The sequence below is a fragment of the Mustelus asterias genome, chromosome 11, assembly GCF_964213995.1.
Source record: "Mustelus asterias chromosome 11, sMusAst1.hap1.1, whole genome shotgun sequence".
Taxonomy (NCBI): domain Eukaryota; kingdom Metazoa; phylum Chordata; class Chondrichthyes; order Carcharhiniformes; family Triakidae; genus Mustelus; species Mustelus asterias.
Genome location: NC_135811.1, coordinates 106115283 through 106259461, shown reverse-complemented (window position 1 = coordinate 106259461; position 144179 = coordinate 106115283). Strand labels below are relative to the sequence as shown.

Below are 144179 nucleotides of genomic sequence, written 5' to 3'. Positions count from 1 at the left end.
GGATCAGCTGGCGGGGATGTTCGCACACATCTTTATCTCTCTTTACAACAATCTGAGGTCCCTATCTGCTTTAAGAAGATGACCATCAACCCAGTACGAAAGAAAAGCCAGGCAGCGTGTCTTAATGACTATCGTCCGTTGGTTCTGACATTTATCGTTATGAAGTGCTTCGAAAGCTTTCTCATGACACGAATCAATTCCAGCCTCCTGGACTACCTGGATCCACTACAGCTCACCTATCGCCGCAACAAGTCCACAGCAGACGCCATCTCCCTGGCCCTGCACTCAACCCTGGAACACCTAGATAACAAAGACACCTGTGTCAGACTCCTGTTTATAGACTACAGCTCAGCCTTCAACACCATTATTCCTATGAAACTTGTCTCAAAATCTGGGGCTTGGCTCCTCCCTCTGCGACTGGATCCTAGACTTCTTAACTCACAGAACACAATCTGTAAGGAAAGGCAACAACACCTCCTCCACGATCATCCTCAACACCGGTGCCCCACAAGGCTGTGTTCTCAGCCCCCTACTATACTCCTTCTACACCTATGACTGTGTGGCCAAATTCCCCTCCAACTCGATTTTCAAGTTTGCTGATGACACCACCGTAGTGGGTTGGATCTCAAACAATGACGAGACAGAGTACAGGAATGAGATAGAGAATCTGGTGAACTGGTGCGGCAACAATAATCTCTCCCTCAATATCAACAAAACGAAGGAAATTGTCATCGGCTTCAGCAAGCGTAGTAGAGAACATGCCCCTGTCTACTTCACTGTTTTTAGGTGTCCAGATCACCAACAACCTGTCCTGGTCCCCCCATGCCGACACTATAGTTAAGAAAGCCCACCAACGCCTCTACTTTCTCAGAAGACTATGGAAATTTGGCATGTCAGCTACGACTCTCACCAACCTTTACAGATGCACTATAGAAAGCATTCTTTCTGGTTGTATCACAGCTTGGTATGGCTCCTGCTCTGCCCAAGCCCGCAAGAAACTACAAAAGGTCATGAATGTAGCCCAATCCATCACACAAACCAGCCTCCCATCCAATGACATTCTCTACACTTCCCGCTGATCTGAAAAGCAGCCAGCATAATTAAGGACCCTACGCACCCCGGATATTCTCTTTTCCACCTTCTTCCGTCATGAAAAAGATACAAAAGTCTGAGGTCACGTACCAACCGACTCAAGAACAGTTTCTTCCCTGCTGCTGTCAGACTTTTGAATGGACCTACCTCACATTAATTTGATCTTTCTCTACACCCGAGCTATGACTGTAACACTACATTCTGCACTCTCTCCTATCCTTCTCTATGAATGGTATGCTTTGTCTGTATAGCGCGCAAGAAATAATCCTTTTCACTGTATATTAATACATGTGACAATAATAAATCAAATCAAATTTAAAAAGATCTCTGCGCTCCTTCAATTCTGCCCCCTTGAACATTCCCAGTTATAGTCACTCTACCAGTGGCAGCTGGACCTTTGGAATTCCTTCTCTAAATCTCCCAATCCCTCTCCCGCTCTATCCTAAGACGCACCTTAAAATTCATCCCGTTCATCAAGCTCTTCGCTCTAGTTCTGCCCTTCCCTTTCTCTGTAACCTCCTCCAGCCCCACAAGCCTCTGAGATCACTACCCCGTTTAATCACTCCACCTCTGACTGCTGTCCACACTCTGAGCTCTGAAATTCTCTCCGTAAATCTCTGCATCCTTCCTTTGTCCTTAAAAATGTATCTCTTTGACCAAGCCTTTGGTCACCTGTTCTAATATCCCCTTGGACGGAATATTTGACCCTTGATTACTGATTTACAGAGAAACATAGAAACTAGAAGCAGGAGGAGGCCATTCAGCCCTTCGAACCTGCTCCGCCATTCATCTTGATCATGGCTGATCATCAAATTCAATATCCTGATTCCCCCCCCTTCCTCCATATCCCTTGATCCCTTTAGTCCCAAGAGCTATATCTAATTTCTTCTTGAAATCACACAATGTTTTGGCCTCAATTACATTCTGTGGGAGTGAATTCCACACATTTACCACCCTCTGGGTGAAGAAATTTCTCCACACCTCAGTTCTAAAAGGTTTACCCCCTTATCCTCAAACTATGACCCCTAATTCTGGACTCCCCCACCATTGGGAACATTCTTTCTGAATCTACCCTCTCTAACCCTGTTCAAGTTTTATAAGTTTCTGTGAGATCCCTTCTCTGGTAAACTCCAGTGAATATAATCCTAACCGACTTAGTCTCTCCTCATATGACAGACCTGCCAGCCCAGGAATCAGCCTGGTAAACCTTCGCTGCACTCCCTCTATAGCAAGGACATCCTTCCTCAGATAAGGACACCAAACTGCACACAATACTCCAGATATGGCTTCACCAACGCCCTATACAATTGCAGTAAAACATCCCTATACTCAAATCCTCTCACTATGAAGGCCAACATACCATTTGCCTTCTTTACTTTAAGTTTGGTGGACAGACTGGTAGTTTCAGCATTATGGGACAGAGCTCAGGGGTGGACAGATTGGTGGTGTGATGGACATTGACCCTAATTTCATAGAATCATAGAATCTACAGTGCAGAAGGAGGCCATTCGGCCCATCAAGCCTGCACTGACAACAATCCCACCCAGGTCCTATCCCCGTAACCCCATATATTTACCCTCCTAATCCCCCTGACACTAAGGTGCAATTTAGCATGGCCAATCCACCTAACCTGGTTTCCTGTGGGGAGAGAGGGGGGGCATGTAAATTAGGGTCAATAAAGTTCAACTCTTTATGTAGCTCGGTGTTGAATGGAGTCTGATAATGCTCCTGTGAAGCACCTTGATACATACGATGATAACGGCGCTATATTAATGCAAAATTGCTGTTGCTGTTAAATCATTTGCCACAATTAACCTCATTCTCTCAAATTTCTAAAGAACCAGTTGAATTATTATCGCCGTGTCTACTTGCTGACTTTCCACACAACCCTCATAGTGAGGAATACCTCGAGACAAACATCTCTCTGCACAATACTCACCCAGCATTGCTACATTTTGCCTCCTTATCTCTTTAAACTTTGGCAGGACCTTTTCAGTGGAGCTTGTCTTTTGGAGTGCGATGGACACAGGTCTGTCTTTGAGGAGGGTTTTAATCATCAGTCCACAGGTAAACGTGACCAGGAGGAGGACCAGAACGTAGAGGGTGAAGGAGATATAAATTACCAGGTCAAAGATCACCTTGCTCCCAGAGACATTGGTGCAGATGTAGAGAGCTGGTAAGGTCTCCTCAGCTCCTGACCTGAAGGGCTCCCAGGCATCTTCAACACCCACTGTGAAGGCAACAGGAAGCCCTGTGATAGTTGCCAATCCCCAAACCAACCCAATTAGCCTCTTGGTTCTGGATGTGGCGGCGAGCTTAGCCTTCATTGGGTGGCAGATAGCCAGATAACGTTGGAAACTAAATGTCAGGACATTGAATATGGTGGCGTAGCTACAGACCTCCCAGAGCAAGTAGAAAGCTTTGCAGCCAGCAGTCCCCAGTGACCAGGGGAATGGGCACCAGATGATGCCGTACAACTCAATGGGCAGAGCCAGGGTCAGGATCAAGAGGTCAGAACAAGCTATGCTAACCATGTGCTGGCTCAGGTTCTGTTTGAAGGTTTTCCTTCTTAAAATCCAGATGACCAGCAGATTCCCAATCACCCCGGAGATACAGATTGTGCCATAGATAGCCGAGGTGGCCACCTTCACCTCGAGGGGCATCAGAATGAAGCCAGGAGAAGCATTCCCTGGAATCCATTCTCTCTCTCCTGTTGTGTTCATCCTTCATCCAGCCTCCCCCTGAGCTCACAGGTGGCAGGTTCAACCTCACTGGCAGCTTGGGATTTGGAATCCCAGGAAGGATTCAATTCTTCCTGATCTTCAGCCAGTTGTGTGAGTCTCTCCCAGTCACTGACTCTTCCCCTGATATTCCCAGAGGGGTTTGAGTGGGGCTGAACCCCGGGTTCTATATTTTTCCCTCCCTCTCTCGGGATCTCAGTCCCGGGAAGGTGTCCTGGGCTCTCTTGGTCAATCTCTCTCTCTCTCACTCCGCAGATCCCAGGCGATCTCTCTGGATCGCTCTCCCTCCAGATCTCTGAATCGATGGGGATCTCTGACTCTCTCTGTGCCCCGCGGATCTCTGCTCCTGATCTCTCTCTCCCGAGCACAGCTCTCCCTCTCTCTCAGACTCAGGCTGTTCACTCTCTCTCTCTGACCCACCCCCCCGCCCAGTCTAAACGGAGCCGGGAAGCGGAGGGAGGCAGAGGGTGGGGATTTGGGAAAGGCTGGGAGAGGCTGGGAGAGGGCGGGAGAGGGTGGGGATTTGGGAAAGGCTGGGAGAGGGTGGGGATTTGGAGAAGGTCCCGGTTCTTCCACCGGATACCCCAGAATTTCCACATTTCCAGCATTTTTCCTGCGCGGTTTCCTTTCTAATCCCAAATGTGTACATATTATATAGTATTGTATATATTAGTGTATATCTTGCTGTATATCTTACTGTATATGTTAGTATATACATTACGGTATGTATTTATATATTACTGTATAAATATATGTTACTGTATATATTGTGGTATATATGACAGTATATATTATGGTATATATTAGTGTATATATTATGGTATATATGACAGTATATATATTAGTTTATATATTAGTGTATATTAGTATGTTGTTGGCTGGCGGGTGGTTCATGCAAAGCGACACCAACAGCCTGGCTTCAATGACTTTCTCAACCTTGCCTGTTGCCTGAGGTGTGGTGATCCTCAGGTTAAATCACCACCTGTCACAGCCGATGGTTACCTGGGACTATGGCGACTTTACCTTTATATTTCTGGATATATTAGTCTAAATGTTAGTGTGTATATTAGCCATTTCTGTTCTTTTTTTTAATTGTTGGATTTATTGCCACTTTCAATCATTCATTGATAAAAAAGAGATGATCAGCATTAAGCCATGTTGGATGTTGTCTTTCTCTGTGCAATGGCTGAGACTCCCGTCCTCTCCATGCCTGGTAAATTGAACAAGGAAAATGGGGTTGAGTTTCCGCTAATGAGGGTGATGGAAACAAATTCGGGGATAACATTCAAAAAGGAATTGGATAAATACTTGAAAGGAGAAACTATTGCAGGTTCCTGGGGAAAGAGCAGGGAAGTGGGTCAAATCGGACAGCTGTTTGCCACAGCTAGTACAGAGAGGATGGGCTGAATGGCCTCCTTCTATTCTGCTTCTAAGGTGCTCAGTCTGTGTAGTTATTATCACAAATTTAACCTCCTAAAGGAGTGCAGCACTGTCTGCATTGTGACTGCTTTGTGGAACATCTTCGCTCCATTCACAAGCGTGACCCAACCCTCCAGCTGCTTGGCATTTTAACTCAGCACCTTGCCCTCGTGCTCACGTGCCCACCCTCCAGCTGCAATGCTCCAGTGATGTTCAACGCAAACTGGGAGGGCAACATCTCATCTTCCCATTCGGCAGCCTTCTAGACCGCAACATTGAGATCAACAACTCCCCTCTCCATCTTGACTCCCCCCATCCTCCACCACCACCCCCACCCCGACCCCCCGGCACCGCGCTTTTTATTTTTCTGTTTCTTTGGCTTGCCCCAATAAAACCCACCCCTCCCCCACAGAACCATCTGTCACTTGTTTTTCCATTTTGTTTCTGCTGAGCACTGACCTTTGCTCTCCTGTTAACACATTCTCGGGCTTACCTTTATGCCACTATTCGCACCTCTTCTGTCCTTAAGGTACCATTAACACCCCCTTTGCCTTGTGTCCATGACAACTTTGTCAATCTCTCCTTAGCTCTGACCTATCCCCGACCTTCCATTCTGCCTCACCATCACCACCACCAACCTCCCCCCAAGTATATATGATTCATTACATTTCTGTTCCTCTTCAATTCTGCAGAAAGCTCACATGGACTCGAAACATTAACTGTTTCTCTCTCTGCAGATGCTGCCAGACCTGCTGAGTTTATCCAGCATTTTCTGTTTTTATTTCAGATTTGCAGCATCTGCAGTATATAGTTTTTATTAACGGGAGCAGTATATATCGTTCTGATCTTATCTGTGGGGAGAGAAACAAGCCAACAGTTCGAGTCTAGATGACCCTTAATCAGAGCACAGGAAGGGCTTTGACGAAGGGTCATCCAGACTCGAAACATTGGCTCGATTCTCTCCCCACAGATGCTGTCAGACCTGCTGAGATTTTCCAGCATTTTCTGTTTCAGATTCCAGCATCTGCAGTATTTTGCTTTGATATTATGCCGTTCTGATCTGTCGTTGTTGAGGTTGCCCAAGCAAGTCCTGATTTCCAGGTCCCAGACTTCATTTCCAAAGGTGGAAGGTGCCCGTGCGTGAATTATTTTAGCTTGGGCTGGCTCACGGGGGTGGCACTGGCCTGTTTTATATCCATATTCGCAAAATAAATACAAATCCAACATGCTCACATGTTTCGCAATGTAGTCAGTTGACAGTTAAAAGTTAATACCTAATACCTCTCCACTTGTGTCAGTTACCAGCTAGTGGTTGGTGATGGTTGTACTCAATCTGGGGCTGAGAGTTGAGGCTGCCATCAGTTTGTAGGGTGTGGAGTGTGTTCCAGTGGAATTACGGGATTTTAGGTGAGTGCGTGCGTTTTCCTGACGCCCTGTGCCCATGGCAGATCCTCAAGGGGGAGGCTTTGACCTAGTGGTATTATCACTAGACTAATGATCCGGAAACTCAGCTAATGTTCTGGGGACCCGGGTTCAAATCCCGCCACGGCAGATGGTGAAATTTGAATTCAACAAAAAATATCTGGAATTAACAATCCACTGATGACCTTGAAACTATTGTCAGCTGTATAAGGCTCTGGTCAGACCTCATTTGGAGTATTGTGAGCAGTTTTGGGCCCCATATCTAAGGAAGGATGTGTTGGCCTTGGAAATGGTCCAGGGGAGGTTCACAAGAATGATCCCTGGAATGAAGAGGTTGTCGTATGAGGAACAGTTGAGGACTCTGGGTCTGTATTCATTGGAGTTTAGAAGGATGAGGGGGGGGATCTTATTGAAACTTACAGGATACTGCGAGGCCTGGATAGAGTGGATGTGGAGAGAATGTTTCCACTTGTAGGAAAAACTAGAACCAGAGGGCACAACCTCAGGCTAAAGGGACGATCCTTTAAAACAGAGATGAGGAGGAATTTCTCTTTGCCGCAGATCACTGTGGAGGCCAGATCATTGAGTGTCTTTAAGACAGGGATAGATAGGTTCTTGATTAATAAGGGGATCAGGGGTTATGGGGAGAAGGCAGGAGAATGGGGATTAGAAAAATATCAGCCATGATTGAATGGCGGAGCAGACTCAAGGGCTGAGTGGCCTAATTCTGCTCCTATGTCTTATGGTCTTATGATTGTTGGAAAAACTCACCTGGTTCACTATCATCCTTTAGAGAAGGAAATCTGCCATTCTTACCTGGTCTGGCCTACATGTGACTCCAGAGTCACAGCAATGTGGTTGACTCTCAACTGCCCTCAGGCAACTAGGGATGGGCAATAAATGCTGGCCAGCCAGTGACGCCCATGTCCCATGAATGCATTATCTGTCAGCTGATGGTGTTCTTTGATTCTATGATTCTAGGGTGTTTTCTCTGTGGACAAGAGGAAGCTCAATATGTGTGAACACAGGAAACTGTTTGCGTTGAGTTCATCTCAATGCTCCAGAAATAATCTTCATAACTTCACAGAGGTTGATATCTAGCAGGTTTGTGTGATGGTTTCCGAGCAGCAGTAATGTGTGAGTGCAGCACTGTGCTAAACACAGCAAACAATCTGCTCAAAGCAAGCTCGCATACACAACAATGGGGTAAATGACCAGATACTATTTTTCTCGTGATGTTGGTTGAGAGATAAATATTGACCAGGACACTAGGAATCGCCTGCTATTCCAGCAGAACCTCATCAAAATAAATTCCCTCCTTTAATAAACTCACATTCCCGTCGGATAATTCCTGATCCTGTGAGGCCTCTCGTGTGAATGCCAGCAATCTCAGCAACTCCTTCCATTCAGGTTCACTGAAAATGAGCTCTGCTGCTTCACAGCGTCAGGGACCCGGGTTCAATTCCAGTCTATGTGGAGTCTGCACGTTCTCCCCGTGTCTGCGTGGGTTTTCTCCGGGTGCTCCGGTTTTCTCCCACAGTCCAAAGATGTGCAGGTTAGGTGGATTGGCCATGCTAAATTGCCCTTTAGTGTCCAAAGATGTGTATGTTGGGTGGATTAGCCATGGTAAATATGTGGGGTTATGGGGATAGGGTCTGGGTGGGATGATCTGTTAGTCAGACTTGATGGGCCAAATGGTCTCCTTTTTGATTTGATTTGATTTATTATTGTCACATGTATTAACATACGGTGAGAAGTATTGTTTCTTGCGCGCTATACAGACAAAGCATACCGTTCATAGAGAAGGAAAGGAGAGAGTGCAGAATGCAGTGTTACAGTCTGAGCAAGGGTGTAGAGAAAGATCAACTTAATGCAAGGTAAGTCTACTCAAAAGTCTGACAGCAACAGGGAAGAAGCTGTTCTTGAGTCGGTTGGTACGTGACCTCAGACTTTTGTATCTTTTTCCCGACAGAAGAAGGTGGAAGAGAGAATGTCCGGGGTGCGTGGGGTCCTTAATTATGCTGGCTGCTTTGCCGAGGCAGCGGGAAGTGTAGACAGAGTCAATGGATGGGAGACTGGTTTGTGTGATGGATTGGGCTACATTCACAACCTTTTGTAGTTTCTTGCGGTCTTGGGCAGAGCAGGAGCCATACCAAGCTGTGATACAACCAGAAAGAATGCTTTCTATGGTGTATCTGTAAAAGTTGGTGAGAGTTGTAGCGGACATGCCAAATTTCTTTAGTCTTCTGAGAAAGTAGAGGCGTTGGTGGGCTTTCTTAGCTATAGAGCCGGCATGGGGGGACCAGGACAGGTTGTTGGTGATCTGGACACCTAAAAACTTGAAGCTCTGACCATTTCTATTTCATCTCCGTTGATGTAGACAGGGACATGTTCACCTTTACACGTGTGGGGATTCTACGATTCTATTGTTCTATGATAAATCTTTAAAATGGAATCTGAAATATGAATTTCCTTTTGCATTTTTGGTCTGGCTTATCTCGGTTGTGAAATAATGACGTCAGTTGCACAAGATCTGTCTCGTAAATGTGTTGGTGAAGGTTAACAGGCTGCTCACCCTGACACTAAACATGAATCACCAGAAGTTGGGCCCAGTGATTTTGTCAGGAAGTTGTAGATCTTTGAGGAATGGTGTTATTTTAGCCCAGTCTGTGAGGAGAATACTCTGAAGAGCTCTTCGCGCTGGGAAAACGATGGGCAGCTTCTTGTATTTTATGATCTACATTAATTTTAACTCGATCTAGGATCATTAAATTGCAGCACAAATAATAGTGAGAGACATTAAAGACTGTGTGTCAAAAATGGATTGAATGTGCTATGAACTCTATAACCCGACATACAGAACCCTCATGTGTCTGTTCCTTCTATATCACAGTATTTCAGCAATCCTAATACATTAGTTCATATTATTTGTTCTTAAGACAAACTTTAATCAAACTACAAAGCTGTGGTCACAGTAAAGCTGCGATGAGGAGGGGGCTCCACGGACAGAACCATAGAACATTACAGCACAGAAACAGGCCTTTTGGCCCTTCTTGGCTGTGCCGAACCATTTTTCTACCTAGTCCCAGTGACCTGCACCTGGACCATATCCCTCCACACCCCTCTCATCCATGTACCTGTCCAAGTTTTTCTTAAATGTTAAAAGTGAGCCCGCATTCACCACCTCATCTGGCAGCTCATTCCAAACTCCCACCACTCTCTGTGTGAAGAAGCCCCCCCTAATATTCCCTTTAAACTTTTCCCCCCTCACCCTTAACCCATGTCCTCTAGTTATTTTCTCCCCTAGCCTCAGTGGAAAAAGCCTGCTTGCATTCACTCTATCTATACCCATCATAATTTTATACACCTCTATCAAATCTCCCCTCATTCTTCTACGCTCCAGGGAATAAAGTCCCAACCTATTCAACCTTTCTCTGTAACTCAGTTTCTCAAGTCCCGGCAACATCCTTGTAAACCTTCTCTGCACTCTTTCAACCTTATTAATATCTTTCCTGTAATTAGGTGACCAAAGCTGCTCACAATACTCTCGATTCGGCCTCACCAATGTCTTATACAACCTCACCATAACATTCCAACTCTTATACTCAATACTTTGATTTATAAAGGCCAATGTACCAAAAGCACTCTTTACGACCCTATCTACATGTGAATGCCACTTTTATGGAATTATGTATCTGTATTCCCAGATCCCTCTGTTCTACTGCACTCTTCAGTGTCCTACCATTTACCATGTATGTTCTACCTTGGTTTGTCCTTCCAAAGTGCAATACCTCACACTTGTCTGCATTAAACTCCATCTGCCATTTTTCAGCCCATTTTTCTAGCTGGTCCAAATCCCTCTGCAAGCTTTGAAAACCTTCCTCACTGTCCACTACACCTCCAATCTTTGTATCATCAGCAAACTTGCTGATCCAATTTACCACATTATCATCCAGATCATTGATATAGATGACAAACAACAATGGACCCAGCACTGATCCCTGTGGCACACCACTAGTCACAGGCCTCCACTCAGAGAAGCAATCCTCCACTCCCACTCTCTGGCTTCTTCCAATGAGCCAATGTCTAATCCAATTTACTACCTCTCCATGTATACCTAGCGACTGAACCTTCCTGACTAACCTCCCATGCGGGACCTTGTCAAAGGCCTTACTGAAGTCCATGTAGACAACATCCACTGCCTTCACTTCATCCAATTTCCTGGTAACCTCCTCGAAAAACTCTAATAGATTGGTTCAACATGATCTACCATGCACAAAGCCATGTTGACTCTCCCTAATAAGTCCCTGTCTATCCAAATATTTGTAGGTCCTATCTCTTAATACTCCTTCCAATAATTTACCTACTACTGACGTTGAACTTATTGGCCTATAATTTCCCGCATTACTTTTTGAGCCTTTTTTAAACAACGGAACAACATGAGCTATCCTCCAATCATCTGGCACCTCACCCGTGGATATTGACATTTTAAATATATCTGCCAGGGCCCCTGCAATTTCAACACTAGGTCTGAGGGAATACCCTGTCCGGTCCTGGGGATTTATCTACTCTGATTTGCCCCAAGACAGCAAGCACCTCCTCCCCTTTAATCTGAGTAGGTTCCATGACCTCCCTACTTGTTTGCCTTATTTCCATAGACTCCAGGCCAGTTTCCTTAGTAAATACGGGTGCAAAAAACCCATTTAGTATCTCCCCCATTTCTTTTGGTTCCATACATAGCCGACCACTCTGATCTTCAAGAAGACCAATTTTATCCCTTACTATCCTTTTGCTCTTAATATACCTGTAGAAGCTCTTAGGATTATCCTTCACCTTGTCTGCCAAAGCAACCTCATGTCTTCTTTCAGCCCTCCTGATTTCTTTCTTAAGTAGTTTCTTGCACTTTTTATACTCCTCAAGCATCTTATTTGCTCCCTGTTGCCTATGCATGTCATACATCTCTCTATTCTTCTTTATCAGAGTTCCAATATCCCTCGAGAACCAAGGTTCCTTATTCTTATTCACTTTGCCTTTAATCCTGACAGGAACATACAAACTCTGCACTCTCAAAATTTCTCCTTTGAAGGCCTCCCACTTATCAATCACATCCTTGCCAGAGAACAGCCTGAGCCAATCCACGCTTTTTAGATCTTTCTCATTTCTTCAAATTTGGCCTCTTTCCAGTTTAGAACCTCAACCCTAGGACCGGATCTATCTTTATCCATGATCAAGTTGAAACTAATGGCGTTATGATCACTTGAACCAAAGTGTTCCCCTACACACACTTCTGTCACTTGTCCTAACTCGTTTCCTAATAGGAGATCTAATATTGCATCCTGTCTAGTTGGTACCTCTATATATTGATTTAGAAAATCTTCCTGAACACATTTTACAAACTCTAACCCATCTAAACCTTTAACAGTATGGGAGTCCCAATCTATATGTGGAAAATTAAAATCCCCTACTACCACAACTTTGTGTTTCTTGCAGTTGTCTGCTATCTCTCTGCAGATTTGCTCCTCCAATTCTCGCTGACTATTGGGTGGTCTATAATACAACCCCATTAATGTGGTCATACCTTTCCTGTTTCTCAGCTCCACCCACATGGCCTCGGTAGACAAGCTCCCTAATCTGTCCTGCCTGAGCACTGCTGTAACATTTTCCCTGACTAGCAATGCCACCACCCCCCCACCCTTCATCCCTCTGCCTCTGTCACGTCTGAAACATCGGAACCCTGGAACATTGAGCTGCCAGTCCTGCCCCTCCTGTAGTCAAGTTTCACTAATGGCTATAATGTCATCTTTCCATGTGTCGATCCACGCCCTCAGCTCGTCTTCCTTCCCCACAATACTCCTGGCATTGAAATAGACACACCTCAGAAGATTATTACCACCACACACAACCCTTCTATTTGTGATTTTGCATTAACTATTAACATCATTTATTTTCACCCCCGCTCCACTATCTGCTCTGGCACTCTGGTTCCCATTCCCCAGCAAATCTAGTTTAAACTCTCCCCAATAACACTAGCAAACCTTCCTGCAAGTATATTGGTCCCCTTGTAGTTCAGGTGTAACCCGTCTCTCTTGTACAGGTCCCACCTGCCCCAGAAGAGGTCCCAATGATCTAGAAATCTGAAACCCTGCCCCCTACACCAGTTCCTCAGCCATGTGTTCATCCGCCCGAGCATCCTACTCTTACCCTCACTGGCACGTGGCACAGGCAGCAATCCTGAGATTACTACCCTCGGGGTCCTGCTTTTTAACTTCCTACCAGCTCTCTATACTCAGACTTCAGGACCTCCTCACTCTTCCTTCCTACGTCATTGGTACCAATGTGTACCATGACATCTGGCTGATCACCCAATTCTTCCCTATTCTTCCCTAACTCCTTGTCTCTGCTGGTCCACCTCTCCTTAAAGGTGTCACATGTATTAACATACGGTGAGAAGTATTGTTTCTTGCGCGCTATACAGACAAAGCATACCGTTCGTAGAGAAGGAAAGGAGAGAGTGCAGAATGCAGTGTTACAGTCATAGCTAGGGTGTAGAGAAAGATCAACTTAATGCAAGGTAGGTCCACTCAAAGGTCTGACAGCAACAGGGAAGAAGCTGTTCTTGAGTCGGTTGGTACGTGACCTCAGACTTCTGTATCTTCTTCCTGACAGAAGAAAGTGGAAGAGAGAATGTCCGGGGTGCATGGGGTCCTTAATTATGCTGGCTGCTTTGCCGAGGCAGCGGGAAGTGTAGACAGAGTCAATGGATGGGAGGCTAGTTTGTGTGATGGATTGGGCTACATTCATTTAAAATGGAATCTGAAATATGAATTTCCTTTTGCATTTTTGATTTGGCTTATCTCGGTTGTGAAATAATGACATCAGTTGCACAAGATCTGTCTCGTAAATGTTTTGGTGAAGGTTAATAGGCTGCTCACCCTGACACTAAACATGAATCACCAGAAGTTGAGCCCAGTGATTTTGTCAGGAAGTTGTAGATCTTTGAGGAATGGTGTTATTTTATGTCAGTCTGTGGGTTCTCCTTAAACATGACTTCATCTCAAACTCAGCTGCCCTGTATGGAAAGCTATACCAAATCCTGTTCACCGATTACCCCTGTGCATGCTGACCTACATGAGCTCCCAGTCCAGGAACAAACACCTTTTGCCCTTCCCTAGCTCTGTAATTGCCTCCAGTCTCCAGGATCTCGGCACTGTTTAATCGTTCCATTAATGCCTTCACCTGCCTGTCTCTAAGCTCCAGAATTCCCTCCATAAACTTCTCCTTTCCTCCCTCCTCTGAGGCCACTTTTGACCACCTCTCCATATATCTCCTCCTTTGGCTCAGGGTCAAATTTAACATGGTCATATTCCTGTGGAGCACCTTGGGATGGTTTCCCACTTTAAAGGTGCTTTACAAATGCAAGTTGTTATTGTTGAGGTGCTAACTCAAACTGGGCTAATGGTTCCATGGGTGATACTGAGTGGCAGCAATCCAGCATCTTTCCAGAATATGAGTCACTCTTGTGACTCGGCCAACATTGTCTACCTGATACGCTGCAGGAAAGGATGTCCTGAGGCATGGTACATTGGGGAGACCATGCAAACGCTACGACAACGGATGAATGAACACTGCTTGACAATCACCAGGCAGGAGTGTTCTCTTCCTGTCAGGGAACACTTCAGCGGTCACGGGCATTCAGCCTCTGATCTTCGAGTAAGCGTTCTCCAAGGCGGCCTTCACGACACACGACAACGCAGAATTGCTGAGCAAAAACCGATAGCCAAGCTCTGCACACATGAGGACGGCCTCAACCGGGATCTTGGGTTCATGTCACACTATCTGTAACCCGCACGACTTGCCTGGGCTTGCAAAATCTCAATAACACACCTGGCTGGAGACAATACACATCTCTTTAATCTGTGCTTAACGCTCTTTCCACTCACATTGTCTGCACCTTTAAGACTTGATTACCTGTAAAGACTCGCATTCCAACCATTATCTTGTAAATTGAGTCTGTGTCTATATATGCCCTGTTTGTGAACCCAACTCTTCACTCATCTGATGAAGGAGCAGCGCTCTGAAAGCTCGTGCTACCAAATAAACCGGTGTTGTGAGACTTCTTACTGTGCCTTTCCAGAGTATAAACCAAAACAGTCAGTGTCAGAGGGTATTCGGCGTTGGCAACGGAATCTCGGTCAAATCAGGTATTCTCACCTTGTGTTCATGTACACGGAAGATGAAAAGAAACAAATGCAGAAAAGGGGAACTGAAATGGAAACAGAAGGATCCGGAATCACACCTGTCCGTCAACAACTCCAAAGCAGAAGATGGGTTGGCAGGATCTGAGAGTTTACAGCACAGATGGAGCCATTGGCAGTTTGCTGGTTCATTTTTCAGGAAGGGACTCTTTGTCACAACTCACTGAAACTCAGATCTGTTCCAGCAGATTCCTTTGGCTAGCGATTGGGAGTGTAAATATTGCTGATTTCTCTTCATTTCTAAGCCAAGAACACTGAAGCCAATTGTTATACAAAGAAGTTGCAACATTTGTCCCAGCCAGTCTGTGGTAGCGTTTGCTCTTCATGTGAGCAAATGGTCCCAATCACATTTACTGGCTTTGTTGCTGTATTTCTACATCTTCTTTTCCTTCATCCAACTATCCAATCTAATTGTGAACGTTGATATTGTTTGGACCCAGTCAGTGATCACCCTGTTGGAGTCCCAAGGTTGTTGGGTTCAGCTGCCACACTGAGGTGACACTCCAGTGCTGTACTGAGTGAGTGCCGCACTGCCGGACGTTACATGTTAAACTAAGGCCCCACAGGTGGATGTAAAAGATCCCATTGCACTTTTTAAAGGAGATTTCTTCTTAGTTTCCAAGACAAAATTTCTCCCTGAACCAGCATGATTAAATTTCAGACTATCTGCTCATTATATCGTTAGCTTGTTCCTGTTCTGTAGACTCTTTGTAAATCAAGGGAAAAATCCAATCCGACAAACTCAACATGGATCCAGTGATCCTTGTTTTCAAATCTCTCCATGGTCTCTGACCTCCTTCTGTTTCCTCCAACCCCACAATCCCCCGAGATACCAACACCCTTCTAATTCTCACCTTGTCAGCATCCCTGATTCTAATCACTCAACAAATTGTTTTAAAGTTTATTTATTATCGTCACAAGTAGGCTTACATTAACACTGCAATGAAGTTACTGTGAAAATCCCCTAGTCGCCACAATCCGGCATCTGTTCGGATACACTGAGGGAGAATTTAGCATGGCCAATGCACCTAACCAGCACGTCCTTGGACTGTGGGAGGAAACCGGAGCACCCGGAGGAAACCCACACAGACACGGGGAGAATGTGCAGACTCCACACAAGCCGGGAATCGAACCCGGGTCCCTGGCGCTGTGAGGCAGCAGTGCTAACCACTGTGCCACCGTGCTGCCCCCTGCTTACCTGTGGATTCAGCTTTGTGGCTCTAATTTCTGGAACCTGCCTTAAACCTCTCTCCAGCTATTTTCTCCTTTAAGATGTTCTTTAAAGTCTCTCATCATCTGCTCTAAGATCCCCTCACGTGGCCAGTATCAAATTTTTCTTCATAATGCTTTATAACATATCTTTGGTTGTTTTACATTAAAGACAATACAGAAATACAAGCTACACAAAAAACAGAAAATGCTGGAAAATCTCAGCAGGGTTGACAGCATCTGTGGAGAGAGAATAGAGCCAACGTTTCGAGTCTGGATGACACTTAAGGGTCTGTTTTTGTTTCAGATTTCAGCATCCGCAGTAAAGAACAAAGTACAAAGAAAATTACAGCACAGGAACAGGCCCTTCGGCCCTCCAAGCCTGCACCGACCATGCTGCCCGACTGAACTAAAACCCCCTACCCTTCCGGGGACCATATCCCTCTATTCCCATCCTGTTCATGTATTTGTCCAGATGCCCCTTAAAAGTCACTATCTTATCCGCTTCCACTACTTTTCCCGGCAGCGAGTTCCAGGCACCCACCACTCTCTGTGTAAAAAACTTGCCTCGTACATCTCCTTTAAACCTTGCCCCTTGCACCTTAAACCTGTGCCCCCTAGTAATTGACTCTTCCACCCTGTGAAAAAGCTTCTGACTATCCACTCTGTCCATGCCCTTCATAATCTTGTAGACTTCTATCAGGTCGCCCCTCAACCTCCACCGTTCCAGTGAGAGCAAACCAAGTTTCTCCAACCTCTCCTTGTAGCTAATGCCCTCCATACCAGGCAACATCCTGGTAAATCTTTTCTGTACCCTCTCCAAAGACTCCACATCTTTCTGGTAGTGTGGCGACCAGAATTGAACACTATATTCCAAGTACGGCATAACTAAGGTTCTATAAAGCTGCAACATGATTTGCCAATTTCTAAACTCAGTGCCCCGGCCGATGAAGGCAAGCATGCCGTATGCCTTCTTGACTACCTTCTCCCCCTACGTTGCCCCTTTCAGTGACTTGTGTACCTGTACAGCCAGATCCCTCTGCCTCTTAAAGGTTCTGCCATTTACTGTATATTTCCTATCTGTATTAGAACTTCCAAAATGCATTACCTCACATTTGTCTGGATGAAACTCCATTTGCCATCCCTCCGCCCAAGTCTCCAACTGATCTATATCCTGCTGTATCCTCTGATGGTCCTCATCGCTATCCGCAAATCCACCAACCTTTGTGTCGTCCACAAACTTACTAATCAAACCAGTTACATTTTCCTCCAAAGCTTTTATGTATATTACAAACAGCAAAGGTCCCAGCACTGATCCCTGAGGAACGCCACTTGTCACAGCCCTCCATTCAGAAACGCACCCTTTCACTGCTACCCTCTGTCTTCTATGAACGAGGCATGGTACATTGGGGAAACTATGCAGACGCTGCGACAACGGATGAATGAACACCACTCGACAATCACCAGGCAAGACTGTTCTCTTCCTGTTGGGGAGCACTTCAGCGGTCACGGGCATTCGGCCTCTGATATTCGGGTAAGCGTTCTCCAAGGCGGCCTTCACGACACACGACGGCGCAGAGTCGCTGAGCAGAAACTGATAGCCAAGTTCGGCACACACGAGGACGGCCTCAACCGGGATATTGGGTTCATGTCACACTATTTGTAACCCCCACAGCTTGCCTGGACCTGCAGAGTTTCACTGGCTGTCTTGTCTGGAGACAATACACATCTTTTTAGCCTGTCTTGATGCTCTCTCCACTCATGTTGTTTGTATCTTAAGGACTTGATTAGCTGTAAGTATTCGCATTCCAACCATTATTCATGTAAATTGAGTCTGTGTCTTTATATGCCCTGTTTGTGAACAGAATTCCCACTCACCTGAAGAAGGGGCTTAGAGCTCCGAAAGCTTGTGTGGCTTTTGCTACCAAATAAATCTGTTGGACTTTAACCTGGTGTTGTTAAACTTCTTACTGTGTTTACCCCAGTCCAACGCCGGCATCTCCACATCACTTCTATGAATGAGCCAGTTCTGTATCCACTTTGCCAGCTCACCTCTGATCCCATGCGATTTCACCTTCTGCACCAGATTGCCAAAGGCCTTACTGAAGTCCATGTAGACAACATCCACTGCCCTACCCTCATCAATCATCTTCGTCACTTCCTCGAAAAACTTGACCAAGTTAGTGCGACATGACCTCCCCTTCACAAAACCAAGGTGCCTCTCGCTAATACGTCCACTTATTTCCAAGTGGGAGTAAATCCTGTCTCGAAGAATCCTCTCCAATAATTTCCCTACCACTGAAGTAAGGCTCACCAGCCTGTAATTACTTGGATTATTCTTGCTACCCTTCTTAAACAAAGGAACAACATTGGCTATTCTGGGACCTCCCCTGTAAGAAGTTAAACTTCTTACTGTGTTTACCCCAGTCCAACGCCGGCATCTCCACATCATGACCTCCCCTGTAGCCAGTGAGGATACAAAGATTTCTCTCAAGGCCCCAGCAATTTCCTCCTTTGCCTCTCTCAGTATTCTGGGGTATATCCCATCAGGCCCTGGGGACTTGTCTACCTTAATGTTTCTCAACAACCCCAATACCTCCTCCTTTTTGATCTCAACATGACTCAAACTATCTACCCACCCTCTCCCAGACTCATCATCCACCAAGTCCTTCTCTTTGGTGAATACCAAGCAAAGTACACATTTAATACCTCGCCCATTTCCTCTGGCTTTTATTATAGAAATACAAACTGTTGTTGTTGTGCCCAATCGTTAGCCCAGGTACGATGAGCAAAGGTAAAGGTATTGGTAATTTTGGGAGGGTTCACGCCTCAGGTATGCAGATATATCTCCAGCATGTTCATAAATAATTACTTTGTGTGTTTTCCCTATGTAATTTGGGTGTAAACTTTGCATTACTGCCACCTGCTGGATTTAATAAACATATCCAGTGACAACATTTTGATTTGATTTATTATTGTCACATGTATTGGGATACAGCGACAAGTATTGTTTCTTGCACGTTATACAGACAAAGCATACCGTTCATACAGTACGTAGGGGAGAAGAAAAGGAGAGGGTGCAAAATGTAGTGTTACAGTCATAGCTAGGGTATAGAGAAAGATCAGCTTAATGTAATGTAGGTCCATTCAAAACGGTAGCAGGGAAGAAGCTGTTCTTGAGTGGGTTGGTACGTGACCTCAAACTTTTGCATCTTTTTCCTGATGGAAGAAGATGGAAGAGAGAATGTCCGGGGTGCGTGAGTTCCTTGATTAAGCAGGCTGCTTTTCCGAGGCAGCGGGAAGTGTAAACAGAATCCAGTGGTTAGCACTGCTGCCTCATGGCACCAGGGACCCGGGTTCGATTCCCGGCTTGGGTCACTGACTGTGTGAAGTTTGCATGTTCTCCCCGTGTCTGTGTGGGTTTCCTTTGGGTGCTCTGGTTTCCTCCCACAATTTGAAAGACGTGTTGGTTAGATGCATTGACCCGAACAGGCGCTGGATTTGATTTGATTTATTATTGTCACATGTATTAATACAGTGAAAAGTATTGTTTCTTGCGCACTATACAGACAAAACATACCGTTCATAGAGAAGGAAACGAGAGAGTGCAGAATGTAGTGTTACAGTCATAGCTAGAGTGTAGAGAAAGATCAACTTAATGCAAGGTAGGTCCATTCAAAAGTCTGACAGCAGCAGGGAAGAAGCTGTTCTTGAGTCAGTTGGTACGTGACCTCAGGCTTTTGTATCTTTTCCCCGACGGAAGAGAGAATGTCCAGGGTGTGTGGGGTCCTTAATTATGCTGGCTGCTTTGCCAAGGCAGCGGGAAGTGTAGACAGAGTCAATGGATGGGAGGCTGGTTTGTGTGATGGATTGGGCTACATTCACGACCTTTTGTAGTTCTTTGCGGTCTTGGGCAGAGCAGGAGCCATACCAAACTGTGATACAACCAGAAAAAATGCTTTCTATGGTGCATCTGTAAAAATTGGTGAGAGTCGTAGCTGATATGCTAAATTTCCTTAGTCTTCTGAAAAAGTAGAGGCGTTGGTGGGCTTTCTTAACTATAGTGTCAGCATGGGGGGACCAGGACAGGTTGTTGGAGATCTGGACACCTAAAAACATGAAGCTTTCTATTTCAGCCCCATTGATGTAGACAGGGGCATGTTCACCTTTACGCTTCCTGAAGTCGATGACAATCTCCTTCGTTTTGCTGACATTGAGGGAGAGATTATTGTTGCCGCACCAGTTCACCAGATTCTCTCTCTCATTCCTGTACTCAGTCTCGTCATTGTTTGAGATCCGACCCACTACGGTGGTGTCATCAGCAAACATGGAGTGTGGTGACTTGAGGATTTTCACTGTAACTTCATTGCAATGTTAATGTAAGCCTACTTGTGACACTAATAAATAAACTTTAAACACATTCCTGCCTTATCTCCGTAAACCTTAATTCCACCCCCGCCCAACCCCCCCCCCCCCCCCCCGCACCCCCATTAAAAACCTGTCGATTTCAGCTTGAAAAGGTTCAAGGATTCGGCCACCACAGCTTCCTGGGTAAAGAATTCTAAAGAGTTACCACCCTTTGAGAGAATAAATTCTTCCTCAAATCCTTAAACAAGCATCCTCCTATTCTGCAACTATGCCCTCTGGTCCCACACTCTCCCATAAACGGAAACATCCTCCCTGTCTAACCCCTTTGTTCTCCGTTCTACCTTTGTCCATTAACTACTGAGTTTGGGTGCACTGGGAATCTAATGGAAGAGTGGGGATGGGATAGGGGAGGGAAGGAACTTAGGAACAGGAGGAGACCATTCAGCCCATAAAGAACTGCTCCATCACTTCCTAACTTGATAACGGTAGACTTTACCATCTCAGTTCCTCTACTGTCTTCGTAGCAAACAAGCCAAGGTAACAAGATATTGCTACATTTGGTGTTCACCTTTGAAAACTAGTAGAAAGTTTGACAAGTTTATTGACGGCACTTTGTGAACATCCCTTCCATGGTTTAACTAATCTCCGTACCAGCTGCAAGGGAGCATGCGGGCTTCTACATAGCGAGAGGGTTTAATGGGCTCCCACAACCCATTCGATGAATGAGGTTAACTTATACCCACTGAGCATGAGTAATCCCACTGGATGGAACTCAGAGCTGGATGTTAAGACAGATAGTGAAGCATGAACCAGGACATAGCTCTTTTCCTGGTTTATTCACAGAATGCAGCATTAAAGATCTCCACCTTCAAATTACCAGCAGTGTTCTCGCTGACTCCCTTTCTACTATTTTTGAGTTACTCTTTTTCTTCTGTTCTCTTCCCAGAGGCAGGTCCTTGGCAATTAATCGCTACACCTTGGCAAAGTCCTCTAACCTTTCTATAAACCACAGGTACCAGAGCTCCAGGGGTTGAACCCCATGCTGCGTGTGTTAATTTTATCTACACATTAACTAGCTAACCAGCTGAGCTAACAAGCCCCGTTCCTACTTCTCTTTATGTTCTTTCAGAAAACAAATATAACACATTTAACTAATTGAAAACCCCTTTAAGAGTCACTGTAACAAAACACAAAATGTTCAAAGGCAACATCAAACGATTTTTATTTATTTATGTGTGGGACATGGGCATCGCTGGCTGGCCAGCATTTATTGCCCATCCCTATTGGAGGGCAGTTGAGAGTCAACCACATTGCTGTGTGTCTGGAGTCACATGTAGGCCAGACCGGGTAAGGACGGCAGATTTCCTTCCCTAAAGGACATTTGTGAACCAGATGGGTTTTTCCAACAATTGACAATGGTTTCATGGTCATCATTAGATTCTTAATTCCAGATATTTTTTATTGAATTCAAATTCCACCAACTGCCGTGGCGGGATTTGAACCCGGGTCCCCAGAACATTCTCTGAGTTTCTAGATTAATAGTCCAGCGATAATACCACTAGGCCATTGCCTCCCTTTGATATTAAAATGTGGTTCCCAAGGTTAATGATGCACTCCAACCAACTCTTTTTATATTCTCTTTGTAAACCAATAAACTAATTGAAGGTCCCCTAAAGGAAAACTGAATGCCTGATGCTCTGAGCCATACCCAGTCTCCATGTGCACTCTTTCACACAGCACTCTTCACTGTCCCACAGAGGAATATATATGCAACTTATACCTGGTTTAATTTTATCAAAAGTCACCTGATTTGAACCAGTGAACCACTGGCTTCATGGATCTGCATTCAAATGCTGCACCACCAAGCTATACCCCACCCCCTCCCTCCTCCACAGCCAATTCTCTTCACATTTACTCTGAGTCCTTTGCATCTTTAACAATGTAATCAACCAACCATTAACACCAGAGCTCCACTCAACTAGATCTGTCTGGAGTAGGTGTCGATCGCTCCAACATTGAGCCAAAGATTTATTCTAGATAGTTAGATGATATTGACATTTTGTTTTACTGCAGCCTGGCCTTTGTTCAAAGAGGTTTAACCTTATTTTATATATCGAAGTAACAGGTTAGGAGAAGAAAGGGGCACCCACATCCTTCTTCACATTTAGCACTGAGAAGGATTATTAGCACCGTTACATTCTTGGAGGTGATTTGGCCAATCTACCAAAACTCTCTGAAAGAAACTTGCACCCAGAATCACTCCCCAGCCATTTTCCAGCTAAAATTATTAAATAAATGAACATTTATTTACCTTCATTTTTAAATTATTTTGGGTTTATAATCCACCACTGTTTGTGGTCGGGCATTCCATTAATCGGAATGAGGTACTTTTTAAAATGCTTCACATCCATCACGCAAACCAGCCTCCCATCCATTGACTCTGTCTATCCTTCCCGCTGCCTCGGCAAAGCAGCCAGCATAATTAAGGACCCCACGCACCCCGAACATTCTCTCTTCCATCTTCTTCCGTCGGGAAAAAGATACAAAAGTCTGAGGTCACGTACCAACCGACTCAAGAACAGCTTCTTCCCTGCTGCTGTCAGACTTTTGAATGAACTTACCTTGCATTAAGTTGATCTTTCTCTACACCCTAGCTATGACTGTAACACTACATTTTGCACTCTCTCGTTTCCTTCTCTATGAATGGTATGCTTTGTCTGTATAGTGCGCAACAAACAATACTTTTCACTGTATGTTAATACATGTGACAATAATAAATCAAATCAAACATGGATGCTGCATTCACCTGAAGGATTATTTTAATATATGAAGATCTAAGAGTTTGCCAATCAAATGTGCAAATCAAATGGAAACTGCCCCTCAAGCTGCAGTTTTCTCATTCAAGATAACATCTGGGCTGCATGGACCCAAGAAGAAGTCCAGCGCATTTTGAACTTCATGTCATCGCTTTCAGCCAGCAATGCTCCATCCAGCGCTGGAATTTGGTGGGATCAGAATCCTAGAGCTCCTGTCACTGCGGGAGGACCTTCACCAGTCAGACTGCGACAGGTCAGGAAGGTCATCATCCTCTCATCACCATCACCCTCTCAAGGGCAGCGAACTATGGACAATAAATCCTGGCATAGCCGTTGCCACCCACATCCCGAAGATTAAAATGAAAATAAAGTGACATGGATCAGGGAGAATTCACTTTGAGATGCGATTCCTTGATTCAGTGATAACCTGCAGCAAAATGAGTGACCAAGGCGCACACGGAAAATCTCCAGCAATTCCCGTCCCCAGTACTGTCCATATTTTGGTAAAACAATTAATTCTGTGACTGCCGAAAGTCCCAGTCAGTCTCTGTGTCCTGTAACGAGGGCTGATGTCAGACAAAGTTACTTTGCAAATGTGCTATCTAACCAGTGCAGCATTATAAAAAATTACATCGCAACTTCAGGCCATTTAGCATATACTGGTGTTTATGCTTGACTCACCTTACCAACTCACCCCATGGACATATCCTTCTATCCCTTTCTTCTTCATGTACTTATCTAGCCTGCCCTTGAATATTAGGGAAGACGGTGGTGTAGTAGTAGTAATATCACGGGATGAGTAATCCCGAAACCCAGGTTAATGCTCTGGGGACCTATCATGGCAGCTGGTGGAATTTTAATTCAATGAATAACATCCAGATTTGAAAGTTAGTCTCGTGAAACTACCACTGTTGTGATATGTGCCTGTCTGCATTATAATGTAAGCTACTCAGCAGAGCAAGGGTTAACATGAGGCTGGAGAGTGGCACTATCCATAGTGTGATATATGTGGTGACATGGTCAGAGAATAAGAACAAAGAACAGTAGAGCACAGGAACAGGCCCTTCGGCCCACCAAGCCTGTACTAATCACGTTGTCCTATCTAGACCAACCGCCTGTATCCCTCTATTCCCTGCCTGTTCATGTGTCTATCCAGATAATGTTAAATGTCGCAAATATATTGCAGCCAGCACCTCACTTGGCAGTGCATTCCAAGCCCCCACCACCCTCTGTGTAAAAAACTTCCCCCTGCACGTCTTCACTGAACCTTTCCCCCCTTATCTTGAACTTGTGCCCTCTTGTAATTGTCATTTCTGCCCTGGGAAAAAGACTGTTTACCTTATCTATGCCCCTCATAATTTTCTATCAGGTCGTCCCTCAGCCTAGGTCTAGGAGAACACTCTGTAAGCAGCTAGCTTGCATGGTGAACAAAACCATACTTCAAACTGTAAATAGTTAAAACCTAGCAGTAAAGGTGTTTAACACAGGAACCTCGAGACCTTATCAATGAGCCACCATCACTCCAACATAAAGAACCAATATTCATTACAAAATATGACAATTGCGATTGTCATAAAAACACATCTGGTTCATGACCGTCCTTCAAAGTAGGAATTCTGCCATCCTTACCTGGTCTGTCCTTTAAATTATCCCAGAGCCACAAGAACGTGCTTGATTCTGAAATCCCCTCAGAAATGGTCTAGCAAGTCACTCAGTTTAAGGGCAATTAGGGATGGCCAACCAATGCTGGCCTTAGCAGCAGCGCCCACATCCCTTGAGTGAATAAAGAAAAAAAATTCCTCATCCACTCCTGAGTTCCACATTCTACCCTCTGGGTAAAGAGATTTCTCCAATTCCCTCTTGGATTTAGTGACCATCTTATATTTCTGACCCCTAGTTTTACATTCTGGGTGGCACGGTGGCGCAGTGGTTAGCACTGCTGCCTCACAGAGCCAGGGACCCAGGTTCAATTCTGACCTTGGGCCACTGTCCGTCTGTCACATTCTCCCCGTGTCTGCGTGGGTTTCCTCCGGGTGCTCCTCCCACAGTCCAAAGATATGTGGGTTAGGTTGATTGGCCGTGCTAAATTGCCCCTTAGTGTCAGGAGGACTAGTGGAGTAAATATGTGGGATTACGGGGATAGGTCCTGGGTGGGATTGGGGTCAGTGCAGACTCGATGGGCCAAATGGTCTCTTTCTTCACTGTAGGGATTCTAGGATTCTCTGCACCTCTCCTTCTCTTTCTTTGCAATGTATATAGAAAGTAGGTTGGAAATCTGAAATTAAATAAAGGAAAAAATCTTGCCAGTCCACAGCATCTGAAAGAGAAAGATAAAATGGTATTATAGATATGACATTTCATCCACAGCTTGCACAGTGTTAGGAACTCTGCTTTTGATTGGATTTTAAAGCCGGTCCCTACTCCCACCACAGAGGGCGCTCCCGGCAGGCGCAGGCGCTCCAATATACCGGCAGGCTGCGGGCGGGAAAATCGCGACGTCCGTTGACAGGCTCTGGTCCTCCAATGTCCCGGCAGGCTGCGGGCGGGAAAATCACGACGTCCGTTGACAGGCTCTGGTCCTCCAATATCCCGGCAGGCTACGGGCGAGAAGATGGCGGCGTCCATGGGCAGGCTGCTGCGGGCAGTGGAGAAACCGCTGGGACGGGGCGTGAGCGCAAACCGGCAGGTAGAGCGGCCTCAGAAACACCCGGGGGTCGGGGCTGACAGGCCGGGACCGGCTCGGCTCCTCATTTCGAAAAGCCCCGAGGCTTCTTAGGCCCGGCAACCCGGAGCGGCAGCTGTCAATGAACAGACTCTCCCTTCACCTCACTCACCTCCCTCTCTCCTGTTGCCTCTTCCTGGCTGGGAAAACTTCCAGATCTTCCCTCGCCCATTAATTAGACGAAATGTCATCCAGACTCGAAACATTGGTTCTATTTTCTCTCCACAGATGCTGTCAGACCAATAGAATCATAGAATCCTACAGTGCAGAACGAGGTCATTCGGCCCATCAAGTCTGCTCCGAACACAATCCCTCCCAGACCCTATCCCCATAACCCCACACATTTACTCTGATAGTCCCCCCGATACGAGGGGCAATTTAGAATGGCCAATCAACCTAACCTGCACATCTTTGGACTGTGGGAGGAAACCTGAGCACCTGGAGGAAACCCATGCAGACATGGGGAGAATGTGCGAACTCCACACAGACAGTGACCCGGGGCCAGAACTGAACCCAGATCCCTGGCGCTGTGAGGCAGCAGTGCTAACCACTGTGCCAGCCTGAGATTTTCCAGCATTTTTTGTTTTGGTTCACGAATTAGTCTTTACGTATTATTCAACTGCATAGGAACAGTAATAGGCCATTCAGTCCATTGCGCTGTATGGTGGGATCAGGCTCAATCATGGTTGATCATCCACTTCAATGTCTTTTCTCCCCCACACTATACCCATATCTCTTTATTTTACTGGTGAATAGAAATCTCTCAGTCTCTGCTTTTAAACATGCTCAATGAATGAGCTCCCACATCCCCCTGGAGTAGAGAGTTCCAAATATTTACAATCCTCTGAGTGAATGGGAGTTCACAGGCGAACCTGATCCATGTGCAAATTCTCCTCCCTAGACCAGAAATGTGAAGGATTTTTACTTTTCAGATCCCTCTGCCCCATGTTGTTTTGTGTCTCATGGAAACAATAAAAACTTCAGTTACCGTAGCTTCTGAATGTGAAATATTGGAAACTTGTGTAAGAAATATAAAAATCAAGCCTGCAAGTGAGAGATTACAACAGAAATGGATCTTTTGGTATTTGAAAGAGGTGGGAGGTGCAGGCGGGAGAGAGATGCAGAGTTTTAGGTAAGGAGTTTCAGAAGGTCAGAATTATAGTGGTTGAGAACTCTGATATTAGTGATGGGGGAGAAGAGGCAATGCACAGAAAGGAACATGGGAAGTGAACATTTAGGAGGAGAATTCATTCTGAATCTGGTTTCAAAAGAGAGCCAAGGTCATGAAAGCATTTATAGATGAAAAGGATTTGGCATTCAATGCATTATGGGAGAGCAAGATTTAGTGTTGAACAGGATATATGTGACAAAGTATTGGTTAAGTTTGAAGTTGTAGTGCAGGGAGATAGGAGTGAATTTCTGTGCATTCATGACTGATGGTGATAGAGAAATGTATAAGGGCTTGCACCATTGGAAGATGGGGCAGTGTTGAGAAGGGGGAAGTAAGCGGTCTCAGTAATGGAATAAACAGGAGCTTTAAAGCTCCGGTCCAAACAGAGAGCAAGATTGCAACAGGCTAACAGTGATCAAGGTGAGAGGTGGAGTCAGTGGCCGGGAAGCAGTGATTGTAGCTGGGATCAAATGTGATGATTTTTGTGTTCTGGATGTTAAGGTGGAGCAAACTGTGACTCAAGATGATTCCAAATAAGCAATAAGTACAGAGTGGCTCAAACTGGAGAACATCTGTGCACATTTGAAAGCTCATTTTATGGCTGCGGATGTTGTTAGCAAGAGCCACAATGTAGATGGGGGTATTGGTTACCATGTGGTTAAGCTTAGTAAGGCTGTTTGCTGCAATGTATTCTAAGGAAATCATATAGTTAGATATCCACTCCTTTTGACTCATCAGATCAAATTGTTTTCATCACTGAGACAGCAACTCGCTTTCATTCAGTGTTTCACAAGGGGTATTCAGATCCTAAACAAGATCTTGATGAGTTGGTGGCAAAGATGCAGAATTTGAAGAGAGCTTTGGGAAGAGAATTCCGTAGTGTAGGATGTGATGGTTGAAGCCTCCACTACCAGCAATGGAGCAGAGGAAAATGGAATACACAGTGGAGCAGAATGAAAATGTAAAATGGACTCTAGGACTGGAGGAGGTTGCAAAGGGAGATTGTGGGAGGATTTTAAACAGCCACCATTTATTTTGTCTTTTATCAAAGTAAATTAATTGCAAATTTAATGGTAAAGCAAAGGAATATTTGTCTGCTTGGCAGGTTTGTCAGGGCCTGGAAGCACTGCTTAGCCCTGTGAAGTTGTGTGCCTCTGCTACCATCATTACTGTGAGAACAAGGAGACATTATGTTCCACCACGTAAACAGAACAGCTCTGTTGATCAGGAGAAAGCAGCTCGAGCAGCAGGACTGGTCATTCAGCAACAGTACATGGAGCGGTCCATCAACATATCATGTACAGGTATGGAAAATCCTCACTAGCAGTACAGAGTTTGACCACTGCACGAGCTTCTAAAAGGAAACCAAATAGTGTTGGAAGAGTTTTGTGAATGGTTCACCTTCGGTATCCAAGGAAAGCTGAGATGGTTTCACAGTTGTTACTTTTTTGTATCTTGGGTCTGGTAATTGGGGGAAGTGATGAAAATTTCTCCCTGCTTCTCTCCTACCTCTCCCTCCTGCTGCACTCCCTTCCAACAGACATTGGCCCACACTGTGACACATTCTCACTAGTAATGGATACCCTCCATTATCTCTGTCATGTGTCTATTCTTCACATAAGATCTTGAACAAACAATTTAATTATTGAGAGCAGCTCACTGACCATGGGGTCAATTCATTGATCAGTGATCATAAGATTCATAGAATTTTGCAACACAGGAGGAGGCCATTTGGCCCATCACGCCTGTGTCCGCTCTTTAAAAGAGCAATCCAAATTGCCCCACATTCCTGCGCTTTCCCCCAAACCCTGTAATTTCTTCCTCCTTCAAATACAAGCCCAATTCTCTATTAACAGCTGCTGTGGCATTCCAGATCAGAACTTGCTCCATTTAAAAAAAGATCTCCTCCCTCAAGACCAATTGAAAAGGGACTGGACTCTATATATTATACAGTTGAATTAATCTTGACTTTGTTATAATTCAGGTCAGAAACTCCAAAGTATTTCATGAAGCCTGCCTGGATCATAAAATTTGCATCTTGAATTTGGCTAGGATAAGCATTATAGGTTTCACCTCAGCTATGATTCATATGACCCACTAGGGAGCTTTTATCAAAGTTTATTTAAGAATACAGTTAACATGTATGGAAAGAAAATTATCAATATCTTTTATCAATTACAAACAAAAACAAAACAACCATGATAATGTATAACCCTTAACAAATATATCTAAGATGTTCCAATCAAACAAAACTTCCTTTAGTCCAAAGAAAAACCTTTCCACAGGTTTAACACAGCAAAGACTAATGCTCACGTGATACTGAAATTGAGTCCTTTGGTTGGAGAAGTGAAAACCCTGACTTCTCAGCCTTGTAACTGCGAGCAGCCCTCTGGATACACTCAGAACAGTTTGAAGTCAGAAGAGCAGGGAGAGACTCTGGTCAAGCCACCAACAGGTTAAAGTCCAACAGGTTTATTTGGCAGCACAAGCTTTCGGAGCGCTGCTCCTTCATCAGGTGAGTGAGGACTTGTGTTCACAAACAGGGCATATAGAGACACAAACTCAATTTACAAGATAATGGTTGAAATGCGAGTCTTTACAGGTCATCAAGTCTTAAAGGTACAGACAATGTGAGTGGAGAGAGGGTTAAGCACAGGTTAAAGAGGTGTGTATTGTCTCCAGCCAGGACAGTTGGTGAGATTTTGCAAGCCCAGGCAAGTCGTGGGGGTTACAGATAGTGTGACATGAACCCAAGATCCCGGTTGAGGCCGTCCTCATGTGTGCAGAACTTGGCTATCAGTTTCTGCTCAGCGATTCTGTGTTGTGTGTACACACCGGGATCAACCGGGATCTTGGGTTCATGTCACACTATCTGTAACCCCCACGACTTGCCTGGGCTTGCAAAATCTCACTAACTGTCCTGGCTGGAGACAATACACACCTCTTTAACCTGTGCTTAACCCTCTCTCCACTCACATTGTCTGTACCTTTAAGACTTGATTACCTGTAAAGACTCGCATTCCAACCATTATCTTGTAAATTGAGTTTGTGTCTCTCTATGCCCTGTTTGTGAACACAAGTCCTCACTCACCTGATGAAGGAGCAGCGCTCCGAAAGCTTGTGCTGCCAAATAAACCCGTTGGACTTTAACCTGGTGTTGTGAGGCTTCTTACCCAGTCCAACACCAGCATCTCCACATCAAGCCACCAACAGCAGATGTTCTACTCCAGGAAGGCAAGAAGTCTTGCTTTCAGCTAACCATAACCAGGAAGAGAGAGAAACGCTTCTTTTCAGCTTGATGTCCCTTCTAAAACTAAAACTGCAGCTAGCCAAAACAGAAAATGAAACATTAAATTCAGTGGGAAGAAAAAAGAATTGTCCAAAACACATGACCTCCCTCCTAACAATGCAGGGTCATAAAACATCCCAGAGTAAAACTAAACAAGTTAAAGTTTATTTATTAGTCACAAGTACATTACATTAAGACTGCAATGAAGTTACTGTGAAAAACCCCATTTAAGCCACTGAAGGAGCAATAAAAAGACTTCTACAGACAACTTGGCAACAATCACAGAAGCTGAGAAGAGCTGCAGAGAACATTAAAAAAAAAATATATCTTACAGGTTCACTAACGCCACAGCAAAAAGTAATTTTTTCAACATCAACATCTCTTGGACTAAACATGGAAATTCAAAGAAAATGCACTATTTTATTTTAAGTCCTTTTGATTATTCTCCGGTATTTGCTCGAAGTCTGCGGATTAGTGTTACATTTCTGAAACTCTCAGAACAATTCTGAAGGATTGCTAACCATTGTTTTCTGTAAGCTGTCTGTGCAGTCATGCAGCGACCCAGGAGAATCATAAAATCGCTTCACTGCCGAAGGGGATACTGTGCAGTGTCCTCAAGTTGTCCCAGTTAAGATATCTTGCATCAAACAATGTAAACAGCACGGTGGCACAGTGGTTAGCATTGCTGCCTCATAGCACCAGGGACCCGGGTTCGATTCCCGGCTTGGGTCACTGTCTGTGTGGAGTTTGCACGTTCTCCCCGTGTCGGCGTGGGTTTCCTCCGGGTGCTCCGGTTTCCTCCCACAGTCCAAAGATGTGCGGGTTCGGTGGATTGGCCATGCTAAATTGCCCCTTTGTGTCAGGGGGACTAGCTAGGGTAAATGCATGGGGTTATGGGAATAGGGCCTGGGTAGGATGGTGGTTGGTGTAGACTCGATGGGCTGAATGGCCTCCTTCTGCACTGTAGGATTGTATGATTCTGTAGGATTCTAAACATGCCGCACATTCCAATGAACAGGCCATGCACAATCAACAAAGTTTCGAGGAGACATTTTTGGTAATTCTAAGAGCTTGGTCTTAGTTGGGGATTGTAACCATGATGTGGAGTTGCTGGCATTGGACTGGGGTGGGCACAGCAAGTAGTCTCACAACACCAGGTTAAAGTCCAACAAGTTTATTTGGTAGCACGAGCTTTTGGAGCACTGCCTCTTCAGCAGGTGAGTGCAGGATTTGTTTCACAAACAGGGCATATATAGACATGCATGGTAACACAGAGCCTATTGTAGGCCATGGCTATTGGGTTCGGGAGGAGAATTAATCAGCCAGGGATTTGCCACCTTTACTCCATCTAGTAGCCAGTGCCAGAAGTGCAAGTGTGCTGACTGAGGTTAAGATCAAATGGCACTCAATATCCCGGCTCTTACGGGGAGGATGACCACTCAGGCAAGAAGTACTGGAGGGTGGCCAGGGCATAGCTCAATGCTTGAAGCAAGGAGGGGAGAAAATTGATCAGTTTTCTACTCTTTTCAATTGGCAAAATGTATTTTTGGTGTGAAAGTATTTTATGAGATTCATTTTAAGAGGAAGACATCGTATATCATTTTAACACACACACTTTGTGCTGACTCTCTGCATTGTCTTCAAGGAAAGTTTATAAATTTATTCATTAGTGTCGCAAGTAGCCTCACAACACTGCAATGAAGTTACTATGAAGATCCCCTAGATGCTACATTCCGGCGCCTGTTCGGATACACTGGGGGAGAATTTAGCACGGTCAATGCGCCTAACCAGCATGTCTTTCGGACTGTGGGAGGAAACTGGAGCACCCGGAGGAAACTCACGCAGACACAGGGAGAACGTGCAAACTCCACACAGACAGTGACCCAAGCTGGGAATCGAATCTGGGTCCCTGGCGCTGTGAGGCAGCAGTGCTAACCACTGTGCCACCGTGGATGGTTCCTGACTGGGGCAGAAATCACATTAGGCAGAGTTCTTTACAGACAGCACATGATCAGAGTGAACTCGGTTCCATTGCCTGAGGGGCCGAAAAGGAATTTTGAAGAGTTCTTTTTCCTTCATATTGGGCTGTTGCCTCTCCCAGGAGATTAATGACGGGTGTGGGGAAGGGGTGAGGGTAGAGGGAAGTGATGCCCTGGCCATCACTCACCTGAAGAAGGAGTGACACTCCGAAAGCTTGTGCTACCAAATAAACCTGTTGGACTTTAACCTGGTGTTGTGAGACTTCTTACTGTGCCCACCCCAGTCCAACGCCGGCATCTCCACATCATGGTGTGGGCAGGCTTGATGGGCCAACTGATCTTTTCCTGTCATTAATTTCGTCAGTGACCTGTGCTGTTATGTCTTTCCTGTAGCGGGAATATTTGATCCGTACATTCCACCCGAAGGTGACGCTCGCATGTCCTCCCTAACAAAGGCAGGATTTAAACAACGTGCAGAACAGATCAAGCAAAGTGCAGCGTCGCAACTTGCGTGAGTTACAACTGTGCATTCTCATATAGCATCGGTTCACAAACATTTTTGGTTGCAGGAACCCTTTAAAAATAAATGAGAAATCACCGACCTATCATTTAAATTATAATGCATAAAACTCATGATACACAAGTGCTGCATGCGCAGAGTGTTTGAAGAAAAAAATATATTTTCTGACATATATCAATGAAACGGGTGTTTGTGCTTTCGCTGTAGGGTCTGTGTACCCTTACTGTGATGTTTCCTGCACTCTGCTCACACTGAGCATGCCTCTGGTTACTGCTGACCTTTGACTGTGGCATCCTCCCAACCACAGCACCCTGGGCCGTCAGCCACCGAGAGGTCTGGGACATGGTCGTTAAACATTTCACGCCGTTTTGTAGATCCCCTGCAAAGTTTCTTAGCCCCCTGGGGCTTGATGGAGCTCAATTTGAGAACCACCATAATAAAGTATTGAACCGCTCTTAATTTTTACTGTGTTTGAGGCAATGGTGTTGTGCTAATGTCGCTGGATTAATAATGATCTAGCGATATGGGTTCAAATCCCACCTTAACAACTGGTGAAATTTAAATTGAATCATAGAATCCCTACTGCGCAGAAAGAGGACATTTAGCCCATCGAGTCTGCGCTGATTACAATCCCATTCAGGTCCTATCCCCATAACCCCACTTATTTGCACTATTAACCCCCTGACACTAAGCGGCAATTTAGCATGGCCAGTCAACCTAACCCACACGCATATCTTTGGAGTGTGGGAGGAAACCGGAGCACACGGAGGAAACCCACGCAGGCACGGGGAGAACGTGCAGACTCCACACAGCCAGTGACCCGAGGCTGGGAATTGAACCCAGGCCCCTGGCGCTGTATTCAATAACTCTTGGCTTTGAGTCAGAACCTCATGGAACAAGCCTTGAACGTGAAATCTGGTAGCGAGGGAGTGCTGCTCTGTCGGAGGGCAATGCTAAGGCAGCTCCCTAACAGTACTGTGGCTGTTCCCACATCAGATGGACTGCAGCAGTTCAAAAAGGTGGCTCACCACCACCTTGAGGGCATTTAGGGATGGACAAAAAATGCTGCCCTAGCCAGTGATGTGCGCATCCCATGAACAAGTGAAAAGAAGGGAATGCTGCGCTGTCAGAGGTGCCATCTTTTAGACGAGAGGATAAAAAAAAGCCCCGTCAGCTAAACAAAGGAGATACCGTGGCACCTTTTCAAACAGCAGCAGTGGACTTCTCCCTGGTGACCTGGTTATGCCTCAACCTGTATCACTGACCATTCATCTTTTTGCTGTTTGTGAGACCTTGCCATGTGTAATTGGAGTGCTCTGAGGGCATGAACAACACCATATTTCTGCAGACTTTTCTATCTGACCAGGGGAGAGGCAAAATGAAAACAGAAAAGACTGGAAAAATTCAGCAGGTCTGACAGCACCTGTGGAGAGAGCAACAGAGTTGATGTTTTGTGTCCATGTGACTCTTCTTCAGGGTTAAAGAGAGGGAGAAATGTGATGGATTCTATACTGTGTGAGAGGGGGGTGGGGCAGTTGGAGCAGAATAAAAGGTCAGTAATTGGTGGGAGTTAGGAGAGATTGCGACAAAGATGTGTCGTGGCCTTCATCTTAATAGATGTAGGCCACGAGATGGAGGAAACATTAATGGCAGTGAGAGGGGCTATAGAGAGGGGCTATAGAAGGTGCTAGAAGTGGCATAAAATGTAAGAAATCAGAATGTGTTAATGGGACAATAAAGTGAAAACAAAACTAAAGAACAAGTGACAGATGGCCCAGTGAGGGGGGGGGTCTTTTGCATTGGGCTATTGGGTTATAAAAACAGGGTCAAGATGGAGGAGAAAGGTCACAGTCAGTGTCGAGTGCTGAGAGCTGTAATATGGCCAAGCAGAAGATGAGGTGCTGTTCAGCGTTGGGTTTCACTGGAGCATTGCACCAGGCCAAGGACAGACATGAGCAAGGTGCTGAGTTAAAATGGCAGCAACAGGAAGGTTGTGGTTATGTTGCAGACTGATAATATTTTTTCCCCCAGTGCAAACCGCCCACCCATCTGTCACTTGTTCCAAGTTTTGCTTTCACTGAGCACTGACCTTTAATTGTCCCATCAACACATTCTGATTTCTTACATTTTATGCCACTTCTAGCACCTTCTATAATCCCCTTCACTCCATTAATGTTTCCTCTATCTCGCGACCTACACATCTTTGTCATAATCTCTCCTAGCCCCCACCAATCACTGACCTTTTACTCTGCTCCAACTGCTCCACCCCCCCCCCCTCTACACAGTATATAATCCATCACATCTCTCGCTTTCTTTAACTCTGAAGAAGAGTCATACAGACTCGAAACATTAACTCTGTTTCTCTCTTCACAGATGTTTCCAGACCTGTTGAGTTTTTCCAGCAGTTTCTGTTTTGGTTTCAGATTCCCAGCCTCTGCGGTATTTTGCTGCTATTGTATTGGGGAAGCGAAGCAGTTGGATTCCACAGTGTGATTTTCATTGCTCGAATTGGGACATGAAAATGGGCCAGGTAGACCCAGATGAAATCCCCTCACTTGTCTATTAATGTTCACCAGAAGTAAGTTCAGGAAGACCTAATCCATAGGGACCAGTCCCAGTTTCAGAATTAATCAGCGTTAATTTCAGAAACTAAAATCAAAGGGATCTGAAGGTGAAAGTGTGCAGTGAATGAAGATATTTTGGGTGAAGCAATGAGGCTGTTGTAGAGCTGCATCAAACTCACTGCATTTCACCTGTACCATTGTGTATCTGGCTTTCACTGAACACATCAGTAAAGGAAACTGCGTCCTCTGAGATTGTTACTGGTGGAGTGTTTGTCTACAAACATGCTGAGATGGAATGGTCCATTGTCTTCACTGAAGACTTGGCTTCAGTGTACCTCATGGTGTCTTATTGAACTAGATAGACCCTGCCCTCCCTCCCCCCTCCTCAGGTTTGTGCCAAGGGAACTGATCTCAGCCATTGTGGTCGGATGAGAGTGGCGGCATTTTTCCCCAGTATCCTGAGGCCAAGGTTGGCCAAGCTTCCTGTTTGCTGTGATGCTGCCCATTGTTGAATAACCTTGCTGACACCCATTGCTCGTACATGAAAAGGGGGGACTTGGAAGAGGTGCTGGAAGGCTGTTGGTGTCTGTGTGATTCATGAAATGAAAGCATTGTGGATAAAAGCAGACAAAAGAGGTGAATAGTGTGCCATGATCGAGCTGTGGCTGATGAGATTATTAAATTTATCCTTTCATTCCATCTTCATGTCTCTATTCTTGATGGGCAGGGAAGTTCCTCCTCAGTAATGGATACTAACAGTCTTTCTTCTGACAGAATCCGAAAGGTGAAAGGACGAGATCAAGAATTTAACACTAAGGACTTTACCTCGAAGGCCCAAGATATTTACATAGAAGCGCACAACTGCCTTGTGAAGTGAGTAACATTTCTAAGGATCTTTGCACATGTAAATGAAAATATAAAATCATTGTCCTATCAATCCTGGCTTTACCAGTAACTATTACAGTAACCACCCAGAACACTCTGGGATCCCGACTGCTCCAAGTCTGGTCTCTTGAATACTGTCTGATTTTCATCACTTTACATTGATTTCTGGGCCTTCTGTTTCCTGGCTCCTAATCTAAGGAATTTCCTCCTTAAACCTTTTCACCCTCTCTCTTTCTCCTTCACGGACTCTCTGCAAGAGCATCTTACCCAGGCCCACCCCCTATCCCCGTAACCCTGTGCATTTGCCATGGCCTATCCACCTATCCTACACAGCTTGCGACACTAAGGGGCAATTTAGCATGGCTAATCTACCTGACCTTCACATTTTTGGACTGCGGGAGGGAACCAGAGCACCCGGGGGAAACCCGCGCAGACACGTAAGGAGGATGTGAAAACTCCACACAGACAGTGACCCAAGGCTGGAATCGAACCCGGGTCCCTGGCGGTAAATTCAATGTTTACTGATTCCCAACATCACCATTCTGATTCTAGCCGTGCAGATGTCTACATGCCAACCATGACACACTTGGTAGCACTCTAGCCTTCTGTTGGAAGATCATGAGACTTGAGTACAACATTTCAGCTGATAGCCCAATGCAGTACCGAGGTAATGCTAAACTGTCAGATGTACCGTCTTCTGGATGCAGCATTAAACCTCAAATCAGTGTAAAAGATTTCATGCCCACTCATTGTGGACGGGCAGTAGGGTTTTCCCCAATGATTCTCTTTGCTCCCAGCTCTGATGAAGGGTCTGAAAAGTTGCCTCTATTCTTTCCCCACAGATGCTGTCAGACCTGCTGAGATTTTCCAGCATTTTCTGTTTCTGGTTTTCCCCAATGTTGTGGCAAATATTTATTCTTTAGCCAACACCAGATTTGGTCTTTATCTCCTTGCTGCGTTGGTGTGGGGAAGATTTCAGGAGTTGCTTTTCTAAACCATGATTGTTAGAATTTTACTGAAGACTGGGCCCCCATCTACTGCTTGTTAACTTCAGCACAGGGGAGATTTACTGGGATGCTGCCAGAGATTAAGGACTTCAGTTGCATGGAAACATTAGAGAAACTAGGATTGTTTTCCTTGGGACAGAGAAGGTTAAGCGGAGATTCAATAGAGATGTTCCAAATGCTGAAATTGTAGCAAAGTAATTCAGAAGAAACTTTCTTCTGGCGAAAGGGTCTGAAATCAGAGGTGACGGATTTAAGGTCATCATCGAAAGAACCAGGAGATGAGAATTGATTTAAAATTGAGACGTGTGAAGTGGAATACAAGGCCTAAAAGGTTAATTTTAAATAAGCTTTCAAAAGGGAATTGGATAAATACTTGAAAGAGGAAATGGAGAAAAGTTAAAGTTTATTTATTAGTGTCACAAGTAGGCTTACATAAACACTGCAATGAAGTTACTGTGAAAATCCCCGAGTCGCCACACTCCAGTGCCTGTTCGGGTAAACGGAGGGAGAATTTAGCATGGCCAATGCACCTAACCAACATGTCTCTCGGACTGTGGGAGGAAACCAGAGGGTGGTGAATCTGTGGAACTCTTTGCCGCAGAAGGCTGTGGAGGCCGGGTCATTGAGTGTCTTTAAGACAGAGACAGATAGGTTCTTGATTAATAAGGGGATCAGGGGTTATGGGAAAAAGGCAGGAGAATGGGGATGAGAAAAATATCGGTCATGATTGAATGGTGGAGCAGACTCGATGGGCCGAGTGGCCTAATTCTGTCCCAATGTCTTATGGTCACCCGGAGAAACCCTCGCAGACACGGGAGAATGTGCAGACTCGGCACAGACAGTTACCCAAGCTGGGAATCAAACCCAGGTCCCTGGCACAGTGATGCAGCAGTGCTACCCACTGTGCCACCGTGCTGCCCAGGTGACTGGGACTAATTGGATAGTTTATTCAAAACGCCAGCACAGACACAATGGGCCAAATGGCTGCTTTCCTTGCTGTGAGATTCACAATTCTATTCTCTGCTGTATTGAACTGTAACTGCAGAGAGTTCAGGGATTTGTTTCCCCGAGAAGACCGTGAATACAATGTGATTTTTAAAAAAAACATTCTTGATTACAGATTTGACAAAGTGATGCTTCACAAGTTGGTAACAGAACGCTGTTACCCGGTGAGTATATTTATTATTCTATGACTTTATCTTTGCAAGTTTTCTTTCAAAAATAATGTCCTGGACAGGGGAGAGAGGCAGGCACTTCCTAACTTCTTCAACCCTCTGTCTGTAATCAGTGTGGGTTAATTTAACTGAGACTGAGGGGTGTTCCCAAACTCCTTATGTGTGCGGTATGTTTTTATAAAGTCACTGGTTGCAGACTTTCATGGTTTTTAAACAAAGTAGTATTATTTATTCACACATTTTTGCCAGAAAGGTTTATCTCTAATTCACACACACCACAGGCACCCAATACAAGATCCAAACTTAGCTTATCAATGAGTAGAGGCTGGGAACTCTATGTCCCATCAGGCCTGGGGAGTTTCTGTACAGACTGGGAGAGAGCAGCACATGCGCAATCCAGCATTTTAAACTGCTTCAGGCCGAGTACTCCTGTGTAAACAATAAAATGGCAGAAAACCCATATCTTGTCACCCAGAAGCAGAGCAGCATCACTGGGAAGAATCCCTTCCTGGGAGAGATCCCAATGAGAGTCCCAAACAGGAGATACGGAGAGGTCCCAGTTAGAAAGAAAGAGAGAGGAGCAGAGAAAGAGAATCCAAGCATAAAAAAGGCTGTGGTTGGCAGACTTTAAGTAATGAGATCACGGGGAAGTCCTGAAGGTCGAAGAAGCAGCAGAAGGTTGGTGACTCAATGCTGCAGCCTGTTGGGACAAAGGCAACCCTTTGGAGCAGCAATGTTCTGCTTGGCACAGCCAAAGAGCTTGTGAGTTGATGCTGCAATGCAGACTCGGGAACCTGGTGGACCATTGTTGAACCTGTCCGAGTTGGAGATAATTGCAAGGTGAAATCTTTAAAGGTGAAGTTTGGAATCCCTCATGAGAGAGACAGAATTTCAACAAGATTCAGCGCTCTGTTTACTGATGTCTGGGTTATTAAGAAATCCATGGAATCTGCCTTGGTTGCATCTGCTATTTATTATGCAGTGTATTGTGTTTTACAAGTTGCTACTACCAAAAAACTTTGTGTTCTGGCTTGGGATCATAACATACACAAGAAAGAGTAAAAGAAAGGTGGTTTACTTCAACAAATATTAAAGTCAAACAGAATAGGTAACAGTTCACATGTTTGTTAGAATCCCGTGAGAGGGGCTTTTCCATTTGGGGGCTGAAGTTCTGATGACTCCAGATAGCTGAAAAGAGGATTTTGTGGAGTTTTTTCAGAATGAGGTTTGCACAGCAAGTAGGACAAACAGCCTTAATAATACTTTTAGCTCGAGGGCCAGTTTGCCTTTTCCAGGCAAACCTGGGATCTTTCAGAAACAGACTTTCAAAAAGGCTTTAAAAACCTTAAGATAAAAGTAAAAAGCTGCGGATGCTGGCATCTGAACCAAAAACAGTATCTGTGGGGAGAGAATAGAGCCAACGTTTCGTGTCTAGATGACCATTGATATATATTTTAAAAATCACAAGTCTATTAATGTTAACAAAGGAGTCTCCACCTCTGGTCAAGAACCATTGACGTACAGCAGAGATGTATGGGCACTTCCCTTGTGCGTAATCAGTTTAATTAGTTTTCCTTTGTTATCTAGCACATCCTGAGTCAGAAGGTCTGAGAGCTTGTTATACTTGTTTTGGGGTAAATCCTGACAATAGCAGCTATGATATTCCACAAGGATGTTGTCTAGGCATGACCACTGTAATCCACTTTTAAAAGTTTTCAGAAACTTGGCCAATTTGCAGTTCCAAACATCAGGTGACTTGTGGCAGCCATCTTAGAACAATAGAGTCCCTACAGTGCAGAAAGAGGCCATTGAGCCTGCACTGACAACAATCCCACCCCGTATCTAGGCTCTATCCCCGTAACCACGTGACACTAAGGAGCAATTTAGCATGGTCAATCAACCTAACCTGCACATCTTTGGAATGTGTGAGGAAACCCACGCAGACACGGGGAGAACGTGCAAACTCTACAAAGACAGTCACCCGAGGCCGGAATTGAACCCGGGTCCCTGGTGCTGTGAGGCAGCAGTGCTAACCACTGTGCCACCCATCTTAGAGATCAAGTATCCTTTTTTAAAAGAAGGCCCATACTGGCTTTAACAATTTGTAATATGCTTGTGTCTGTTTGGCATGACAGTAATTTTGTATTTGGCTTTGCCACACTATTGCAGGGAGGAAGGAATCATCCAAGTTGATGAAAGGGAGTCACAGGGAAGTTTGAATTGACGTCCTTCCCATTGAGTAAAGTAGACTAATCTGAGTCCATGGTCTTCCCATTAGGATATGGTGCGTGGCAACAGGTACAAGACTATTTGCTGGAAGTTTCTGCAGTCGCTGGAGCCACCAAAGCTTGTGCACGTCCGATGCCCTGATATGGTCAGCAAAGGGAACCTGTACGGCCAGGTTACTGTCCGTTTTCACACCCAGCAGGTATTGGTCAACCAACACTCTTTATCATTGAGTGTGGGGGAGCCCAAGCGAATGTGATAATCTTAAAACTTAGATAAGGAGAAGCTGCGATTGTTCTCCTTAGAGCAGAGAATTTTAAGAGCTAACTTAGTAGAGGTACATAGGAACAAGGGTAGGCCATTCAGCCCCTTGAGTCCAGTCCACCATTCAATAAGATCAGGGCTGATCTGTGGCCTAACTCCATGTACGTGCCCTCAGCCCATATCTCTTGATAGCCCTGATTTAAAATCATGAAGGGTTTACATAGAATAATTAAAGGAAACTCTTTCTAATAGATGAAGTTTCAATGGAGGGCACAGCTTTTTAAGGGGTTTGGCAAAAGAGCAAGAGGCAGCAATAAGAAAAATGTGTTTATGCATTGAGTGGTTAGGCATTGGAATGTGCTGCTTGATAGAGTGGGGAATGCAGATGCTGAAGCAGCCTTCAAAAAGTTCCTTGAAAGGGAAAAGCATTAGATCTGGGGAAAGAGCCGGATGTTCTTGGAAAGAACCAGAGCAGAGTTGATGGGCTGAATGGTCAGCTTCTGTACTGTTCTATGATTCTATATGATTGGCAGCTGGATGCCTGTTACAATACAGAAGAAATCTCTGAGTTATTCAGGCTTGCTTATCGATGTTGATTGAATTTGGAGCTCAGAAACTGGCCATTCAGCTGAACTGTTCTCTCCACATGACCCTCCACCCACCCTACTTCATCCCACTCTATCCACATATCCTTTATTACTCATGTGTTTCTTTAGCTTCCTCTTAAATGTCTTTATGCTGTTCCCCTCAAACATCCCATGTGGTAGCAACCACTTTAACCACTCTGTGGGTAAAGAGGTTCCTCTTGAGTTTCTTACTGGAGTTATTGGTGACTATCCTCGGTTTATGACACCGCGCTTGTTCTCATGATTCACTGATCCCAGCTCTCAAACACATCTTGGTGCAAAGCTTACCCATTGTTTTCTGTTCTCTGTGTAGGGATTGACTGGGATTTTGTTTAATAGTCTTGTGTTTGACATGTGCTACTTGTCAAGATCACAGACAGATCTTGGGTCAACATTCCTCCAGCATCTCCCCCGTGGCACCATCGGTGGGTTAGATAATTGGTTGGTGCTCAGAGAGAATTTCTGCTGTGACGGGTGGAATTTTTGATCCTAATTTCTCCTCTTTTCCACTCGGTTTCGAATAGTTTGAAGACACCAATTTAAACGGAGGTCACCATGCAGACAAAATGTCTGGGTCATTGGCTCAGACACCCTTTGAAGGAGCCAAACTATGCTGACATGCTGCAAGAATAAAGGCTCCGGCTTTTGATCAGCACTAAATCCATTAAGCTAAAGATGCCTTGAACCAGCCTGTGAAGGGAGGATGTCAGATGCCTATTGTGGTTTGAAATTGTCACATCTCAAAGCGATATGATTACCTTCCACATCAAACATAAGTTTCCAGATGATCAAATATTATTTTGCTGACTTTCAGAACAAATGTTTGCTCAGCATAAAGGTTCCTAAAAATTAAAAACAATACATTTGACATCACGCTGTTTGCTCATCTTGCTGCAATGCACAGGCCAGAACTCCACATCAGGTTCTGTAAGGATCTGTGTTACAGCCCAGCTTGAGGGAGTTAAGCCCAGTGTGTCCACGCAGCCCCTTTGAAAGTTAGTCCTTTCCCCATCGCTTTACAATACTTTCCCCTTCCAGTAATTATCCAGCTCCCTTTTGACAGTGATTATCGAATCCACTTTTATCAGCCGTTTAGTAAGAAGTCTCACAACACCAGGTTAAAGTCCAACAGGTTTATTTGGCATCATGAACTTTCGGAGCGCTGTTCCTTCATCAGGTGAGTGGAGAGTTGGGTTGAGGGTTGGGAGTGGAGAGTTGAGTTGACCCAACTCTCCACTCACCTGATGAAGGAACAGCACTCCGAAAGCTCATGATGCCAAATAAACCTGTTGGATTTTAACCTGGTGTTGTAAGACTACTTACTGTGCCTATCCCAGTCCAACGCCGGTATCTCCACATCATCAACCGTTCAGGCAGTGCATTCCAGATCATCAGAATCCTCCTGTCACTTTATGCATTTCCAGATCAAACACGTATCAAATAAAAACCAAAGTGCCTTTTTTTTTAGAGGAACATAACTCGGAAGAGACTAAACCATGTGATATTAGTTCTTACTGAGAAGCAATATTGTTTTTTTTTTCTTTGAGAATTGTTTCATCTCAAGTTCCCCAAGGAGAACTGGATCGTTTTAGCCTAATTACTTATTTCAGTAACGTCTCCACAACCAGCTCCAAATTTACAATCCTGTCCTGTTTGCTATGCTGCTGGCAATGTCTGTGAGTGCGATTTCATAGAATCATGGAATCAGACAGTGCAGAAGAGGCCCTTCGGCCCATCTGCACCATGTGTGAAATACCTGATCTCCCACCTAACCCCATTTACCAGCACTTGGCCCATAGCCTTGAATTTATTTGTCAATAAACTATTTGTTGCATGGGTTGTTAGTCCTTTATGTGCATGTATGATGAACCCATTGGGTGGGGATCACGGCTGAATTTCAAATTTAAGTTCTTCCTAGCCCTTGTTTTCAAACCCCCGCACGGTCTCACCATTCCTATCTCTATACCCTCCCCCCCAACTCCACAAACATCCAAACGGCATGGCGGCACAATGGTTACCACCGCTGCTTCACGGCACAAGGAACCTGGGTTCGATTCCGGGCTTGGGTCACTGTCTGTGTGGAGTTTGCACGTTCTCCCTGTGTCTGCGTGAGTTTCCTCCGGGTGCTCCAGTTTCCTCCCACAGTCTGAAAGACGTGCTGGTTAGGTGCATTGGCTGGCTATGCTAAATTCTCCCTCAGTGTACCCGAACAGGCGCTGGAGTGTGGCAACTAGGGGATTTCGACAGTAACTTCATTGCGGTGTTAATATAAGCCTACTCGAGACACTAATAAATTTTTTTTTTAAATTCTGCACGAGTATAATTCAGGCCTGTTCAGCATTGTAATTTCAATCACTCCTCCATTGGTGGCTGCGCCTTCCGTTGCCAAGGCCCTAAACTCTGAAATCTCTTCCCAAAACCGCTCTGCCTCCACACCTCTCTTTCTGCCTTAAAGCAAATCCTTAAAATCTACCAATTTTCTGACTATCTGCCCTAGTACCTCCTCCTGTAGCTTGGTGTCAAATTTTGCTTTCGAACGCTCCTATGAAACAGCTGGGGATGTTTTATGAGATTGAAGGCACTTTTTAAATACAAGTTTTTGTTGTAACCGTCCACTTATAGAAATCATAGAAACCCTACAGTGTAGAAAGAGGCCATTCAGCCCATCGAGTCTGCACTGACCACAATCCCACCCAGGCCCTACCCCCATATCCCTACATATTTACCCACTAATCCCTCTCACCTACCCATCTCAAGACACTAAGGGGCAATTTTAGCACGGCCAATCAACCTAACCCGCACATCTTTGGACTTTGGATTATAAAAGCAAAATACTGTGGATGCTGGAAATCTGAAATAAAAACTGGATAAGCTCAGCAGATCTGGCAGTGTCTGTGGAGAGAGAAACAGAGTTAACGATTCGAGTCCGTGTGAATCTTGAGAGTTATGAAGAAGAGTCATACAGACTTGGAATGTTAACTCTGTTTCGCTCTCCACCGATCGTGCCAGACCTGCTGAGATTATCTTGTTTTTGTTACATGTAAGTTTTGAACGCGGTGCATACCCTTTAAAGGAATGATGTGGAGATGCCGGCGTTGGACTGGGATGGGCACAGTAAGAAGTCTCACAACACCAGGTTGAAGTCCAACAGGTTTATTTGGAATCACGAGCTGCTCACCTGATGAAGGAGCAGCGCTCCGAAAGTTCGATATTCCAAATAAACCTGTTGGACTTTAACCTGGTGTTGTGAGACTTCTTACTTTAAAGGAAGGGAGTTGTGACAATCGTAATAGGTTTAAGGCATCATTTTGAGTTTAACCTTGAATCTTCCTCATTTAGTTGCTGCTTTTGTTGCACAGTACTAGCCGCTTGCGCCCATTATTGACTATGCTGGGAAGCTCTGACATTGATAGAGTGTTAATTGTGGTGCACGTTAACTGTAAGCTGCTATTTCTGCCCTCAGACTTTGGCAATCTATGACCGATTTGGTCGGCTGATGTGCGGCAATGAAGAGCTGCCGAAAGATGTCCTGGAATATGTGGTCTTTGAAAGACATTTAACCAATCCCTATGGTTTATGGCGAATGCATGGAAAAATAGTGCCTGCTTGGGCTCCTCCCAAAGATCCTATCATTAAGGTGCAAATTCTACCTTGTGTTTGAATGTTTTCAAATCCCTGTGCCATGGCCCCTCCTTATTCTCTAACATAAAAGTAAGGATTGATGTATAACCATGAAACAGGGGCTGAATTACACCGGTTTGGGTTAATCTAATTCTTTCTCACACATGGGTGGCACGGTGGTTAGCACTGCTGCCTCACAGCTCCAGGGGCCCGGGTTCGATTCCAACCTCGGGTGACTGTCCGTGTGGAGTTTGCACGTTCTCCCCGTGTCTGTGTGGGTTTCCTCCGGGTGCTCCGGTTTCCCGTCTCACTCCAAAGATGTGCGGGTTAGGTTGATTGGCCATGCGATATTGCTCCTTAGTGTCAGGGGGATTCGCAGGGTAAATACCTGGGGGGGGTATGGGCATAGGGCCTGGGTGGGATAACTGTCGGTGCAGGCTAGATGGGCCAAATAACCACCTTCTGCGCTGTAGGGATTCTATGATTTGCTCTGCTTCCCCCAAAAGCTATGTTCACACTTGAGTCTTTCATGCACTATATCTCAGCAAATCATCTAGTTTATAAGTCTGTAGAGAATTGGTGTCCACAATATTTAATTTCTGTGTCATGCATAAAACCTACTTGTGTTATGTTGAGCTCTGAATAACCTAATTTCTGTTGCATCTGTCTCATTTGCTTCTGGTTTTTTTTTAGAGGGAGAGGATTACTGATTTTTTGTTAAAAAAGCTTTTAATTTATTGAGTTCCATATCAGTCAGGATAGAGTTTAATCAAAATAATAATGTTTCTTCATGAACCATCATCCGTAATTTGTAATAGTAACAACAGCTGCGATTAAAAAGCGGGTGATAACAACAGCAGATAATGAAATCTGATTTGAAAGGGGCACAAAATCATTCCAAAACCAGCAACGATAGTAGATTCCACTAACTAGAAAGCAAAACTAGGAAGAAGTTTAGCCAAAATTCTGGGAGAGCCGCCTTGTAAAAATGTGCCCATGTTCATAGAAGCATTGAGTCCCTACAGTGCATCCATCGAGCCTGCACTGACAACAATCCCACCCAGGCCCTATCCCCTTAACCCCACGTATTTACCCTGTTAGTCCCCCTGACACTAAGGGGCAATTTATCATGGCCAATCAACCTAATCTGCACATCTTTGAACAGTGGGAAGAAATTGGAGCGCCAGGAGAAAACCCACGCAGGCATGGGGAGAACGTGCAAACTCCACACTCACCCGAGGCCAGAATTGAACCCGGGCCCCTGGCGCTGTGAGGCAGCAGTGCTAACCACTGTGCCATCGTGCCACTCCACTCAGTGGTATGTTTTAAGTGGGGGTGGCATGGTGGCACAGTGGTTAGCACTGCTGCCTCAGTGCCAGGGACCCGGGTTCAATTCCGGCCTTGGGTGACTGTCTGTGCGGAGTTTGCACATTCTCCCCATGTCTGCGTGGGTTTCCTCCGAATGCTCTGGTTTCCTCCCACAGTCCAAAGATGTCTGAGTTAGGTTGATTGGCCATGCTAAATTGACCCTAGTGTCAGGGGGATTATCAGGGTGAATATGTGGGATTACAGGAATAGGGCCTGGGTAGGATTGTAGTCGCTGCAGACTCGATGGGCCGAATGCCCTCCTGCACTGTAGGAATTCTGTGATTCACTCTTCTCTGATACCACTGAGTGTCAATCTGATTGATGATTGAGTTGGTGATGAATCCTGCACTTTAGCTGCATCGCCCCATTCAGATAACACTTGAGATGCAGTATTGTTGCAGCAAAAATTGTGAATGGAAATACGAATTTTGATTTGTTTCTAATCTCCAGACAATTATGATTCCTGGACCCAAACTCGAGCCATGGGAAGAGATTGAGGTGAAGAATATTGAGATCCCCAAACCCGAAACTGTACAGTGGAACAAGTGAGGAACTGTGCGGAAACTGAGAGGCTGAAAATCATGTTTGAGCTTTGCTGTTTGCACTGGGCTTCATGTATCATTCAGTGCAGTGGACACAAGGTTCTACACACCTCATCATCCTTTGATTACCAGCTTAGTCTGCTTATAAACTGGACAATGTCAATCCCTTTCCAACAAGAGTCAGCGTGTGTCAAAAACATCATCAAGCCCAGAATCACTGAACCATGGAATCAGCAGCTGAATTCTCTTACCCATTCTAATCTTCGAGCCGACTCCTTTCATTTTTGGAAATTATCCTGAGTCCTTATTTCTGATCAGTTGCCCCAGCCTAGCACGTTACAGCTACTAAAACCCGGTTCAATGCACTGAGAAGCTTCATTTATAAACTGCAGTGAACGCTGTCTTAACCTGTCTTTATACCGAGAGCAGAAATTCATTCACTGCTGTGTTAAAGCTGTATAAGGAGAGTAGCTACAGTATCTACAGAGAACATGGAATTCATCACCCGGTAGTGATTCTAGATTGGTTTTCACTGCATCCCATGCAGAGTAATTAATACCTAGGAATGAGTGACAAAGTTGTAGTTTAACGAACCACGTTTTAAGGGGTCATAGCTCTTGGAGATGCCTTTAGTGGCCTACAGGAAATGAGTCAGCACGGTAGCACAGTGGTTAGCACTACTGCTTCACAGCTCCAGGGACCTGGGTTCGATTCCCGGCTTGGGTCACTGTCTGTGTGGAGTTTGCGCCTTCTCCTCGTGTCTGTGTGGGTTTCCTCCGGGTGCTCCGGTTTCGTCCCACAGTCCAAAGATGTGCGGGTTAGGTTGATTGGCCATGCTAAAATTGCCTCTTAGTGTCCTGAGATGTGTAGGTTAGAGGGATTAGTGGGTAAATGTGTAGGGTTATGGGAGTAGCGCCTGGGTGGGATTGTGGTCTGTGCAGACTCGATGGGCCGAATGGCCTGTTACTGCACTGTAGGGTTTCTATGACTTTCTGTGAGTCGAAATTTGAGTATAAATGCCAGCCTTGCAACTTACTCTCTTGGGATGAGTTCCAGGTAGAATTAAGTGTTCCAGTTTATGAAAGTGATGGTTCTTAAATTCCTTGGGTTTGTAGAACTCTGGTTCAAAGTTTGCTGTTTCCATTTGATAGTGGATAATAAAATCTAAGTCTATGAATTTATATATGTATGTGAGAGAGCAAGATGTAATGTATCTGAGTATCAATGTTAGCTGTGACGTGGAACAATTGGACTGGGGTTCAGGTTCCTATGTAGTGAATTTCCAACTCATCAACTAGAGACCTCAGCTTCCCCATGGGGAAATGTTTCATTTTCCAACACACTAGTGTGAAGCATTCTTGGATCCTGGCACACAAGGTGGATACCGAGTAAAGCAATGTGCTAGTGAGTGTGAATTCATACCTCATTCTTGTATAAGGCAGCCTTGGTGACTGCTAATTTATTGTTGAATTATGGACAGTTTTGAGCAGTTCACAAGGATGTGAATGACCCCAAACGCCATCGTCCCGAAACTTTTACAAACAGAATGATGACTTTCATCCCCCCCACTCTGGCCGAATTCAAACTCAAATCCAGCATCGCACAGAGAGGTGTAGAACTTCATTTATATAGCCTCTTTCACATCCTTGATATCCTAAAGTGTTTTACAGCTGCCAGATTATTTTGAAGTGTGGCCACTGTAGTTTTGTTGTGAAGGTGGGAATGGTGGCCCAGACACCAGATCTTTTCTGCCAAACCAAACAGACAGACATTTCTTAATGGACCTTGGCTTCATCTTTGGTCTGGAAGACAGCACCTCTGACAGAGCAGCACTCCCTCACAGCACTGTACTGGAGCATCAGTGCCAATTGACAATCAAGTCAGTTGATCTTGATAACCAGACCTCAGCCCCGACTGCAACTGAACCACATAACTGGTAACAATAGATTTTTTTTTTTCTTAAGTAGGTAGTAGCTTTTATATTTCCTTCATTCCAGTATCTTAAGATTAGTTTGTAGCTCCAACTGACTGTTGATTTAGTAATTCCGTTTATTAAGGGCAAAATCACTCATTTTTAAAGAACTTTAAATTTTTCTTTGGCTTATATTTGGAAAATGTTAAGAACATATTTACAATTCATGGGGTGTTAGCACTTGAAATGAGGAACATCCTAGCTGCCAGAATTTATTCAATATACCATCTGTTTTCAGTCTGTCAGAGGGATTGAACTCAGCCAGTTATAAACAATGCATCTTAACAATGACGCCTTGGATTTGATTCACACCGTTGCTGTTGTGAAACATCCCAAATAGGGCACCGAGGTATATAAAGTAGGTGACCCAAAGTTTGGTGAAAGAGGTATTTCTAAAGAAGCGAGGTAGGTCTAAAGAATCATCTTAAGGCGGGGGGGAGGAAATTCAGAGCTTTGGATCGTGGTAGCTGAAGGCACAGTTGCCAATAGTGGAGGGACTAGAATTGGGAATTTTAAAATCGAGGTGCTACTGGACCAATGTTGATTTGAGAGCACGGGGGTGATTGGTGAACAGGACTAGGTGCGAGTTAGGACCTGGGTGACAGAGCTTTGGATAAGTTCGAGTAGAGTGGAATGTGGGAGGCTAGCCAGTAGCCAAGTGCAGAGGTAACAAAGGGCTTTCAGCAGCAGATGAGCTGAATGTGGGATGGGGTTGGACAATGTTTTGGAATTAGAAGGAGGCAGTTTTGGGGATGGAGTGTATATGTGGCCAGTTACAACATGAATCATCTGTTCTGCCTCAGACAGTTGCCCGGAAGTTATGAAATCGTCTTTGTCGAAGAAAATGTTTGAAAATAACTTGGAGAATCAACTGGAGCTTGGTGAAAACTCTGTACAAAATAATAACCAATCACTGATGGCACTGTGTGTAGCTTTTATTAAGGTTCAATTGCCACAATGCAATGTCACAATGTTGATAACCAGTAACCCAAAGGGGTGACAGGCAAAGGAGGAGGATTACTCACTCGTGCGGGTTCTCAGTGGCAAGATATGTGAGATTTGCTGATGACAGGAGAAATATTAAGGCTATTGGAAAGAAACTGAAACTAGCAAAGAAATATTTTTGCTAAATCATTTGTTTCCCTTTGGCGGGGCTTTGCCAGATTTCAATATTAATGTAGACCCGGCAGAATCAAAATCCGTCTCTTTATAACCATTTTAAACGTGTAGGTTTTAGTTCACAGTGGTTTCGGAACCTGAATTAGGATTTCCTCAGACATGAAGAAATGTTTGGCCTAATGTCGCTTTGGGATATGACAGGTCTGCCAACCAAAGGTCATGAGTTCAAATCCCACCATGGCAAGTTATGAAAATAAATTGAACAAATCTGTTCTGACCACATCTTTCTTATTTGTTGTCCATATTGGAGAACAAATAGCGATAGTAAAGGACAATATCTTCACACAAACAGATTTTTCAGCTTCACTCCTCATCTCTGGTGTTTTAGAGAGAGGTTTATTGCAGCTATCTAATCTGGCTGAATGCGATTCCTTTCCCAAACTACATCTTTGACATTCTTAATGCAATTACAGCTTGGTAATAAATTTCGTTTTGGTACTGTCTCCATATTCCAGGAGGAAAATAAAAAATATATTAGCAGTGACGATAGCTGGAATGCTGTTATTAGCCTCAATACCTTGATTAGAGAGATATCAGCCAAGGATCCTCTTCCAGTGGAAGTTATGCATCTTTCTGTCAGGTAACCCCTAGCCAGAGTATCCTGATGTCAATGGCCTAGGATGCTAATGCAATGTAATGTGTATATTTGAGAAGTGGGGAGGTAAGTAGGTTTATTCCAAGTGTCCAATTGGAGCGCATTTCCTTAGACCAATTGCAGCCAGCAGCACAGAGAGAACATTTCTTCTTATCTAATCCCATTGGGAAGACAGCAGAAATGAATCCATGAGGTTCAGTTTTCCCACTGAACGCTGATTAAACTTGTGTATCATAGTACAGACTTATCAGAGAAAAACAGGTAAAGAAACACACCCGGAGTTGAAATGGTTTTGGTGTTGTATCAGTTTACAATCAATGAGATGTAATTTCATTTTTCAAAGTACCTCTTGTGTTGGCCCATGAAACAACCCTCAAGGTTATCATCGCTACACTCTGCAGGGATATGCAATATGGATACACCAGCCTCAGATTATTTAGACAATTGTAGCGATGGATTGAATATTTAGTTAAACATTAATGTATTATTAGCCACTTCTTTTGGGAAGAAGCTGTTTATTATGTTGCACTCTTGTATTTACATCAGAAATCCTGCCATTAATGAATTGTGTTCTGCCATATTTCTTTTGGGAAAGCAGAACGTAAAAATTTCACAGTCCTTACATCTTCAGCTTTGGCACCTCGATCAACTCATCCTAAATGCACAGGACAGCTGACAATTTCTTTATCTTTTGGTGTCTCAGCTTCTTTATTTTCAGATTGGTTTGCTGCTGTTGCCTCAATGTCCCAGGGAGAAACTGAAGTTAAATCACTTTCAGCTTGTGTACCCGTTTGAATGTTTCCAGTTGCTGATGGTTCTGTCCCCCACAGACAAATATCAGGAGCTTTAGATTTATCCGGGGGAAGTGATAATTCTCCTTTGTTCCCAATATCCCAGGGACACATATCTGCGGCCCTCGATTTACCCTCAGGCGATGACAGTTCCTCCTCCTTCCCAGTATTTTCTGTATCCGAGGAACAGGTAACTGTGATCTTAAATTTATCTAAGGGCAATGTTTTTTGTTCAGTGCTCTCAGTATGTTCCACCTCCCAAAGACAAATAGCTGGAACTTTCGGCTTATCAACAGGCAGTGGTGTTTCCTCTTTATTCCCTGTATCCCAGGGGCAGATATCTACGACCATTGATTTATCAACAGGTATTGATGTTTCCTCTTTATTCCCTGTATCCCAGGGGCAGATATCTGCGACTTTTGACTTATCAACAGGTATTGATGTTTCCTCTTTATTCCCTGTATCCCAGGGGCAGATATCTACGACCATTGACTTATCAACAGGTATTGATGTTTCCTCTTTATTCCCTGTATCCCAGGGGCAGATATCTGCAACTTTTGACTTATCAACAGGCAGTGATGTTTCCTCTTTAATCCCTGTATCCCAGGGGCAGATATCTGCAACCATTGATTTATCAACAGGCACTGATGTTTCCTCTTTAATCCCTGTATCCCAGGGGCAGATATCTGCAACCATTGATTTATCAACAGGCACTGATGTTTCCTCTTTAATCCCTGTATCCCAGGGGCAGATATCTGCAACCATTGATTTATCAACAGGCACTGATGTTTCCTCTTTAATCCCTGTATCCCAGGGGCAGATATCTGCAACCATTGATTTATCAACCGGTATTGATACTTCCTCTTTATTCCCTGTTTCCCAGGGACAGATATCTGCGACTTTCGACTTATCAACAGGCAGTGATGTTTCCTCTTTAATCCCTGTATCCCAGGGACAGATATCTGCGACTTTCGACTTATCAACAGGCAGTGATGTTTCCTCTTTAATCCCTGTATCCCAGGGACAGATATCTGCGACTTTCGACTTATCAACAGGCAGTAATGTTTCCTCTTTAATCCCTGTATCCCAGGGACAGATATCTGCGAAGTTAGATTTATCGATGGACAGTGATTTTCCTCCTTTGTTCTCTCTATCCAACATCTTTCCTGGTGTCATCATAAGTGTCAATGATAGTGTTAATTGTTTTGATTGCTTTAATGAATAATTTACATCACTTGCTTTCGAGGTGCCAGGCACAATTGTTCTCGCGACATTAGCACCAAGTGATAAAGACCTTCCCTTCTTCTGATCTGCACCAGATGCCTCTTCTACAATGATGTCCCATGGACAGATGATTGCTGTATTTGATGATGCTTGTTTTAAAAGTGACATGTATTTTTGTCGTTTGTCCCCTTTATCTACTGTTGACTGTGATTTTCCTTCTTTGTCTTTGATCTCTCCTGTTTCCGAAGGGCAAATCGCTGACGATTTATCTGATGAAGTCACCGCTTCTGTTCTTTTCTCCTTCCCCTTTTCTGTATTCCCCTTGCCTTTCTCACTTGCATTTTTTGATTTCTCTTTCTTGCTATCCATCATTTTTCCTGGTGCTATTAGAAGTTTCAGGGACTGTCCAAATCCTTTAGGTTGCTTTGGGTCATTTTCATCCTTCACTTTCAAGAATCCATGAATGAACGGTTCTGGAGAACCAACGCAGACCGACAAAGACCTTCCCTTCTTTTGATCTATACTGGAGTCCATCGATGATGTCTCATCTGCCATTGTGTCCCACGGACAGACAAGTGAGCTATTGCTTGATGCTTGTTTCATGAGTGACATGTATTTTTCTCGCTTGTCCCCTTTATCTACTGAACGCAGTGAAGAAGAATCTCCCATTTTAGACTTATCTGCTGACTGTGATCTTCCTTCTTTGTTTTTGATCTCTCCTGTTTCCGAAGGGTAAATCGCTGACGATTTATCTGATGAACTCATTGCTTCTGTTCTTTTCTCCTTCCCCTTTTCTGTATTCCCCTTGCCTTTCTCACTTGCATTTTTTGATTTATCTTTCTTGCTATCCTTCATTTTTCCTGGTGCTGTTGGAAGTTTCAAGGACTGTCCAAATCCTTTAGGTTGCTTTGGGTCATTTTCATCCCTCACTTTCAAGAATCCATGAATGAACGGTTCTGGAGAACCAACGCAGACCGACAAAGACCTTCCCTTCTTTGGATCTATACTGGAGTCCATCGATGATGTCTCATCTGCCATTGTGTCCCATGGACAGACAAGTGAGCTATTGCTTGACGCTTGTTTCATGAGTGACATGTATTTTTCCCGCTTGCTCTCACCTACAGGACCATCTGTTTTTACTTGGTCAGTCTTTTCAGAAGGCAGTTGTGTTTTATCAGCCTTGGGAGACACTGCGGCCAGGCGAGTGCCATCTTTTCTTGAATATTCACTGGTTCCATGCTGCACAACTGAATTGGACATTTTATTTGCCTCTTCCAATTGTGCTGCAGCTGTAGGAAGCAGCAGTTTAGTTGGTGCCTGCCTGGTCGAGGGCTTCTTTTGAACTCGTTCTCCCACCTGTTTTGTGTTCTCTTCAGACTTTTTTGTGTGCGCCAATGCCTTTTCTCTTGCACAGCTGACAACACTAAGAGATTTGTGCAGTGTGCCTGGCTTGGCATTTAATGGGTTCATATCCACAGTTAGGTTATGTGCACTGGCGGACTTGTACACGAGAGGAGCGTCATCTAAGGAGTCAATGTCGGATCTCTGGGAGGCTTTCTTTGCCAACTTCTTCCTCATCAGTGAATCCAACAGGGAAGGATCTCTGGAGGAATCGGTTCTGCTGATGTGGCCATCCCGGTGCTCCCTGACATGGTCATAGGTACTGTGAGATTTTCTTATTGAGAAAACACGATGTTTTATGGAGTCTTCTTTCACTTTCATGCTGGAGCTGGCAGAATCATAAAGTTTTTTCCTGTATGAACCCGCATAACTGCTCCCTGCAATAGATCCATCCCGACTGCACTGTCTGCTCATTGACTCTGGAATTTCACTGATACGTTTAATGATGGAACGACCGAGAGCTCTCCGGGAACTCCTCTTTTTCTGCAGGTGGGGGTTATTGGCTGTCATCTTCTTTGTCTTGTGCACTTCCAGCTGGGCATAAAGCTTCTTCAGTTCATCCTGCAGAAGAAGATTAAAAAAGAGGAATCAATGAAGAATTAATGTTTTCCAAAAGAGGACAGCCCACCACCACTTTCTCAAGGGCAGTTAGGGATGGGCAATAAATGCTGGGCTTGTCAAGGGCACCCATATCCCATGAACAAATAAATTTTAAAAAAATGTTAGTGTGGACAGGGCAACCTAAACGATAGCTTAGATGGCAAACAATCTTTCTTTTGATGAAAGACAACAATTGATATATGGGGAGGCGATGGCCTAATGGTATTATCACTAGACTATTAATCCAGAAACTCAGCCAATGTTCTGGGGACCCGGGTTCGAATCCCGCCACGGCAACTGGCGGAATTTGAATTCAATAAAAAAAAATCTGGAATTAAGAATCTACTCATGACCATGAAACCGTTGTTTGTTGAAAAAACCCATCTGGTTCACTAATGTCCTTCAGGGAAGGAAATCTGTCGTCCTTACCTGGTCTGGTCTACATGTGATTCCAGAGCCACAGCAAGGTGGTTGATGCTCAATTGCCTTCAGGCAACTAGGGACGGGCAATAAATGCTGGTCAGCGACGCCCATGTCCCACAAATGAATTAAAAAAATGTATTTCCTGGAATAAACACTTTGTCACACCTGGAGAGTCATCGAATAGTCTTTATTGCTATTATTCATCCCCAGGATGTGGTTGATTCTGGAAGGATTCTTCGCGATTGAAAGTTACTTGTTCCCAGGGGCTGGATCGCAAGTAGGATATTTTTTCTCCAAAAGTGACCTACTTATTTTCTGCATCAGAGCAACCTAGTTTCAATTCCCTTCTCTTTGCTCACCCTGATATCATCTGGCTCCAGGCTGTGATCACTCCAGGCTGATGTGATACTGTGGTTGAGATAGGAACCAGAAAAGCGCAAGTCCAGCTCATCCTCATATACCTCGGTCACCACGTCCTCCCTCAGGGGGGCTCCCACGTGGAGGAACTGAAACACAAAAGAAAATGACTCTGGGTGAGGAACGGTTCACTGGGAATCTCATCAATTCCCTCACGTAAAACCTTCTGCTTAATCACCCTAATTACTGTATTTACTACAAACAGTGTTCATGTTTACTCATTGAAAAATAATTACTTAAAAAAATTCTAAATGATCGACCCTACCTTAATTACTAGTGTAAAAATTATTCTCAAGTATGTACAGCAGAGAATCAGGCCATTTGGCCCAACTAGTCTATGCTAGTGTTAATATTCCACATGAGCTTTCCCCTCCCCACTTTATCTCATCCTGTCCACATATCCTTTTATTCCTCCTCCTGCTCCTTTCTTCTATTTCTATATTGAATGTATTCAAGAGGCGGCTGGATATCGCACTTGGGGAGAATGGGATCAAAGGTTATGGGGAGAAAGCAGGATTAGGCTATTGAGTTGGACGATCAGCCATGATGGTGATGAGCGGCGGAGCAGGCTCGAAGGGCCAAATGGCCTCCTCCTGCTCCTATCTTCTGTGTTTCTTTTTCATCTGTTTATCTAGCTTGCTCTTAATGTACCTGAACCATTTGCCTCCGTTATATCAGGTGGCAGCCAGCGCTGTGTTCTAACTACTCTCTGGGTCCATATTACTTTTATCGTTTATTTGCTGTTGAGCATGGTCGGTTGTCATCAGTGTGCAGTCCCTTTGATTTGTTTCCATGGCCGTTATTTATCCCAGAGCAAGATCTCTGTGGTACCGTTTAGGCACCTCTCAGGCCGCTCTGTGCAGCCACACAGTTTGGCAGCTCTGGGTAAGGGCAGTGTGCTACCCTATTGAACCACTGCTGACACATCGGAAAGTAGAACTATAGCCTTCACCGTACAAATGACCCGATTTACTGGGGAGCTTGTCCTGCATCTTGGCTCAATTCAATGGAATTCAGCGGGAAATGTGTGAAATATCCTTGAGGGAAGGAAATCTGCCGTCCTTACCTGGTCTGGCCTGCATATGACTCCAGAGCCACACCAATGTGGGTGACTCTCAACTGCCCTCTGAAATGGCCTAGCAAGCCACTCAGTTCAAGGGTAACTAGGGATGGGCAATAAATGCTGGCCAGCCAGCGACGCCCACGTCCCATGAATGAAACAAAAAAAAATTGAAATGAACTTTCATCTTCAGCGCTTGGTCAGAAATCTAATGAAGCAGAATAGCTTCCAGTTTTAGAACCTATCTCAATCCTGATTCCAGTGAAATCAGCTGGGCAAACTGTTCCACTCCCCACCGAGTGGTGAAAAGGGGAATTTACCCTGTCCTTGTCTCTTTAATACCTTGGGAATGAAGAGCAGAATTAGAGTCATCGTGACTGTAAGGTGGGAATGAGCGAAGAAGAGCAGTAGCATCCAATCAGGGTGAAGAGTCATTGCCATGGTGAACCTAGGGGAAGAAATGAAATTTATCTTCAAATTATTGCAGTTTAATGATCGAAACGCTGATAATTAGGGTGAGGATAAACACCATCAAATCAGGAACCATCGCTGGTCCCTCCCATGCCGATGCCATAGTTAAGAAAGCTCATCAATGCCTCTACTTTCTCAGGCGGCTAAGGAAGTTTGGCGTGTCAGCTATGACACTCAACAACTTTTATAGATGCACCATGGAAAGTATTCTTTCTGGTTGTATCACAGCTTGGTATGGCTCCTGCTCTGCCCAAGACCGCAAGGAACTACAAAGGGTCGTGAATGAAGTCCAATCCATCATGCAAACCAGCCTCCCATCCATTGACTCTGTCTACACTTCCCGCTGCCTCAGCAAAGCAGCCAGCATAATTAAGGACCCCACACACCCCGGACATTCTCTCTTCCACCTTCTTCTGTCGGGAAAAATATACAAAAGTCTGAGATCATGTACCAACCGACTCAAGAACAGCTTCTTCCCTGCTGCCGTTTGAATGGACCTACCTTGCATTAAATTGACCTTTCTCTACATCCTAGCTATGACTGTAAAACTACATTCTGCATCCTCACCTTTCCTTCTCTATGTACACTATAATTTGTATAGCGTGCAAGAAATAATACTTTTCACTGTATACTAATGCATGTGACAATAATAAATCAAATCAAATCAAACCATGGTCTGGCCTACACATGACTCCAGACCCACAGCAATGTGGTTGACTCTTAAACACCCTCTGAAATGGCCGAGCGAGACAGGGGCATGCCCTTCACTATGCTTCCGGAAGTTGATGTCTCTCTCCTTCATTTTGTTGACAGTGAGGGAGAGATTATTGTTGCTGCACCAGTTCACCAGATTCTCTGTCTCGTTATTGTTTGAAATCCGACCCACAACGGTGATGTCATCAGCAAACTTGAAAATGGAGTTGGAGGGGCATTTGGCCACACAGTCAGAGGTGTACAAGGAGTATCGTAAGGGGCTGAGGACACAGCCTTGTGGGGCACCGGTGTTGAAGTTGATCATGGAGGAGGTGTTGTTGCCTATCCTTACTGACTGCGGTCTATGGGTTAGGGTGTGGGAGGAGCCGAGCCCTAGGCCATGAAGTTTGGAGATGAGTTTCATAGGAATAATGGTGTTGAAAGCTGAGCTGTAGTCTATGAACAGGAGTCTGATGTAGGTGTCTTTGTTATCTAGCTGTTCCAGGGTTGAGAGTAGGGCCAGGGAGATGGCGTCCGCTCTGGACCTGTTGCAGTGATAGGCGAACTGTAGTGGATCCAGGCAACCTGGGAGGCAGGAATTGATTTGTGCCATGATTAACCAGGTAAGGACATTAGTGAACCAGCTAGGTTTTTACAACAATCAATGATGGTTGTCATGGTCATTATTACTGAGACTAGCTTTATATTCCTGGCTTATTAATTGAATTTAAATTTCACTAACTGTCATAGTGTGGTTTGAATCCATATCCCAGAGCATTAGCCTGGGCTTATGAGCTACCATCTCACATGCATGGTACCTTCACCAAGAGGAACAGGGAAAGTGTGTGAGGACATAAGGAGGAGATGCCGGCGTTGGATTGGGGTGGGCACAGTAAGAAATCTCACAACACCAGGTTAAAGTCAAACAGGTTTATTAGGTATCACGAGCTTTCGGTGCGCTGCTCCTTCATCAGATGAGCACCCGATGAAGGAGCAGTGCTCCAAAACCTCGTAATTCCAAATAAACCTATTGGATTTTAACCTAGTGTTGTAGGACATAAGGAAGTAGAGATGGACAAGACCATGGTGAGGTTTGAAAACAAGCTTGGGAAGGCAGTGGATAGAGAACGCTGGTCTGTTAAGATGTGAGCTGCACTGTTTTAGATGAATGGTGGTTTAAGGATGACACTCGATAAGTCAAGCTTTGAAATGACACAGGCACAGATTCTGCAGGAGGAAAGGAGGGAATCATAGAATCCTACAGCACAAATATTTATCCGATTCCCATCTGAATCCGGTTTCACTCACTGTTACCAAAGTCACAGATGATCTTTGATGTGACAGAGACAAACTAACCCTCCTCATTCTCCCTGACCTGCGACAGCCTTTGACATTATAGACCACACCACCCTACACCAATGCCTCTCCATTCTCACTCAGCTGGGGCGGACACTGACACTTGCTTCCATTCTTATCCAACTGATCATTGCCCAAGAGTCCTTGCAATGACTTATTTTCCTGCTTCTAAACTATCACCTTCGTAATTGCACAAGGATCTATTCTTGTTCCCTTCTGTTTCTCATTTACACACTTTCCCTGCAGGTGAGATAATCCAAAAGCACTTCAATGGTTTTCACATTTACACTGATAAAACCCACCTCTACCTCACTGCACCTCTCTGCATCTCACTGTCACCTCACTGTCACCTCTCTGCGCCTCTCTGTACTTCACTGCACCTCTCTGCACCTCTCTGCGCCTCTCTGTACTTCACTGCACCTCACTGCACCTCTCCGCACTGCTCTGCACCTCACTGCACCTCTCCGCACTGCTCTGCACCTCACTGCAGCTCTCCGCACTGCTCTGCACCTCACTGGACCTCACTGCATCCCTCTGCCACTTCTCTCAGCTGTTCCACTGTTGCTAAAGTATCCGGCATGCAGTCATTTCCTCCAATTAAATATTGGGAAGATTGAAGCCATCGTTTTCCAATCTCTCATTACTGACTCCTTCCTTCTCCCTGGCAACAGTCTGAGATTAAATTAGTTTGTTTGTAACCTTGGTGTCATATTTGACCCTAAGATGAGCTTCCACACAATAACCATGCCATCACTAAGACTGTCTATTTCCACCCGTGTATCTTTGCCTGGCTTTGCCCCTGTCTAAGCTCGAAAGCTGATGAAACTCTCATTTGTGTTTCTGCTCTCTCAAGACTTGACCTAGTCCAGTGTCTGTGGGGCTGCTCTCTCCGTCTCCCACATTCTATCTCTGTAAACTCGAGGTCGTCCAACACTCTGTTGTCTGAACTTGCAGCAAATCCTGTTCCACTGTCACTCTTGTGCTCACGCACCATTGGCTCCTGGTCAAACAACACTTCGATTTTCAAATTCTCACCCTTGCTTTCCAATCCCTCCATGACCTCACTGCTTCGTAGATTTGTGATCTCCTACAACCGCCCCCCTCCCAAACCCTCTGAGATACCTGTGTTCATCTAATTCTGGCCTCTTGTGCATCGTTAATTTTTAACGATGAGAAGACAAATGGAATGTTGGCCTTTATCGCGAAGGGGATGGAGTATAAAAGCAGGGAGGTCTTGCTGCAATTGTACAAGGTATTGGTGAGGCCGCAACTAGAGTACTGTGTGCAATTTTGGTCCCCTTATTTGCAGAAGGATATATTGGCCTTGGAGGGAGTACAGAGAAGGTTCACCAGGTTGATACCGGAGATGAGGGGGTTAGCTTATGAGGAGAGATTGAGTAGATTGGGCCTGTACTCGTTGGAGTTTAGAAGGCTGAGGGGAGATCTTATAGAGACATATAAGATAATGAAGGGGCTAGACATGGTAAAGGTAGAGAGATTCTTTCCACTTAGAAAGGGAACAAGAACTAGAGGACACATCCTCAAAATAAGGGGGAGTCAGTTTAGAACAGAGTTGAAGAGGAACTTCTTCTCTCAGAGGGTAGTGAATCTCTGGAATTCTCTGCCCATTGAAGCAGTGGAGGCTACCACGTTAAATATGTTTAAGTCACAGGTAGATAGATTTCTGATCAATAAGGGAATTAAGGGTTATGGGGAGCGGGCGGGTAAGTGGAACTAAACCACTATCAGATCAGCCATGATCTTATTGAATGGCGGGGCAGGCTCGAGGGGCTAGATGGCCTACTCCTGCTCCTATTTCTTATGTTCTTATGTTTATCATCTCACCTCCAGTAGAAGACATATCTTCTATTTCCTAGACCCTAAATTCTGGATTTCCCTCCCTAGAACACACCACCTCTCTACATTGCTTATGTCCTTTAGGGCACTCTTTAAGGACCCACACAGGGCAGCACGGTGGCACAGTGGTTAGCACAGCTATCTCACAGAGCCAGGGACCCGGCTTCAATTCACGGCTTGGGTCACCATCTGTGTGGAGTCTGCATGTTCTCCCCGTGTCTGCGTGGGTTTCCTCTGGGTGTTCCGGTTTCCTCCCACAGTCCAAAAGACGTGCTGGTTAGGTGCATTGGCCGTGCTAAATTCTCCCTCAGTGTAACCCAAAAGGCTCAGGAGTGTGGCAACTAGGGGATTTTCACAGTAACTTCATTGCAGTGTTAATATAAGCGTAGTTGTGACACTAATAAATAAACTTTAAATACTTTACTTTAAAAGCTACCTCTTTGTCCAAACTATTGGTTACCTGGCTTAACATAATGCAGCTCTGAGTGATAGTTTGTTTTATAATTCTCTGATGAAGCGTCTTGAGATGTTTCATTATGTTAAAGGTGCTCTATAAATGTAAATAGTTGTTGATAAAGGTAGCAAGTGGACATATTTAGAGAAGGAATTCCAGAGCTTAGACACTGGGCAGCTGAACACACGGCAAATCTTTTTAGTATGTTTGCTCCTCAGGGAATTGACACTTGCTGGGAAAATCCTTCTAGAAGCTCCAGGAGCCAGTTGGGATTCGAGTTCCGGTGCTTCATGCATAAAGTAAGAAGTCTCACAACATCAGGTTAAAGTCCAACAGGTCTATTTGGAGCACTGCTCCTTCATTAGGTGAGTTGTGGTGGCATGGTTCATGCATAAAGCTAGACAGTTAGCTCTTCGACAGTGTGTTGAATCACAGCCAAGCCCTGCATCTGTTGGCGATCAGGAGCAGTAAGCGGCTGGTATAGTTCCCTCTTCGATTACTGAGGCAACTGACGAAGGGCTTGTCTGGCTGACAGCAGTCAGGTTCATGAAGACTCCATGGGGTTAATGCCATCACCTTCTTATGTTGATGCATTCATGCCACATGAGGTATTGTAACCCTTCAGCATTGCTCTGGAGACTTCCTGAAGGAAGATTCACCAGAATAATACCAGGGATTAGTGTTTGGGAGATTCCATGTTCACCTGAGAGAGTAGACAGGACGCAGGTTTAACATCTCATCCAAAGGACTTCACTTCCAACAATGTAGCCCTCCCTCAATGCAGCACGAGAAATGTAAGCCCAGCTGATAAGTTGTCGTGGCACAGTGGTTAGCACTGCTGCCTCACAGGGACCTGGGTTCGATTCCCAGCTCGGGTCACTGTCTGTGCGGAGTCTGCACGTTCTCCTCGTGTCTGCGTGGGTTTCCTCCGGGTGCTCCGGTTTCCTCCCACAGCCCGAAAGACGTGCTAGTTAGGTGCGTTGGCCATGCTAAATTCTCCCTCAGTGTACCTGAACAGGCACCACAGTGTGGCGACTAAGATTTTCACAGTAACTATAGTGTAAATGTAGGCCTACATGTGAGACTAATAAATAAACTTTATGTTTCTGGGATGAGCTTTGAACACATGCCCCAAATTGGGCCACAGCTGACTTCAGACAGTGATGGAACAGGAGACAATATGTAATGAAGAGTGACTGTCAAGTGTTAGATTACTGTACCTGACACCATAGAAGGCAGCAGACATGAGGATTTCATTGTGGATGGCGAGTCCCATGAAGCGTGGCTCATGGTACGTTGATGGGACGGTTCGCACAGCGTAGCAGAGATAACTACCCCAGCACAGGAAGAGGAACTCCGCTGTTAACAGAGTAAAGTACAGAAATACATCAGTTACCGTGGAAAAACTAGAGGGTTTGTCCTGTTTGGACAAGAGAAGCTGATGGAGATGTTTGAAAAAAATGAAAGATTTTGATGGAGTAAATAATGAGAAACCATTTTCAGTGGCAGACGGATCGGTAAAATGGGATTTGAGGATTTGAGTACAGGAACAAGGATACCTTACTGCATGCAGCCTTGGTGAGACCACATCTGGAGTATGGTGTGCAGTTTTGTCTCCTTACCTAAGTAAGGAAATAATTGCCATAGAGGAAGAGCAGCGAAGGTTCACTAGACTGATACCTGAGATGGCAGGATTGTGGTATGAGGAGAGATTGGGCTGACGAGGCCTGTACTCACTGGAATTTAGAAGAATGAGAGAGGATCTCATTGAAACGTATAAAATTCTGACAGGGCTGGACAGACTGGATGCAGGAATGATGTTCTCTCTGACTGGAGGGTCTAGAACAGGGGTCACAATCTCAGGATACAGGGTAGACCATTGGGACTGAGACAAGGAGAAATTTCTTCACTCAGAGGATGGTGAACCTGTGGAATTCTCTACTACAGAAGACTGAGGAGGCCAAGTGGCTGAATATATTTAAGATGGAAATGGATGGATTAGTAGACACTAAAAACATGAAGGTACATGGGGACAGAGCGGGAGTGTGGCGTTGAGACAGAGGATCAGCCATGATCATATTGAATGGCAGAGCAGGCTCGAGGGGCTGAATGGCCTACTCCTGCTCCTAGTTCCTATATTTTAATGTTTAAACAGAGAGCATCCATTTAAAATAATTGGCAAAACAAAAACACAGGCAAGATGAAGAAAAATGTGTTAAGCAGCAAGTTGTGATCTGCAATGCACTGTCTAACTGGTGCTGGAGGCTGATTCAATAATAACTTTCAGAAAGAGAACAGGATAGCAGAGTTGTATGCGGAAAAGTCAGGGAGTACGACTAATTGGATTGCTCTCAAAGAGCTTGCATAATCAGGACGGGCTGAATGGCTTCCTTTATTAGTCCAAAGGTGTGCGGGTTAGGTTGATTGGTCAGGATAAATTGATCCTAGTGTCAGGGGAATTAGCAGGGTAAATATGTGGGGTTAAGGGAATGGGGCCTGGGTGGGATTGTGGTCGGTGCAGACTCGATGGGCCGAATGGCCTCCTTCTGCACTATAGCTATTCTATGATTCTACGAAAGGGTTCATTGGAAAAGAGAAGGTTGAGGGTTGAAATGACTGCTGTTTCTGTGAATCGAAAGGACATATATAATGTACATAAAGATGTTTCATCTTGCGCAGAATAGCACAACCAGAACATACAACCTGTACTTGAAGAGGGTAAATTGAAAACTAAGTTGTGGAAACAATATTTCAGTGAGCGAGTTATCAGTGCACATGGAACAAACTCTCGTGGTAACGATTAGTATCGATTAATTCAAATGCAGATTAGACACAGTTCTTTCAGAAAAGACCATTTTGGAATACAGAATGCGAGTAATGAGACGTGTGACACATGGTGGTGTTTGGGAGGAACAGATGACTTTGGACTGGTAATCCCCAAGTTTTTCCACCGCTGCCTCTCCTCATCCCATGTCTTGCTTTGCTGAAGATTCACTGATAAAGATTGATCATCGTGATTAGTCAACAACTCTGCGATTGTTCCATCAAGGGTGGTGGAAGGTCAATTAGAGTTTATTTATTAGTGTCACACGTAGGCCTACATTAACACTGCAATGAAGTACTGTGAAAATCCCCTAGTCGCCACACTCCGGTGCATGTTTGGGTACACTGAGGGAGAATTTAACACGGCCAATGCACCTAACCAGCACGTCTTTTGGACTGTGGAAGGAAACCGGAGCACCCGGAGGAAACCCACGCAGAGTCGGGGAGAACGTGCAGACTCTGCACAGACAGTGACCCAAGTTGGGAATCGAACCCGGGTCCCTGGTGCTGTGAGGCAGCAGTGCTAACCACTGTGCCACGTGCCGCCCATTAGTTAGTCTTTGCTTTTTTTTTGCAGCTAACTATTCCTATCTCCCATGTAACAGATTTAAGGAAACCGATATCACGATCTTGTAACAATGCAGTGCGAAAGTGAGCCAATACATCAGGAATAGGAAATTCCTGGTTGCTGCTTGTTACAAGTAGGTCAAGGTTCCAGTTAAAACACCAGGAAAGGAAGTTCAATAGAATATGTTTTGTATTTATAGATGAGATAATGTTAAGGCACTTTGGAGGTCAGAAAGTATCTCAAAGTGACAGTGTCAGGGAAAAGAGGGGAGAGGTTGTCAACGTTACAGGGCTAAACGGGAATCTCCAGGAATTAAAGATTAACATGCCTTACGCTCCATATGGAATACAGATGGAAAACCAGGGCGGCTTTGAACAATGGTGACCATTTTTAAAAGATGATTTAAGAAAAAAGCTTTGAATATTTTTGTGCATTAGCCATAGAAATATTGGATTGGCGGTGGGATGTCATGTGACAGAACCTTCAGGAATACTCCCAACCAGAGTTGGCAACCCCTGTCGAAAAGAGAAAAAAAATAATGCTATTGGTTCATGTATTAATAATGGATTAAAAAACGCTCATTAGAAATTTCGCTCAGCCAATGAAAACCTTTTACTTAAAACATATTCTCATTTGCAACATAACCACCGGGAACCAGGAGAGAGACTAAGGAAAGAATGTTTTCTTTTGGCAGTTAGATAGGCTAGATAAAGAGCAAAAATGAAGTTGCAAAGGAAAAATACCGAAAAAGGGGAGGAATAGAAATTAAAGATTAATATTCATATGCATCATATTACAACTCTGCAAGTTCTCAATGTGTCTCACATGCAGTGAAATGAACTTTAATATTTGTTATGTAGGTAAATTGGACAATCTTTTTGGAAATTCAGATTTGCAGATGTGTTCAAAGTATTTTATTTTCAATTTTAGCATTGACAGCCCTACACTCCCAATGTAATTGACTACGGAAAATGCTTTGGCTTCTTTCAATATTATAAAATGCTGTATAAATGTCCGTGTTCCTTTCATATTTTAAGTTAGATTTATGTGGTGTTAATATTACAATACAATTGTGGGAAGTACATTAATATCAAATTAATGTGACAAGGGCAGCAGTTACTTGGGAACACAAGTACCTGCAAGTTCCCCTCCAAGCCACTCACCATCCTGATTTGGAAATATATCGGCCCTTCCTTTGCAGTCGCTGGGTCAAAATCCTGGAATTCCCTCCCTAACGGCATTGTGGGTCAATCCACAGCACATGGACTGCAGCGATTCAAGAAGGCAGCTCACCACCACCTTCTCAAGGGCAACGAGAGATGGGCAATAAATGCTGGCCTACCTAGCAAAACCCATGTCCCATATATATGTGAGCTGTAACCATATGGAACATACCCTGAGGCTGTCTGTGGAGAGATACTGCAGTTACCCTGTGAGAAAATATGCAAGTGTAACTCTGTGGGAATATATCCCAGTATAATTCTGTGGGAATATATCCCAGTATAATTCTGTGGAAATATATCGCAGTGTAACTCTGTGGGAATATATCCCATTGTAACTCTGTGGGAATATATCCCAGTGTAACTCTGTAGGAATATATCCCAGTGTAACTCTGTGGGAATATATCCCAGTGTAATTCTGTGGGAATATATTGCAGTGTAATTCTGTGGGAATATATCCCAGTGCAACTCTGTGGGAATATATCTCAGTGTAACTCTGTGGGAATATATCCCAGTGTAACTCAGTGGGAATATATCCCAGTATAATTCTGTGGGAATACATCGCAGTGTAACTCTGTGGGAATATAGCCCAGTGTAACTCTGTGGGAATATATCCCAGTGTAATTCTGTGGGAATTCATCGCAGTGTAACTCTGTGGGAATATATCCCAGTGCAACTCTGTGCGAATATATCCCAGTGTAACTCTGTGGGAATATATCCCAGTGTAACTCTGTGGGAATATATCGCAGTGTAACTCTGTGGGAATATATCGCAGTGTAACTCTGTGCGAATATATCCCAGTGCAACGCTGTGCGAATATATCCCAGTGTAACTCTGTGGGAATATATCCCAGTGTAACTCTGTGGGAATATATCCCAGTGTAACTCTGTGGGAATATATCTCAGTGTAACTCTGTGGGAATATATCCCAGTGTAACTCTGGGAATTTATTGCAGTGTAACTGTGGGAATTTATCCCAGGGTGTGTGATTTTTTGTGGGTTTTACTAGATATGAAGCACTATGTGAAGTTTTGAGGGCATGAAAGGCATTATATAAATGCAAGTCTTTCTTTATATGCAGCCATCATGGTCCCTGTGACGATTAGATTTTAAATATTGTGAATAGAGATTAATGAATCAATGGGTTACTCACAGCAAACTCAACTCTTCCGACCCTATTGACTCCAATACTGGTGGGATATATTCTTGACAAAGTTCCCTGTCCCAACTTTCCCACCTTCTCACCAATATTTTTACAATGAATAAACAAAATGTTCAGAGAAAACAGAAAGAAAAATCTTTTTTAACAGCTCAATGATTCTTGTCCAAGTTTGGTCAGAGCATTAATTAATTCCTGGAGACTCCATTTCAATCCTGAAGGGTTGGCAAACTCACTGTCTTGGAGTTGGGCCACTCAGTTTAGGATGTGTTTGAGAATTGCTTCTCACTGTAACATATGTAACATCCCCATGGCTTTGCTTCCCTGTCTACTGCTGAGCAAGTCTTTCTCATTAAATCGAGGGGTTTGAGCTTGGGCGGCTATCACAAAGAAAGCACAGAACTGTCAAGAGCAAAATTGAGTCTTTATTGAGGCATGGTTTCCTCATTGTTCTCTGTTCCACATCATTGATCCAAAAAGGGACAACACTGATGGACAGCTGGAGATAGACAGGGGATCTCCAGGCAATTTGCAATGACTTTGGCTGCATCAGAATCAATTCATCATACCTCACAGCTTTTGTCACCAAATCTGGTCCCACATAATTTCTTACCAGCTGTCCGATGTGTGATTCCTTCTTTCCTATGAATGTTACTAACGTGCTTGTGTCTAATATCAATGCACGCATCATTAGAGAAGATTGTGAGCTGGTTTTACTTTGTATGAATTTATTTTTAATTTCTAATGTCAGGGACGTCACTGCTGGGAGATGGACTATTGCTGGAAATTAGTGTCAACATCAGGTCGGATACAGCCTGGTACAATGTAGAGTAAAGCTCCCTCTACTCTGCCCTAACAACCTGGCCAATCCCCAAATGATAAAGGTCATCAATGCGACATTTTATTACATGTTTAGTTTGTTTAATTCAGCATCAGTGAGTGTTACTGGCTGGGCCAACATTTGTTGACCTTCCCTCATATGCTCTTGAACTAAGCACCTTGCTAGACCATTTAAGAGTCAACCACATTGTTGTGGATCTGGAGTCACAAGTAGGCCAGGTCGGACTAGTTAACAATGGCAGGTTTCCTTCCCTAAAGCTTCTCAGTGTGTTGACTAAGATCAAGGGGCAAATTTTGCCATCCCGCCCGCCACAGGAATCGGAGCGGGTGAGGGCCGGAACATGGAAAGGTCCATTGACCTCGGGTGGGATTTTCCGGTTTCAGGATGGGCGAGGCCAGAAGATCCCACCCCAAATGTCAGATCAAGCCCAAGGTGGAGTGCAAAGCCTTATCTTATCAGCTTGGATCTTGTTTGTCTCTCTAATGGGGCGGCACGGTTTCTCAGTGGTTAGCACTGCTGCTTCACAGCTCCAGGGACCTGGGTTCGATTCCCGGCTTGGGTCGCTGTCTGTGTGGAGTTTGCACATTCTCCTCGTGTCTGCGTGGGTTTCCTCCGGGTGCTCCGGTTTCCTCCCACAGTCCAAAGATGTGCGGGTTTGGTTGATTGGCCATGCTAAAAAATGCCCCTTAGTGTCTTGAGATGCGTAGGTTAGAGGGATTAACAGGGAAATAGGTAGGAATATAGGGGCACGGCCTGGGTGGGATTGTGATCGGTGCAGACTCGATGGGCCAAATGGCCTCTTTCTGCACTGTAGGGTTTCTATGTTCTATGTATGTCTATGAAATTTGAATTTAGTTTTTGGAGCAAGCAAGGAGTGTATTTGGGTTTGCCTGATCCATTCTGAGCATTGGCTTTGTAACTTTAAGAATAGGGTAAAAACATTTTTTAGAAAGCTGGGTTTTTACAATAATTGGCAATGGTTTCATGAGACTTGTAATTCCAGATCTTTACTGAATTCAAATTTCACTTTCTGCCTCAGTGGAATTTGAACCTTGGTCCCCGGAGGATTTCCCGATTATTATTCTGGAGACAATACCACTAGGCCAGCACCTCCCCTCACGTCTTTATGTGATTTCACTGAGTGAAATGACCAAATGAGTGATCCGCCAATCCTGGGAACTGAATTGATATACCTCTGAACAATTGGGCAGGATGGTGGTATCGTGGTAATGCTACTAGATTAGTAACCTAGAGGGCGGCACGGTAGCACAGTGGTTAGCACTGCTGCTTCACAGCTCCAGGGTCCCGGGTTCGATTCCCGGCTCGGGTCACTGTCTGTGTGGAGTTTGCACATTCTCCTCGTGTCTGCGTGGGTTTCCTCCAGGTGCTCCGGTTTCCTCCCACAGTCCAAAGATGTGCGGGTTAGGTTGATTGGCCAGGTTAAAAATTGCCCCTTAGAGTCCTGGGATGCGTAGGTTAGAGGGATTAGTGGGTAAATATGTGGGGGTAGGGCCTGGGTGGGATTGTGGTCGGTGCAGACTCGATGGGCCGAATGGCCTCCTTCTGCACTGTAGGGTTTCTATGATTTCTATGATTACTGATGTGGGAATGGGATTCAAATCCCACCACGGCAGCTGGTGGAATTTAAAAATTAAAATAATAAATCTGGAATATAAAGCTGGGCTCAGTAATGGTGACCATTGCTTGTCATAAAAACCCACCTGCTTCACTAATGTCATTTAGGGAAGGAAACCTGCCTTCTTTACCTGGTCTGGCCTAAACGCCAGACTCACAGCTATGTGGTTGACTCTTAACTGTCCTCTGAAATGGCTGAACAAGCCTCTCAGTTCAAGGGCAACTAGGGATGGGTAGCAGATGCTGGGCTTGCCAGCGATACCCACATTCTATGGAAAGAATATATTAAACAATAGGAGAGGTGGAGAGCTGAAAGGGCTTTTAAATCCACATGTCAAAGGTAAGAATAGTTTCAATACCTTGAAATAGAGAGTTCACAGGGGCCACAACAAGAAGCTTCCTTGTTAACTGATGTTGTAAAAGTGGAAAGTTAAAAAAAAGATTTTAATTAGGTTATTAACAATTATAAGTTTATGTTGCTGTAACAAGCAGTGGTTAAAATGTTGGTACATAAACAAAATGAAAAAGGAAGATTTGCATTTATATATCGTGTTTCTGGGGATGTCCCAAAGTGCTTTGGAGTCAATGGAGTACTTTGTGTTCTTTGTGTAATGTAATTACTGTTGGAATGCAGATGATAACAAAGTGGTTAAGGAATGAGAACTCTGAGTCTTACATGAATGAAGGGCCATTGGTTATCTCCTTAACCAATGAGATTTAAAGGTAGAGAAATAAACAGAGAAATGATTGAGAAAGAAATGGGATTAAATCAATAATGCTGCACAGAAACAGGCCACCTGGTCCAACCCATCCAGGCCGGTGTTTATGCACAGGCCACCTGGTCCAACCCATCCAGGCCAGTGTTTATGCACAGGCCACCTGGTCCAACCCATCCAGGCCAGTGTTTATGCACAGGCCACCTGGTCCAACCCATCAAGGCTGGTGTTTATGCACAGGCCACCTGGTCCAACCCATCCAGGCCTGTGTTTATGCACAGGCCACCTGGTCCAACCCACCCAGGCCGGTGTTTATGCACAGGCCACCTGGTCCAACCCATCCAGGCCAGTGTTTATGCACAGGCCACCTGGTCCAACCCATCCAGGCCGGTGTTTATGCACAGGCCACCTGGTCCAACCCATCCAGGCCAGTGTTTATGCACAGGCCACCTGGTCCAACCCATCCAGGCCGGTGTTTATACACAGGCCACCTGGTCCAACCCATCCAGGCCGGTGTTTATGCTCCACTCAGTAAAGTAGGTGAATTAGAGTCCAATTAGGTCAGAAAGAGAAATGAAGAGAAAAGACAGATTGGATTAAAAGTGAGAAACGTGAAAGTTCAAAATAAATTTAATATTTCAAATTCTATAAAACTGCAGGAACAATTGATTACCTGCAGGAATGAGATAGCATAGTGTCAATTTTGGAACCAGAGTTTGGGTGTATTATGGGAAAATCAATCTTATCATTAGAAAGGTTCATACATTGTTAAGTACCAGTCCTAACTTTGTGGCGATTCACTTTAACAGTGTTGATGCAGATATTTTCTGAAACTCTTGGGATGTTGAAGATGAACTGCCATTTTCATGCAGCTATCAGAGGGGCAGCGTATATAATTTGTAGCAATTTGTAACTAATGCTGTATCTCTTCCTTGCCATAAATTCCTGGATAATTTACAGTTTACCAACAGAGAATGCCATCAAAACCTCCCAATATTTTCTCATTGGAGTTAGGATTGATCAATTGATATTTTCCAGATGTATTTTTAATACAAACATTGGGTGCACTCTGAAGGGAAGTGTTTGTATTAAAATGTTATGCCTACTTTGCTGAAACCGCAAGACAATAAAAGAAGTAAATGCTACCAGTGGCCATCATGTAGTCCCATCGATCGAGCTGACACATTGTGAATAATTGTCCCTCTGGGGTTCGTGACTGGATGACCAGTGGGATCTTCCTCTCCATGTTTTCCCAGGCAGCCACTGTCCAAGCAATGAGGAACCAACAGACCGTTAGCACGATGACTCCCAACATCTTCAGCACCTTGCAGCAAGTCATATAGGGCACTCTCTGGGCAGTACGGGATAGGAACACCTTCAGCACCCTGGAGAGAGAAAGGTGAGAGGTAACAAGAGAGGGGGAAAGAGTGGGAATGAGGAAGAAAGAGAGCGGTGAAAAAAAGAGATTTTAAAAAGGGAGATGGAAGGCGAGGAGGAAGAGATATCGAAGGAAGGGATGAAAAAATGAAATATCCAAAAATTAGGAGAGAGTCAGAAGAATAAGCAACATTAGCTCGCATTTATATAGCACCTTTAACATAGGAGCATGGCCCGAGGCACTTCACATGAACAAGATTCTGAAACTTAATTGGTTCATGTGTTAAGTAAAGGAAGAGAGAGTGAAAAGACCAGAATAGGTGGAGGGATTGTATTCGGTTAAATTAGGAATCAAAGCTTTCTCTAGGTAACATTGCACATGCTGAATAATGTGGCAGATATTGCTGCTAAGGCAAACAATGTCGTCATTTCTGCCTACATTTATCGTTAAGTTTCAATTTCACTCCTGGTCTAATGGAGGAAATGCTCATTAACTTTCAGAATGTTGCATTGTAGCTTTGCAGTCCATTCAGACAGCCACACAGATATTGAGATGCACAGACTCATAGAATCATAGAAACCCTACAGCACAGAAAGAGGCCATTCGGCCCATCGAGTCTGCACCGACCACAATCCCACCCAGGCCCTACCCCCATATATTCACCCACTAATCCCTCGAACCTACGCATCTCAGGACACTAAGGGCAATTTTAGCATGGCCAATCAACCTAACCCGCACATCTTTGGACTCCTGCAGGTAAACCACAAATCATTTGGATTTCAGATGAATCTTGTTCCAGATATAGAGCCACACCTTAATGTCAACCAATAGAATTACACAGGCCAGAATTTACATCCCCCGGTGCCCCCCCCCCCCCCCCCCCTCCACAGAGGGTTCGAAGGTGGCAGTGAGGAATCACGTTGGTCAACATTCCCTCCAAAATCCCACCCGCTCCAACCTGGTTGTGATTTTACGCTGGGTGGGCAGAGCCTCGAGGGGAATTCCTCCCTTGGCTCAGTCAGGCCCCTTTTCTCACCCAGCCTCAACTTTTAGATTGGTGGGCGGATGACAGATCAGGGGGACAATCTGAAAATGACCAGAGATCAGTCTCGGATGGGAAGGGAAGGAAGCGCCTCCATCAGAAGCACCCGAAACCGAGGATGCTCTCTCCTTAAAGCCCACACCTCCCTCCCAACACCAGCCAATCCCCCAGGACCCCGATTACACCCCCCCTTGCGCCAACCCCAGGCCTGCCCCAGCCCCTACCTGCCCTGGGACCCTGCCACTCTCTCTCCTCCAGTTCCCGGGACTTGGTTCTAGGCAACTCCTTGCAGTCCCTCTTCTGGCCACTGCAGCGCTGTTCCTGGAGGGACTGGAAAGCCGCCAGCCAATTTCACTTCCTCCAGTGATGGGTGATGGTCTTGCCTTATGCCAATCAATGCCCATTAGAGTGTGAAATGGCACAGGGCCTACTGGAGTCAGCAGGGGTGTGTTAAGAGTCAACTCTTTGGATGGCGGGGACTCAACCATCTGAAGTTCAGGCCTTAAATGTTATTGCACAGTAACAAGTCATTTCGTCAAACTGATCCAATGCCGGTATTTAGGTTCCACACAAGCCTTTTCCCATCCCTCCTCATTGAACCCTTTCACTATCTCCTTCGATTTTTTGTGTCAACATGTGTTTCTCCTGAGTTCCCCATTGGATCTATTATCGAGCACCTTATATATATGGCTGTTACCGAGGGGGAGGTGGGGGTGTTTTAATTTAAATAGCCCTGATTTCACCTCTCACTACCTCTCTGTAATCAGCAAGGTGTTTTGACTTGTTTCCCCATAATAAGCAGTGGTGTGTTTCCCAACCCCTTGGTTTTGGTGGGATCTAATTTCATGGAATCATAGAATCCCTACAGTGCAGAAGGAGGCCCATCAAGCCTGCACTGACAACAATCCCCCCTATCCCCGTAACCCCATACATCCACCCTGCTAATCCCCCCCCCCCCAAACTAGGGTCAATTTAGCATGGCCAACAACTTAACCCGCACATCTTTGGACTGTGGGAGGAGATTGGAGCATCCGGAAGAAACCCACGCAGGCACGGGGAGAACATGCAAACTCCACACAGATGGTAACCTAAACCGCGAACCGAACCCAAGTTCCTAGCGCGGTGAGGCAGCAGTGCTAACCACTGTGCTACCGTACCACCTTATAATAACCCCACGGCAAACCTGAGAGAGAATGAACTCATAGGGTTAGTTGAATTTGCACACATGTAAATATGGGAGGAGGGTCGTAACGTTGCCTCGCTTTCACTCGTACAATAAAAGAGTGTGTTGGAGAAGGAAAGATTTAAAGGGCAAAGACCACAGAGAAAAGTAATTATTGTTCCATGTGTGTCCAGAGTCCAGAATCAAAATTCAATGGTGTATTCTTTCACAAAGGTCAGCAGATTGAACTTTTCCAATAGAGCTGAATTCCACGGTGAGATAGGCACCCGGAGATTAATCAGTCTTGTATCCGATGTGATACAAGTTCCAGTCAAAGTAGTGTAGATGGGACCAGGCATCCAAACCTGGACAGAGCCTCTTTTCAGCGCTACTGCTTGGTAAATGGTAATATGGCAGACTGAGCTTTGCAGCTCCACGAGACAATATTACTGGTTTCATCAGCTGGGGGGGGGGGGGGGGGGGGTCATGTAACATGAATCCCAGCTCTCCATTTTAACTTTGCCAAAGGGTCTACATGCTCCTGAGATTGTTAATGTTTCAACCCTCAGATTTTGAATCGAGGTGTCACATTTGCTATTTTCTAATCTGATGTGACCTTTCCAGAATCAAGAGAGATTTGAAAAATTGAAACCATTGCATCCACTGTCACTGCAGCAACTTCTTTTCATAGAATCCCTACAGTGCAGAAAGAGGCCATTCGGCCCATCGAGTCTGCACCGACAACAATCCCACCCAGGCCCTATCCCCGCAAGTCCATATATGTACCCTGCTAACCCCCCTATAACTAAGGGGCAATTTAGCATGGCCAATCCATCTAACCTGCACATCTTTGGACTGTGGGAGGAAACCGGAGCACCCGGAGGAAACGCACGCAGACATGGGGAGAATGTGCAGACTCCGCACAGACGGTCACCCCGGGCCAGAATCGAACCCGGATCCCTGGCGCTGTGAGGCAGCAGTGCTAACCACTGAGCCACCATGCCTCGGATTAAATTAATCAGGTCCTGGTGACTTGTCAGCCTTTAGTTCTAATAGTTTTCTCAGTATCCTTTCCCTGATGATTTTACGTGTTTAAGGTACACCTCCCGCTCACCTTGATTGAAGTTGTTTCTTGGATGTTACTTGTGACTTCTGCAGCGCAGACACAAAATATCTCTTCAACGCTCCCTCCATTCCCCTGCTTTTCATTATTAATTCCCCAGACTCACTGGAGGATCTGTGCTTACTAGTTACTTTTTTTCATCTTTAGATATTTTCAGAAACCCTTACTATCTGTTTTTATATCTCAAGCCATCTTTCCCTCAATACTCTAATTTCTCCCCCTTAGTAATGTATTTAGTCATTTTTACTGGCTTTTAAATTCTGTCCAATCCCCTGACCTACCATTAATCTTTACAGAAATGTACACTTTTTCTTCAATTTGATACTCTCTTTAACTTCCTTAGTTAACCACCAATGGTGTGCATTCACCTCCTAGAGTCTTTCTTTCTCACTGAAATGTATAATTGCTGAATATTATGGGATATCTCCTAAATGTCTCTATGACTTATCCCTTAACCTATTTTCCAAGTTCATTTTTGCCAGCTCTGTCTCGATGCCTTTATGTTTAAAACACTAGTCTTAGGTCCACTCTTCTCCTCCTCAAACTGAAAGTGAAATTCAGTCATGTTGTGATCACTGCTACCTAGAAACTTTATACCTATGAGGTCATTAATTAACCCTGCCTCATTGCACATTGCCAGGCCAAGAATAGCCTGCTCTCTGGTTGGCTCTAGAATGTACTACACTAAGAAATTGTCCAGAGAACACTCTATGGACTCATCGTCAAGGCTACCTTTGTTGATCTGATTTGTCCAATCTCAATGTAGCTTAAAATCACCTATGATAATTGGAGTGCCTTTTTTAGCAGTCCCCATTATTTCTTCCTGTACATCTTACTGTTAGAAGGGCTAAAAATTATCCTTGCACTTTGCTATACCTCATCTCTACCCCAAATTGACTCTGTACCATGATTTTTAGAACTGAGGTCATCTTTCACTATTGTGCTAATGTCATCCTTAATTAACAGAACTACCCCACCACCTTTTCCTAGCTCGCTACCCTTGAGAAATGTCAAGTGCCCTTAAATATTCAGGTCCCAGTCTTTGTCACCTTGCAGCATGTCTCTGGAATGACTGTCAGCTCACGTACATTTATTTCTATTTGAGCTGACAATTCCTCTGTTTTGTTATGGATGCCGAGGGCATTCAGATGTCAAGCCTTTAGTTCTGACTTGTTACTAATTTTGCAAATTGTATTGAAACTTACAGGATACTGCAAGGACTGGATAGAGTGGCCGTGGAGAGGATGTTTCCATTAGTAGGAAAAACTAGAACCAGAGGGCACAACCTCAGGCTAAAGGGATGATTCTTTAAAACAGAGATGAGGAGGAATTTCTTCAGCCAGAGAGTGGTAAATCTGTGGAACTCTTTGCCGCAGAAGGCTGTGGAGGCCAGGTCATTGAGTGTCTTTAAGACAGAGATAGATAGCTTCTTGATTAATAAGGGGATCAGGGGTTATGGGGAAAAGGCAGGAGAATGGGGATGCGAAAAAAATCAGCCATGATTGAATGGCGGAGCAGACTCGATGGGCCGAGTGGCCTAATTCTGCTCCTATGTCTTATGGTCTTATGGTAACTGTTGGGTTTGTATTTTCCATTCCTTCCCTCCTCACTCTGATTGTTATTATCCTTGTGGCTACTGTGCTCTCTTGCTTTGTCCTTTTCCTTTATGTTACCTTGACGGGATCCCGTCCTCTCATTATTTAGTTTAAAACCCCCTCCACTGCCCTGTTGTGCAACTCACAAGAATACTGCTCCTAACACTGTTCAGGTGAAGACTGTCCCAGTGATCCAGCCCCCACTTTCCCCAGTTCTGGTGTCAGTGCCTCTGTATTAAAAACCCCAGTCCACGTGGATGGACGTCCATAGGGTGTTCACAACAATAACAGTAGAGAAACTTTGCACCTCATTTTTGACACATGGGATCTCGGAGGTGCGGGTCTCTGACAATGGACCAGCTTTTGCCAGCCAGGAGTTCATCCGTTCATGAAGTCGAATGGGATTCGTCAAATCAGGAAGGCACCATGCTATCCCTCATCGAATGGCCTCATGGAGAGTTTAAAAGCTGCTTTAAAAAAACAGCGGGCCGCATCCATGGACACCAAACTCTCCCATTAGTAATTCGATTATAGAAGAACCCCCCCATGTCACTACGGGAATAGCGTCCGCAGAGTTGCTCATGGGCAGACAACTCGGCACCAGATTAAGTTTGCTATTGGGGCGAAGGTGAAAAAGGAACAAGTGTAGGAGCTGAGGGGTGATCTTATAGAGGTCTATAAAATAATGAGGGGCACAGATCAGCTGGATAGTCAATATCTTTTCCCAAAGGTAGGGGAGTCTAAAACTAGAGGGCATAGTTTTAAGGTGAGAGGGGAGAGATACACAAGGGTCCAGAGGGACAATATTTTTCACGCAGAGGGTGGTAAGTGTCTGGAACAAGCTGCCAGAGGTAGTAGTAGAGACGGGTACAATTTTATCTTTTAAAAAGCATTTAGACAGTTACATGGGTAAGATGGGTATAGAGGGATATGGGCCAAATGTGGGCCATTGGGACTAGCTTAGAGGTTAAAAATAAGGGGCAGCATGGACAAGTTGGGCTGAAGGGCCTGTTTCCACGCTGTAAACCTCTATGACTCTAAGCCCAACGTAAAGGCCATGACAATAGTAGCTGGGGGAGATAATTGGAGGCCAGTGAAAAAGCTTGGGTAAACAATTACGCCAATGGTCCTGCTTGTTCACCAGGAACGGCGGACTCTCGAACACGCGCTGCATCCTACAAAACATGCCTGGGTGAGGTCATCCTGAAAAAACACCTGGATCAGGTGCAGGCCTCAAACTCACAGTTCGTTCAGGAGCCAACTGTGCCCAGCGGACTGAGAACCAAGGAGAGTCCTCCCAAGCCAGCCAGCCCCACCTCTCCAGCACCTGTAGTTAGAACCTCAGAGTCCGAAGTGGACACTACAGATGAAGACACGGCTATTCCTCCACCACCCGAGGAAGGGAGCGAACCGGAACGCTGGCGTTCCTGTCGTAAGAGACTGGCACCTGTTAGATACACTCCTCACACGTCGGATGCCATGTTGGAGGATCTGGACCCAGCGCTGAAACGTCGCGCTGAAATTCTTCGGACTATGGGTGGAGGGGTGTAATGACCTCAACTCACGAGGAGACATGGATGATAATATTACCAGTTCTAACAGCATAGGACAGGGAACCTGGTTCTCCAGGCAAGGGAGCTGGTGGTTGGTTTCACAGGGATGGGCAAGAGGTTACATGGTTCACAGTTACTCACAGATATAGTTCACAGGAGGATAAACCCTCAGCATTGTTAAAAACCTAACATGATCTAACTGAAACTGCGCCCTATTTAATTCACCCAACAGAAGGCTCAGGTTTAAAGCATTTTGTTGTATTAATAATTAAAGAGAACTAACTGAGTAAACAAACACTGTATTCTATTCCCATTTCAGCATGGTATATTTTAGCCAGGTACAATTATCTTGTTGCCTTTTACCTGTGCATTCTTAAGGGACAGTTCTTGACAACTAGCCTTCTTCGATCCTCACAGAAATACAGATTTCAAAGATATTGCACTAAAAAGATCCAACTGCAGCCCAGGCCAGATCTCCAATTAGGAAATACTAGCTAATCTACAATGGCGTTGAGATTAGAGTTATGGGAATAATTAGATCAGAGAATCCAGGCATATTACAACATACATTCTACACTGAGACATTCTGTCCTTATTTTTATATTTCCATTACAAATTCCAATGCCCATATTTATAATGAAATGATCTCATTCTGTAATTACAATCATCCCAGCTGCAGGACATCTCTGCGGGAGTCCCTCAGGGTGAGTGTCCGAGGCCCAACCATCTTCAGCTGCTTCGTCAATGACCTTCCCTCCATTGTAAGGTCAGAAGTGGGGATGTTCACTGATGATTGCACAATGTTCAGCACCATTCGCGACTCCTCAGATACTGAAGCAGTCCATGTCCAAATGCAGTAAGACCTGGATAATACCCAGGCTGGCAAGTAACATTCGCATCACACACAATGACCATCTCCACAAGAGGGAAAATAACCATCAGCCCCTGACATTCAAGCAGCACCTGCTCAGCAATAACCTGCCCAGTTTGGGTTTCTCCAGGGTCACTCAGCTCCTGACCTCATTACAGCCTTGGTTCAAACATTGACAAAAGAGCTGAATTCCAGAGGTGAGGTGAGAATGACAGCCTTTGACATCAAGGCCACATTCGACCGAGTGTGGCATCAAGGAGCCCTCGCAAAACTGGAATCAACGGGTATCAGGGGGCAAACACTCCGTTGGTTGGAGTCATACCTGGAACATAGGAAGATGGTTGTGGTTGTGGAGGGTCAGTCATCTCAGCTCCAGGACATCACTGCAGGAGTCCCTCAGGGTTCGTGTCCTAGGCCCAACCATCATCAGCTGCTTCATCAATGACCTTCCCTCCATTGTAAGATCAGAAGTGGGGATGTCCGCTGATGATTGAACCTGTATCCGAGGTAACCATCGCAGACATCAGAGCAGCCTTCTCGAAGCTCAACTCACAGAAAGCGGCTGGCCCAGATGGGGTACCCAGACGAGCACTCAGATCCTGTGCGGATCAGCTGGCGAGGGTATCTGCAAATATCTTCAACCTCTCTTTACAACAATCTGAGGTCTTCAAGAAGAACGTCATCCTGGTACCAAAGAAAAGCCAGGCAGCGTGCCTTAATGACTATCATCCGGTGGCTCTGACATTTATCATTATGAAGTGCTTCGAAAGGTTAGTCATGGCACGAATCAATTCCAGCCTCCCAGACTGCCTGGATCCACTACAGTTTGCCTATCGCCACAACAGGTCCACAGCAGACGCCATCTCCCTGGCCCTGCACTCAACTCTGGAACACCTGGATAACAAAGACACCTATGTCAGACTCTACTGCTCAGCCTTCAACACCATTATTCCCACGAAACTCATCCCCAAACTCCGTGGCCTGGGGCTCGGCTTCTCCCTCTGTGATTGGATCCTAGGCTTCTTAACCCACAGACCACAATCAGTAAGGATAGGAAACAACACCTCCCCCACGATCATCCTCAACATCGGTGCCCCACAAGGCTGTGTCTTCAGCCCCCTACTATACTCCTTATACACCTGTGACTGTGTGGCCAAATTCCCCTCCAACTCGATTTTCAGGTTTGCTGATGACACACTGTAGCGGGTCAGATCTTAAACAATGACGAGACAGAGTACAGGAATGAGATAGAGAATCTGGTGAACTGGTGCGGCAACAATAATCTCTCCCTCAATGTCAACAAGATGAAGGAGATAGTCATCGACTTCAGGAAGCGTAGTGGAGAACATGCCCCTCTCTACATCAACGGGGACAAAGTGGAAATGAAGCCCAGTCCATCATGCAAATCATCCTCCCATCCATCGATTCTGTCTACACTTCCCACTGCCTTGGCAAAGCAGCCAGCATAATCAAGGACCCCACGCACCTTGGATATTCTCTCTTCTACCTTCTGCCGGGAAAAAGATACAAAAGTCTGAGGTCACGTACCAACCGACTCAAGAACAGCTTCTTCCCTGCTGCCATCAGACTTTTGATTGGACCTACCTCGTATTAAGTTGATTTTTCTCTCCACCCTAGCTATGTCTGTAACACTACATTCTGCACTCTCTTCTTTTCTTCTCTATGAACGGTATGCTTTGTCTGTATAGTGCGCAAGAAACAATACCTTTCACTGTATACTAATACATGTGACAATAATAAATCAAATCAAAATCAAGTTAAATAAGTGCTGGCCTAGCCAGGGACACCCACATCCCTTGAATGAATGAAAAGACATCCCATCATCTGTCATGGCATTTCATGGCCATGCTTGGCAGGGGGGGTGGCATTAGTGTGGACATAGGAATTTATAATGGAAAATGCTGATGGAATTGTGTGGTCATAATATTCATCAATTTATGGTAGTTTATTAATACATTAATACATAAAATTTAATATATCCACAGTACTTTGCTTTTGCTTGTAATAAAATATAATACTTTCCTCAGATAAAGTGCACCCCATACAGACAGACTCACTCAATGCCAGTACACATGGAGGGCACTAGATTCTCCCAATAGATGCAACATTGATCCCGTGACCTGACCATCAGAATTCAAGGTGGTGACCTCCAGTCATTCACAGTGGCCTTGGTACCTGTAAATCTTCAACGTTACTGTCCCGTAGATGATGGCAAATCCCAGAGTCCGCACCCATCGCAGGAGAACACATCGGAAAATACTGGGCTGGAAGTATAGGATAAACACCTGATGGAAGAACACAAACAGAGGCATATTCTAACACAGGCCCAACCATATCTGAACATTGACAATTGGGTATAAACCACAGGTTAAGGAATTTCTGTTAATTCATTTGGTCAGACTGGACTTGTTGGGGTGGTGGAGGGAAGAGATTAACCTGCCTTCCCATTCTGCATATTCTCTGCCGTCTCTCTTGCTGCATTCTACTGAGAGCGGAAATCCAAATTGTGACATTAGCAGCACTGTGCTAATGAAGCTATCAACTCAATTTGGTTCAATTTTAGTGGTTATCCATTCTAACCACCTTGGTCCAGTTGGTAAATGTGCCACTGAAGGGGTAACACAGACCAGGACAGTTTTGTAGGTCTGTGCTGAGTCGTTAGCTCAGCAGCCTGGGCTCTCATCACCACGGTTTCTAGAAGTTGATGGAGGTTAGTGCATCTTGATGTTGGGTGAGGACAGAATGGGGCTTGCCTCTGGACTACCTCTTGGTTGGCTGGACCCATTAACGCTGTGAAATTTGGCCACATGGATGAGGTAATGGAGGATAGCTGGAATTGTACGCTGTATAAATCAGCCCTTTCCAGAGGAGAGATACAGACTGTTAAACATCAGGGTGCCGTGTGAGCAGTGAGGATGCAGGAACCTCAACTCTCAACACAATGTGAAGAAGTGGCACAACAACCGCAAACTTTTTTAAACAAAATTGATTTAAAAAGCTCCCTTTTGATTATCCAAAAACACTGGGATTATGGAATCAGTTTGAAACCCATTCTTCTTCCTTTATTTAAAATTGCAGGTTGGAAGGGGCCTGTGGATTTATTTTGCAGTGAGTAAATATTCCTCAATGAAGGTACAAATTGTGACTGGGGGGTGGGCATCAGGTAGACGTTAAATGGAAGCTCCATCTGCCTTCACAAATGGATTTAAAGATCCCATTGCACTGTGGAGAAGACCCGAGGGGTATCTGGGTTAACATCTCTCCCTCAGCTAACACTGATCAAATTAAACGATTTGGTTGTAATCATATTCTTGTTTGGATGTTGCTGTGTACAGATTGGTTGTTATGAAAGAGCAGTGGCAGGATTCTACTGGCTGTAAAGCTGCCTAGGGATGCCCTGAGCCTGTGAAAGGCAAAGCAATTCATGCAATTTAGTTTATTATTTCTTCATTTAGGATCTAAATCTCAGAGTGTCAGGATGAAACTCTCCTTCCTCTATTGGGTTTGAATGGAAATGAGTTGTAACCTAGATCCTGGTGAGTCTACTATCTAAAACTTCTCCTACACTGATAACTGGGCCACTCCCCATCAGAGATCAGAAAGTTGGATGACTTAGGAAACAGTAATGTCACAATGAGGGTGCAGAAAAGATTTACCAGGATGTTGCCTGGTATGGAGGGCATTAGCTATGAGGAGATGTTGGAGAAACTTGGGTTTGTTCTCAATGGAACGACGGAGGTTGAGGGGTGACCTGACAGAAGTCTCCAAGATTATGAAGGGCATGGACAGAGTGGATAGTCAGAAGCTTTTTCCCAGGGTGGAAGAGTCAATTACTAGGGGGCACAGGTTTAAGGTGTGAGGGGCAAAGTTTAAAGGAGATGTACGAGGCAAGTTTTTTACACAGAGGGTAGTGGGTGCCTGGAACCTGCTGCCGGGGGAGGGGAAGCAGATACGGTAGTGACTTTTAAGGGGCATCTGGACAAATACATGAATAGGATGGGAATAGAGGGATATGGTCCCCGGAAGGGTAGAAGGTTTTAGTTCAGTTGGGCAGCATGGTTGGTGCAGGCTTGGAGGGCCAAAGGGCCTGTTCCTGCGCTATAATTTTCTTTGTTCTTTGTTCTTTGAGGCAGAAGGAGGCTACCTGAAAAGGGTCTATTTTCCAACGTTGTTAAATTTAGTCAGAGGTGAGTATTATTTTTTGCTTAAAATGATTAAAACATGATTGGGACAATGTTGAAAGTGGTTGACTCTTTATCAATGCTCTGACAAAGGGTCATCCAGACTCGAAACGTTGGCTCTATTCTCTCTCCACAGTTGCTGTCAGACCTGCTGAGATCTTCCAGCACTTTTTTCTGTTTTTTCAGATTCCAGCATCTGCGGTATTTTGCCTTTACTCACTACCGATCCCCCGATTACACCCCGCCAGGAGGGTGCAACATCATGACAGATCCCCAGTCATAACTTGAAAATTACAACCCCGACCCAGACAGGAGAATAAATGAATTGGAAGAAGGGAGAGCGGCAATTGCCAATCAGTCCAATTTTTCACCATTTCAAAGTGAGGCAAATTCAATGAGAGCTGTTGGAATTACAGCTTTAACGGTTAAAAATAAAACTGACTAATCCTCGATCAGGAACGAGATGACAAAAGTGAGCAATTATCATTAGATGCGTCAAACATGTAAATTCGCCTTCCAAATTTAGAATGAGCCATCTGTCAGCCATCTACAAAGAAAAGCTCTCAATAAAGGCACTGATTCACCGGCAGCATAATTGCTGGCTCCAACATCACACAGACATTGCAGTTCAATGGGACCTGCCTATGGTGAGGATCAGACAGTGGTCAGTAACAGAATCGGCCAGGGTCACTTAGAGTTCTTCCGAAAGAGACAGTTAGCTGGATGGAGGGTAAGAAGGTCGCTGATTTGATTCAATTGGCAAGTGTTCCTGTTTTCGACATTGTTCTGTTAGCGTGTGAGTGGAGATTATGGGAATCGGATATAAACTTGAAAGTTTGCCAGGCTATAAGCAGGAGGCTTTGGAAAGCTCTTTCAAAGTGTTTGCAAAGGCACGCTGAGCCGAAAGGCCTCTTGCGCTGTAAGATTATGTGATGAAAACTGTGGTTCGTGAGTTATTCTGAGTGCAGTGGAACTCATTATCCAAAGGTTTGGAGACAGGATGCCTGGAACAGAGCATTTTCCCAGTGTTTTGGGGTTGAGGGGGGAAGGCTGGAGGAGGGGAGGCGTGGTCTCTGGACAGGTGTTGCCCACTGGTTGAGGGGGGCAGTGGTCTCTGGGACAGGTGTTACCCAGTGGTTGGGGGTGGGGTGGTCTTTGGGAGAGGTGTTGCCCAGTGGCTGGGTGGGGGCGGTATGTGGGACAGGTGTTGCCCAGTGGTTGGTGGGGTGGGGTGGCATCTGGGACAGGTGTTAACCAGTGGTTGGGGTTGGGGTGGTATCTGGGACAGGTGTTGCCCAGTAGTTGGTGGGGTGGGGTAGTCTCTGGGACAGGTGATCTGCCCAGTGATTGGAGGTGGGGTAGTCTCTGGGACAGGTGTTGCCCAGTGGTTGGGTGGGGGCGGTATCTGGGACAGGTGTTGCCCAGTGGTTGGGGTTGGGGTGGTATCTGGGACAGGTGATCTGCCCAGTGATTGGAGGTGGGGTAGTCTCTGGGACAGGTGTTGCCCAGTGGTTGGGGGGTGGGATGGTCTCTGTGACAGGTGTTGCCCAGTAGTTGGTGGGGTGGGGTAGTCTCTGGGACAGGTGATCTGCCCAGTGATTGGAGGTGGGGTAGTCTCTGGGACAGGTGTTGCCCAGTAGTTGGGTGGGGGCAGTATCTGGGACAGGTGTTGCCCAGTGGTTGGGGGGGGGGTGGTATCTAGGACAGGTGTTGCCCAGTGGTTGGGGGGGGGGTGGTGGTATCTGGGACAGGTGTTGCCCAGTTGTTTCTTTATCTGGGTAGATACTGCTTAGTGATATGTGGATCTCTCAAACAGGTGGCACAGCTGCTACATCTGAATATGGGTGGGATTGAACCGGAAAGTTCTGCATTCCCGAATGTGCAGTTGGAAGAGTACTTACAGGAAAATACAGCAGGATGGATCCTCCAAGAATGGTCTCCAAAAGGAGCAATCCTGATGTTCTGATTCGCTGTGGAGGAAAAGACATTTTAAAACTTTCCGATAAGGTGTCAGTTCTGGGGCTGGCGACATTGACAAGTGATTCCCACAATTCGAACAACTCTGCAGCTTCCCAATCCCTTCCCACCACACATCCGCACCTGGATAAATGTTCCTCTATGTCTATCCGACTCACAAAAGCTGCACCAAAAGAAACCCAAGCTTAAAATGTGTTGCAGGAGAGATGAACGTGGAACTTAATTTCCATAAATAAAGCCATTAAAGTATTTCTCCACTGTCAGCTGGGCTACAACATGAGTAACCAGTTTGCTATTTAGTCAGCATGCACTTCATCCTTGTAACAATATTTTGCAAAGTAGCAACAATAAAACTGCTGGAAACTCACTAATCACACATCCAATCTCCGTATCCCACAGTTCCATTAATATCAACAACATTTAGAAATGATGCACTTTTTATTTAAAGGTTTTATGGTAGAGATCAGAGCAAACTGGACAGTCCCTTTACTAATCCAGCAATGAAAGAACAGCAATCTTGCATTTATGTAGCACCTTTCATGGCCCCAGGGCACCCCAAGACAACTTCCAGCCAATGAAGTGCTTTTGAAGTGTAGTCACCGTTGTAATGTAGGAAATGTGGCAGTCAATTTGTACACAGCAAGATCCCACAAACAGCGATGTGATAATGATCAGATAATCTGTTTTTTAGGAATTGGATGAGGGATAAATGCTGGGCAGGACATTGGACAGAATTTCCTGTCTTCGAAATAGTGCCAGGTTCGAGAACTCATTCAGGAACTATGATATGTTAAAGGGAGTCAGCGTCTATACTCTAATACTGAGCCTGTCACAGACATTCAGTTCCTTTCATTCTTCTAACTCCCTGAATTCTCCGGTGTGACCTCCCTCCTCCAGAGTCTAATCAGTAAATGTCAGCTGGTTACTTGACCATGGGAGGAGAGCGAGGCAGGAGGTGGAAAGTTAATCACAGACAAGATTAATTATGTTGTCACCCGATGCTTGCACACTTACCGTCACCAGTCACAGCCACTGGATTGCAATCAGAAGCACAATCCTGATTTATCCTCTCCCACTGACACCAATTGTTGTCCAACTGTGGCTTACTCCCCCGACAACTGAGATCATTTATAATTCAACACAGCCCGGGATCGGTGCTGATCTGTGATACTCAGAACTTCTCTCTTATCTGAATAGTTCAATACTTTTTCTAAGGCTGTTACATGTGTTGGGATTCAGACAATATAAACCATTGCAGACTAATTCTGTAATTAATAACCTTATTGGCCTCTTTAATATATTCCACTGCATGTTTTAGCCATCTCTGTGAGTCCATTATTGGTTTAGGTCTCATTTCAGTGGCTTGAGCAGCCCATAATTCTGGCTGACATTCTGTGCAGTGCTGAGGGAGTGCCGCACTGTAGGAAGTGCCTCCTTTCAGATGAGATGTTTCACCAAGGTCCCATCTGAATTCTCAGGTAAAAGATCCCATAAGATTGTTCAAAGAAGAGGAGTGGAGTTTTCCCCGGTGTCCTGGACCAATGCTGATCCTTTGAACAACACCCAGAAGACAGATGATCCATCATGATCGCATTGCTGCCAGTGGGATCTTGCTGTGTACAAACTGGATGCCAATTTTCTCTACTTATAATAGTGACTACATCTTGAAAATACTTGATTGGCTGTAAAGGGTTTTGGGAAATCATGGAGTCAGACAAGACAGAAACAGGCCCTTCGGCCCACAATGTCAATGCTGACTATCAAATACCAGCCGACACTAATCCCATTTACCAGTAATACAGTGGGTTTGATTGGCATTGTAGAAATGCAATCCCTTTTTGATGAATATTAAGTTTTTGTGCATTTTGTGAGCAGGGGTGAGGGGAGAGAGGACATTGTTTTTACCAATTGTGCTGGGACTGAGGAAAAGCTTTATAAATCTTGGGGTGAGAGATCCACGGAGAGTGATTAATTACAAAACTTGGGAAGTAAACCCTGAATGTGCAATTTCACAGGACATTCTGACAGTGGAACTAAACTCCAGCATGACAACTTTAGTAAGATTCTGTTTTAAGAAAAAACATACGGACAACATATTTAGACAAAAATAACCTCTCGTATGGGGTTAAAGGTATAAGAATGGAAGCTCGGCAGCACAGTGGTTAGCACTGCTGCTTCACAGCGCCAGGGACCCGGGTTCGATTCCCGGCCTGGGTCACTGTCTGTGTGGAGTCTGCACATTCTCCCCATGTCAGCGTGGGTTTCCTCCGGGTGCTCCGGTTTCCTCCCACAGTCTGAAAGACGTGCTGGTTAGCGTGCATTGGCCGTGCTAAATTCTCCCTCAGTGTACCCGAACAGGAACCGGAGTGTGGAGGCTAGGGGATTTTCACAGTGACTTCATTGCTGTGTTAATGTCAGCCTACTTGTGACATTAACAAATAAAATAAAAGAATTAAACATTGATATCATTCACATATATCTTTGACAGATATGAAGAGATTATTCTTCTCCATTGGCCAGCGCCTGATATCTTACCCAGTCACCGCATCGTCTAAAATATCGACCTGGTGAAGATATGCCAACAAATGGTTCTTATTGATTAGTGTCTGATGCTTCCTGATCTCCCCTCTCATGGAGATTTATTGATCTATAATCAGTAGCAGCTCTTCTACATTTCCAAATTCCTCATTGTGCCCACTTGCCAAGCCTGGGCTTTCAGTGTCACTGAGTTCAAATCCTACTGCAGGATTTATGTGGACAGTTCTATTTATATACAGCAAGTTGTGATCTGGAATGTGCTAGCTGGCAGGGCTGTGGAAGCAGATTCAATTCTAACTTCCAAAAGGGAATTGGGAAAATACTTGAAAGAAATTTTTTGAAGGGTATAATATAAGGGCGGCAGAGTGGCAGGGGAAATCTAGAACATGGGGGGGAGCTACCCTGTCAAGCCCCTTCATAATATTTAATGTTCCAAAGAGATCATCTCTCAATTCTCAAAACTCCAGAGACTGTAGACCCAATGTACTCAGCCTCTCATTATAAACTCTCCTCTCCATCCCAGGGATCAATCTGGTGAAACTTTGCTGTGTTGCCTCCAAAGCAACTCCATCTTTTCCAAAATATGGAGATCAAAGATTGCACACAGTATTCCAGGTGTGATGTCGCCAAAGCCCTAAACTTATTTATTTTGTACTCCAATCCCCTTGCCCTTTGCCTCCCTAATTTGCTAATTTATGTGGAAAAATGCAAAAACAATAATCTGCAGTGAGGAACCTTAACTGGGGCAGTTCAAAGGTCAATGATTTGCTGAAGAAACCGTTTAAGATTGCTAGTGTGTTGGCGCTAGTCTTGGTGAATACAGAGTGTGATGCGTGGTGGAGCTTCACTAGATTAAACCCTGGGATGGAGAGCCCTTCAGACTATCACAAACCCCTCTCTCCTACGCTTTCCACAGCTTCCCACTTCCCTGGCTTTGTATTCCTTTAAAGGCTGTTCATCCCCATCATCTTCCAGTTTGTTTAAGTCCCATCATGACCTTTCCTCTCCCGATCTCTGTAACTGCCTCCAGATCCTAGAACTCCCTCTTCCACCACCACCTGCCCAAAGATTTTCAATCTGCCCATCTCCCCTTCCTTCCTCTATCCACTCCACAACTGATGGCTTTGCCTTCAGCTCCATCAAGCTCATGGTTACTCTTTTTAATATCTCCCACTTTGGATTCACTTTTTTTGCATTACACCTCCTTGAAATACCTTAGAGTGTTTATTAAGGGTGCTCCATAAATCCTGATGATGCTGTGGAACACACACACACACACACACACACGTGTACACGCACATGCATACACACACACACACGCATATGATCTGCGGGCCTGGGTCGGGGGCAAGGGGATCCCCTTGGACAGTGCCAGTCTGGCACCCTGGCACTGCCAAAGGGGCACATTGCCACTGCCCACCAGGCACCTTGGCACTGCCCAATGGGCACTGGGCAGTGCCAAGGGGGTGGGGGCAGAGGGGCGGGGCATACTGGGGGGCAGGGTCTATGGGGGCACAATTGTGGTAATGGGGGGGGGGGTCCTGCTACCACTCTGCAAGTGGGATCGGTGGGGGAGGGAATGAGGGGGTGATTGGGGCTGGTCATGGTGGGGGGTCGGGACCGGTCGTCAGGGGGGGTTGATCGGGGCTGGCCTGGGCAGGAGATTGGGGCTGGCTTGGGGGGGAAGTTGGGACTGGCTTGGGTGGGGGATTTGGGGCTGGCTGGGAGAGGGGGGAGATCAGGGCTGGCCCGGGGAGGAGAGCGAGGCTGGCCCGGGGGGGGAGATCAGAGCTGGCCTGGGGGCCAGCGATCGGGGGTGGGGGGGGGGAGGGGGGGGGGGGGGTGGAGGGGGGGGGGGGTGGAATGGGAACGCTGGTGATTGGGGGGAATTCCTGGGAAAGAATTGAGGAAGGCAACGATCGGAGACCAGCGATTGGGGTGGGGAGGATGGGGGTGTGGGCGCAGTACGCATGTGCAGATCTCCGCACTGACACACACCACTCAGTGCTATGCTGCCAGCCTCTCCAGCGGGAATAGGCTGTGCCTCCTACTTTTCAGTGTGACTCAGCCTGGGGCACTCAGGGAGTGTCGGAGATTTATTCAGGTAAGTGCGCCCAAAACAACAGGCAGGAAATCCTCCCGTTTTCCTGCTTGTTGGGGACTTAGTTTTGTTTTGGGAGAATCCCAGCCATACTGTACACATGCACACAAAAATACATGTGTACACACACAGGTACACAGAACACACCTGTACGCACACCAGTCGGACCACGGCGTGACTTACCTTGTTCTTTCTGCAGCGATAGACAACCAGCATACTGATGAAAACTAGCAACATGCAGAAAGCCTGGAAGGACAGGATCGCTAATCTTAAATGCTCATCCACCTGGGTGAAGCACGGAGCGTCGCTGACACACGAGCCACAGCCATCCTTGCACGGCAGACACTGAAACTGTCTCCCGGGCTCCCCAACAGCGTAGCGACTAAAGTAGGAGATGTGGTTATCATCTTTCCCTGAAATCACCACAAAGAGAGAGAGAGTCTGAACCTTGGGAAGATCCTAAACAGCAGATTCCTCTCCAGCCACAGTACAATCAGCAAAATACAACTGGACTTTTTACAGTTCACAAATCTTGAAAATAGGTTTCAGGAAATAGCTCTTAATGGATATTCTTCAACTGAACCTCGATTCTAATCCCACTCCTGCCCCCCAGAGGAAACCAGACTGACATATGGACTCAGTTATCCACACTGTAACTGCTCACACATCTCCCATCCCCCACATAATTTAACTCAAGATCACGGTTGATTCCCAATGTCCATTAACTTACATTTATCTGTGCTAAAATCAATCGCCTCCTCCTTAATGGGTTCAAATGGTCTCTCTAGCTAGAGGCTAAGATGATAAAGTTGACGTCTTAATCAAGACTAGAAGTTTGTCTCCTTTATAGAAGAGTGAATGTGTGGGATAGACAACCAGCAAAAGTGGTTAATGCCAAATAGTACTTAAAGTCTCACAACACCAGGGTAATGTCCAACAGGTATATGTGGTATCATGAGCTTTCGGAGCACTGCTCCTTCATTAGGTGAGGGATAGTTTATACTGACCCCTTGCTGTTCTATCCCTCAACCACTAACCTGGAGAAGGAGCAGCACTCCAAAAGCTTGTGATACCAAATAAACCTGTTGGACTTTAACCTGGTGATGTGAGACTTCTTACTGTGCCCACCCCAGTCCAACGCCGGCATCTCCACATCATGAATAGCACTAAACCTGGATGAATGGGATTGAGGTTAACAGGATAATACTGTTGGTGGAATGGTGTGGGCAGCTGGAAACTGGGATGCTAAGCAAGACAGTCAGTCAAGCTTCCATATTCTTGGCTCCAACTTGCTTTACCTTTGAGGGTTAGGGAGAGGATTTACAGCATGTTCCCTCGGAAGATGAAAGGAGCAGGGTAGAGAGTAGAAGATACATGATCAATAAGCTTGTTTTCTAGTTTTCCTACATTTGTATCAGTTTTTTGAGATTGGATACTTACTGTCAAAGTTATTGGTTGAGATATGCTTCGGATTGTAATATCCTTCCTTACAGACACACTGGTAGGCTCCCAGTTGAAACCCTCGTTCTTTGGATGGAATACACTAGAATTGAAAGAGACATCAAGTGATTTGTGTTTTATCCCAATGCAGCTGGGGCTAATAGCAGCTCGTTTGTGTGTCTGTATCAATTCACCTCATTCCCTGTGTATAAAAGGAAGCAAATCTTTAACTTTTATGTAAACATCTACATTTGATTTCTCCCAATTTTCAACCATTTCTCCCAAAGTCCCTGCCTTGCAGCGTGGTGGAGTCCTCAATGCTGATACTCTACTCATTCATAGTGAGCTCGAGACTCTTGATACCAGGATCATGTGTTTGAGCCTGTCTACCACAGACCTAGCACAGTGACAATGGGCTGAATGGCCTCCAATGTTGCTGTATCATTCTATGATGTTCTTTGAGAATAGGCAGGGCCTAAGGTAATCCTCTTCACCTTAGCCGTGGTGCATTTGGCAGCACTTTTGTCTCAGAACCAGAAGGCCATGAGTTCAAGTCCCAATCTAGGATCTTAAGGACAAAATCCAGACCAAATGCTGCACTGTCAGCAATGCTGTCTTTCAGGTGAGACATTAGGCCAAGGTTTTGTCTGCCCTCTCAAATGGACATAAAAGATCTCACGGTACTATTCAATATTCGAGTTTTCCTAGGGGTCAGTATAAACTATCCCTCAACCAGCATCTGCTAAATCACATTATCTGGTCATTCATTTTAATGCTGTTTTGTGGGATCTTGCTGTGTGAATTATTTCACTGGGTATAAAGCATTTTGAGATACCCTTGAATTTGTGAAAGGCGCAAATGCAAATCTTGTCATTATTATTAACTACGTTTACTAACGAACACCAGACAAAAATTGGATGGTTGGGTAACATTCGCCTCACCCCACACTGGCGCCTATTGCTATGATATCACCGTATGGCGAGCGGGTGGGTAAGTGGAGCTGAGTCCACGAAAAGATCAGCCCATGATCTTATTGAATGGCTCGAGAGGCCAGATGGCCCCCTCCTGCTCCGAGTTATTATGTATCACACTGGAGGGGGCTGCAAATTGGTTACAAGCTGGAGATTGTACCAGTGTCTGCTTCTCGGAATGTCTCAGCTGGACAGTATCCCTGTCTGCTGCACATTCCGAACACGGGCAACCTGAAGATGGTTTCTTACAGAAATTTAGACAGATGGGTTAAAGCACATCATTTTCAGCAGATATGACAACCACCGCCCTCAGAGATATCAGCTCAAACTTTCTCTGCGACCCTGGAGGGATCAGAGCAGAAAGGTTAATATATAAATATTAAGCAGCTGAGATTGTCACGCCAGGATTGAAACGGAGAGTGCTTCAGAAGTGTCTACCTACGGCAATGAGCTGATAGGTCAGCTCATGTGATTCTACATAATGTAGAAATAGTTTGAAAGGTCACAGAGGAGAGAGAAGCTACTTCCTGCTAATCAACTCATGATTAATTAACCAGGATTGGACTCTGGTTTACCACAAACACTTGTCAGTAATCTGTTTGCAGATGTTCACAAGCCAGTAGCTTTAAGGCAATACGCTGCTGTCACTGCAACTCGGTTCACTATTCAAACCGTTTATATTTAAAATATCTTTCTACACACTTCAGTTTGCTTTTTATTAACCTATTACTTACATTTACTTCCCTTTTGCATTTGAAGGTGTGGATTCCACACTGGAAAACCATTCTACTGCCAAAATTTGATACCTTCCTCCGCTCCCCACACACCCCCACCCCCGACTGCTCCCCTGAAGTGGCTATTCATCTGTGGAAGACATCACTGCTGAGGCAGTCCGACCCTCGCCTGCCATTCATAATTTTTTTAAAATGCATGAATGGGATGTGGGTGTCGCCTGATAGGCCACCGTTTATCGCCAATCCCTAAATGCCCTTGGGAAGATGGTGGTGAGCTGCCTTCTTGAGCAGCACGGTGGCACAGTGGTCAGCACTGCTGCCTCACAGCGCCAGGGACCCGTGTTTGATTCCTGGTTTGGGTCACTGTCTGTGTGGAGTCTGCACATTCTTTCTGTGTCTGCGTGGGTTTCCTCCGGGTGCTCCGGTTTCCTCCCACAGTCCGAAAGCCATGCTGGTTAGGTAGATTGGCCCTGCTAAATTCTCACTCAGTGTACCCAAACAGGCACCAGAGTGTGGTGACTAGGGGATTTTCACAGTAGCTTCATTGCAGTGTTAATGTAAGCCTAATAAATAAACCAAATGCTGCGGTCCATGTGGTGTAGTAATAGAGAGAGAGTTGCGGGGTTTTGACCCAGCGACAGTGAAGGAACGGCGATACAGTTCCAAATCAGGATGGTGAGTGGTGAGGAGGGGAAGTTGCAGGTGGCGGTTATCCCAGGTACCTGCTGCCCTCGTACGTCTGGGTGGCAGAAGTACCGGGTTTAGAAGTTGTTGGAGGAGCTGTGATGAGTGTCCACTCTGCGTTTTGTTGGTACACACTATGTTGGTGGTGGAGCGGGTGAGGTATTTATTCAATCTGTAGACAATAATCAAAAGCAGCAACTATGACTAATTGTTTTCCTTCTTGTCCCCGAGGGGTTGAGGGAAATTATAAGCGGACTGGTTGAGGTCAGCGGACGTGCCGTGTTGATCTGTACAAGTCAGTGCCACATCAATCAGTACACTCAGCAGCTGAACCCCTGAGGAGAGAAATATTTTAGTTTTAATCATTGTGCATGGAAGTTTTTTTTGTTGCAAAGTTGGACTTGGAAAGCTATTAGCACTTAAAGAGATTACCGAAATCCCAGGATAAAAGACACAGCCATTAGGAAATCAAAGTTAAACATGGAAAATCCTCCTTAAAACCTAAATGGACCTTAATGCTAACAGGGCAAAATTTTCACTTCATTAAATCAGCTGTAGCTCTGTCTGGGATCAAGCTTCAGTAATAGCTCTCCAGCCAGTATTGCACTTACATGCCCATCTGCACAGCTCACTGGAATAACCAAAACCCAGCACAACTTTCCTGCATTACCACTGTGACTACTCTGCAATTCTCGTTGTCACACAACCCTAGGGATACACACCACTCACACCCACACCACTCACTACTGCCCTCACTGTCGCTTGCTCAGCAAGATCGAGACATGGGAGGGTAAAATTGGATGATGGCAGTCAATAAAGTCAGGCCTGGTATTAGCTCCTGATTTCACTGTGAGTGCATGATGCCCCAGGGTCAAAAATTAACCTTCCTGAACCCTACGACCTTGGAGAAATGGCAGATGGAGTTTAATCCGGACAACTGTGAGGTAATGCATTTTGGAAGGTCTAATAAAAATAGGAAATATGCAGTAAATGGCAGAACCCTTAAGAGGCAGAGGGATCTGGGTGTACAGGTACCCAGGTCACTGAAAGTGGCAACGCAGGTGGAGAAGGTAGTCAAGAAGGCATACGGCATGCTTGCCTTCATCGGCCGGGGCATTGAGTTTAAAAATTGGCAAGTCATCTTGCAGCTTTATAGAACATTAGTTAGGCTGCACTTGAGATATAGTGTCCAATTCCGGGAATTGGATAAAAATGTGGAAAAGGGAATTGGATAAAAATGTGGAAATTAAAATCCTGCAGGGCATTGGGGAAAGAGTTGGGGAATGGGACTAATTGGATAGCATCTTTCAAAGAGCTGTCTCAGACAAGATGGGCTGAATGGCCTCCTTCTGTGCTGTGTAAGCCCATGAAGTGAGCTGCAATAATGAAAATTATAAATTAAAACGGACGGTATTGGAATTTTGTTCCAGACTTTGATTAAAGGTGAGTTGAGGTTCCTGCTGATCTGTGTCGGTAAACTCACTTGCATTGATTTGCATCTAATGACTGCTCAGGAAATTTGGTATCATGAGCTTTCAGAGCGCTGTTCCTTCATCAGGTGAGTCCCACTCACCTGAAGAAGGAGCAGCGCTCCGAAAGCTCGTGATACCAAATTAACCTGTTGGACTTTAACCTGGTATTGTGAGACTTCTTATTATACCCACCCCAGTCCAACGCCGGCATCTTCCCCTCAAGAAGGGGAGGCGTCAGCTTGAGAATGGTCATGTGGTCATCAATATTAAAGGGTTCATGACCTCATCATGATGAGGTCAGAGGTAACAAAGGGAGACGGGGGAATGTGCTGGCAAAGGGAAAATCAAGGGCTGGAGAATGCACAGCGGCTTTCAATATGGAGGGAGACAAGTCAATGAGAAGTCACTCATTGATTACTCATTTGTATCAATTCATAGAAACACGGAGGAGTGGAGAATGCAGGCTGCAGCAATGCTGCCTTCCTGATTAGAATGAGGAGAAGAAGGGTCCATCACCGTTTAGCACAGCTCAGAGGAGAACGTCATCCTCAGGAACAAGAGCCAAGGGGGCTCCAGGAAGACCCAGACACTGATGAGGATGGGTCAAATCCATGGAAACATTTGTTGCAACCGAGGAGCTACAGAAGACACAGCTCAGACATGGGGGTGAGCGAAAGACAGAGCCACAGACGCCTTCGCTTCTCTGAGAATGTGGTAGCTCATAATTGCCACATCCTCAGTGGGAGTCTCACATGGACCAGGCTGGGAGGGCATCCAATGCCAGTCATAGTTAAGATTATGGCCGCCCTGAGGTTTATGCCACTGGATCTATCCGGGCTCCATTGGGAACCTCTGCAGAATCTCACAAATGGTGAGACATTAATATTGATGCCCTTTTCAGCAAATCTCACCCTTACAGTTTCCCATGGATGAAGCAAGCTAGATTATCAGAGCTGTGTGATTCACTGTGACCTCTGGCTTCCTTCAAGTGCGGATACCATTGACTGCACACATGTGGCTTTGAGAGCTTCCTGACAACAGCCTGTGAGATTCATTAATAGAAAAGGATTTCACTCTGTAAATGTCCAGCTAACCTGTGATCACAGAAAGCAGATCATGCATGCTCTTTTAAAATCAATTCCTGGGATGTGGGCATCTCTGGCTAGGCCAGCATTTATTGCCCATCCCTAATTGCCCTTTGAATGTGTGTTGGTGAACTGCCTCCTTGATCTGCTGTAGTCCATGTGGCTACTTGCCACTTGTCAGCCCAAGCCTGGACATTGCCCAGGTCTTGTTGCATTTGGACATGGACTGTTTCAGTCTCTAAGGACGTCCTGTCCCCTCTGCCTGTGACCCCATCGACTCTAGCAGGTAAGGCCTGGGAGGAAGGAGGCTTTAACAGACTGGGGCCCCCCAGACCTCGGACCACCAAAGGACACTCACCAAAGTCAACAGGGCAGAGCAGTCAGCAGCTGCCTCTATCTGCGCTGGTGTCGTGTAGAGTAAGGGAAATGAAGAATTATGAACATTGGTGGCACAGGTGTTGAATTACTGTATATACGCCTCACTTTTGTAAATGTGTCACATGTTTATACCTCCCCACGTTCCTGTTGGTTCATTGATGCGATGCAAGGTCTGGCAAACACTGGGGGTATGAGATGACCCTCCTCCCTCCCCAGTAATCTCCCATCTTGCCCCTCAGTTCTATGAGGTCTCACTCAATCTCATCACAGCCAATCATTTTTTTTGTTTATATCCAATCCAATCAAAGTCCAATTCAAAGTCTCAGCAAGTGAGGCGTTCCTGATCCAAGCTGACAAGACAGGCTCACCACTTGTCTTGAGTTTGATCTACATGATCCAAGCTGATTGGAGCTGGCATTGCACCTCCTCCAAGGCTTGATCTCATTCGCATCTTACCCAAAAGGCCGAGATGCCGCTTTAAAAAATTGCTTCAAATGAAGCCTCAGTGTAACCTCATGACTTCAACCAAGTGCAGGATGCCAAAACTATACTTGATCTTAGCCAAAAGGCCGAGAAGCGATCATTTTTAGTTCCATGTAAGTGACATGAACAAAGACGCCTCCTATCTGAAAAATGATGGCCGGACAATAGACAGGAAACCCTGTTCTTTGTGGATGTAAGTACTTACAATGTCACATGTTGGAGTCTTTGCAATGGCCTTTCTTTTAAAGCATTATTCATCGTTGGGCACCACAGCCTCTCGAGTCTCTCTGCAGCGTTACTTTGTTTCTGCTTTTAAGTTTGAATATTAACTCCTTTATTAGTTTCCACTCCCCTCATGCACGACGCAGAGCGAGGAAGCTGGCTCCATTTAGTGAGATTTGAACTGGACAGGCTCGCCTGTGTGATGTCCGAGGTTTGTGCTCATCCTGGTGAATTTCCTGGGAAAATGTTACTTTGATCCTGAATGGCTGCCTAGCGTTGCCAGGTGGAATTCCCCCTGTGAAGTCACAGAACTCCAGTCCAATCCCAATGGAATTAGTTACAAGACTGTGCAATCAGTGACTTAGGGGTCAGAACAAGGATTAAGCTTTGTGAGATGGGTAATGTGGAGGACTCCGATGCTTCGACATGTATCCTGTGACCTCCTGAGCGTTCACCATGAATGGACACATTTATTGGGCCATGTCCCTCCGAGATACGAAGGCAATGCAGGACGTAACCTTGACAGGTGCCCGCGAATGCAGGGTAACGCTTGTTTGTCAATAATCACATGAGGGTCTTGCTGAAGCGCTCTGTGACCTCAATACTAACAGAACTCCATCCTGTCCTGTGACAGAGCACTGCCTCATGATGTCCAATGGCATCTTGGAGCTCAGTATCAAACTGCAGCCTCTGTATTAGTCATGCTTGCGGGCTGGCATTGGGAGAGATGGTGCTATCCGAATGTAGCTCCGTCGTCACAAGGTCATGCGATGTCCACTGTGTATGTTTTTCCTCTTGGAGTCAGTTTGCTAATTGCTGACACTGTCTGCATTGATGCTGCAATCGTGTCTGCCTCTTGAAGGCTGCCAAGGCCACTGGGTTTTGCCAGCTATGGTTGAAAGGCCTGCACTATGTGTAGTTGCTTAAGGATGAACGCTTGTGGAATGCTTATCCCATCATAGAGCAGCCACATGCTCCCTAGACTATTGCATCTTCCCAGGATGCCCCAATCATTGAAAATGCTTTTGCTTCCTCTGTTAACATTGTGAGATTGATGGCTCTTTATGAGATGCTGAGGATAACAACAAAGGTTTTATTGTCTCCCTGCACTTAAGTATGAAGAGGACCTGCACTCACATCAACTTATCTTCACCTTATTCCTCCTGGAATCTTGTGGCTCTGAAATTGTCTTTCACATCATGCCCACGCAGTGACATCCTCGAGGGGCTTGTTTGAACCTTCGCCCTCTTCAAATTCACCAGCTTCAACATCCTCCTCATCCAAGGAGACGAGTAGCTTCTCCATATCGCCCTGAGACAATCCAGCCCCTTCTGCAGCGTTAGCTTGTACAGGGCACAGCAAACAGCAAAGCTGCAGGACACTTCCTGTTGTGAATATTGGAGAGATCCAGCTGATCAACCCAAAACGTCTTTAAGAGGCTTCTAGTTTGCTCTATTAAGAATCTTGTCGCTGAATGGGCAGCATTGTGTCTCTCCTCAGATACACTCTGTGGACAACAATCAGACGTCATCAGCCTTGTCTTTAAGGAGTAGCCCCTCATCACCGGGGAGCCAGGCCTCTATGCATTGTGGGCCCGCAAAGATCTGTGGAAATGTAAGTAGTTTTGAGATCTCCGTGAATATCTAACACAAACATAGATAAAAGAGCTGAACTCCAAAGGTGGGGTGACAGTGACTTTCCTACCTGCCACTGCCCAATGGGAAGCACTCCAACGTTCTTGCTCCCTGCTGCCCAGCGGGAATCACTCCAACTTTCCTGCCTGCCACAGCCAGCGGGATTCACTCTGGCTTTCCTGCCTGCCACAGCCCAGCAGGATTCACTCCGACTTTCCTGCCTGCCACAGCCCAGCAGGATTCACTCCGGCTTTACTGCCTGCCACAGCCCAGCGGGATTCACTCCGACTTTCCTACCTGCCACAGCCCAGCAGGATTCACTCCGGCTTTACTGCCTGCCACAGCCCAGCAGGATTCACTCCGGCTTTACTGCCTGCCACAGCCCAGCAGGATACACTCTGACTTTCCTGCCTGCCACAGCCCAGCAGGATTCACTCCGGCTTTCCTGCCTGCCACAGCCCAGCGGGATTAATTCCAGCTTTCCTGCCTGCCACAGCCCAGTGGGATTCACTCCGATTTTCCTGCCTGCCACAGCATTGAGTCTCCAGAATGGAAAATGCTACCTTATATTTTTTAAATAAATGTATAATCAAACTCTGCATCATCCGACAGGCATTCGCTCTGAAAGCTAATTTGGAAACACAATCATTATCCTTTTCCAGAATTGCTAAATTATTGTGATATCTGCAAAAGCTGGAGATGAGAGGGTTAGTTATTTTTTCCAGCAGTTGAAGGCAGTGTCACTAAGTGACTCAGCTGTCGAGGGGATTGAACACAGATATCACACAAACCTTTAGGAGTGCGCTCATTTACTGAACTCGTGTCAACATGACACGCACCCGGAAAGGAGCGAATGGAAAAACTATTTATAAATGATGCAGTTTGCAGCAAATCACAGCTACACTGGCAACTGAAGCTTAAAGGGGTGTTGCCATGGTTACAAGGCAGTTCACTGTCTTTTGTGTGGTGAAGGATTGAGTGTCTGAATGATCCAGCTTCTGACGCTGCTCGTGCCTGTTGCTCAATATTAATTATGTTTCTAAAGTTGGTTTGAAATAAAGCACAACAATAAAGCCTCGAGGTTCTCTCCATGTCGGTAAATTATTGCCGCTGGTGTTTTGGTTTCAATAATTGGAAATGTTCTCAGTCCCCTGAGAACACTGATGTCCCCGTTCTCTTTCACACAATCAGATTTGGCACAGCAAGCTCCCACAAGCAACAATGTAATAATGACCAAATAGTCATCTTTAGTGATGTTGGTTAAGGGATAAATATTGACCAGGAACCAGCGAGAGTTCTCCTGCCCCTCCTCGAATATGCATCACCGGATCCTTAACCTCCAACCGAGAGCTCCTCAGTTTAACATCTCATCCAAAGGTCAGTACCTCTGACAATGCGGAACTCCCTCAGTACTGTACTGCACTGGGGGGAGATCAGCCTTGGGGATTACATGCTTGAGTGGGGTTTGAACCCATGATTCTCTGATTCAAGCAAGGATACCACCCACCAACACATTAGAGGATGAAACGTTAGTGGGCAGAGGAAAATGTCCCCAGTTGCTTCATGGCAAAATTATCAAACCACACCTCACATTGAGCTACATACTGTGATATTAGGGTCAATTTTAAAGAGCATCTTAAAGGAGGAGTGAGTGGTGGAGGAAGGGAATTCAAGAGTTTGGCAGCTGAAGGCACTGACACCAATGTTGGAGGGATGAAAATCAGGGATGCGCGAGAGGACAGGATTGGAGGAACACGTCTCTTAGGGCAAGTACTTTTTCAAACATTTTTGCCGACGACTCACTGTTACAAGATGGCCGCCCCTCACAACCCACTGACCAGGCAAGCTGCAGTCCAGCTCCTACAGACACAATCTAAACGGCATTTGCTGTACATTTAGAAATACACCTTCTTACATTTCCCTTTCTTAAAGTGCGCCTAACTTCAATTGTATTTTGATTTGATTTATTATTGACACATGTGATACAGTGAAAAGTATTGTTTCTTGCGCACTACACAGGCAAAGCATACCATTCATAGAGAAGGGAAGGAGAGAGTGCAGAACGTAGTGTTACAGTCATAGCTAGGGTGTAGAGAAAGATCAACTTAATGCAAGGTAGGTCCATTCAAAAGTCTGATGGCAGCTTCAGCTGTTTTTAAGTCGGTTGGATAGAAACATAGACAATAGGTGCAGGAGTAGACCATTCGGCCCTTCGAGTCTGCACCACCATTCAATATGATTGTGGCTGATCATGCACTTTCTCTCCATATCCCTTGATCGCTTTAGCTACAAGGGCCACATCCAGCTCCCTCTTGAACATATCTAATGAACTGGCTCCAACAGCTTTCTGTGGTAGAGAATTCCACAGATTCACAACTCTGAGTGAAGGAGTTCTTCCTCATCTCAGTCCTGAATGGCTTACCCCTTATTCTTAGACTGTGTCCCCTAGTTTTGGACTTCCCCAACATTGGGAATATTCTTCCCGCATCTGGCCTGTCCAGTCCCATCAGGATTTTATATGTTTCTGTGAGATCCCCTCTCACTCTTCCAAATTCCAGTGAGTACAAGCCCAGTCGATCCAGTCTGTTATCTCGGACTTTTGTATCTTTTTCCCGATGGAAGAAAGTGGAAAGGGGAATGTCCGGGGTGCGTGGGGTTCTTGATTATGCCGGCTGCTTTGCCGAGGCAGCAGGAGTATGTCCGGCAATACTAAGCCTTCCCTCCTCATGCTGACTATGTCATCATCTGAGTCAAGAGATCCTCATTGCCAAACTGCCTTCTACAAAATGCGTGCTACAAACCGAACATCCTGCTTTTCTTTTGAACAAGATCACGGAACATCTCACCATGATTTGAAAAGGACCACAGAACGGCCGTGTGACAGGATACCCGGTGATTCATTTTCAACATTCCCATGATCCAGGCGCGGGTCGCGACCCCCACTTTGAAAAACCCTGTCTTACAGAATTATGGCACTGACAAAGGTTACAGATCTGGGAGGAAGGGGGGAGGGGGTGGGGGAGGGACGATACTATGGAGATTTTTGAAAACAGGGTTGAGAATTTTAAAATCAGCAAGTTGCTCATAAGTTTGAGTGGGATCAAGAAGCACGAGGCTGGTGGATGAATTGGAACTGGTCCAAGTCAGGACATGAGCAGCAGAATCTGGACCTCAATTTTCCAGAGGGTAGAATGTGGGAGAACCTCTAGGAGTACATTGGAATAGTAACGTTTTGAGGGAACAGCGGTATAGGTGACGGATTCAACTGCAATTTAAAGTTTATTTATTTATTAGTCACAAATAAGGCTTACATTAACACTGCGATGCAGTTACTGTGAAATTCCCCTCGTCGCCACACTCCGGCGCCAGTTTGGGTCAATGCACCTAACCAGCACGTCTTTCAGGGAGGAAACCGGAGCACCCAAAGGAAACCCACGCAGACACGGGGAGTACATGCAAACTCCACACAGACAGTGACCCAAGCCGGGGATCGAACCTGGGTCGCTGGCGCTGTGAGACAGCAGTGCTGACCCCAAGAGAAGTGACGCTGGGGGGTGGAACGAGGAAGTCTTAACAATAGCATCGTATATTTCAAAACCGGTCTTTAAATGAAACGCAGAGTTTTTGGAACGGCTCACTGACAGGAGATTGGAACAAAGTAATAAACGCTAATACCACTGTTAAATCTTCAGCAATAAAGGATCTGCCTTTTATTTTCATCTGTAATTTAGTTAACGTCACCATCTGCACTAATTCATTTTTAATGGTGTTCATATTAACCTGCCTCACTGCACTGAGGAAGATTTTAATTGAAGGGAAGGTTTTGTTGCCATAATTCAAAATCAGGGAGCAATTAAGAGAAATTAATTACTGTTATATTTCATAATCAGATGTTTGTTCACCTCAGTACAGCAAACAGTAGCAACGTGAATGTGATAGAAGAATGCAGCAAGGAAGATGGCCATTTAGTCCATCAGTGTGCACTATTTCTTTGAAAGAATTATCCAATTAATTCTACTCCTCCTGCTCTTCCCAAAACCCCACAAACATTTCCTGCTCAGGTATTTATCCAATTCCCACGATTGAATCTTCCTGTGCTGCCCTTTCGGACTGTGTATCCCAATGTTTGATGGTTCCAGTACATTGATTCCAGTGAAGTGATCGTTAATAAGGTTCCAGCACATTTCCCTCCTGCTCTCATGGAGATTTCCACTGGATTCAATGGGCCCTGGGCAGCACCTGGAGTGAGGGGTAGGCTGTTTGAGACTGAGGTGAGGAGGAAATTCTTCACTCAGTATTTCACATTGGGTGGCTGTTAATTCCAAAGATGTGTCCAAAGATGTGCGGGTTAGGTGGATTGGATTTGGATTGGATTGGATTTGGGTTGGATTTGGCCAGGCTAAATTGCCTCTTAGTGACAGGGGGATTAGTTGGTTAAATATGTGGGGTTATGGGGATAGGGCCTGAGTAGGATTGTTGTTGGAGCAGGCTCGATGGGCCGAATGTCCTACTTCTGCACTGTAGAGATTCTATGATTCTAGCTGAGTAGCCAACATAATATCACATTAATAGTGCAATTTCAGGTGGGAGTGGGTTTCACTCCCCGCCCCCCCCACGCCCCCCTCCCCCCCCCCCCCCCCCCCCCACCCCCCAACCCACCCCGGCCCAACTTTGGGTGCACCCTGGACAGGAAATTCAGGCCTATCTGTCCTGACTAATATTTATCCCTCAACCTACATCACTAAAAAAAAATAATTTGGTCATTATCTCATTGTCATTCACATTGTGTGTCCCCTATCCCTCTGTGAATCTTGTTCTCAGCTGCAGGCAGAAATTGGCAAGTAATAATGTCTGTTCATTCACACTAAATTGGATACTTCCTGTCTCAGAATGGAATATTACACACTTCACTTCAGGTGAAAGGTCATTGATCTGAAATGCTAAGATTGCGGCTGGGATTCTCCGCTCCCACACTCCCCGCCAGCGCTGCGTGAGGACGGAGAACTTGGTGCTCAGCCGAATCTTCATTCTCAGCAGTGGGACCGGATAATCCCAAACATGGATGAGGTCGGAGAATTCCGGTCTGTTTCTCTTTCCACAGATGTTGCCAGATCTCTGAGGTGTCGCTTTCTGCTTTCATTTCAGATTTCCAGCATCTGCAGTATTTTGTTTTTGTATTAATTACTTCACAATATTTATTTTGAGATGGAATGCTCCTTTCTCGATTAGCTGCAAGTGAGAGAGACTCTGGTTCCACACTGAACATATCCGAAAATTATTGACTCTCCATCACAAACAAATACAACTTGTAGCTGTTGCACCTTCTAACAGAAAAATGTCTTCAGATGCTTTCAGGAGCGTAACATACGATAAATATTGTCAATGAGTAAGGCCACACTTGGAATACTGTGTACAGTTCTGGTCACCCTATTATAGAAAGGATATTATTAAACTAGAAAGAGTGCAGAAAAGATTTACTAGGATGCTACCGGGACTTGATGGTTTGAGTTATAAGGAGAGGCTGGATAGACTGGGATTTTTTTCCCTGGAGCGTAGAAGGCTGAGGGGTGATCTTATAGAGGTCTATAAAATAATGAGGGGCACAGATCAGCGAGATAGTCAATATCTTTTCCCAAAGGTAGGGGAGTCTAAAACTAGAGGGCAGCACAGTGGCTCAGTGGTTAGCACTGCTGCCTCACAGTGCCAGGGACCCGGGTATGATTTCCGCCTTGGGTCAATGTCTGTGTGGAGTTTGCACGTTCCCCCTGTATCTGCGTGGGTTTCCTCCAGGTGCTCCGGTTTCCTCCCACAGTCCAAAGATGTGCGGGTTAGGTAGATTGGCCATGCTAAATTGCCGCTTAGTGTCATGGGGTTAGTAGGGTAAATAAGCAGGGTTATAGGGGTAGGGCCTGGGTGGGATTGTGGTTGGTGCAAACTCGATGGGCTGAATGGCCTCCTTCTGCACTGTAGGGATTCTATGGTTCTATTCTATTCTATAGGTTTAAGGTGAGAAATACAAAAGGTTCCAGAGGGGCAATTTTTTCACATTGGATGGTGAGTGTCTGGAACGGGCTGCCAGAGGCAGTAGTAGAGACGGCTACAATTTTGTCTTTTAAAAAGCATTTAGACATTTACACGGACAAGATGGATATAGACGGAGATGGGCCAAATGCGGGCAATTGGGACTAACTTAGTTTTTAAAAAAAGGGCAGCAAGGACAAGTTGGGCCGAAGGGCCTGTTTCCATGCTGTAAACCTCTATGACTCTACGAGTCAAAGAAGGAGGCAATAGGACAGCTGGCTGTGAGTTTGATCCGAGAGATAAAAGTTTTCAGAAACATCTGAGTAGAAGCGAGAGAGGGAGGCAGAGCGGTGGAAAGGTTCAGGAAGAGAATTCCACATTTTGAGGAAAAGCAGCTGCCAATTATGGAGCAGAGGAATTTGGAGATGTGCGAGGGATTGGCCGGTAAACTGGATTTGTTTCTGATTTCAAAAATACCGGTGGGATGTTGAGGCGCGATCTCCGTCTGTGAGATCGGGGGCGGGGCTCAAGATCCAGCAAAACCCGCAAACTGCGAATCTCGCCAGCGAGGGCGAGGTCTCCGATTTTCACCAGCAACGTAATCAGGTTCACACAGGCTGAGGAACCTGATTTGTGTTTATTCCAATAACGTCAAATCTAATTGAAGATCCTCCTCTCCGGATCTGCCCCCCTCACTAGATTGTCCAACCTTCCCGATGTTTTCAACAGGTTCACCCAGACGTGAATCTGTTGTGGGGATCCTCCCCCCCCCCCCACCCCACCCCACCCCCGGGGGCACAAAGGCCGCTATAGTCCCCAGGGGAGAGGGACAGGGCAAGGCAGCACCCTGGCACTGCCCCAGCAATGTCCCCTAGCACTGCCCTCTAGCACAGGTTGGCACTGTGCTAACCTGGCAATGCCGACCTGTACCAAGGGTAGTGCCGGGTGGGCACCAGGGGCAGCTTCATGTGCGAGGATTCATCTACTTGTGGTGGGCTGGGGGTGGGGGGGAGAGGACACTGCAAGCTAGGGGGATGCCAGCGATGATCGGTGGAAGGGGGCGCTATGTGAAGGCCACAGATACCTCCGTGGCGGACGGGGTTGGGGGGAGGTTAATTTTTTTTCTGTTATCAGGACACACCTTTTAAAGGGCTCCCGATATCAGCGGAGTCGGTTCCCGGCTCTGAGTCCCCGCCCCGCCAGAGTGACACCGCAAACCACACCCACCTTGTTTTGGCTGTTAGAGGGACAAGATCGGGAGAGGGAACTGGCCAATGGAGCTGCGGCGTCCACACCAGTTTTCTCACCTCTGCCAAATTCTCATAAGATTCTGCTCAGTATCTCTATATTGAAATGGATAATTGTCAACTTCTCAAAGAAATGATGGTCAATCCCTTTCTCCCGCCTCCAAAATGGAATTGAAAACAAGCCCCACAATTCTCCTGCTTGTAAAACTCTTATTTCAAATTATTTTTCTGTCCTGTGTAACTCAAGAGCAGAGTGCAATGTTTTCAATGCCAAAGATGCTATCTTAATGCAAGTTGTTGTTGTTGAAAGGAAAATAGAACAATATTAAGGTTTTAAATAATCCATTAAATAATTGATATAACAACCTCCTGTGTGCAAACCTTATCTTGCACGGTCCTAACTGCTGTTGTCTGGAATTAAGTGGGCAATTATTTGATACATTGCCACATAGTAATTGTTGATGGAATATCTCTAAATTAAATATTCACTAATACAGTAAGGTTTTATTACGCTAAACTATCACTGACATTCAAAGTGGCAGGTTAAGCCTGAACATTAATTAAAATATTTACTCTGAAGCTCTCCCGTTCAGTGCATTCTAAGTATTTCTGAGTGCTTTTTCAGAAGGATTCCAGTTGCAGGATTTGCCTCTCCCTGTCACTGGACTGAAATGATTGGTTTAATTTGGTATCATTCAAAGCCTCAGTCTCTCTCTTTGTTGTCCAATTCTAGCAAAAACAATTGTGTGAGAATGAGCAAAGAAATCTGCTTCATAGATTGAACTCAAATTAATGAATGGAGTCAAATAACCGAAAGCACTCGTTTTTGCAAATGTACAATTCTCCAAATCCTAATGAATTGCTGCACATGTATTCACTATAAACAGGATGCAGGTCCAACATGACCAAAATGTTTAGCAGCTTTTGCATAGTGTGTGCATTGGAGCTTGAAATTATTTTTGTTGGAAAGAGAGATTCGCTGTATTTGAATTTTGTTGTATCTAAATTTCACTGTTCTTGAGTTTCTCTCTGATCTTTTCGGTATCTCAAGGCATGTTAGCACCACTCAAGGTTTATCGTTATAGACACATGATAGGAGGTGATAGAGGGATAAAAACCATGTTTCGGTGCAGGCTTGGTGGGCCGAAGGGCCTGACCCTGTGCTGTATTTTCTTTGTTCTTTGTTCATTGTATCTGAGTGTCTCTGTATCTGAGTGTCTCTGTATCTGAGTTTCTCTGTATCTGAGTGTCTCTGTATCTGAGTGTCTGTATCTGCGTGTCTCTGTATCTGAGTTTCTCTGTATCTGAGTTTCTCTGTATCTGAGTGTCTCTGTATCTGAGTGTCTCTGTATCTGAGTTTCTCTGTATCTGAGTTTCTCTGTATCTGAGTGTCTCTGTATCTGAGTGTCTCTGTATCTGCGTGTCTCTGTATCTGAGTTTCTCTGTATCTGAGTTTCTCTGTATCTGAGTGTCTCTGTATCTGAGTGTCTCTGTATCTGAGTTTCTCTGTATCTGAGTTTCTCTGTATCTGAGTTTCTCTGTATCTGAGTTTCTCTGTATCTGCGTGTCTCTGTATCTGAGTTTCTCTGTATCTGAGTTTCTCTGTATCTGAGTGTCTCTGTATCGGAGTGTCTGTATCTGCGTGTCTCTGTATATGAGTGTCTCTGTATCTGAGTGTCTGTGTCTGCGTGTCTCTGTATCTGAGTGTCTGTGTCTGCGTGTCTCTGTATCTGAGTGTCTGTATCTGAGTGTCTCTGTCTCTGAGTGTCTGTATCAGAGTGTCTCTGTATCTGAGTGTCTCTGTATCTGAGTGTCTGTATCTGCGTGTCTCTGTATCTGAGTGTCTGTATCTGCGTGTCTCTGTCTCTGAGTGTCTGTATCTGCGTGTCTCTGTATCTGAGTGTCTCTGTATCTGAGTGTCTCTGTATCTGAGTGTCTGTATCTGCGTGTCTCTGTATCTGAGTGTCTGTATCTGAGTGTCTCTGTATCTGAGTGTCTGTATCTGCGTGTCTCTGTCTCTGAGTGTCTGTATCTGCGTGTCTCTGTATCTGAGTGTCTCTGTATCTGAGTGTCTCTGTATCGGAGTGTCTGTACCTGCATGTTTCTGTCTCTGAGTTGCACCTTGTTCAAATGTTGGAGTTTGTGGCTCACTATGTGAATCACAAATCAGATGTCAAGATTGTTATCCAAGTCTGTTTGTCACTCTCGAATGCTGACGTGCCTCAAGCACCAAAGGCGCAGAGAGTCTGTCAGGGAACTGAGAAGCTTCATATAATTTTCAGATGTTGGTTCCATTCGCAATCCTCCTGTTCCCTGCATCTATGTAGCTGGTGTCAGGCTGCCAGCTGCACTCTATCCAATCAGGGCAGATTACACTATTAAAACTAATGATGCAATTGTCTTCCTCATGCTCATTCATTTCCTGTTTCCCTGAGGATTTGCTGATATGTCTCGCTGCCGTGTTCAGCATGTTGCTGTTAATGAAGTCCGTGGCATCTATGAAATCGCTCACATTCCCTACCCACTTTGTATTCCCGATCTGGAAATTCTAGCTGACAATTTATGTTTCGTTAATTCCAATATCATTTTGAGGAATGTCAACTTTTGATCCCCACCAAGTTCTCCTCCTGCTTTTTCTGAAACTATTGACTCTTGCTGGGGTGTGATTCCTCCCCAAGTGGCAGGTCATCAGGAGTCACTTTATGATGGTCAGGTGACTGAAATTCCCACCAAACCATTGGAGCATTAAACAAAAGTGACTTTATTTTTTCACTTCCTTCAACCATTTTAATTCCCAAGATATAAATATATGGTCAATGGGGAAAAAAACTAAGTTTAATCCAATTAGACCATAAGACATAGGAGCAGAATGAGGCCACTCGGCCCATCAAATCTGTTCCTCCATTCAATCACGGCTGATATTTTTCTCATCCCCATTCTCTTACCTTTTTCTCATAACCCCTTATCCCCTTATTAATCAAGAACCTATCCATCTCTGTCTTAAAGACACTCAATGACCTGGTCTCCACAGCCTTCTGCGGCAAAGAGTTCCACAGATTCACTACTCTCTGGCTGAAGAAATTCTTCCTCATCTCTGTTTTAAACGATTGTTCCTTTAGCCTGAGGTTGTGTCCTCTGGTTTTAGTTTTTCTTACTCGTGGAAACATCCTCTTTGGGTGACTAAAAGAGTCTGCCCCCTTTCCAATTGGCTGTGCTGGGACTTTGAGGGTGGGGCTGTCTGAATTAGCAACCTCCAGGAACATATCCAAGCAGAGGTGACGATCCTAGCTGTGGGGCTTTGTTGGGAAAACGCTCATAGATAGCTTTGTGACTTTCTGCACGTTATAATTGGTTGTTGAATATTGGGGCAGGGTGGAATACATGCTTTTCCAAACAGGAAATCTCTCCAAGAGTGTCTCTGCTCTCACACTCACTGTTGCAAGGGGATTAATGGTTGGAGGCCAAGACCTTCCCTTCAGCACATTATTACAATCGAAACTTTCAGAGGCACTATCTGCTGGGTAGAGAAGAATAGAGTAATATCTAATCATCTCTCTGAATTGATTTCCCTACAATTCTTTCATTTGTATTTTTTTCTCCTCTCTTTAAAGCACCTCGGAATATTTTCAAATCTGAGGGGGCAAAGAAAGAGTTGAATTGATGTAGTACCTTCAGATGGCCGCAGCTTTTTACAGTGAGTGAAGTACTTTTGGAAATGTATCTCTATTTGCTCAGAGCAGAACAGCACTAACAGCAATCTGGTGATGACTAGATAGTCTTTCTGAGTGATGTCAACGCTTTCGTGAGAGTGTGGAGGAAATTAAGTCGAATGGTATGAGTGATTGTTATGATCCCAGCTGATGTTAATACTGGACAAGTCAGATCCCAGAATGAAACCTGGCTTGACAGATCCCAACCTTGCTTTTGTTATATAGCATGGAGGAAAGTTACTGAGTAAATTCACAGGAGTTTACTGATGAACTTTTAACATAAAGAATAAAACATATATTAAATGGGACATAAAATGAACTATATTACTCCAATCAAAAAACTGGGAAAGATCTCAATGTAAACACAAGAAGATGATTCAACTCACACCATTCCAATTAGGAACTGATTCCACTGACAAATTAGGGATCGTTTATAGTAAAACAAACTTTATTTAATAACACAGTTTAAATATAACTCTAACAAATGAAGCAGCTTAACTATTAACAGTTGAGCAATATTTAAAATGGAAATGAAGCAACTTTACTTTCTAGCTTGTCAGTTTCAGTTCCAAATAAGCAACATTCCTCTTCACGAATTAAATGCCACTTTAAATACAGTTAGCAACCATAAATGTACTTGCTATAAATTGTATACCAGTCTTTCAGAGTGAAAATGAGTTTTAGAACAACTTGCCGACCTCTGCCTTCAGAAGACTCCATTAGAACTGAAACTCTAAAACTGCAAAAGCTCCTTTCTTTTTGCTACAGACCCAGTTTATCACATGACCCTGTCAATCAACTTTAATCAGAGGTCCCAGGGAGCCTCTTGTACAAACAAAAGTCCACTAGCTCTATCCAAGTAACAAATTCCTACTGAAAATGAGTTATTAACTTGCTTTCACACTCTTGAGATAAATGTCTTCCAGACACACTGGCTACTGGCAAAATTAATCTGGAATTTTAAATATTCCCCTTAAACAAGAAAAAAACAATATTTACATTTATATTAATTGCACTTGTATCATCACACCCCTTTGTAACCCATCCCTTCACTTCAAGGGTCATAAAACCTCATTAAAATATCTGTATACAAACAAATCCAGAAAACCTGACCTTTTTGCCAGGAGGTCCTCCAGACGCCTCAGCACCAGGCTCACGTAAAACTAATTGAAACTGCAACCATGTTCCATCTTACTTAACACACACAAATTTAAATTAAATATAAAGTTATACATTATTCCTAACAAGGATGAAAGGCTTCAGTTATGTGGAGAGTCCAGAGAAATTGAGTTGTTAGAGCAGGAGGAGATTTAACTGAGGTGTTTAAAATCTCTGACGAAGGGTCATCTAGACTCGAAACGTTGGCTCTATTCTCTCCCCTCAGATGCTGTCAGAGCTGCTGAGATTTTCTAGCATTTTCTGTTTTTGTTGTCTAAAATATTGATGGGTTTTCATGGAGTGAATAAGGAAAAACTGTTTCTAGAGGCAGAAGGGTTAGTAAACAAAGGACACAATTGAAAATAATTGGCAAATGGACCAGGAAAACGTACTCAACAAATTGTCATAAACTGGAATGGACTTTGTGACACTCCTGTACCTTTAAGAAAGATATTATTAATCATGTTCTCTGCAGTTGTACGCAGGCACCGGCTGTCTGCTTAGAAATCCTTTTATTGCTGCTTACATGGAATAAATGCGGTTTTGTTCATTGTGGTGTTGTGGGAAGATTGATTGACAAGTCAAAGTCAGGTGGCTTCTCCACAGAGGAATCCAAGGATTCACTTCCAGTTTTGGTTAGGTGGTGTTTTACTTCAGGCTGGATGCAATGTTCTGCCTCTCTCTCTCCCTGGTGTTTTGGGAAGAAGTTCTGACTTCAAGCTTGTCTGTGTGTGTGTCAAAAACGTTGCAGAATCCAACCAAAGAACTAAGTTCCAGCATCATGTGAACATCCTTGTTTTCTGTGTTAAACCTGTGGCAGGGGTATTTGTTTATGGGATTTGTTTAATTGGAACGGTGTTTAGCCATTAAGATCTACACAATATCATGGCTGTTCTTTTTCGTAATTGGTAAAAGTTATTGCTAATTTTCTTTTTAACTGTATTCTTAAATAAACTTTGTTTGATAAAATCTCCCTAGTGGGTCATTTTAATTATACTTGAAGTGAAATACCCTAGCCAAATTCAAACTGCAAAATTTATAATCCAGGCGGACTTCATAAAACACTTCAGAGTTTCTGACCTGGATTATAACAACTTACTGAATGTGTAGTGGAAACAAACTCAACGATAACTTTCAGAAGGAAGAATTGGCAAGGCTTTTTCAAAAGAACAAAATAATGAGACTACTTGGACAGCTCTTTCAAAGAGCTGACACAGACTGGATAGGGCTGAATGGCCTCCTCCCTGCTGTATCATTCAGGATTCCAGGGGTGAGGGATATATATTGGCCAAAGTACTCCAGCTCATTTTCTTCAAAGCAGCACCATGGGACCATTCACACCTGCCTGAGAGAGCAAATTTTTAAAAATTCATTCATGGGACGTGGGCGTCACTGGTAGGCCAGCATTTATTGCCCATCCCGAGTTGCCCTTGGGAGGGCAGTTGAGAGTCAACCACATTGCTGTGGCTCTGGAGTCACATGTAGGCCAGACCGGGTAAGGATGCCGGATTTCCTTTCCAAAAGCACATTAGTGATCCAGATGATGCAAAAAACCTGTGCAACTCATCCACCATCTCTTTATTTTCCATTCTTAATTCCCCAGATTCACCTTCTATAGGACCAACACTCACTTTGATCTCTTTTCTTTATTAAATATCTATAGAAACTATTACTATCTGTTTCAATATTTCTAGCCCAGAGCCCCAGGAAAATCAGCCAGGGCTTTGGGTGCTGTGATAATTCAACCGGCCCTGTGGGGAGCACATGTACTTAGGTGTTGTGAGAGGGCCTGGTGCGTCATGCCTCTGTTGATGAATATCCCTGTGACACAGAGGCTCCCCGCAAAGCAGACCAAGGATATTGCAACACAAGGGATCTGAGGAAGAAATACTCACTGATGGCTGGTGCCCAAGGCGTTTATTGGTAAAACCTCCATAAATCACAACACAAATCATTGTCACATCATCCACAAAATAACCGTCACCTGCTGAGATCCTAAACTCATGAGGCAGTGTTTCTGAATATTTTCCAGAATGTTCCCGTAACATTGAATAAAATATTATTAAAATAGGATGAGTAATGTTGAATAGATAAGGCTGAAATTGCAAATTATGCTAATTTGCTCAGAGCCAGAGCGTGGATATTTTGAGTTTGTGAATAATTTCCATTTATGGAAAGAATTTATTATGTTTGTCAAATGGAAAGACAAAACTGGGGCGGCGGGGCGGGGGGGGGGGGGGGGGTGGCGGTGGGGGGGGGGGGGTGGTGGGGGGGGAATGGGGGTGTGGGGGGGGAGGTGATCTTTTGTTTTAAAAATGTTTTCTTGAGAAAAATATTCTTACAAAAATTAGATCCGACATTTAAAATAACATTTCTTCAGAGCAGATTTTAAGCAGCGTTTTGTTCACAGGCTTGAATTTGTTTTACTACCTGGGAACGCTGTTTATATCGTGCCAGGAGGATCAGCTCTCCGCTCAGTATAGTTCCTCAGGGACAAAAGGGTTCTCGCTATTACCAACAACAGCTTGCATTTATATAGCACCTTTACTGTTGTGGAACATCCTCGACCCTTTCACAGCAGTTTAGCAAATAAAATGTGACACCGGGCCACATAAGGAGATATTTTGACAGCTGATCAAACATCAAGGGGAGGGTCTGAGAGAGAGGTGGAGAGACCAATGAGAATTCCAAAGCTTAAGACCTAGGTGTCTGAAGGTTTGCTCACTGATAGCTAGGCAAAGAGAGATGGGACTGTGCGACAGGCCACAACTGGAGAAACTTACAGTTCTCAAAGAGTTCTAGTGCTGGAGAAGGTTACAGAGATAGGACAGGAAAAGGCCATGGAGGAATGTGAACATAGTACTGAGAATTTTAAAATTGAGGTGTCTGTGACCACCTCCAACCTGACAACCCTTCAAGATACTTGTATTCCTGCCCTAATACAATCCTTGCATTTTCATTTTGCCCACTCACTCAACCTATCCATATCCATATGCAAACTCCAATATCTTCACCTCATATTTCCCACCTACAACCTCAATCCCGTCATCTAAGTCATTGATTATAATTTGCAAAACGTTGAGGCCCCAACATAGAAACCTTAGGACTTGCTACATCCTGTCAACCCAAAAATTACCCAATTATGGGTTTTCTCCGATTTCTGCCAGTCAGCCAATTTTCTATCCGTGTTATTATGTTACCCCTATACATACACATATATCCCCTATATATAAAAAATATTTTCCACAATAACCTTTGATGTGCCACCTTACCAAATGCCTTCTGGAAATTCAAATACAGCACGTCTACAGGCTCCCCTTTATCCAGGACACAAGTTACTCCTTCAAAGAATTCCAATAAATTGGTTAAACATGATTTCCCTTTCACAAAACCATGCTGACTTTTCCCGATTATCTTGAGTATTTCTCAGTGCCCCACTATAACCTCCATAATCATTGATTCTGACAGCTTCCCCACAACAGATGTCAGACTAACTGGACTATAGTTTCCTGTTTTTTGTCTCCCTCCATTTTTAAATAAATGAGTTATGTTTGCTAATTCCCAGTCTGATGGAAACTTTTCAGAATCTAGAGAATTTTGGAAAATTAGCATCGACATATCAACCTCATGAGCAACCTCGGTTAAGACCCTAGGATGAAGTCCATCAGAACCTGGAGACTTGTCAGCCCGCAGCTCCACCTGTCCATTCAGTACCACTCCCCGAATGATTATAATTTTACCAAGTTCCTCACTGCCTTCCACCTTCTGATTTACCGCTATTATTGGAATCTTTTTGTATCCTTTATAGTGAAAACAAAAGCAACATATTTGTCCATGTGAAATACCATTGCCTCACTACCTGCTATTAACTCCCATTTCAGTCTCTAGACTCTAAAGAGGGAAAAGTTGGTCGCCGGGAAAAAAGTTTGAAAAACAATCCTCTGGGGGAGCAACATTGACCTTATTTACTCTTTTCCTATTTAAATGCCTCTTGCTATCTGTTTTTATATTTCTAGCTGGCTCCCTCTCATCCTCAAAATTCTTTCTCCTAATTAACATGTTAATCATCCTCTGCCATCCTTTATATGTTCAGTGAAAAGTCTCACAATACCAGGTTAAAGCCCAACAGGTTTAATTGGCAGCACGAGCTTTCAGAGCACTGCCCCTTCATCAGGTGAGTGTGAGGAGCAGCGCTCCGAAAGTTCATGCTACCAAATAAACCTGTTGGACTTTAACCTGATGTTGTGAAACTTCTTATAAAAATCATAGAAATCATAGAAATCATCGAAACCCTACAGTGCAGAAAGAGGCCATTTGGCCCATCGAGTCTGCACCGACCACAATCCCACCCAGGCCATACCCCCATATCCCTACATATTTACCCGCTAATCCCTCTAACCTACGCATCTCAGGACACTAAGGGGCAATTTTAGCATGGCCAATCAACCTAACCGGCACATCTTTGGACTGTGGGAGGAAACCGGAGCACCTGGAGGAAACCCACGCAGACACGAGGAGAATGTGCAAACTCCACACAGACAGTGACCCAAGCTGGGAATCGAACCCAGGTCCCTGGAGCTGTGAAGCAGCAGTGCTAACCACTGTGCCACCCGTGCCGTGAATATTCTGAACTATTCTCTTAAATGTCTGCCCTCTATTCATCTATCCTCTAGCCTAATATTCCAGTTCACTTCAGCGAGCTCAGCCTTCATGCATACTCATTGGCCTTTATTTAAGTTTAAAACTCTAGTTTTAGACCCACTCTTCTCCCTTTCAAACTGGATGTAAAATTCAATTGCTTTGTGGTTCCCAAATAAGCATCAGGACAAGCCCATAAAATAGCACAATCTGGAAAATGATTTTAGTTTATACAGTACAGCAAATCTAATGTTTTCGAAGAGCAGATTTTTATTTTATCTTATCTCCCTCTGCCTAACCACAAAACCATCTGAATGTCTCCAAATCCAGCTCCTGACTAACCATCCCTACCTGGGTGCTGTTTGCATCACACTGATGGGAATCAGCAAACCAACTGTCTCCGGTTGAACACGGGTCAATATCCACACTCTGCAGATTAACATCCATTCGAATCACCCCCCTGAAACAGAAAAAACAAATGGTTATTTGAAGCCAATCAGTTAATCTTTTGGAAAATCATAAGAGGAGTAAAAACATTAGCTATTGTCAAAGAGGAAGCCGCTCCATGAGGCGGAACATTATTACCAGGACTCCTTTTAAAGAGGGAGTTTTATCATCAGGAGTATATTGAAGATTCTGATGAGTCTTCAGGAGGTTTGGTGTTGGTTACAGCACTCAGATCTAGATCAGGATGCAGCTAAGAATGGGAAGGTAAGTCTGACTTGATGGATTACACAGAATGGGGGTTTGGGCCGATGAGTTCAGCATAAAGTTACACATTAGACTCACCCTCATAACTCTCTCGACCAGTGAGCTTGCGCACGCCAGTGGGAGAGAGACTGCAGCTGGAGTGAGATTCAGCCAAAGTGAGGGTATCGGGAATTTGGAGCTGAGTGGAAATTCGATGCTGAGGGAAAAATGGTGCTCATCTTTGGGAGGAGTGAAGAGGCGGAACTGTGAGGGAGACTCGAGAGCAAGTGAGAGGTAGAAAGAAATCGAACCGTGACGTCACAGCCAGCAGGTAAGTGATTGGCTGGAGACTGGTACATAGTTTTTCTTTTCTTTTTTGTTTTATTTTCTCTTGGCATTGTAGTCGTTGTTTTAAGTTAAGGGTGAAGTCATGGCAGGAGATCCCAGACCCGTGTCATGCTCCTCCTGTGCAATGTGGGAATTCAGGGAACCTTCCGGTGTCCCTGGCTCCTTCACGTGCAAGAAGTGTGTCCAACTGCAGCTCCTGTTAGACCGCTTGATGGCTCTGGAGGTGTGGATGGAGTCACTTTGGAGCATCCACGATGCTGAGGAAGTCGTGGATAGCACGTTCAGTGAGTTGGTCACACCGCAGATAAAAATTACTGAGGGAGATAGGGAATGGGTGACCACCAGGCAGAGGGAGAGTAGGAAGGCAGTGCGGGGGCCCCCTGTGGTCATCTTCCTCCAAAACAGATATACTGTTTTGGATACTGTTGAGGGAATGGCTCACCAGGAGAAGGTGGCAGCAGCCACGTTCATGGCACCATGGCTGGCTCTGCTACACAGGAGGGCAGGAAAAAGAGTGGCAGAACTGTAGTGATAGGGGACTCAATGGTAAGGGGAATAGACAGGCATTTCTGCAGACGCAAATGAGACTCCAGGATGGAATGTTGCCTCCCTGGTGCCAGGGTCAAGGATATCTCGGAGCGGCTGCAGGGCATCCTGGAGGGGGAGGGTGAACAGCCAGCTGTCGTGGTGCATACAGGCACCAATGATATAGGGAAAAAATGGGATGAGGTCCTACAAGCTGAATTTCGGGAGTTAGGAGTTAAAATAAAAAGTAGGACCTCAAAGGTAGTAATCTCAGGATTGCTCCCAGTGCCACGTGCTGGTCAGAGTAGGAATGTCAGGATAGCTAAGATGAGGTAAGATGATAGCTAAGATAATCATTCCTGATTAAAAAGTAAAACAGAATATACAGATCAGATTAGCTAAGGTGGCTTGAGGGATGGTGCACGAGAGAGAGAGATTCAAATTCCTGGGACATTGGAACCGATTTTGGGAGAGGTGGGACCAGTGCAAATCGGATGGTCTGCACCTGGGCAGGACTGGAACCAATGTTCTAGGGGAGTGTTTGTTAGTGCTGTTGGGAAGGGTTTAAACTAATGTGGCAGGGGGCTGGGAACCGATGCAGGACGTCAGAGGGAAGTAAAGTGGGGACAGAAACAAAAGGCAGTAAGGGGAAAAGTGGAAGGCAGAGAAACCAAAGACAAAAATCAAAAAGGGCCACAGTACAGAGTACAGGAACTGTGGAGAACTCGGTGACTGGATCCAGTAAGGCTGAGAGAAATGAAACACAGGGAGAGTGTAAAAAACATAACAGATGGTCTGAGGTGTATTTGCTTTAACGCAAGGAGTATTGACAGGTAAGGCGGATGAACTTAAAGCTTGGATTACTACATGGAACTATGATGTTGCGGCAATTATGGAGACTTGGATGAAAGAAGGGCAGGACTGGTAGCCTAGCATTCCAGGATTTAGATGCTTTAGGCACGTTAGAGAGGATGACAAAAGAGATGGGGATGTTGCTTTACTGATTAAGGAGAATGTCACAGCAACACAGAGGGAGGACACCTTGGTGGGATCATGCAGTGAAACCATATGGGGAGAGCTCAGGAACAGGAGCGGTGCAATCGCACTGTTGGGGTTGTGCTACAGACCTCCCAACAGCCAGCGAGAAGTGGAGGAACTGATACGTCAGCAGATTATGGGAAGATGTAAAAACAGCAGGGTTGTTGTGATGGGCGATTTTAACTTCGCCAACATAGACTGGGATTCTATTAGTGGCAGGGGCTTGGACGGGGCAGAGTTTGTTCAGTGTGTCCAAGAGAGCTGCTTGAGGCAATATGTAGGTAGTCCAACTCAGGAAGGGGCTATCTTAGACCTGGTTCTGGGAAACGAGCCCAGACAGGTGATAGATGTCTCAGTGGGGAACCATTTTGGGAATAGTGATCACAATTCTATAAGTTTCAAATTACTTGTAGACCAGGACAGAAGTAGTCCCAGAGTGAAAGTACTAAACTGGGGGAAGGCTAACTACGACAGTATTAGGCAGGAGCTTGGGAATGTAGACTGGGGGTGGCTGTTTGAGGGTAAATCCACATCCGATATGTGGGAGTCATTAAGAGTCAGTTGTTTATAATTCAGGACAAGTCTGTCCCTGCAGAAATTAAGGATAAAGGTGGCAAGATTCAGGAACCCTGGATGACGAGATTGTGAGCTTAGTGAAAAAGAAGGAGGCATACATAAATATCAGGAAATTGAAAACGGATAAGGCGCTTGAGGAATACAAAGGTAGCAGGAAAGAGCTTAAACAGGGACTTAGGAGGGCAAAAAAGGGCCATGAAATGTCCTTGGCAAGCAGAATTAAGGAGAATCCCAAAGCTTTTTATGCATCTTTAAGGAGGAAGAGGATAACCAAGGAAAGGGTGGGTCCACTCAGGGACAGTGGAGGGAATTTGTGTGTGGAGCCAGATGAAGTGGGTGAGGTCCTTAATGAGTATTTTGCATCAGTATTCACAAAGGAGAAGGATATGGTGGATGGGGAGTATAGAAAGGGGAAGTTGACATTCTGGGACATGTTGAGATAGAAAGGAAGGAGGTATTGGAGATTTTGAAAAACATTAAGGTGGATAAGTCCCCAGGGCCAGATAGTGTCTATCCCAGAATACTGAGAGAGGCGAGGGAAGAAATTGCTGAGGCCTTGGCCAAAATCTTTGTGTCCTCTTTAGCCACGGGTGAGGTACCAGAGGATTGGAGAGTAGCTAACATTGTTCCTTTGTTTAAGAAGGGCAGGAGAGACAATCCGGGAAATTACAAGCCTGTGAGCCTTACATCAGTGGTGGGGAAATTATTGGAGAAGATTCTTCGGGACAGGATGTACTCACATCTGGAAGAGAATAGGCTTATTAGCGATAGGCAGCATGGTTTTGTGAAGGGGAGGTCGTGACTCACAAACTTGATTGAGTTCTTTGAGGAAGTGGCAGGAAAAGTTGACCAGGCCAGGGCAGCGGATGTTGTATACATGGAGTTTAGTAAAGCCTTCGATAAGGTTGCTCATGGCAGGCTGATACAGAAGGTGAAGTCATATGGGATCCAAGGTGAGCTGGTAAGATGGATACAAAACTGGCTTGGGCATAGAAAGCAGAGAGTAGCAGTGGAAGGGTACTTTTCTAACTGGAGGTCTGTGACAAGCAGTGTTCCATAAGGATCAGTGCTGGGACCACTCTTGTTTATAATATATATAAATGATTTGGAGGAAAATGTGGGTGGTCTGATTGGTAAATTTACAGATGATACAAAAATTGGAGGAGTAGCAGATAGTGAAGAGGATTGTCAGAGGATACAGCAGGATATAAATCGGCTGGAGACCTGGGCTGAAAGATGGCAGATGGAATTTAACCCGGACAAATGTGAGGTAATGTGATTTGGAAGGTCTACTGCAGAAGGAAAGTATACAGTAGATGGTAGAGCCCTTAGATATATTAGCATACAGAGGGATCTAGGCATGTAGATCCACAGTTCCCTCAAGGTGGCAACTCAGGTGGACAAGGTGATCAAGAAGGCGGATGGCATGTTGGCCTTCATCGGTCAGGACGTTGAGTATAGGAATTGGAAAATCATGTTGCAGCTCTTTAAGACTTTGGTAAAGCCGCATTTGGAATATTGTGTACAATTCTGGTCACCACACTACCGGATGTTGATGCATTGGAAAGGGTGCAGAAGAGATTTACCAGGATGTTGCCTGGTTTGGAGGATATGGACTATGAAGAAAGGTTGAACAAACTTGGATTGTTTTCATTGGAGCGTCGGAGGATGAGGGGGGACCTGATAGAGGTTTACAAGATTATGACAGGCTTGGATAGAGTGGATAGTCAGAGTCTTTTTCCCAGGATTGAAGGGTCAATTACTCGGGGACGTAGGTTGAAAGTGAGAGGAGGAAAGTTTAAAAGAGATGTAAGGGGGAAGTTTTTCACACGGAGGGTGGTGAATGCCTGGAACGCGCTGCTGGAGGAGGTGGTGGAAGCAGATTCTATAACAACTGTTCAAGAGGCATCTGGATAGATGCATGAATAGGCCGGAATAGAGGGATATGAACCACATAGAGGCAAGAAAATATTAGAGGGACATCTGTGTCGGCACAAACTTGGTGGGCCAAAGGGCCTGTCCCTGTGCTGTACTGTTCTTCGTTCTTTATAACAGTATCCTGACCAAGATTTATCCTTCAATTAACACACCAGATGATTTCATTGCGGCTTGTGGGAGCTTGCTGTGTCAACCCTCTTGCTATTCTTCAAAATGGACCTTTGAGTCATTTACACACACTTGCAAAGGCAAATATCTTATTCAAAAGATGAAAACCTGAGAGAGTGTTGCTGCAGAATAGTGTGTGGGGGCAGCAGCGTAAAGGGAGACAGCAGAACAATTGAAAACATTTAGGGAGAAAAAGGGCAGGTGAAGGAACAAAGGAATCTGCACATCATGGATTCAAAAGAGATTTTCAACCAGGAATGGAAATGAGCTCTTGTGAAATAGTAATTATTGATTTTTATCGGATTTTTAATGTGATGGGTGATGTAAACATATCAGAGACTGCAAGGGGATTTGAATTGCCTGAAGTTAATGTTGCAGAGCAGTAGATAGACGTGATGGATAAGTACAAGGATTGGAACTGAAAGACTGACAAGACTTTGCAGCTGAGTCTAATGAAGAGTGAAATGGATCATGATGAATATTTTACTCCAGTGAACATGGACCAGTTGTAGCCAACAGGCATTCCTCTTGTCTATGTTCTTGGATTGTTCAAAGATGAATTTGTTCTGTCTCTTGCACCAGCAGTTGCCGCCTCTTATTATTGACATCTTCACTGCTGCTCCTTCCTCAGCTATCAACACTTTTGACCTCATCCTGTCTTCTGATCTCAGGTGCGATTCCCACAAATTGAGGGGGGGGGGTGCTGATCTTTGCCCTTAGCTAGATCCTGGGTGGGTGACGAGGATTTGGGAGGCAACACTCCAAGGTGAACAACAAGGTGAATTTAGAAACTAACTGTGTGTCATCTGGCTGCGGCCCCTGCACCGCATGATTCCTTTAGAACGCAGTAAAATCTAAAGGACCAGGTGGATCTTTGACACTGTGGACTCTGCTCTGCTCTGTAGGGTCATGGTATAGTCTCTAAGTTCCTCAATAGGATTGTCAACTCTAACTGGAGATATTCTTGGCAGTGTCATTACATGGCCTCCTCCTCCTCCAACTTATAATGTAACCAATGATAACATTGGAATCTGCTATAATATAACCAATGATAACATGCTGTGAGGGTCAGCTGACCTGGTGGACAATATAACCAATGGCAAAATGATGTGGTGGTCAGCTGACTAGCTGACCCGGTATAAATAGAAAGCAGTTGGGGATTGTGGCGAGCTTGTGTGGCCCAGGGTGTGGCCTAAGTGCTGGAGTAACGAAGTTTCTTTGCTAAACCTTTTCTTTGATTTACTTTGTCAAGTGAATTCTTTATTGCTTGCTACTGGAGTATCCTTACTGCCCGCTGAACACTGACCATCCACCCAGTCCAGCTAACCTTTCCCCCCTACTTTTAAACAAATACGTCCAAGTAAAATAAAACTTTTTTTTCAAATAACAAGGTTTTTCTCCTGTGTTTGCTCACAGCAATATGGAGGAGATTAATCTTCAATTCCTGGACACTCCAAGCCAGTCCTGGAGGATTGGCAACCTATCTATCATTGGCATATCCCAGACGCCTGCATCAGTCCCTAAATATCAGCTGAATCAACAAGGAGTCTGATGTTTCTCGAGTGCAGTTTGTGCACTGGGCACAACACGGCAAAATTAGCAGTTTTAGTGCAATGGTGGCACAATTTCTACCCCATTCTCAGGAGCTACTCATGCTGTGTCCTTTATTAAAGAAACTGCAACCCAGACATTCTGACGCCTTGAATTAAAACTGGAATTTTAATTACACCATTAATTAGGAAACCAGTACAGGCATTTGTTTACAAATTTGACTGCATCTTACAAAAATTGTCATCTAGAATGTGATTTATATAATTAATGTGAATTTAATAACGTACTAATTACTTAGAAAACAAATGAACACTTTTGGCAGAGGATCCGATACTCTGTATAAATTTCCATCTCTGTCACAGTTTCTGTTCCTCACCAAAATGTTTATTTATCCGTTGTGTCTTCATTTTTGTTTCTGCTGTTTGGCAGATCAGTTCTGAAGGCATTCACTTTTCTCAGGGTATAGTTAAGCGGGGCATTGACAGCGCTCCTGGAATCGTGTGAGCAATAATGGTGCCAGCAAGCTATTTGACAATGGGGGGCATCGCAGCTGGGCCCTGTCCTGTCCTGGTAAGAACATAAGAACTAGGAGCAGGAATAGGCCATCTGGCCCCTTGAGCCTGCTCCGCCATTCAATAAGATCATGGCTGATCTTTTCGTGGACTCAGCTCCACTTACCTGCCCGCTCACCATAACCCTTAATTCCTTTACTGTTCAAAAATGTATCTATCCTTGCCTTAAAAACATTCAATGAGGTAGCCTCAACTGCTTCACTGGGCAGGGAATTCCACAGATTCATAACCTTTGGGTGAAGAAGTTCCTCCTCAACTCAGTCCTAAATCTGCTTCCCCTTTTTTTGAGTCCATGCTCCTGAGTTCTAGATTCACCTGCCAGTGGAAACAACTTCCCTGCTTCTATCTTATCTATTCCCTTCATAATCTTATATGTTTCTATAAGATCTTCCCTCATTCTTCTAATGTCCTCACACATGTAGCTTCCAGCAGGGACCACCGGAAAGAGGGGACAAGCAAAATTCTTACCTGGCTATTTCTCACTTCCTCCCCAGAGATGTTGAAAGTAAGAACTTGCATTTATATAGCCACTTTTTACAATCTCCAGATGCTCCAAAGCACTTTACAACTAACCCAAGTGTCAATTTTCAGTCATAAGGATGGACAATGATCAAACACTCTGATTATTTTCACTAATAAAGCAAAATGTTTAAGGAAAAGGGGGGGAAAAAAACAATATTTTAATGCCCTATGAGCTTTCTCCTGTATTAACTCACAGCCATGATGTGGAGATGCCGGCGTTGGACTGGGGTAAGCACAGTAAGAGTTTTAACAACACCAGGTTAAAGTCCAAAAGGTTTATTTGGTAGCAAATGGTATTTGCTACCAAATAAACCTTTTGGACTTTAACCTGGTGTTGTTAAAACTCTTACTGTGTTAACGCACAGTCTCCAGCCCTTCCCCCCACCTCTCCACCAAACGATTAACTATTAACCTCTGGAGACTGGAGGACAATCCTGCAGGGTTGCTAACTCCCTCTGGGAAGCACCTGACCATGGGTCAGTGCCCACAGTGACAGGGAGCCGTGGCTGAACAATCCAGACTTTCTGTTTTGCGAGTTGAGTATCGTCAGTTTCCTTTGCAACATTTAAACCAACACAGCTGGTTTTATTTAAGTTTCAGGTCGGTCCTGTTGGTCGCTGCGGTCTGTCCCCTGCAGGTACATGGTTTAGCGGCATGGCAATTGGCTGAGTATTCTACAGCGAGTAACTCACTTCCTGACTCTTCAAAGCATCTCCTCCAACCACCTGCGGTACAAGTCCAGGAGTGTGATGGTGTCATCTCCACTTGCCTGGAGGAGTGCAGCTCCAACAACACTCAATAAGCTCCGTACCATCCTGGAGAAAGCAGCCCTGCTTGATCTGAAGGATATCCACCATTATAAATGTTCAATCCTTCCACCACCGACGCACAATGGCAGCCGTATGTACCAGCTACAAGATGCACTGCAGGAACTCACCAAGGCTCCTTCAATAGCACCTTCCAAATCCGCAATCTCTCTTGCCTAGAAGGCCAAGGGCAGCAGAAGTATGGAAACACCGAGATCTGCAAGTTTGTATCCTGATTTCAAAATACATCACTTCTCCTTCATTGCTTGGCTCAGCATCCTGGAACTCTCTTCCTAACAGCACTGTGGGTGTACCTACACCCAGTAGACTGCAGCAGTTCAAGAAGGCAGCTCACCACCACCTTCTCAAGGCCATTGGTTTTCTCAGCAACATCCACATCTGGAGAATTACTCAGATCATGTGATTTACAAAGCCTCAACATTAACTCTGAAGCCTTGTCTTTTATTTTTCTGCGTTATTATCTCACTGTGGTGAACCATCGTTGGTTCCCACTAGATAGTGCTGAGCCAGGGTCTGGCCAGTACTACAAGTATGTATATATGTTGCTGTTGGGGTTAGGGATGGGTTGTTCTACTTGTTGCTGTTGGGGTTAGGGTTGGGTTGTTACACCTTTGTATTATAGTTATTGTGGTACATCCCAGTCGGGCTCCGCCTCCTGGGAGAGGTATAAAGGTCTCTGCTCTGTCTGGGACCCCTCAGTCTGGGATCGTGTATATAATTAGTAGCTGCCTTGTTACAGCAAATAAAAGCCTTTATTTCCTGAGCATCAAGCCTCGTGTGTGATAACGCGCATCACTCACTAATAAAATTTGTTTTTCCATTTAGTGTGAGACTAGCTCCAGGACTGAAGCAGCTGTATTAGTTTGTAAAACCCGATCACTTACCTGAGAACTTGCTAAGTGGATTTTTTTTTGTTATTCTCAGAACGAGTTCTTGGTCAAAATGCAAATGTAATTGGTATTTGGCAGTGTGGAGGACCATCTGTCCTGGTTAGAAGTGGCCAAGGGCTATAGTTAATAACAGCCTATTGACCCAATGCCGCCCCTTCACACAAGATTCCAAAATTGGCCTTGGAGTATATGCTCTTTGTTAATCACTGGCAAACAGGGAGATGGTGGTGTTGTGGTATTGTACTGGATTAGTAATCCAGAAACCCAGGGTAATGCTCTGGAGACCCAGGTTCGAATCCCATCGTGGCATGAATTCAAAGTATCAGGAATTAACAGTCTGAAAGAAACTTTTATCAACTGTCATAAACGCCCATCTGGGTCATTAATGCCTCTTCATGGTTCAGTTGATTGGCCATGCTAAATTAACCCGAGCGTCAGGAGGATTAGCAGGGTAAATATGTGGGGTTATGGGAATAGCGCCTCGGTGGGATTGTGGTTAGTGCAAATTCGATGGACTGAATGGCCTCCTTCTGCGCTGTAGGAATTGTATGAAATCATCTGGCCTACATGATACTGGTTGACTGTTAATTGCTTGTTGATCTATATTGGTTACAGTCTGGCAATATCTCAGTTTTTAAATTCTCATCCTTATTTTCAAATTCTCCCATGGCCGTTTCCCTCTCCATCTCTTCAATTCCTACAACCCTCTGAGATATCCGTACTCCTCCAGTTCGGACCTCCTTGCATCCATGATCACCACTGCTCCACCATTGGCCACGAGGCCTTCAGCTGCCTGGGCCCTAAACTTTAGAATTCCCTCTCTAAACTTCTCTACCTCTCTCTCTCTCCTTCGAGACATTCCTTAAGATCTACCTTTCTGACCAAGCTTTCACTCCTGATATTAGCCAACTCTCTCCTTTGGTGTCGATATTTGTTTTGTAACTGCTGTAGAGCACCTCGGGAAGTTTTACATTAATGTTGCTACATAAATGGAAGTTGTTGTTATCGCCAAGTTTAATTGCTGTGCTTTCTTAAGGTCATTTCAAGATTCATTGGCCCCAGAGGCAGACTTGTTGGAATTTAAATTATCTTTATACAGAAGCAAAATACTGCAGATGCTGGAAATCTGAAATGAAAATGGAAAATGCTGGATAAACTCAGCAGGTCTGGCAGCGTCTGTGGAGAGAGAGAGTTAATTGTTGGGATTTTACGATCTCGCTCGGGCGAGGCTCATAAAATCCCGCCCGAGGCCAACGGAGAATTCCGTTCTGTGAGCCTCACCCGCCCCGATTCCGGGGACGGGAAAATTCCGGCCAATGTTTCGGGTTGAGATGGCCTTTCATCAGAACTCAGTTTTTTTCCCCAGACGCTGCCTGACCTTCTGAGTATTTCCAGCATCTTGAAATGCTTTAAATACGACAAAGAAATTTACACGTCTGAAAGTGTAATTCAAAACTTTTATATAATTCAAGTATTGGCATTATATTTAACCCTATTGTTATTTATATTACAATGTTATAACACCAGGATAAGTACGCACAATCCTAAAATTACAGTATTTAGAAGTGAAATCAGGAATTACTTCCTCGTATAAAAGGGAGTGAAAATCTAGAAAAGCTGGTGGTCACTCGGGGTAAATTTAAATATTTAATATTGAGATAAGTAGATTTTCTGGGTAAGGGATTGAGGTACATTCCAGCAATGATCTATCACCCACACAAACTCAATTGTAATACTCTCTGAACTGCAGTGATATGAGTACATCTTTGATCACTACTTTTAATAAAAGCATGAAACAAAATTAAGTTTTCTCCTGGAGTAATGATACACACTACACCTAGATTAATTAGATAGGATGAGCTCTGAGTGTGAGGTGTGATGATTGTGAACTTATAATTATAAGTTAATATCAACCTACCATCTTGTTACAGTAACTGTGAAAGCAATATGTAGAAAATCCATAATCCAATTCATAAGAACTAATAATAGAGCGAGAAAAGCCATTGGGATATCAATATTTATCACTCTCTCAGCACACTGACTTTCTCATTAGAACATCGGAATGTCCCTAATGTTTTTGCTTCCACATTAGCAAGGAAGGGCTTCCTTTAATTTGTTTGAAATTTGTATTTAATTAATTTAAGATGATTTTTATTTCTCCGCCATTCTGGCCTAATTTGAGATGTAGCAGAATGAGCGACCAACCGAGGCAAAGGTGCTATTAAGATGAAAGCCTTCCTTCTCACAGTCTCGGCTCACATGAGAAGGATGGCCCCTTTGCAATGTTCCCGCTAAACTGTGCATGTGTGCAGCACTCTGGAAGGTATGGCACAGCCCTTATTGCAGGCTGTATACTGGGCAGCATGGTAGCGTAGCGGTTGGCACTGCTGCCTCACAGCGCCAGGGACCCGGGTTCAATTCCGACCTTGGGTCACTGTCTGTGTGGAGTTTGCACTTTCTCCCTGTGTCTGCGTGGGTTTCCTCCGGGTGCTCCGGTTTCCACCCACAGTCCAAGGATGTGCAGGTTAGGTTAATTGGCCATGCTTAATTGCCCCTTAGTTTCAGGGGGATGAGTGGGGTAAATACGTGGGGTTACGAGGATAGGGCCTGGATGGGATTGTTGTCAGTGCAGGGTCGATGGGCCGAATGGCCTCCTTCTGCACTGTAGGGATTCTACTCTATGATCCACATGTGTGGATCTGAAGGCAATTAGAGATGGAGAATAAACACTGGTCCAGTCAGTGAATTCAAAACGACTCATACATAGCATACCACTGCTGGAAAATTGGATTCGTTTAGATAAATGCTTGATTGCTGGCACAGACATGATGGGCTGAAAGGCCTCTTTCCGTGCTGTATGACTCGCAGTAGAGAAGGGAACACTCCTTCTACTCAGGTCAGTGTCCATCCCTCAAACAACATTCAATAGATCAACTAGTCATCCGTCACACTTATGGAATCTTGCTGTGCTCAAAACTGGCTCTAATGTTTCCTGCAAGACAATGGTGATTGAACTCCAAAATTAATTGATGTGAAAATCCTCCATTCTTCTCTCAGTGATGTAAAAAATAAATATATCAATACAAGTTTTTCTTTATTTTATTTTGAAATAAGTATTCTGAGGATAAATAATCTTAATATCACAGAGTATTTAGGGGATAACGTTAAATTGTATGTTTTATACTGACTGACTTGATTAAACAGCGATGTATTGTTTGCACTAAATTACTCCAAAAGCCAACAGTTCAGTAATCATAGAATCCCTACAGTGCAGAAGGAGGCCATTCGGCCCATCGAGTCTGCACCAACCACAGTCCCACCTAGGCCCTATCCCCGTAATCCCACATATTTGACCTACTAATCCCTCTAACCTACACATCCCAGGACGCGAAGGGGCAATTTAACATGACCAATGCACCTAACCTGCACATCTTTGGACTGTCGGAGGAAACCGGAGCACCCGGAGGAAACAGGAGAACGTGCGAACTCCACACAGACAGTGACCCAACCCGGGAATCGAACCCGGGTCCCTGGCACTGTGAGGCAGCAGTGCTAAACACTGTGCCACCGTGCCGCCCATAATTGTAATTGTACATTAACAGCAGGTTAATACCAGGCGATGGACTCAGAGAACGACTTGCATTTATATTGCACCTTTCACAGCCTCAGGACGTCCCAAAGCACTTTACAGTCAATTAAACACTTTATAACAGCCACTGTGGTAATGTAAGAAATGTGGGATGCAATTTGTGCACAGCAAGCTCCCACAAACTGCAATGCGATAATGACCAGATAATTGATTTTAATTATCTGGTTGAGGGTAAATGTTGGCCAACACTGGAAATTTCTCTGCTGCTGTTCTTTAACAGAGTGCCATGAAATCCATTAATCACAACTGAGGGAACAGTTATGGATTCTGGATTGTATTCTTTTTAAAAATTCATTCATGGGACATGGGCATCGCTGGCTGGCCAGCATTTATTGCCCATCCCTAGTTGCCGTTGAGAAGGAGATGGTGAGTGGCTTGCTCAGCCATTTAGAGGGCAGTTGAGAGTTAACCACATTGATGTGACTCTGGAGTCACGTTTTGATTTGATTTGATTTGATTTATTTTATTGTCACTTGTATTAACATGCAGTGGAAAGTATTGTTTCTTGCACGCCATACAAACAAAACATACCGTTCATAGAGTAGGAAACGAGAGAGTGCAGAATGTAGTGTTACAGTCATAGGTAGGGTGTAGAGAAAGATCAACTTAATGCAAGGTAGGTCCATTCAAAAGTCTGACAGCAGCAGGGAAGAAGCTGTTCTTGAGTCGGTTGGTACGTGACCTCAGACTTTTGTATCTTTTTGCCGAAGGAAGAAGGTGGAAGAGAGAATGTCCGGGGTGCGTTGGGTCCTTAATTATGCTGGCTGCTTTGCCAAGGCAGCGGGAAATGTAGACAGAGTCAATGGATGGGAGGCTGGTTTGTGTGATGGATTGGGCTACGTTCACGACCTTTTGTAGTTCGTTGCGGTCTTGGGCAGAGCAGGAGCCATACCAAGCTGTGATACAACCAAAAAGAATGCTTTCTATGGTGTATCTGTAAAAGTTGATGAGAGTTGTAGTTGACATGCCAAATTTCTTCTTAGAAGTCTAAGGAAATTTGGCCATGTAGGCCAGACCAGGTAAGGATGGCAGATTTCTTTCCCGAAAGATCATTATTGAACCAACTGGGGTTTTCTGACAATCGACAATGGTTTCTGGTCGTCAGCGGATTCTTAATTCCATACATATTCTATTGAATTCAAATCCACCGTGGCGGGATTCGAACCCATGTCTGCAGAACATTAGCTGAGTTTCTGGATTAATAGTCTAGCGATAATACCACTAGGCCATCGCCTCCCCCAATCTCATGTTTAATAGTGCAGTACACCCCAGGACCGCACTGGGTGTGTCAGCCTTGGTTTTATCCTCGAATCGCTGGAGTGGTACATGAAATCATAGCCTGGTGACTCAGAGGCAAGGTTACTAATGACTGATGCCACAGTTGACATATTTACTGTCACAAATGGGTGCTCCATTATCAAGATAATCAAGAATTATCAATTATCCTCCATTAGAATGGTGGCTTGGTGTTGTCAATGGACGTGAGTGAATTGTGGGGTTGGGGATCCACTCCTCCCTATACCTCTTTGCCACATTTCCATCTGGAATCATAGATATTAAATTTGGGAATGGGGAAATGATGAGTTTTTAGTGGGTTGCTGTTTTACTAACTTTGGTCATAGACTTGTGAAGTGAGTTATCAGAAAACATCACTGAAATGGATCAAGTAAAGTGAATGCCTGGATCTGACAGCAGTGCCAAAGCCTTGGATAGGTCATAGTTTTACCAGGGGACTTTGTTCATGCAGAGAGAGTTAAGAAGCTCCAATTGTTCTCCTTCAAACAGAGATGGTTCAGGGGAGATTTAATAAGAGTTTCTCAAATCGGTTTTCATAGAATCCCTACAGTGCAGAAGGAGCTCATTCGTCCCATCGAGTCTGCGCCAATCACAATCCCACACAGGCCCCGTCCCCAAACCCCATACATTTACCCTAGCTAGTCCCCCTAACACTAAGGGGCAATTTAGCATGGCCAATCCACCTAACCCGCTCATCTTTGGAGTGTGGGAGGAAACCGGAGGAAACCCACGCAGACACGGGGAGAATGCACAAACTCCACACAGACAGTGACCCAAGCTGGGAATCGAACCCGGGTCCCTGGCGCTGTGAGGCAGCAGTGCTAACCACTGTGCCGCCTTATTGATATAGGGTTTTGGGGAGTTGATTAGCTCAGTTGGCTGGATGACTGGTTTGTGATGCAGAGTGACACCAGCAGCGTTCAATTTCCATACCAGCTGAGGTTATTCATGTTGGCCCCACCATCTCAGCCTTGCCCCTCGCCTCAAGTTAAGTCACCACCAGTCAGCTCTCCCCCTCAAAGGGAAGAGCAGCCAAAGGTCATCTGGGACTATGGGGACTTTACTTTTAGGGTTTGATAGAGTAAATTGAGAGAAACTGTTGTCCACTAACATGAGGGTTGGTAACCAAGGAGAATGAAATTTAAGATTCTTGGCAAAAACCCCGAGGAGAGACAAAGAAAATTACTTTTACAGAGTGAGTGTTTAGGATGCAGACACTGCCTGAATGGTGCTAATAGCAGATATAACTGTAACTTTTAAAAGGGAGTCGAAATATATTGAAAATAATAAATCTTGGTTTAGGACTAATCTTTCAAAGAACGTACATAGGCACGATGGGCTGAATGGCCTCCTTCTCTGCTGTATGATTCTATGATTGGATACTTGGAGCTGCTGATAACTGTGAGTTCCAGCTTCAACAAAGAGCACCATTTCACAGATCACAGATTAGTCAACTGAGGATGTGAGTCTGTTTTAATTCCCTGTGCATCAAATTAAAATTTCACCAGTTGTACATGTTCCACATTGAAACATAATGCAATAATCCATTCTTATTCACCAGTAACAGGTTGGTCAAATTTAAACACAAACAAATAAACCTCTAGGAACGAACAAATGACCTTTGTAAATTTGAATATGATGTACTATGGATTGGACTTTTTGCGATAAACTTAGCTTGACATGGGACTGTCATTTAAAACAAAGGTATTTCGCATTAATTGATTCTTTCAAGGGTTTTTGAGCTTAACAAGGTGAAGGATAGATCACCCTTCCTTTCAAATCACCTATCTCCACATCAGGGACTCCCAGGAGATGAAGAGCAGGGTTAGATGAAGAGTAAAGCTCCCTCGACTTGTCCACGCTCCAACCTCAGCGTGGTTTCTCCAACAATCTCTGATTTAGCACACCAGAATACATTTGCCTTGGGGAAGTTAGTGTAGGGGAGACAGTGGCACAGTGGTAATGTCACTGGGCTAGTAATCCAGAGACTCGGGTTAATGCTCCAGGGTCATGAGTTCAAATCCCGCCACAACAGCTGGTGGGATTAAATCCAATGAATAAAAATCTGGAATTGAAAGCTAGTTTCAGTCATGATGAAACTTATTGATTGATATAAAAAAAAACCATCGACTGCCCTTTAGTGAAGGAAATTCTTCCTCAGTCTGGCTGACCTGTGACTCCAGACCCACTGCAATGTGGCTGATTCTTAACCATCCTCTGAAATTGCACAGTCTGGGTAATTAAGAATGGGATGACATCCACATCCCATAAAAGGATAAAGAAGAAAAGGTTTTGTGCTGGATTGTCAGGAACTGGATTGTGATACCAAAAACAATTTCCTTGTAAAATCCAGCCAGCCAGTAGGAGGAGAGCATTTCACCCCCAATCTGGATTATGTCAGGGTCAGAGGTGAAGGGAGCTTTGGAAGGCGAGGAGTGTGGAGCTAAAGATTGGGGAGCTGAGGGCACGGGGGAAGGCGAGCTGGAACAGAGAGGAACAGTCAGCTGGCTAGGGGGCCAGGGAGTCAGGTCCAGGTGGGCTGCGGAGTGGGGACCGTAACGGCCATGGGGAGACCGAGGTCTGGGCAGTCGAGGAGAGGGAAAGTGAGGACCGCGCAGCCGAGGAGCCAAGTGTGAGGGGAGGGAGAGTGTGAGGGAAAGAGTGAGTGTGTGAGGGAGATAGAGAGTGTGAGGGAGCGAGTGAGTGTGTGAGGGAGATAAAGGATGTGAGGGACTGAGAGTGTGAGGGGAGAGACAGTGTGAGGGAGAGAGTGAGCGTGTGAGGGAAATAAAGGATGTGAGGAACTGAGAGTGTGAGGGGAGAGACAGTGTGAGGGAGCGAGTGAGTGTGTGAGGGAGATAGAGAGTGTGAGGGAGATAACGAGTGGGCGGGAGTGAGAGTGTGAGGGGAGAGAGAGTATGAGGGGAGAGTGTGAGTGTGCTAGAGAGAGAGAGAATGTGAGGGAGATAGAGAGTGTGAGGGAGTGAGACTAAGTGTGGGGGGGAGTCAGAAAGTGTTTGGGGCGGGAGAATGTGAGGGGAGTGTGTGTTTGGGGTTGGAGTGTGTCCATAAGTCTGGTTCACTCCAAGTCTCCAGGTTTTCACTCACCCTTACCCACACACACACCATCGAGCACTCCCACCCATCCTCACAGTGGGTGAGAGTAGGGATGAGGGTGAGGGTGAGTGAGCCAGATACACTCCCCCTGATACACGCTAATACTCTGTTTTATTTAATACTCATTGTTTTTTTGCTCAGGATTTTTTTTAAATCATGTTGAAATTTGTGCTAAAAATGATCTTTCAGAAATGTGCTCATTGCCCCCCAGCCTCTGACTAAAGGTTGGACAAGATCGATGGAGACAGCTGAGAGTACGGCCACCAATAGTGGGGCAGAATTCAATCGAAAGGTGAGGTCACAGCCCAGTCTCTGTTGAGTCAGTCTTGGGAACGGGGGGGCCACTCAATTTTAAAATCTATTTTGTTAAGAGTTAAAATTCATCTGTCAGATTGACAATGGTGAAATGATATTATTAGCAAGTGCACAGGTTCTGCATGAATGCTTATGTTGACTCACTTCCCTCTGATGTATCAGGCTGTTTTGTTATCTCATGCAATCCACTGATGGTCACAACAATAGACATTAGCCGCAGAGAACGAGAGCATTCGACCCATCATCCTGTGCCTGCTCCTTACAGGACTATTTCCAAACACAGAGAGAAAGGCTTGGATATAGTGAAATTCACTGAAATTTTAATTAATTTCAGTCGCTGTGGTACCAGAGATTCACAGTGAGGAGTCTAACAACACCAGGTTAAAGTCCAACAGGTTTATTTGGTAGCAAACGCCACTAGCTTTCGGAGCGCTGCTCCTTCGTCAGATGGAGTGGAAATTTCCACTTTCCACAGATTTCCACTCCATCTGACGAAGGAGCAGCGCTCCGAAAGCTAGTGGCGTTTGCTACCAAATAAACCTGTTGGACTTTAACCTGGTGTTGTTAGACTCCTTACTGTGTTTACCCCAGTCCAACACCGGCATTTCCACATCATGAGTGCCAGAGATTAGCAGGATGTCAGTTTGCATCAGATTCCCACTCGTGTGATTGGGCTGGCAATGACCAACAACATCTTCTGAAGGGTGGAAGGAAAACCAGAGAATCATAGAATCCTACAGTGCAGAAGGAGGCCATTCAGCCCATCGAGTCTGCACTGATCACAATCTCACCCAGGCCCTATCCCCATAACTTCATGCATTTTCCCTAGCTAGTCCCCCTGACACTAAGGGGCAATTTAGCATGTCCAATCCACCTAACCCGCACATCTTTGGACTGTGGGAGGAATCATAGAATCCCGACAGTGCAGAAGGAGGCCATTCGGCCCATCAAACCTGCACCAACAATGGGCCCACCCAGGCCTTATCCCTGTAACCCCATATATTTACCCTGCTAATCCCCCTGACATTAATGGACAATTTATTATGGCAAATCCACCTAACTCACACATTTTTCGACTGTGGGAGGAAACCGGAGCACCCGGAGGAAACCCACGCAGACACGGGGGGAACCTGCAAACTCCATTCAGACAGTGACCCAAGCCGGGAATCGAATCCGGGTCCCTTGCACTGTGAGGCAGCAGCGCTAACCACGGTGCCACCGTGCCACTCCAGAATGAGTTACCCGCTCAGGCCTCTCCCTGCCATACATAGCTACATAGAATTAGGTAGAATTTTACAGGACAGAAACCTCAACTAATCCATGCCATTGTTCATGATCCACAGAAGTATCTTCACACTTTCCATTCTCACCTCGTCAGCATACCCTTCTATTCCTTCCTCCCTCACCTAGCCTCCCTCATCCAAGCAACACCAATGGTCCCTCTCTGTTCTGTGCCATGTTGGTGAACATTTTGGGATATAGCATATGAAAAATTGGAGATGCTATACATATTGGTAAGTGCAGTGTGCTTGGAAGGAACAGACAACATTAGATGTTTGATTCTCAAATCTCTCCACTGCTGCAGGTTTTCCTCAGTTATGTCTAGATCTGCTCTAGACTACATTGATCGAGATTGCTGAGTGTGATTGTGTCGTGTGGCTACCAGGATGGTATCGGGCAAACGCGGATGGACCTCAGTGTTTGTGGGTCTAGCAATCCCCCTGTTCCTTTCTCACTCGGAATGGCGGTGGGTTATTATGATGGGAGGGAACATTCAACCAGGATTGTTCCTGTTGATGGCTGTCCAGTGACCTCTGCTGGAAAGTGAATATTTGGATGGCAGTTGAGAGGGAATGGATAGGGCTGGTTTAATAAGACTTTGGAGGCAGAAGTCCCAACACCAGAATCCCTTTATTTACAATCCCAACAGCGGTACACAGAGTGCGATCAGTCAGCAATCTACCTTCGGGAGTGCCAATTGACACGCCCAATTAAGTACAAAGCAAGAGGCACCCTGATTGGCCCATCAATTTGACCCTTAATCAGGGAGTTCATATTCTAACAGGCCCGCCTCAACAGCCTGATTAAAGTCATTACAGCTGGGATGTTTCCTCCATTGTGGAACAGACCGCCTGCAACTCGCTAGATTCTCCAGGAATGCTGCTGTTGTGCTGATGCTACTGGGATAGCAACCCAATGGTTCTGAGGTCAAGGGCTGAATTTTTCAGACCACGGGATGTTCAGTTTGGAATTTGGAATGCTGGGAAGCTGTGAGAAGCCACATTGAGATTCTCCCCAAAGTGTTCTCACCATCAGGACTTTTCTCTGGGGCAGTCGGGGGAAACGGATCAGCTGAGGCAAGTAGCCAATTTGCATGTTTAAGGTCCCAGTTAGGGGCAATTGAGAGAATTTCCTAGGGGGGTGATGGCCTAGTGGTATTCTCGCTGGACTATTAATCCAGAAACTCAGCTAACGTTCTGGGGACCCGGGTTCGAATCCCCCAAAGGCAGATGGTGAAATTTAAATTCAATAAAAAAATCTGGAATTAAGAATCTACTGATGGCCATGGAACCATTGTCAATTGTCAGAATAAACCCATTTGGTTCACTGATGTTCTTTAGGAAAGGAAATCTGCCATCCTTACCCGGTCTGGCCTACATGTGACTCCAGACCCACAGCAATGTGTTTGACTCTCAACTGCCCTTGGGCAACCAGGGATGGGCAATAAATGCTGGCCCCACCAGTGATACCCAAGTTCCACAAATGAATTTTTAAAAATTGCCAGTGATGAGCAGTGTACCACTGCATGATGAGACTGAAAACTTAATGAAGACAGTCACCCTGTGGCAGTTTTGGAGGCATTAGAGGCCCCACCCCCCAAAGATGGGGCACCCACATGGTTCAAACACTGCCACTGGAGAGATTTTGCTTTGCTCCAACGGGCCCCGCAGGGATTTTTAGTTTAAATTTATACCTTTACGCTGAAGGGCCCTTGTGGCCTCTGACCTCGGTCATCAGTGCCCAACATTTTGGATGGGGCTGCCAAGGCTCTAACAGCTGGAGACATTTTGACTGAGCTGCTGTAATTGACATCCTGCATCCACCCTTAATAGACTGGCAAACCAAAAAGTGACCAATTAGGTCGCATCCTCTAGTAAAATAGTTCTGCCAGTCTGGCTGCCAGCAGGTGCAGGCTCAGAAATGCCATTTTGTCCCAGACCATAAGACATAGGAGCAGAATTAGGCCATTCAGCCCATCGAGTCTGCTCCACCATTCAATCATGGCTGATTTTTTTCTCATCCCCATTCTCCTACCTTTTCCCCATAACCCCTGATCCTCTTATTAATCAAAACTTATCTATCTCTGTCTTAAAGACACTCAATGACCCGGCCTCCACAGCCTTCTGTGGCAAAGAGTTCTACAGATTCACCACTCTCTGGCTGAAGAAATTCTTCCTCATCTCTGTTTTAAAGGATCGTCCCTTTAGCCTGAGGTTGCGCCCTCTGGTTCTAGTTTTTCCTACTAGTGGAAACATCCTCTCCACGTTCACTCTATCCAGGCCTCGTAGTGTCCTGTAAGTTTCAATAAGTTCCCCCTCATCCTTCTAAACTCCAACAAGTACAGACCCAGAGTCCTCAACCGTTCCTCATCCTGGAGCCCAGTGGGAAAATCCTGCCCAAATCTCAACATGCCAATTGTGAAGTTAAGTGGGTTCACTAATGTCCTTCAGGGAAGGAATTCTGTCACCTCTACCTGGTGTGGCCAACATGGGCATTTGGTAGATTTTAATGCATTCAGAATTGACCACGCAAGCCAATCAGTGTAACTGGACAAAAAAAGGGAGGGGAAATTGGAGATGGGAGAAAGGTTTTTAAAAATGACTAGACTGCCAGAGCTCCACCCACCAGACTACTGTGAGACATATCGCATGATATTAACCACAATGTTTAAAATGAAAGCAAGGCAGATATACTTTTCCCTTAGGAACACAGTCCCTTCCTCCCCCACACAGAATGAAGCATTGCAGACTTTCCCCTGAGGGACATGGCAGTGCCTGTTAATATCACAGAGCAATCATTAATCTCACCTCGGAAAGTAAACAATGAACTTGGCAGCAATTAAAATAACCGCATTAATTAAATATAAAAATGACTTTGATGTGAGAGTGGATGATTCATCTGTTTATAGATAGGTTGGTGCCTGGAGTGACAGTTCAACATCACACCCACATGCATTCTGTTTATTATGGGATGGAGAAAGATGGGTGGATGAAGCAGCCTTCACAGGTGAAGAGTGCACACATGACTGGACCTGCACAAACTCTCCCTGATAACTGTGAGTGAAACTAAATAAATGTGTCATTTACTTTTAATTCTCATGGAATTATTACAGGAAACCATTCAGCCAGTTGAATTCTTGCTAGCTCTCCATCAAGCAACCCAGTCAGTCCCATCCCTCTATTCTATCCCCCTAGCCCTGCACAGTTAGAATCATAGAATCCCTACAGTGCAGAAAGAGGCCATTCGGCCCATCATGTCGGCACCGACCACAATCTCTCCCAGGCCCTATTCCCGTAACTTCACGTATTTACACCAGGGGCAATTTAGCATAGCCAATTAACCTCATCTGCACATCTTTGGACTGTGGAAGGAAACTGGAGCACGCGGAGGAAACCCATGCAGACACGGGGAGAACGTGCAAACTCCACACAGACAGTGTGGAGACCTTTATTTAGAAACATAGAAAATAGAAGCAGGAGGAGGCCATTCAGCCCTTCAAGCCTACTACACCATTCATTTTGATCATGGTTGATCATCAAATTCAATATCCTGATCCTGCCTTCCCCCCCAAATCCCTTCGTCCCTTTCACCCCAAGAGCTTTATCTAATTCCTTCTTGGAATCACACAATGGTTTGGCCTCAACTACTTCCTGTGTTTCCTTCAAATGCCTCTCCTATTTCCTTATGAAATCATTGATCGTCTCCACTTCCACCCCTGTGTAGGCAGCAAGTTCCAGGTCATTAACATTCGCTGTGTAAAAACTTTCACCCCCAACCCCCCACATCTCCCAGAACCTGAAATCTGTGTCCCCCTAACCCTTGTACCATGATGTGGAGATGCCGGCGTTAGACTGGGGGGCGGGGGGGGGGGGGCGTGGGGGGGCACAGTAAGAAGTCTCATAACACCAAGTTAAAGTCCAACAGGTTTATTTGGTAGCACGAGCTTTCGGAGTGCTGCTCCTGATGAAGGAGCAACGCTCCGAAAGCTCGTGCTAACAAATAAACCTGTTGGACTTTAACCTGGTGTTGTGAGACCTTGTACCATCAACCAATGGGAACAGCTTGTTTCTGCTTACGTGATCTAAACCTGTCAGAATCTTGTGCATCTCCATCAATGCTCCAAGGAGAATCACTCTAACTTCACCATCCTAACCAATACCCTCACTTTGTAAAGTTCTTCTTTTTTCAATGTTTTTTTAGGGGTTTCAGAACTTTCCATTTCTTTTCAAATCATGAGGCTCTTTTTCAAAACAGAGATAAAAGCAGAAAGTACTGGAAACACTCAGCAGGTCTGGCAGCATCTGTAGGGGTGGGGGGTGGGGGGGAAGTGATATGATTAACATTTGAGGGGGGTGGGGGGTTAGGGGGGAGTGATAGGGTTAACATTTGAGGGGGGTGGGGGGTGGAGGGGGTGGAGAGTGATAGGGTTAACATTTGAGGGGGTGGGGGGTGGAGGGGGCGGAGAGTGATAGGGTTAACATTTGAGGGGGGTGGGGGGTGGAGGGGGCGGAGAGTGATAGGTTAACATTTGAGGGGGGTGGGGGGTGGAGGGGGCGGAGAGTGACAGGGTTAACATTTGAGGGGGATGGGGGTGGGAGGTGGGGTTGGGGGGGGCAGAGAGTGATAGGGTTAACATTTGAGGGGGGTGGGGGGTGGGAGGTGGGGTTGGGGGGGGCAGAGAGTGACAGGGTTAACATTTGAGGCTGTTGACCTTTTAGACCTGAGTGTTTCTGGAGTTCTTTTTCGTTTTTACTTCCAGCATCTGTGCTTTGTGTGGAGTTAAAGGGTTAAACTATGAAGACAGGCTGGATAAACCTGGGATGTATAACCTTGAATTAAACATGTCAATGGGTGATTAAGATGTTAAAAGTATTTGGTAAGGTAGACATGGAGAAACTATTTCCTCTAATGGGGAATCAAAATAAGGGGATACAATCTAAAATTACATCAAGGTCATTGAGGGGTGAAGTTGAGATGGATTTTCACACCAAATTTATTAGAAATTTGGAATTCTGCTTCCTCGTCCCCATCACCTTTTGCAAATGGCAATGAATCACAGAATCAGAGGATAGTTACAACACAGAAGGAGGCTATTCAGCCCATTGTGTCTGTGTTGGCTCTTGACAAGAGCAACTCACCTTACCCGACTACCTCGCCTTTTCCCCATAGCCCTACAAATAATTTAGTTTCAGATAATTACGAATTCTCGTTTGAAAGCCTTGATTGAATCTGCCTCCATCACACTCTCAGACAGCGATTCTGGATCCACTTACTGCATGAAAATTTTTCCCCCCCTGTCATTGTTGCTACTTTTGCCATTCACTTAAAATGTGTGGCCTCTTATTCTCGATCATTCCATCAACGGGACAATTTCTCTCCAAAAACTCTGCCCAGACCCCTCACGATTTTGAACACCTCTATCAAATCTTTGTTGCACCCTCTCCAACACCTTCATATCCTCCCAAAAACTTGGTGACCAGAATTGGCTACAATACCCTGAGGCCAAATGAACTAACTCACGCGGGCAGCGGTGGGATTGAAATCCAAGCCTCTTCCGAGACTGAACTCCAATCCGATGGCTTCAATCACTCAGTCACACTCCCACAGGAATGTCGGAGGTCCATTAAAATGTTGAAAACTGGGATGACAGGTAAGAATACCAGGGGATGTGGACCAAATGTTGCCAAAGGTGGTTCAGGTCAACCATGGTCTAATTCAATGAGGGAACAGACTCAAGTGATTGAATGGACTATTTCCGTGCCTATTTCGACGCAGTATTTTGCTTTCAAGCTTTGCTTTTAAGCAGCAAACCCTTTTGTGAGGGGAGGTCTGGACAGATGAAACCTGTATAGTTTTCCTCATAGTGGCACCAGGATGTAGATCAATGCAATCTGTTCTCTCATTGTAGACTGGTAAACAGTAAATGCAAAGGTGTGTCAAACACTCCTTCTGAAGGTTCTTTAAAAAAAGAGGAAAATATTGCAGAGAGCTGAAATCTGAGATAAAAACAGAAACATGGGAAATACTCAACAGGTCTGGCTGCATCTGAGGAAGAGAAAGAGTTTGTGATGAAAGGTCGCAGATCTGAAATGTTAACTCCTGTTTCTACACAGATGCTGCCAGCTGCTAAATAATTGTCTGGTTTAACCTCTTTCGGAAGCTCAGACGATGGCTCTCTACACGGTCCCTTGTTTGGGAAGAGAGAGGAGAAATGGGATGTGAAACAGAGAGCAGGATGGCGTGCCCTCTCTCTCTCAATGGCTACTCATTGTGCAGGCTAAACATATCAGGGAACCAGTTACATCCCTGTGCGGGTTTTTTCCCAAAGATTATTTCCAACTAGGACAACTTTAGCATGGAGGTGGAGGTATGTATATCTTATTCAATAGAATGCTGAACATTGCGAAGATCTCGGATTTGAGAATGTAACAATTTACTCAGCTTCTGTGCCTGGTTAATATTTACCCTTACTGGGAGACTGGGGAATGTGGCAGGCTCACCCCATTTGGGGTAACAGAACCCAAACTGGAACAAGAGCTTTGTCACCTTGTCCATTGCTAACTTTTGGAAGAATGGTTTGAGTTTGACCAATCCTGGCGGCTGCATGGATGGGTGTGGATGCTTTTCGCAATAACCAACTTCAAAATGATCTTAGAGACGGAAGCAAAGGATACAGGAAGAGAAAGGAGAAAGTTTAAGAATCGAACATTGAAAAACAAACGGAAACGGAGTTAGAACCGTTCTAAACCCACTCTCCAATCTACTGAAATCAGATGCGAAATATTTCTGTGAAGATTTAATCTGGGGAGATTTGTCAAGACCCTGGGGTGATAATCATATTTACTGAACAAATTATATAGATTTATTTTGTTAGAAAAAGCAAATCAAGAAATGTTAAACTCACTTAAACTCGGGACTGAGGTCGGGTTTCAGGCCATAGAAAGCGGAAGACAATGTTATCAACCAATTGGGGATGAAATTCTCATCTTCACAATCTAAGAACGGTGTGGACCACTTGATATGGCTTTTGTCAATCACGTAACTGTCTCCTCGGGCCCATTTCGGGGTGTCCATGGTTTTCAGGTCATTCTTTAAGACCCTCTTGTTGAGAGAAGGCTTCCTTTCGAATTTCAAGTCCTTAAACCACTCATTCTCCACGGTGTGGTTATCCAGGTAAGGCGAGTTGGAGGAGAGTTCCTGCAGCCGGATCTCCCCCTCTCGCTTGGTCGCCTGGAATATCAGCTGGGATTTGGAAGGGATGGTGGGAACATCCAGGATGAGTAACGCCCTGTAGATTTTGGCATCTCCTTCGACGATACTCCTGACTAAAGCATGATACCATTCAATATCTTCCTTAACACTGGACTCCCTGATGTCATTGGTCTGAAAGACCAAGTTGAGGAAATTGATGGCGTGAATCATTGTGTCTATTGCCCCATGAAGCAAGGATTGGAGGCTGACAGCCGGATTTCCCTTCGCCTCTCTGATCTCCACCCTCTTTGTGCAGTTCACCTGCACCAGTCTGGAGGCATCTCCAGTGTACAGGAAATAGTTGGCAGCCTCGGCTATCTCCGGAGTTGGTTTTACTGACCCGCCGCCTGGAATTAGGACCGCGATGGAGAGCTGGCATCCATCACAGCCCCGGGAGGGGCCAGCTTTCAGCTTGTTCCTGGAGTTCTGAAGCCCCCCGAAGCCACCAAGGAACCCAATCTGGAGCAGGAGAATCAGCCGCAGCGCAGGCATGGCCAGACGATGGTGTGTGAGTGTGAGTGTGTGTGACTCCCTCCCAGTCAGGTTACAGTCCAATCTGCCAAGCTGGAAATCCACCTCCCGGCAGCAAGAGGCATTGAAGAGGCTGGTTAATGTCTCCGGCGGGACTGGATAACCCCAGACAGGTCCCGCGGTCACAGTCGGAGCTGAGTGTGCTCTTGCTCTCAGACACACAGTCTCCTAGCCCAGTCCCTGTCTAATCCTGCAGATGTGTTGCTGAGGTTCTGCCTCCCTCTCCAGCCTTCGCTCTGAGACAGGACAGATGGAGCAGTCTGCTTTTTAAAACCTCACATCTCCTAATGTGAAGCCTTTGAATCGAACCACATTGCAGGAGAAGGTTAAAAATAGCCCAGGCATCAAAAAAAGTGGGAAAGACCATTTCAATAGGGGCATTCGGTTTTTTTGAAAGGAATAATCTCGATATTTTTCATTCTCAAATAGTGCCTCCTCAATGATGAAAGCAAATCGCTCACCATGGCAACGGGAGACATGGAGTTAACATGTATGACCCATCGATGGGCAGCAGAGACCAGCTGATTGGCATTTGCCAGGCTGTGCCTGTCAGTAAAAAGCATATCAAACTGTGAATGCTGCAGCCTGTCCCCTCTCAATCCCCAAATACTGACTGGCTCCTGTCGCAATCTCTGATGTTTAAATCATTTACAGATCTGGGAATCGAGAAATTATTCCCTTCAGGATTAAGTTGCATGTTGGCGGTAAAGTTCCTGATTTCCCAGCGCACATTAGACAGCAAGATTTACACCCTAGCTGTCTCTCCATCCTCACATCCAGGTGGATTCTGCTCCTGAGTGAAAGCTGCTTCGCAGATATTCCTGCGAATCTTTCTCTATTGAAGTCGCTGTGAGTTCAGACAAATAACTTCTGCCCGTCTACCGCTGTTAAAAAGAACTCAGAAGGTGCGCCCGGGGGTGGGAGGGAGGCAGGAACAGAG

At 45.0% G+C, this 144179-nt stretch overlaps 3 protein-coding genes across 3 annotated transcripts in view; 1 reads left to right on the top strand and 2 right to left on the bottom strand.

Annotated features, from left to right (window-relative positions):
• LOC144500286 (G-protein coupled receptor 39-like) overlaps nucleotides 1–3815 on the bottom strand; it is a 13420-nt gene extending 9605 nt beyond the window's left edge. Inside the window, exon 1 of the mRNA XM_078222962.1 lies at nucleotides 3032–3815. Coding sequence (XP_078079088.1) covers nucleotides 3032–3815 — 784 coding nt within the window. The remainder of the gene's footprint in view (nucleotides 1–3031) is intronic.
• Nucleotides 3816–25861: 22046 nt separating this feature from the next.
• Nucleotides 25862–48462, top strand: mrpl45 (mitochondrial ribosomal protein L45). Its single transcript, XM_078224180.1, has 8 exons — nucleotides 25862–26008; nucleotides 28321–28519; nucleotides 32877–32994; nucleotides 36342–36440; nucleotides 38580–38628; nucleotides 40913–41062; nucleotides 45214–45387; nucleotides 47190–48462. Exons 1-8 carry the CDS (start codon nucleotides 25934–25936, stop codon nucleotides 47286–47288), a joined length of 963 nt encoding a protein of 320 aa, XP_078080306.1. The 5' UTR covers nucleotides 25862–25933; the 3' UTR covers nucleotides 47289–48462.
• A 3215-nt stretch (nucleotides 48463–51677) lies between these two features.
• On the bottom strand, nucleotides 51678–143200 carry gpr179 (G protein-coupled receptor 179). The gene is made up of 11 exons (XM_078222961.1): nucleotides 142362–143200; nucleotides 116506–116614; nucleotides 91718–91820; nucleotides 90461–90690; nucleotides 85563–85631; nucleotides 81656–81765; nucleotides 71882–72120; nucleotides 62995–63133; nucleotides 57286–57391; nucleotides 55826–55972; nucleotides 51678–55004 (listed from the first exon to the last, which is right to left on the bottom strand). The coding sequence occupies exons 1-11, from the start codon at nucleotides 143198–143200 to the stop codon at nucleotides 51678–51680; spliced, it is 5418 nt and encodes a 1805-aa protein (XP_078079087.1).
• Between the last annotated feature and the right edge of the window lie 979 nt (nucleotides 143201–144179).

What these genes read in the sequence shown, in the direction of transcription:
- gpr179 (XM_078222961.1), bottom strand. Translation starts at nt 143,200, where the DNA reads ATGCCTGCGCTGCGGCTGATTCTCCTGCTCCAGATTGGGTTCCTTGGT. An exon ending in GTGATGCAAACAGCACCCAG is followed by an intron (nt 91,821 to 116,505) that starts GTAGGGATGGTT and finishes TTTCAATTCTAG; the next exon opens with TGTATTCCATCCAAAGAACG. An exon ending in CTCAACCAATAACTTTGACA is followed by an intron (nt 90,691 to 91,717) that starts GTAAGTATCCAA and finishes TGGTGATTTCAG; the next exon opens with GGAAAGATGATAACCACATC.
- mrpl45 (XM_078224180.1), top strand. Translation starts at nt 25,934, where the DNA reads ATGGCGGCGTCCATGGGCAGGCTGCTGCGGGCAGTGGAGAAACCGCTG. An exon ending in TAACAGAACGCTGTTACCCG is followed by an intron (nt 38,629 to 40,912) that starts GTGAGTATATTT and finishes TCTTCCCATTAG; the next exon opens with GATATGGTGCGTGGCAACAG. An exon ending in CCAAAGATCCTATCATTAAG is followed by an intron (nt 45,388 to 47,189) that starts GTGCAAATTCTA and finishes TCTAATCTCCAG; the next exon opens with ACAATTATGATTCCTGGACC.